Genomic DNA, 143,320 nt, shown 5'->3' on the forward strand with positions numbered 1-143,320 from the left:
CAACTGTCCTGTCCTGCTGCTGATCTCAGGTATTCAACCTTCCTCCTCCAGCACAGGGTGTGGTGGTGGCACTGGGAAGGAGATGGTCCCCTTCCATGCATCAGTGACTCACCATGCAGCACCTTGCTGTCCCATGGTCCCACCTCCATCTTCCTATCTGGTACTTGGGATGCTGTAATTACACAGCTCCAAAAAGCTGTATTAGCATGAGGGGTACCCACAGCTGCAGGGACCTGCAGAGAGGATAAAACTAATGACCTGGCAACAGCAGTTCCTGTTCAGCGGTCCAGTAGGGGGAATCCAAACATCTATTTTTCTCCTGTTCTTCTGCGATGTTATTTTTCTGTGAATGTGGCACACACAGCAAAACTTAAACAAGAAGCACAACAGCAAGTGCATCAGCCATGCAGGAGCAGATTGCTCCCTACACGATCCCACCTGAAGCTGCTTCTGGACAGTGGGTAGAGCATCTTGGGTTTGCTTGGGCAGCAAAAGAGGTGGCACAGTGGCAGTGGAGTGAGTTGATGGAGACTGAATCATCTGGCAGTGCGGAGTGCTGGGAACATCTGCTGCTCTGCCATCACCTTGGCTCTGGCAGAGACCAGTCCAAAAATTTGCAGCCAGCATCTGACTGCATCCATGTAGCTCTGCTGGGCACAGGCAGGCACAGCATCCCTTAGGGAGAGATGAATCCATGCTGGAGGCTGTGGAATTTGTGCCATGGGATGTTGTACCTGCCCATGCCCAGTGGAGGGGGTGACCAAACTGCCATCCAAAAAGCAACTGCAAATGAGCAGTGGGTGCAAATCCACATGGTTGACAGCTCCATGCATTGCCTGAACATCGCTGGTTGACTGACCCAACCTTTCCAAAAAGCATCCCAGAGCCAATTAATTCCACTTGCTCAAGGGCTATGGATATGTCCAGGAGACACAGGTATTAAACCACCCCTTGTTTAGGCTTTCCCAGGCAGTTATTTTTTCTGTGCCTGTGCAGCTGACAAAGACAGCAGGTTTCCCCCTCCCTATTCTCCCTCCTCCTCCCCAGGCTTTGATCCTGGCAGCTCTGGAAACTAAGCTTTGAAAATACAGTGATTTCAGAGATGTGTTGATTTGGAATGAAATTCCATGAAGCAAATGACAACCTCACTGCATGGCCTGACTCTGTGAGGCTGGAGCTCCCCACCAGGAAACCTATTCTCATATTTTTTTGACACATCCAGGGTGTTGTATTATTAATAAAAAATGCAGACAGAACTTCTTAAGAGAAAATTACTTCCAAAATTTTTTTTTCTTTTGTTGCCTTTTTTTCCCCCTGTGAATGTGTCATCTTTCTTGAAGACAGCTCAGCCTTTCCTCTCTTCTGCAGAGCAAAAATGAGGCATATGCTTACTGTGGAGCAGGGACAGTCTCCTGAGCACACAGAAATACCCCAGGGTTTTGCCTCCCCTACCTGACTGTTAATCAAGGATTCTGGGTTTATAGGAAAATGGATTTAATGGAGGATGGAGAGAGGGCTGTGGACCCTTGTGATTAATTCTACAGGAAAATAACCACAGCTTGCAGTCCTATGAGGACTAGATTGCATGTAGTCCATCCAGGTGGGATGGACAGCTGATGTGGCTGTGTCCATACCATCCATGATGCCACGTGATGATTCTGACTAGGTCATTATTATTCAAATACCCCAAAATCCAGCTCTAAAACCATCATTCCTTCCCCCCCTAACCCCCCCATGTATTAACAGTATGCTTTTTTGAGTGTTTCTAACTCTGTTCTGAGTATATCAGCCCAGGGTGAGATGGAGTTTGGGGGCTGATTCTTCTCATTTTAGCTACTAGGAAAACAGGGATTACCCTCAGTAGGGGATAAGCTGCTTGAGCAGCCTTGTTCTCCAAGCCTAAGACAAGTGGGACACTGGATTCACCTTGCCTAGGTAGTCATCACCACATCCAGCAGCTCTTACTGGATCCACACTCCAGTCCACAGCAGGAAGAAAAAAACCAAGGAGGTAGGTTCCCATTTCCATAAACTGCCATTTGCTTTGATTCTTGATGTCTCAGCATCAACTTGACAACAATTGTGAGGTAGCTCAGGCTCCTCTCACTTCATCCATGGGTGCATTGCTGCCTCAGGAATCACACCTCAGAGAGCCTGACCGCCCAGCATGGCTCCAGCAGACCTCCTCATAGCCTGGCCAGCTCAGAGCCATCACACCCAGCAGAGTCCTGTCCTGCTTTGCAGGCACCCACCTATGCAAGGAAGCAAACCCAGAAATGTTAGAGTGGTGGATGCAGTGGGCTGAGCAGCTTAGAAAAGAGGCTAGGGAGGAGGCAGCATCCATCCGCCTCCAGCACCAGCCACCAAGAGTGACGGCAGAGGCTGAGGTTTCAGAGGAGGTTCAAGGAACGCCTTCAGTCTCACAGAACTGCAGCAGGAGGGGAAAAACTGAAATGGGCTGTGCCTGTGCAGAGCAGCCATGTATCCATGTACTATCCAGCAACCATGGTGCTGGTTTGTTTCAGACCCACTGGAGAGTCACAGCTGTAGCAGTGGGTGGGACTTTGGAGGGTATCACAATTTGCTTTTCCTCCATTTTAATGTTCAATGGAAGGTTTTTCATGAAGGCTTGAAAAGAAGCTAGGTGACATTTGCAGAACCTTTCTGCAAGGTACAAATAGCTCTGCAGGAGAAAGGAAGAAAATCATTCACCGAGGAACATGGCAAGTATCCAGCAAAGGATTGACCAGTCTCTGGTTGATACCACAGGTTTGATGTGAAAAAGTTGTAAAGGGCTTTCTGGGAAAAGGTAGAACATTTTTTCCTGGATGCAATGATGAAAAAAGAGCTAGTGAATCCATGCAAAGAAAACCTGTCAAAGCAACAAGCCAGAAAAAGAGGCTTTGCATAAAGCACTGAAGGACTTTATCCTTACACTTCTCTAGGTTGCATATTGAAACTTGGGTATTTGGTATGATTTCCAAACACCGAACAGTAGGCAACAACAGACCTAGATGATCTTCTCCACCAGTACTGAAAGGGTAAAACTATTTCTCTCTCAATGGGTTGCCTCCCTTCCCTTGCTTCTGCTTGAAATTCACTCCAAAAATTTAAACCAGGAACTGGCCCTTACATGTGTAGCTTGTTCTGCACAAGATGCCCCACTGGGAGGGGAGATTTTCTGTTGAACTGCAGGATACCAATTTTGTGCTCCCCAGTGCTCATGCTTCAGCAGAATTGCTCCCTGCCATGCATGGATGCATCCCCAAAATGCCAGAGGCTCACCCCCCTCTGCAGCATGGGGGATGCAGGCAGAAGTGGGGCAGGAGGTGGGGATGCAGAATGGGCACGGGTGGGAGAAGTCCAAGCAGCTCCAACCCTGAGTGCCATCCCCTGCAGTATAAGGCTGCTTTGCTCTCTCCAGCTGGCTGCTCTCACCCATCCCCATCCCATTCAATCCCATCCCCACAAAAAGCAGCTTGCAGGTGACATCTTTTGACACCCCCGTCTCTCTCTCTGCACATCACAGCTTTTCATCTCTGGCAGCTAATAGCAGAGCACTGGGGGAAGGGACCATATGCCAAAGCAGCTTGTCTAAGGCACCTTCTTACTAATAACATTACATGCCCCCCTAGCAAGAAAAAGATTATGATATGTGGTTAGAATAGTGACCAGAATATCTCCCCTTTTGCTGTTCTGTAGGGGATGCTTTTGCCTCTGTGCTGGTGGCCAGAGGTAGCTCTACAGTGGGACAGGGGACAGAGTCACCTTTGTTTGGAGTGGCACCACAAAAAGCATAGGCTGGTGGCAGCCAGGAGCATGTGCTTCTGCCAAAAGTCCGGTTACAGGAGTATGCAGGGTAAGCAGCTGCTGTGCAGCATGACAATGCTGGAACAAGGACAGTGGCTGAATTCATCTACAAAAAGAGCCACCTTCCTCCACTCTGTTGCCTGCAGGGTGTTTGCTGCAACTGCTGATAGAATCACAACAGTCTTGGGTAATTAGAGGGTGTGAAGCTCAGGCACATTTGAGCTATAGAGAACCTCACTTTCCTCCTTCCAAAGGACACTAGCTCTGAGGAGCTCTGCTGCTGTCCTAATTAATGATGTATCCCCTTAATGGCTGATCCTATTGCATAAATGCACGTGTCAGTTGTGATTCAGACAGCAGCAACAAGGTGATGGGTTTGCCCACTGGAGGGGAGAAGGAGTCTTGTCACCCTGGTCCTTTCCCAGAGGAGGGGAGAAGCCCAAGGGAGAGTGAGAAGCTGAGCTGCCAGGTGATGTTGTCATTCTGCTAGGTCCTGTCTGGTCTACACTGCTACCTCCAGGAACTAAATTCCATCGTATCATAGCCATGATTTCAAATGGAGCTGGTGTCCAGGGCCTGGCTGTGGGGATGTGGCAGTGACAGGAGATTGTGCTTATGGGGACTTGAGAGACCCTGTAAGCAGTGATGAATGCTCTGTCATGGGGCTACCCATGGGAGTTGGCCCATCATCCTCTATACTAGCACCCAAACCCTTTCATTACCATTTGCTGGCCAGCCTTAGAGGCAGCCCAAGAGCTCTGAAGAATGAACTGGTGGCCCTGTCCATCCCTCAGTGCATGGGGGAAAATTGCTTCTGCATCTTTTTCTAAAATTCGTAAGAGTGCTCAATATGCAGGTCTGCTTCTCCAGAGCCCTGGGTTGTGTGGCAGTGTTTGCTCTGGTGTGCAGCTGCTCGAAGGTGCTGCTGGAAGGAGATGGGGACCAGCCTGAACAGGGGAGAGACAGGCTCACCAGGTTTGCCTGAGGGAATCCCCATCTGCTTCTGCTTTCTTCCTCCTGCATAACCTTTTCATAACTCCTCCTGCTTTTTATCTTTTGGACTCCTGAAACCAGTGTTAAAAGCAAACAGTCTTACCTTTGCATGCCTGGAGCTCCCTGGGGACTGGAATGTACCAGAGCAGTAATTACAGAGTATTCTAGGGGCTGTCCCCTTCCTTACCCCTCTTGCTGCTACCCAGTACACTGGTCAGAGAGGAGACACGGGCATGCACGTGTTCCAGAATGTGTCTCGTTTTTAATGCATTTATTTTTAGCTTGTTTTTGTGGCCTGTAGAGGATTCCACAGGAAATCCTGCAGCCATGGGATCATGAAAAGCTCAGGTTCCCGATTGTGTTACATACGTTAACAGAGCTGTGATCTATATGGGGTTTTTTAAAAAGCAGCTATAAATACTTCCTCCAGCTGCACCAATATCCCCTCCTCTCTCTTCCCTCCACGGCACCTGTTGACACTCATGTACCCAGTCAAGATTAGCTGCTTTGTGGGGAAGGGAAGCCCAGATTCCGGAGCCATCCTTCCCTGCCCTGTTACAGCAGCACCTGGCTGGCCCATTTCAGGAGGCCACTTGGGCTGTCAAAATTTGCACAGCCCTGAAGGGCCAGCTTCACTGCCAGGTTTGCTTGGCCCAGCAAGCAGCAACTTGGGGAATGAGACCCAGGAACAGGCCTCACACAAAGTGGTGTCACCTTGCCATCTGAGCCCCAGGGCAAGTGCAACCACAGCCTCCTGGCCAGATAGCACCACCAGTGTGAGCAGGTTGTCATTTCTCAGCCCTAAGCCCCTTCCTAAGCTTAGGCCAGTCAGGGAAGCCGGGGCGCTCAGCGGTAGCTCAGGTAGTATGCTCAGGTGGGTGTTGTTTTGCAGCCGTGGGGTGCACTGCCAAGTCCATCGATTCCCTCCAGCTGCGGAAGTAGATGGCTCTTTTGCAGGACCCCTCACCAGAATGAGTAATGCCTGCAGGCTTGGCCTGTGTTTGTAAAACACAGAGACACAACTATGCAGCTCAGGTACATGGCATCAAGCATGGGGGAGACGTTTAGGTTCTTTTGGCTGGAAGAAGAGGGACTTCTCCATGAGAGATGGCTGTTGGTCTCCTCACCAGCTCTCAGCATTGTGAAGAAAGGTGCTGCGTGAGGCACCCCAGCCTGAGCTAGTACACGTCTGGAAGAAGCACCAGACAGGAACCTGTCCCATCCACTATGTGATTTGTAGAGCCTCCAAAAATTCAACCCCCAAACCCTTTTTCATGCAGAGAAAACCCCAGTGAGGTGAGATGGAGCTGTGCTAAGGGCCAGTCCCTGCCTCTCTGCAAAGATGCCAGCCCTGTGCTGCCTGAGCTGTGCCTCTGGTTATCCCAGCTTCACTTGTCATTTTTGGCTGCTGCTGAGTCAGCCTCCAGCCATGCTGGTTGCCTCCACAGCAGCCATGCTCTACTGCTTTGCAGAAAGCCTCAGCCATCTGGGGGAATCCGTAATAATGCCTTTGCAGACAGCGTTCCCCTTCCATGCTGGGATGGAGCAAAGACTTTCTTAAAAGTTTGTTTATGCAGAAATAAAGAGAGATTCCTGCATTTGCCACTTTCTCCATTTCACATGAAGTGTCCTGTCCTGCCCTATTGTGCCTCTCCTACCCTTGTGGGTGAATAATTTATCTCCAACACAACTCAGCCTCAGCTTGGACCTGGGCTTCCTGTTCCCTGGGAGAACTGGAATCATGATGCAAATGGTTAAATTCCTGCTAGTGGAGAAGTGTGACTAGCCCAGCCAGAGCTGTTTGAACATCTTGCTTCTCTTTAGCCCATCAGCTTGCAAGCATGGGATGGAGCTTGGCTTGGGTCCCAGTGGTGGAGATGAGTGCCATAATTTCTTCACAGTCTTCTGGTCCTTGGTTTCTGTACAGAGTCTGTCCTGGAGCCAGGAGAGCCACCTGATGAAAGTTTAATTGAACCTGAAATACAAAACATCTTGGCTTTCACAAATTAACATTTGCTGGTGAAAGATCACCCTCTGACTGCATTGTAAGACAGGGCATGATGCAGGAACTGGGAGATGCATTCAGTTCAAAGTTAAACCAATTTAACCCATTGCTTGAAAACTCTTCTGGTCCTTGCCTAAGCTCTCTTAAACTACTTCTCTGAGTGTGTCACACTCACAGGCTGGCAGCTGGGTTTGTGTCGTATCCCTCTTTGCCAGTGTGCAGGACTGACTGCAAGTGAAGCCCTCCTCTCCAGGTAGACCCTGCTGAATTCTGACACAGAGGTTTCTGATATGTGTTAGCTGTGGGTTCAGTGTGCAGCCTCATTGTTGCAATACCCCAGCAGGCAACTGGGATAGCCTCAGGATATCACCATGATGAAAAGGATAGAGGGAAAGGTAGGATTATGCAGGGCCAGCTGACAAAGGCGAAGGCAAAGCCCTGGGTCAGAAGCAGAGAACAGTGGACCTGAAGGTAAATTTAGTGTGATGGTTTGAAACTGTCTTTTTAATTTTTCCTTGCAAAGTTCAGAACAGAGAAAGTGAAAGAATGTAAATAAGTCACTATTGGGTGTAAGAAAGCAAAATAACGATTGTTCTAAACACTTCCATTGGATGGATAGAAATGTTTAAGAACTATTACCCAAAACAAAGTAGGCATTCTGCACATTCTGCGTTCGGCAGTGGGGGCAGTTGCTGGGCTGTCTGGCTGCTGTTTCTTCTTCTCTTCTGGCTGAAGATAACACACTGACCTTGACAGCTAAGTTAACAACTTTCTGCTTAACTAACTCTGCTTCTCTGTCCAGGGGGGTCTGGGGGGGAAGCTCCTGGGAGAGAGAGGCCCCTTTGGGAGGGTCCCCTTGGGGGGAAGCAAAGGGAGATCGATTGTGCTTTTTCTGTTGATTGTATATATTTGTGAATGTTGTGAATTTTGTATATTTGTACATATTCATTGCATTTCATTGTAGATTTTAGACTCTGCTTGTAAATACAGCTTTTCATTAGCTTCCAGACTGAGCTAGCCTGGTTATTGTTGGTGGGGGGGGAATTTCAGCTCACACCGACACATTTAGTTTGTTTATGGAGATTTCAGATTCAAAACCCAAAAGTCCCAGGGCTTTTTAGTGTGGAGAAGAGAAGACTGAGAGGGGATTTAATAAATGTTTATAAATATCTGAGGCTGAATGTCAAGGGGGAGGGGACAGGCTCTTCTCTGTTGTACCCTGTGATAGGACAAAGGGTAATGGATATAAACTACAGCACAGGAGGTTCCACCTCAGCATGAGGAGGAATTTATTCACTGTGAGGGTCACAGAGCACTGGAACAGGCTGCCCAGAGAGGCTGTGGAGTCTCCTTTTCTGGAGACTTTCAAGATCCATCTGGATGTGTTTAAGTGTGACCTGTGCTAGATTCTATGGTCCCATTTTGGCAGGGGGGTTGGACTCAATGATCTTTGAAGGTCTCTTCCAACCCCCAGCATCCTATGATCCTATGAACCAAAGCACCACAGTGAAGCCCATCTTGGAGGAGCTGTCTTCACACAGGATGCATAAGGGTTGCCCTGGTCCTCCCACCGAGGGCCTCCTGGATCTGGAGAAGGTCAAGAGAGAAGGATCAAATATAAGGAGGTTGGGAAAAAGAACAGCAGTATTTGTTTTCTTCTGCCCTGCTCCTTCCAGGCTGTCACTTTTGTCAAGGTTCCTGACAGGCCTTTCAGCTGAAGTGCACTCGAAAAATGTATGCTGGGTTTATATAAGACTCCAGTACCTTTGGTGACTCATACTCCTTGTCCTAACCTGCCATTCCCCCACAGCCATTGTGTAACCTCATTGGGAAAGCATGTGGTGGCCAGCCCCAGGGATGGGGACCTGCAATGGGGATGGGGAGCTGCAGTGGGGATGGCCCCAGGGGTCCTCGCTCCCAAGGAAAGTCAAATCTACTGAAGGACCATCCCACCCCTCTTGCATAGGAAGATGAAGGAGTCCTGCTGTTTGGTCCTGCAAACAGAGGGACTGCCTGGGAAATGAAAAATGTGAGATTCACTGGACTAGAAAATTTGTGGTTGGCATCTAAATCCATGAGTTTCCCTGTTGTGTGCTTGTAGTGAAAGGTGCATGTAATAAAAGGGCTTGTTGGTAGGAGGGTAGGAAAGGAGATACCTTCTTCCCTCAGCCAGGAAGCCTTCCTCCCAAGGTGAAGATGCCTGAGATTTCTCTTGTTTAATCAGGAAAACATCAGGACGGACTGTGGCTAGCAGTGGACATACTGTCCTTCTTTCTGGCACAAAAGGAGAATCAGGCCTTTGAAGAGATCCTGGAGCTTGCAGCACATGCACAAACAGGACGAGAGGCATCCTGCTTTGCATCCATGAGGGATGCAGGTACCCATGGGCAATGTTCCAGTTGTGGGGTAGGGACGGAGCAACCCGAAGATGTCAGGATAGATAAGCCCATAAAGGAAAACAGCACATGACTCCCTCTTGGTGCAAGAGGCTTTGAAGGGAGCATGTGTGCCTGTGATTTAGGTAGGCAGTATGGTCTAGGTTCCTTGCAGCCAGGTCCAGTCTGCCACATTTTGTCATTTCCTGCAACAGAATCCCCAGCAGCGCAGAGCATGGCAGGGGCTGGCAGAGCAAAGGAGACCTTGTGCCAGCCTCTCTTTCCCTCCTTATTTGCAGTCTGTAGCCACTGGAAGAACACAAGTCACACCTGGGCAGCTGTACCATTTTGTGTTGCTCTGGTTTGCTTTGGTTTTTTACTCTGCCCATATTCTGTGTTTCAATGTGTGTACCACAAGGCAAGCTCAAACATCCCAGCCCCTCAAGGCAAGAGAGTTTCTGTAGATGTGGGTATGTTGAAAAAGGATAGTGTTGGCAAGTCAGCAGCAAATGTTTGCTCCTCTGAACTCACACTGCGAAGGTTTTGACCTCATCCTGCCTTGCACTCGTGTCTCTCAAAAAAAATCAGATGCACTGAACAGCATGCTGAAGGTTTGGGTGCTGCCCTGTGACTTCAGGGCCAGCTCATCAGTTGGGGCAAGTCAGGGTAGCTGCACAGAAGGCAGTCCAGATGAGTAGATATTTTCCTGATGTCTTGCCAGTCCTTGATTTCTGTCCAGAACTCCACACCTACCCCAGCCTAATTTCTGGTGCAGAAGTGCTAGGTCTGAATCATGAAAAGGATTTACAGCCTGGCTCATTAGCCGAGCTCAAAAATAAAGTTAATGAAACTCTTCTTGTTCAGCCAAGGATCTGGTTCCCAATGTTTAGTAGCTCTGCAATGGAGTGGCAACATATTGGGGCTGACTCTTGGCTTCATGGTTCCACTTTCAGACTAGTGTAAAATCACAGTAACACAGGCATCAGACTCATAATTTGTGATACTGTTATAAATTATACAATTTTGCCCCCTCAGTCCCTAACTAGAAATCACCACTTCCCACATGCAGCATATGCAATGCTTTATTTTTTAAATATAACCTCCATCTTTCTAAAGAGTAAAGACAGAGCAAAAAGATAATTGAGGCCTGTTATTAAATACTTACAAGCCCACAAAACTATGCAAGCATTCTGTTTCCTTAGGAAAGAGGGCAACAATAAAAAATAAAATAATCAGAGCCAGAACCTTGCCTGGTGAAAAGCAGAAGACACTGGCTTCAGAAGCATCATCTGTTCCCAGCTGCAGAGACAGTTGCCAGAAAGGCCTCACCATGAAGTTCAGCACTGATGATGTTGAAGGGATGCTCATGAGAAGCAAGCCAAGAGGCAGAAGGATCCACAAGCTGTGTTCTACTGGCTACAACCACATGGCCACCATGACCTGAGGAATGTGCCCCCACTTTGCCAGGCAACCTCATGGGCTCCTTGGATACAGGATGTCTCTGATGCCAGTCGACAGCACTGCCTGCTGTCAACATGGCCCAGTGTTGCTCACTGTAAAACCTTTTCAGTCACTAACATTTTGCCAGGCTCTAACCACCTGTGCTGGCAGGCTGCCACACTGGAAGATCTTGGTCAAGGTAGTTTGACAAGGGTGAGTCTGGGGGATGACATGCTTTGTCCTTGACTTTTAGGCAAAGCTCTGAGATGAAGAGGTAAAGAGATGTCAGTATCCTGGAGACAGAAGGGGAAAGTCTCAGATGGGAGTGGGATGGATGAGGACAGGCAAGTTAGGATAAGGAGCTGGTGGGTAAGAAGAGATGAACCTCAGAGGATGTGGGACAGGAGAAAAGAGAAGTCTCTTCTCCCCATTAGGACATGTCCTCTGCAATGCCTGGGATGAATGAAATATTTCCATCTGCGTTTCTTTTCTGTCATCAGCTGTGGACAGCAGCCTTCCACTGTGATAAATGCTTTGTTAGCTCCTGTCATGCTTCTGCCTGGTAGCCTCAGCACTCTAGCTCTGTTGCTGGCCCTGTCACCAAGGTATAGTGGGCCTCCTGGGGACCTCCAGTTTGCATCACTGCAACCCAGGAGGGCCCACACACAGATAAGTGACCTTCAGAAAGCTGAGGTTACACAGTAGGCTCTTCCACAGTTAGGAGATACCAAACAAAGGCTGCCTCTTCATGTTTCTCATTTCACTGTTTCCTCAAGGCTCCCCACCCAGGCTCATCTCCATGAACAAAATGGATGATTCCCACCTGCAGAAACATGGCTAAGCAAAAATCCTGCTTGGAGAGAACCCCGGAGCAGTTCTGTGCAAGCCCTAAAGCAGGTTAACTGTTGGGCTGAGTGGGAATTAGTTCACTGCATTGCACTAATGCATTTATATTGCTCCTGGAAGAGCAATCCACTCTAACCTAGCTAACCACACAGCACAACTGTGCAACATCAGCATATCCTGACAGACAGCTCTGCGATTTCCTTTCTCCATGCTGGCCAGCATGTTGGCTTCATGCTGTCATCACAGCCAACTGGACAAACTTCCCTTAGACTTCATCATCCTGCAGCTTTGCAGTCCCTGTTGAACTCAGTTTTGCCAGCTGTAGTCCCCTGAGGAGACACTTTTTCCTCACAACTCCACAGCCTTGCCACTTCCATCAGTAAAGCAGAGAGGATTCCTCTCCCACACACAGCTCTGTGCCCCAGGAGCAGGTCCTGTAAGCAGCGGCCTCTGGAAAGTCAGCATGTGGTCTTCTAATTAAAGCTTGGATCCTAACGTGCACCTGTAGAGGGGCCACATGCCAGCTGATTTACTTTGTAGCTTGAATAGTGTTTCTTTAATGTAGGTGGATTGATTTTGGGGTGGGGGTTTTTGTTGGTTTTTGTTTGCTTGGGTTTTGTGTGTGTGCGAAAAACATAAATAGAACTTCATATTTTATGCATTTTGTTGTGTCTGCCAGACCCAGAGCACCTCTCCATCATTTGACATCACTCCTTGTTTTGAAAGATGCACTTACTAGAAAAATATATAGGGATATTTTCATTGCAGTTCATTATATTCACATACATAAAATATTAAAAGCAATGTAGCTGAACCAAAAAACAATGCAGTACTTTAGAAAATAGTATTAGTCCTTTCCCTAGGTGTTAGAGAATGTGGTGAGTCCCAATCCATTATACGTTATAGCCTCCATGAATTCCCAAGATGAGTGTGTTACACAGGTGCCAGGAGGGTTACAGTGGTTTGGCTCTGGCTAGGGGCCAGATGCCCGCCAAAGCTACTCTATCATTCCCCTTCATAGAAAGCAGAAAGGGAAAATATAATGAGAGGCCAAGATAAGAGCAGTTTAATAAAGCAAAAGCAAAGGCTGCACGTGGGAGCAAGAGCAACCAAAGATGGTATTCTCCACTTCCCATCAGAAGATGATGTTGGGTTGCTCCTGGGAAGCAGGGCTTCAATACATGTAGCAGTTGCTCTGGAGGACAGACACTATCAACTAATGTCCCCATGCTTCCTTCTTTCACTTAGCTTTTATATCTGAGCCAAAGTCATATGGTATGGAATACCCCTTTGGTCAGTTTGGGTCAGCTGGCCCAGCTGTGTCCCCTCTCAAGATCTTACCCACCCCCTCAGCCTACTGTTAGGGGGCAATGTTGGAAAAGCACAGCTTTGGTGCTGTGTGAGCACTGCTCGGCAGCAGCCAAAACACTGGTGTGGTATCAACATGCTTCCAGCTACCACACAGCACTACAAAAGATGCTGTGAGGAGAACTAACTCCATCTCAGCCAAACCCAATACAAGGGTCTGTTATGAAGGGAGCAGAAGGAGGTTTTCTGTCATGCACATGCACACATAGAGGGATATAAATATACAAATATGTGTGTATGGGTGCTTAGCTAGCATTTGTCAGCATTGCTGAGGTATATTGTCTGTCTGCCTCACACCACTATCTGTTGAGGACAGAATGCATTTTCCAAGTCCTCTCCCAGTCTCTGGTGGGTCTTCCTGAAGAAGCCCTGAGAGAGATCCTGAAATTTAAGGGCACAATGCCATGCAGGGGGTTATGGGACATGGCAATGGATAACAAAGGTGGAGCAAACACAGCCCTGTGGAAACAATATATTTTCCTGTAAAGGGCAACCCCCTTAAAGGAACCCTTTAATGTCCTCCAAACAGCACCACTCAACTCACTGCAGTCAGACTTTGATCCCAGGTGAGTGCAGGTGTGTTTTCAGGTGGCTGGAGTTGATGCCTCAGACCTTCCGCAATATCCTCTGGAGAAAAGTGCCCCAGCAGGCCATCTGCCTCATATAAGGAGGTACAATGATTTTCCTCTTCTTAAAGGGTGTTCTAGAGGCTCATCCCTGCAGTAACCAACTGCAAAGCCAAGTAGCATTAGGAAACAAGATCTCTAACCATTCAGGATCATACTCGGTGTGAGACCTAATGTGGCTTCTCAGTTAATTCTTCCTTAGGAAAGGAGCACATTCACTCTGAAGGGCAATTCTCCTAAGGTTAGTGCCTGCACATTTTTTCCAGCAGCTAGCTCGATCCCCATCCCTCAGATCCATGTGCTTTTCCAGTCTGTCTGATTTTTCATGTCCTGCATATGTGTTCCCTTCCTCCTGTCCCTGTGCCAGCCTCCTGCAGCCTACTCTGCCCCAGTCCACCTGATGTTATCCTTCCCTTCACCTCCTTGGGCAAGGAAACAGCACTGCACCCATCTCCCTGCTTACTGGGATTGAAACCATTTAATGTTAGTGTAGACACATGAGAGTGGTTTTAGCAAAAGCTGTTTGAAAAACAGGAGCAATCATTTACTAAATCTTTTATAATCTGCAATATCCTCTCCATTCTGCTGGCTTCCATAGGGAGGAATCTTTCCTTTGTTCAGAAGTTTTATATTAAAAATTATTGCTGGCTCTTTTTCATGACTGTTTTGGTTCTCTCTTCCTTTTTTCCATCTTGCTACTGGAGGGGGGCGGGGGGGCAAGAAAGGTAAATATTAAAGATTTCTAAAGCATTTGAAGTCATACCCTCACATTTCTCTCCAGCATTATTTTGCTTTTCAAAATCAGATTGAAAAAAATCTGTAACTATTGTGAAAGTTTTAAAATAAATGTAAAGGGCTGACTCCTCAATGTTCAGGTGGCTCAACCTTCAGTAGCCACAAAAGAAAGTAAAACCAGAACCAGTAGAAAATACAAAAATCCTTTTATGGGCATAAAATGTTAATGGGAGAAACGTTAAAGGTGTTAATAGTAGCAATGCCATATTCAGCATCTTCTATAAACGGAGAAGGAAATGTTACTGCTGGCAACCTCAAGCAATGACTGGAAGTATTTATTAGCTCAATGGGATCCTGTATTTGCAAAGGCAAATCCTGCCAGCAAGACGCAGTGCTTCATTGCCAGACTAGCAAGTAGAACAGACCAAGGAGAAGGTAGGTTGGAAAAAAGGCATCCAGTGAGGGCTGTGGATGGGTGCAAAGCCCCTGAAAGCAGCACTCCCCAGGTAAGAGGCTGCCCTGCTGCCAGCAGTTTGTGGCTGCATCCATTCTGAAAGCATTTTTATGAATGGTGAAAGGAGACTTTGGTCCAACAAGTCCCAGGAGCACAAGGCGAAAAAATGGAAGGGCAAAAGGGAAGAAAAGCAATGAATGTTAATTAATGTAATATAGTTGTACTTAGATCTTTGCCTGTAAATCACATAGTGCTGCATAATGAGTGAAAAGAAAATCCCTGCAAGCTATTCAGAGCAAAACTCCATGATATACAGAGAAAACTCTTCAGCTGAAGAGAAACCTGCAGCATGCATGAATTTCACTGCCAAAAGGGACTATTCATTTAGTAGGTTTATACAGCGCCAGGCACATCAAGTAAGTCATACAGAACTATGTGATTCATGCAGACCACAGACCTAATCCCAAAATGTTTATTGTTACCAGTCAAAAAAAGGCTAAGCTGTGACTGGCACTGTTCACCAGGAAAAGGCAGAGCCAGTGCCCTGACTATTCTGGGATGAAGTTGTCCTGTTCCTCCAAAACCTGAGCTCAAAGCAGATCTTCTCTGCTGGAGAGCACCAGCCAAGCTGGGGTGAACCTGGCCCTCACCAGCAATTTCAGATACCTGCTGAGATAAATACAGATGTGAGTGAATGCAGAACCTGATATGATGATAGTCCTAATTACTGCTTTTTATTTTGATAATATTAAAATATTTCTTCTAATTAATTTTGTTCTTCTATGCATCTTGAAAATTGTCCTGCACTTAGATGAAAATTATTACATATCCTCTCTCTCTCCAAAAGTGACTCTACCTTCTCATGTTATATGAATTCTAACCAGGATTGGACCAACAGCACTACTGTGATATTTTTTGAATTAAGTTTGAAAGTGTTAACCTTCTAGCAGATACTTTGTAACCAGAAGTTCATCTTTCCCTATGAAACAAGCCCAAATATGCTATTTATTTGTCACCACCTTGGTGTTCTGAAACAAGCAAACAGAAAACTGATGTTACTATACATCTACAGTAACATTAGGAAGTATGTGAATGTTTCTTCATCTCCTGGGTTGCTGCCATTGTGTGAAAAGAATGGAAGGCAAAAGATAGTTCATCTCTAGAAGAGCAAAGGTACTGTGAGGCACCACTGGGAACTATACACAAACCTGTCCATACCATGCATTCCTCTGGTTGGTCTTCCAAAAATCTTTTTTAAATCATCCATGCATTTAAAAAAGACCCTTTGTAGCCATAGTACCAGGTTGCAACATAGAAACTCACAATAAACATATACACAAAGTTTTTATTCCCATGCTTTTGCAAAGGTTGTTCACAGTTGTGGAGTTAATTCATCGTTCCAAATGTCCCTGTTACAGTAGAATACAGAATGCATAAGAACAGTGTGTCATCTCCAGCAACTTTTTGGGAAGCTCCAAAGGAAATCAGATGTTGGGAAAGGTTTTGGACAAGGTAGAGAGAAAGATCTAAGTATTTATATGCCTATCTCCTGACAAGAGTCCCAGCAGTATAATAGAATGACTCACATGGATCTAGATTAACAAAGAGTTAAGGGAGGGAAATATAATTAATGCCAATCAACAGGAGTTTATGGGAAGAGACCCTCTCAAACCAACCTGTTATCCTTCACTGAGGAGACTGCAAGATTAAGTGATAAATGTAATGAAGCTGATGTAAAGCACATATTGACTTCTTTAAGGCCTTCAACTTGTTGCAACAGCATCTTGATGAATAAATAGGAACAATGCAAACCCAATGTGACACACATAAAATGGTTGCTTTATTAATCATCCCTTGAACACCACCATGGTGTTCCTGGAAGGATGCTTGGGGCATGGCAGGCAGCATATCACCCTGGCATATCTGGCTCATTGTGCCCCTTCAGCCATTTATTGAGTCCTCAGTTTTTGCACCCCTTCACTTTGCTTGCTGGCACACCCTGATAACCAGATATTTCAAAATCTGAGTTGTCTATTTTTCCTCTAGCTCTTTCCTACATTGGGATGGTCGGGGCATTGTGTGAATTTTCAAGGTGGCAACCAATTATTGATGATTTTTTAAATGTAGAAAAATGCAATATAGTCCTGTAACCCTGCAAAATTATTTTTCACCTGCATTAATTGATATTTTCTTCAGGACTGTAAAGAAATTAAAGGATTACTGATAAGTTTTGCAGATGATACCAAGATGGAAAGAAGAGGTAGAAAGTATAGGATGTGTCACTGGTGTGGAGCAAATTAGCTTGCAAAACTGTGTTCAGCAGAACAACAGACATTTGAGTAAGAATAATGAAGCATAGTTTCCAAGACAGGAGATAATGCATGTGGAGGGGAAAGGTCAGAGATACTAAAAAGGGTGAACCTGAGTTTCCAAAGTTCAGAGTTACAGTCTCTGAGAGGGCTAAACAAATTCCTTGGCTGTGGCATCAGCAAAATAAGGTATATCACATCTTCAGTCTCGTAAAGAGATGGCTATGGGCCAAGCTGAGTCCTGGCTTGGAGTAAAAGTTTCATCATCCATGAGAAAAATGCAGGAGCGATCCCATACCTGGAAGGTGTCATTAGTAGGCATATCCAGAGCAAAGGTTTCTAAGGGTGAGGAAAAACAATCACATGGACAGTCTTCATGGATATCTTGCCTCTGGCAATATTGGAATGAAAGATACAATTTAAATCAAACACCAGCTACTTCAGGGAAATCCACACAAAGGGACTTCAAGGCTTGGTTCTACTAAAGCTTTGGAGACCATATGGACAAGAACCTGGGCCTTCACCTGTGGTGCCTTCAGAGACTACTGAGGCTGAGTGCAAGCTTGGACCTTAACACACACTCTTGTATAAACAAGGTGGACTTATGTGTGGATTTGGGGGTACACTGAGCTGTCTATGTAGACATACTTGGAGGTCCCTGGACAATAAAAGGGCCTTCTTAGAGAAGAACAGAGAAAGGTATATCCAGCAGGGACGGTGGCTGACAGGCTCTGCTAACCACTGAAGGTACAAACGGTTATCAGCAGGCTGGAGCTGCAGGTTGGATGCCATATGCTTTGGGAAGAACATGGAGATGGTGAAGGCAACTCTAATAACCCCTTGGCAAGTTTATCCAAGCCAAATCCAGCACTTGGGACTTATCATGGGCCCTGGGAAATTCATCCAAGCTATGTACTTCCCATTAGCCTGTTGACAATTTTAGATGTTCCCTTTTGAACAAGCGCAGGCTATACCATTTTTAGATAACCTGTGCCCAGACTCCCTGGAATTCATCTCACTGCTACAAAACAATTACTTCCCACTTACACTTGGGCACACCGACTATTAACTTGTGCTCAAAAACATTACATGCACTAGAGTCATCTAGTCTTTTCCCATCATTGTGAATGGAGTCTTTGATTCAGTATCAGCCACACAGGAAATGGCACAGGAGGAACAGTAACATGCCTGACTCAGATGGCAAAGCACCCAAAAGGACTTATGTTTAACACACAGCTCTGTTGTGGTCATGCACTAGTAGGAATAGGAGGCTTGTTACAAAACACCTATTTTAGCTTCAAACATACAGAGTTAAATTCTGAGTTAGCATCATCACTAACTGGCTACCTGTCCTTTACACTTCCTTTGTAACTCACAAGGCTTAATGAAATCTAAGGAGATCTTTTCAGTTCTCTCACTTTTCTAAGCAGTGTTCTTGTGCTAACCCATGAGAACAATGCTCTAGATCATCCAGCTCTCCACAGCAGTGTGGTTCTGTCCCAGACCCTTCGAACCGTATAAGCATTTGTGCCAAATGGTGGTGGAATTAGGGCAGTACAGGCACTTGATAACATTTCCATCATGAAGGTTTGTGTCTCATGCATCATGCCCTATGGCTCTGCAGGCAAAGCACAGTGTGCTTGGCCTTACAGGCAAGGAATTAAATGAGGCATGCAGTTCAGGAACCACCACTGTTTGCTCCTGGTTTCTCATAGTCACAGCCTAGGGCCTGCACCTGTCTGATACCTGAGGAATGCAGAGCATTGCCACAGCCACTCTGCTGGATGCAGGGACTCCCTCTTCTCCTGTGTGGAAAGGCAAGTTCAGAAGTTAAACGGGCATGGATCAAAGCAAGAAGTCAACACACACAAAATCTTCTCCCATCTTTCGGATCTCACTCTATGTTGGACATGAAGTTGAGGAGGAAGATCTTTTTTCTTTGTTTTCTCTGCTGTCAAAACCACGTTTTGCCTTGGCCTTGCAGCCCATTGCACTTGGGCCTTGTTATAATGGAGTGTTGTTGCTGACAGCAGTCTTTTTCTATCAGTAGCTTTGCCATTGCCATTTTCAAAATCACACATTTCTTCCTACTATAAAACACTGTTAAGACTATATATTCTGGGGAAGATAAAATTTTAAAAACAAATACAAATACTGGTTTCAAACACAAGTAAAGATGTTAAAGATAACATTGATAATGTAACAGTCCTGGAAATCTCCCACCATGTGGAATTGTCTTAAAATTTTACATGAAAAAAACAAGGTGCCAGAATAAGAATGAATAATACTGGTTAGATCCTGTGGAAGTAACACATTTTAAAATGTGTTTTGTAAATGCTTACAGAAACACCAAAAAGTCACATCACAACCAACAATTGTATCAGCCCAAACTGATATTTTTGTATTAACTAAAAAGATCTAATATTTTGGCAGAGTCCCAGACGATGTCACAGCTGCAGTGCACAATGAGGCAGCTATAAGAATTACGTTAGCTGATTCTCTACTTGCCTCTGACGTCTTTCAGTCTCCAATCTTCAAAATGAGGTGAGAATAGATATTCCTCAGTCAGTTTTGCATTTGCAATCTTTCTTCCAGAATTAAGACTCAAACCCTGTGCATTCAAATATATTATTATCAATCCTTATGATTTGTCCAGCAATTGCGATCAGTTCCAGCTCTTTGCTCTGACCACAAACACCGTTAAAGTTAGGGTCTAGTCTGTCTGTCCAGTGCAGTGTTAAGATTTTCAGGGTGACATGTAATGTCCAGAACTAAAAAAGTCTAAATTCTCCACTACAATGATGTAATTTTGTATTGTCTTCTTCCATTTCCTGTGTGTGGTGACCGTGAAAAGAGTGATATAAAAAAAGCACCTTAATTAGCAGATCTGCTTCCTACATGTCTGAGTTACGTTCTCCAACTCTAATGGCAAACCCAAGTTTTTACAATTGTTAGCACTGTAACCAGTTCAGCCCAAAACACAAGTTGCAGCCTATTCTGTGTAACATACAAACACTGTCATCTAAGTTCCCCTTACGAAACCACTGTCACTATCACTATTGATAGCACAACCAGAAAGCACGATTCAATTATCAGACTGCTTTCTGAGTTTTCAGAGCCTTCAGCTAGGAAAAAAGTAATATTTTCATTTGTGAATACAGCTTAAACAGTACCTGATAATATGGCAGAATATTTATGGAAACTAAGAAATAGAAATCCTAGCAATTGGGTTTTTTACTTCAGCCCAAATTCTAAGACAAAAAAAAAAAAAACACTTTGAAATAAACTCATCTGTTTAAATTGAAAAAACACAAAATAGAAAGCAGCTGCTACGCATTTTCCCCTTTCCAGTGCAAGTTTTGCTACCTGGAAAAAAACAACACTAATCAATGTTGCTGCGTATTGCCAATAAGATGGCAAAATCAGATAACATTATTTTTGTGGTCTCAAGCATTTCTTCAAAAGTTCTTATTTCAAAATAATTTTACTAGTCTGAAACATGACTCTGAAAGACACAAACAGTCCTCTGCCACAATCCCCTTCTCATTGTACCATTGCCCAGCCTTTTAAAATTTGGACTGTGAGATTTAGAACTGGGCTTTATAGAGGGCAATAGCAGAACTATTATATCAATAGTTAGATTTTCATCTAACTATTCCCCATTGCACAGTTCAGTTTTCTGAGTGACCACTGCTCTCCACTGTAACAAATGGCAACACAAATACATGTAACACAGTGTTTAGCTTACTTTAATACCTCTTTGTGCCTGTGCACAGAAGTTTCACAGATCACAGTCTTGCCAAAGCTCAGGACAGGCAAACCTACAGACAGAGACAGCATTACTGAGCTTAGTGTGCTGCTCAAACTCTGCAAATCACTCCTCAGCTCCGATGCCTGCAGTTCAGCCATCTCATGCTGGCTGGAGTGCCCATGAGTACAGGGTGAGAGCATTAGTCTGATAACAACCCGTGTAAACCTTCATCTATTGTTTACCCTTTTTCTGACTCTGTCAAAAATAATTTACCACTTTTTAACAAAAGCATTGTAAAGAACATGCTCTGCTGGCAACTGAAAAGATGAAGCAGCAGCCCTATGGCAAAAGCAGAGATTTCAAACACAAGAGGACATAAACCTGCTGTAGAGGGTCCAGAGGAAGGCCACAAAGGTGCAGCACCTCTGCTACAAAGACAGGCTGAAAGAGTTGGGGCTTTTCAGCCTGGAAAAAAAGACGACTCCTGGGAGACCTTATATTTCAGTATCTGAAGGGGACCTACAGGAAGGCTGGGGAAGGACTATTTAGAAGGGTACGTAGAGATAGGATGCGGGGCAATGGTTTGAAACTGGAGCAGGGTAGATTTAGGTTAGACATAAGGAGGAATGAGAGTGGTAAAATACCGGAACAGGCTGCTCAGGGATGTGGTTGAGGTCCCGGCACTACAGATACTCAAGATCAGACTTGATGTGGCCCTGGGCAGCCTGATCTAGTTGGAGGTGTCCCTGCTGTCTGCAGGGGGGTTGGACAAGATGACCTTTGAGGGTCCCTTCCAACCCAATGCAATCTGTGAATCTGTGAGATCTGGATACTTTGCCTGGCTTTGCTTCAGATTTTATGACTGACCTTGGCAAGGCAGATAAGAGACAAATCCCACTCCCTTCTCTGTGCACAAGTGTTCCGCCTGCCAACAGAGACAGCAGCTTTCCTACAAGTATGTACTGCCATGTACGCACATGGACGTATATGCACACACAGAAACATGGATCATTTGTACAAGAGGTGAGTATTCAAATCCAAAATTCCTGGTTTTGACACAGAGCAAGGCATTAGCTTAACCTGAGAGTGAGGAAAGAATGTAAAACGCCATACAAACATACTGGGTTTCTCTTTCTGCAGGTCAGGTGTACTGTGGAGCATTTCGTAGTTATGATGATGCAGTAACAGAGGGGCAACTTCCTTTCTGTGTGGTGTTCAAAGGCTGTCTTTCCCTGTTCATATCTCTAAAAGCAAGGGAAATATTACCTACATTGTAGGAAAGATTTCAAAGCAGAGCAGGTAAATACTTAAAAGAGACACAGTTTGTCAGATAAACTATGCTTTATAAAGACAAAACGTTACCATTAGGTTGATAGATCCCCAGAGACGTTGAGTTTCCACAAATTCCACCAGATCTAGCTTTTTTCCTTTTCTAGAGGTTCGTATTTTCTCCGTAAAAACCCAGACTTGTTTCTACATCACCTACACACTGAATTTATGTGAGTTACTCCTCTTTCTCAATTTTAATTCATAATCAGATCTTCTCATGACTATACCAAGACCTTCCTTGTACACTTAAAAATGCTTGTGCAGAGTAACTACTGGGTATACAAAGCATGATTTGATAGCCGAGGCTCCCACCCTCCTCCACCACACGAACCAAGTATCAAGTCCTTACGAAAATGCCATGCTGTCACACTCTAAGGATGCCTGGCTGCACCGGTTGAGCCCTGAGATGACCAGCCTCAGACCCTCCGCACGTCTGAGCTCCCTTCTCTACCTCACACCATCTTCTGGGCTGGCGAAGTCCAAGGAAGGGGAGGACATGCTGTGGCACAAGACCGGAGGCCCCAACCCCGAGCGCCACTTGTACAGCCAACACGTTTCTAGGTGACACACACTAGTGCTGCTGCTGCCGGCTGTAAGCGAGCAGCAGGGTCCGTGACCGCCTCCGTTCTCCGTCTGTGGACTGGCTTCCCATGGAAGAGGTGTTGCCGTTTCTCCAGCCACCCTCTACGACTGCACCCTCTCTTCCCCACGGTGCTCCTTAGCACCTGAACTCCCCGCTCCGGCTCACACCGTTCCAACTCTCACTCCCGGCCTGGCGCAGCGGGGGGCCCACAGGTCTCCGAAGACCTATTTAAGCGACAGCTCCCCATTTCCAGGCCGCCCCGGGGGCCTGGCGGCGGGCAGTGAGGGCGAAGAGCGGCCGAGCGCTGCCTGTGCGGCTCCAGGCCGAAACTCGGGGACACGCAGGGCTCCCACTGACCGATCCCCAGCGTAGGGGAAAGTGGGGGTTTGGTGGTACAGGGTGTCACTACAGGAGGAAGAGCCCATCCCAGCCTCACGGCGCTCCCGCCCCGTCGCGAACCCTAGCAACAAGTCGCCGGCGCCAGCCTCCCCGGTGCGGCGGGCTGGGGGGCGGGCCCTTCCGGTTCATGTCGGAGCCGGGCTCGACGCAGAGGAAGCCGGGCGGCCATCTTGGCTCGTCCGGGAGCGGTGGAGGGGCGGGGGCAAGCAGGCGAGCGTCGGGCGGGCAACCAGCTTCCCCAGCCTCGGCCGCTGCCCGCGGGGTGCTGGCCTTCTCGGAGCCTGGGGCGGGCGGGTAGTGGTTGGTTGGGATGCGAGCGGCGGCCCGGTGAAGCGGGGTCGCGGCGGCGGAAGGAAACAGGAGCTTCCTGGGTGGCGGGCCTGCGCTAGCCGCTGTGCTCCGGTACAGCGGAGAGGGGCCGGCGAGAACAGCCGGGCTGTGCGACGCCCTGCTGCCTCCTCCTCCTTCTCCCCGCCCGCCCTGCGTTTCCCTCGCGGAGCCGCTCCCTCGCCGCCTTCCTTCCCCTGGCTTCATCCCTCCCCGCTTGATGACGCGCCCTGCTCCCCGCTGCTGACCCCCGCGGACCCCGGCCTGGCTGTAGGATGAGCCCGGAGGACTCGGAGGGGGCGAGACTGTTCCGTTCCCTGAGAGGGATCTAGATCGGGCGTGGAGCGCCGCCGAAGGGTGGGGGGCACCGACGCGACGCCGCCCCCCGCCAGTCACCTCGTCCTTCATGGTGGCTCCTTGCGACCACCATCTCCGAGCAGACGCGCAGCCCGGCCCGGGGGCCCGTGTGTTTGTGTGTGCGTGCCGCCGTCGCGGACAGCGCTGCCGCTCGAGTGAAGTAAAATGTCCACTCGGACTCCATTGCCCACGGTGAACGAGCGCGACACCGAGAACGTGAGTACCGCCGGCGTCGGGGGGGGAGCAGCCCGCGCCCCATCTTCCCCCGGCACCGCGGGCTTCGGGGACGCCGGCCTGGGGCGCGGCCCGGAGCTACCGGGCCTTGGCCGTCTGGGGTGGGCATCGCCTTGCAGAGCGTTGTTATTAGCCCTTTAGAGCTTGTGCTGTTCCCAGTTTGCCGGTTTATTTTAAACTAATTGGTTTTCTTTAACATCTACCATGGTGGTTCGCCTGTTCAGTGGCATTTGCAGGCATCCCTCCCCCAAATCCAGAGTCCCCACGGTAAATGCTTTATTCAGGTGTTTCTTGGTGGCTAGGATTGGGTTTGTTATGTTGGTAACGGGGAAGAGAAGATCTGCGGGGAGGTGGTGGTGGGTTGCTGCCTTCTAATATGCAAACTTACCGCTAAAAACAGCCGAATAAACCTCTGGTAAACAGATGGCAATAATTCAGCTCCGGTAGGGGTGGGCTAGGTGACCTACATAATAAACCTCTTCCCTGCTTAATTTGAAAGGTTCTCCATGATAACGATGCTGTTGGGCTAGTCACCTGTGCAAATTGACATTAAAAAGGTTTCTTTATTGGAGCTGTCTCTCAGATAAGGGAGCCTGTTCATCATTTCTTCTCCCCCCTCCCTCTATTTTTTTTCTTTCACAATGCCACGTTTTAGGAATTGACATTTTATTTACAAGATTGAAACAAATACTAAATCAAAAATCACACAGGTCCTATGCTAAAGGAAGAAGGAAAAAAGAAAATATAGTCCTACCACATGAGCAGATAACCACAAATGAAGCTCAGAAGGAGACTCCTGTTCTGCAGATAGGAGCTGTATGTCTTTTAAGTTAAAACTTTATCCCGGTGCATCCTGTCTAACCATTTTTCTGCATAGGCTCTGACATGTCCCCAAATAATAAATAAAAGGGAGTTGTCACTCACTATTGTCTAAAATGAGTTGATAGTGAACTTTGTATTTAGCTTTCTGTAAAGGCTATCTGATGCTCTTGAGAAGACAAATGCTGAACTTGACAGAGGTGTTGTTTGTTTTTGTTTTTTTTTCCAAGACTGCTTGTGTTTTGGACTGGTGCAAAAAGTGGAAACTTCAGTTAAGATCAGGAAAAACTGTTGGATTGTTCCAGACCATAAATAGTCCAAGAAAAGTGTTGGTAGCTCCATTGTTTAAAACAAGACCAGACAAAGCATTAGAAAACATGCTGCATGGAACAATTACTCCATTACTAGGGGTTTAGATTTTATTGACATAATAGGCACTTCTAACTTCTGTGATCTTTATTTGTTTTAGCACTAGATGCAACCTGCAGGCTAAGGGCTGTATGGAGCAAAAACCCAGCTAAGCATATTTGGTTGTAAAATCTCAATGAGCTTCCTGCCTTGTGGAAGAAAATTATTAAAATGTTATGCAGCCCTTCTTATGCCATAGGGAGGGTAGAAGTTGTAGCATACTCCACAAAATACTATATAAAGTTTATTTGGATAATTGTTGTAGTCTTACAAGCAAGCCTGACTGAGGTTTTCAAGCTCCATGTATATATGTGAAGGCCACCCAGTAAATCATTTTAGAAAGTGTTCAGACTCTAATGTAATTAATTCAAATTTTGCTATGGATAACTTAACAGTGGAGAGACTTAGTATGTGCTTGAGGAGATACATTATTCATAATGTGTGTTCCAGCACTTGAAGTTAGATTTCAGCGTTCCATTTAAGGCACCTTGTTTCCATTTCAAAATACTGGTCTAATACTTCTCTTTAGTAATCTTCATAATTTGGCATACATGATTTGTCTTGCTTGCAGAAGAATTGCTTTAGGTTTAGGTTAAGGCATATTTTTCAACTGCTGTAATCTGAGCTGGTGGTCACAGAAATACCTGTAAATTGTGATACTGGCAAGGAGTGATTTAATCCAAGTGCACCAAATCTGTTGAACTAACACCCCACTGCAGTACTGAGGAAGCTGTCTCTGGCCATCATCTAAGTAGAAATTCACCCAAATGCATTCTGTTCAGCCTTGCTTAAAAATAAATTTAAATATTACATTTAGTCTGTCTGAATTACCACTACATCTGTGAATGCCAGGGCTCTCTTTTTAATACCAAATGTGAAGATTGTGATACTTCAACTAAGTGCTCTTCCACCCCAAATCTGGTTTTATTGTGTTGAGAGGTAAATTGAGACCTTGATTGTCTTTCATATAAGAGAAGGCTAAATAGTTAATATTCATAGGACTCTTTGAAGCTTGAGTGGACCAGGCTTAAGAGGTATTCAGCTAGCCTTTGGGCTGTGATTGTGGACCCCCTTAATGCCTTCTCTTTCCTTGGAAGATTACCACTGCTGACAAAGGCGTAGCTGATGTTGAATCTGGTTGAAGTGTGCTGATCATAGCTTATCCATGCCTATACTTGTCAGTTTTGAAAATGAAGTTACCCTCCAGAATGATGAGAGTAAATTATTGTCTGTGCTTGCAGTTAACCACGTTCAGCGGTTGGCAGCTGTTGAATAGACAAGGTCTAATTGTCAGCACTTGATGTATTATTTTTTTTCAAGGCAGTGTATACCACTTCTTACTGAGGCATGTACTGCTGAAGTGGAAATACTGTCACAGTGACTTTCTCCAAAAGCCACTCACAGCTATCCAGCCTTTAGTGCCTTTGAGATGAAAGAATTTGGCTCCGAGTCACCTGGTTTTGAGAGGAAAGGCATCCCAGATGATCTGTGATCATAGGAACTTCACACTTGGACAGTTGGAAGCTGGCTGTTGGCCCGCAATGAGCTGGCTTCTCACCGTGAAGGTGGAGCAGCTCTTCTCTGACCATGTCTTGTGTAGCAATGGCTGCCAGTTACGTAGGGAACAGAAGTGAATGAGAGAATCGAATCTTTTCTGTCTTCTGCAGAATTACGTCCTGCAGGTGGGAGAAAAAAGCATCCAAAGCAGCAGAGAATTCTTTCATACAAAACTGCGAGACAAGGTAGACAGAGAAGAAGAACCTGTGGATGTTACAAGCATGAATAAACCTGTTTTACTAGCAGTGAGGAGGAAGGGAGAGAAGATAGAGCAGGAAAGAGTGTGGAAATTTAATGGGAAAGGAAGATAAATGGTAGAAAATGGAGATAAGAGAAGGCACAGATGAATGTGCATATGGCAGGATGGAGGCTAAAAATGACAAAGAAATAGAACCAGAAGGTGCAAGACTTTGGGAAGAAGGACAAATATTCATTAAAAAAATTACAAATCAGGGAAGAATATAGTGTACTGTGGATAGAAACAAGGAAATACAGTTGGTATGGAGGTCAGTAGAATTCTTTATGAGCATGAAATAGGAAAATCGTGACTAAACAGTTTAATTTGAACAGCTGTGGGGTTTTTTTGGGGGAAAAGTAACTGTTCTGCGTATGTTAGCACTGCAGGCCAATCTGAATTAAAAAAACAAAGTAATTTGAGGAAAAGCGAGACTAAAATACTCTCTCACTTCCATGACCGTGCCTAATGTGAAACATTTACTATGGAAAAATGCCAATGATGGCACAGTGATGGCAACTGTACTTTTACAAGCCTGTATAAAAGGATTTTGTGTAGCAGAAGTATATTAATTTAGTTGTCTGGGGTTTTTTTAGTATTTATTTTAAAAGGCTTAGTAAGGGCAGTTAGGTTAAAAAATTTACTTTTAAGATACTGAAGGTTAGTGCAGTATATCTTGGTTTCTTACCAGGTAGCTATGAAATGCATTAGAGCATTTGCAGACAATATGCAAGCTTGCATTATTTTATGTATTATTTATCAGTCTTCTCCTATTACAAACAGATCTGTAATCAGTATGCTTTCTTCGATAGTGTGAAATCCTGATTGTTTGGGTATTTTTGAGAAGGGCTGAGGTGGAAAGCTTGTGTGTGATCAAGAGTTCTGGTAGATTTTCTTCTACAGGGACTGTCTGTGGCAGGTCCAGTACTGTGTGTGTTCATACTAAAAAAAATACCAGATTAGGTTGTGTGACATTGTGAGTCACTGACTGCTAGTATTTTCACATTTTGAAGCAAGAAGCTTAATTCTTTAGCTCTGCTAAACAGCTTGTGCCATGTTGTTTAATCATTTGGTTTCACTGTGGGCTTGAACTGACAGGAGGCTGCTAGGGGTGTCAGCCTTGAATGCTGCTTCCCACCTGGGGTTTATGCCAGCACTAGTTACTGTGGGGCTATATGATGAGTCTGGTTAGCTCCCTGATCTGAATGAAATCAGCCCTAAAGAAAAGGGGATTTATCTCCATTCTGTGTGGCTGCAAATACTGACAGAGAAGAGAGAATGGGAATGTCCGGTTCAGCTAGGGAAAACGAGAAGTACTTACTACAATTTGTTTTGCTTTAAGCTAGTCGTAGTACAGCAGCCCAGGGCTAAGATCACTTGAGTTGTACCACAACTACAAAGAAATGCAGAACAGCACAATTTGTGCAAAGTGTTTTTGTTTCTAGAAACTGACTTTTTTTTTTTCCTCTTTTACATTATTTCAGTAACTCAGAAAAACTAAGCTGCAGAACTTTACTCCAGAAACTATTAAAAAGTCAAACTTAATTCATGAATTTTATTATCACCACTGAATATGACTTAAATTGTGGCCTTTAAATTAACTGTTTTAAAAAACAGGACACAGCTACAGAAATTATTGAAAGAAAATAAACAAGGAAATAGGGAGTTTTTTAATACCCTAACCTTTGTAGACGTCCTAAGCTTTTTTACCCACTCAATTAATATTCTTGTTTGCTTGGTTCTCCATTTTAATTCTAGTCAAAAGACATGATTGCATGTCTCAGGTGACTCAAGTCAAAGGAATTCTAAGAGTGGAAGCATTTGTCTTTCTAGATCTACATTTCATATGATATACAAGTAGCATGTGTCTGCAACTTCCTTTTCTCAGTTAAGTAATGCTGCCTCATGGATGTCAGCCAGATCAAAAATGGAGGTCACACTTTTTTTTTTTTTTTTTTTAGGCTTATGGCATGTCAAGGTTGGCTCTGCTTAGCACGGAGATCATCTGACACTAAAAATGTTTAGAATGTATTATGCTTACTGCTGTTAAAACACAAGCCTGAAAGGTACCAACTATACCTGCAATAACCTTCTCAGTCTCCTGGATGAAACCCTCAGGTTAAGGAAGACTTCTTGGCCAGTAAAGCAGCGACTAGCTGAGCTTCATGTGTATATATACATACAAAAAGAAATTAGCTTTCAGATAAAATTTGTTCTTGCAGGGTTAAAGCCTAAAAAATAGTTTTCTATCTGCAAGCTCAATGTGGTCTTTGAAAACCAACTGTGGAGGAGTGGTTTTTTGTTTAGTATGTAATTACTGACAGTGATGATTCTGGAAACAACTTAGTTGGCAATATTGTTGATGAAGAATAGCTGAAGAGCCAAGCATATTCTATTATTCCCCAGGCTGATGTCAATAAATACCCATTTTAATCAGCAGTAAAGAAACTTTGTCTGGAAAGATATGATAAATGTCAGATCTTGATAATGTGAAGCAACAAAAGAGCTTTTAAAAAGCTTTTCTAACTGGCACCAGGCATCGTTTTGATTATATAAGCAGAATTTCTTCACTGTTTTGTTGTTCAGTGCTAACACAGAGATTCACTCTCTTTCCTATACTGTACAGAGAGTGGACCAAATGATGTCAAATACATCAGCAGAGGCGGTAGTGGTTGTACATGGAGAGGACTCCTGGGCCAGACCCTGTATGTCTGCAAAGGGAGCATAATTTATTTCCTGAAGGCTGTTAGTGCTTTGCTGTTGGAGTTCTCCCACTGATCTTCAAGGCAATGCCATTTTTCAGTGGCACTTTCTACTGCTGAACTGTGGCCAGAATTGAGTGTGCAAGTGTTGCTTTGGGTAGCAATGCTCCTTCTGCCAAGTGAAAGTCTCTCATATGCCAGTCCATACTTTGTCTCCAGCAGGCAACTCAACGGCTGGGCCAGCTCTCTGTGCTGTAGCTGCCCTGTTCTGGCTGTTGTTCCTGTTTCGGTTTTTTATGGTTGTTGTTCTTGGGTTGTTGTTGTTGTTTTTTTCCCCGATGAGGTTAGGGAGAATCGTGAATGTGTGTCAAGACGTATAGCCTGTGTGTGCTAGAGACTGTATTTACTCTTTATATTCTTCCTTTAAATGGATTGTTTGACAAATACAACCTGATTAAACTAGCCACTTGTTTTCATGAATTGTCATACCAGTTAAATGAATGAGTACTATGGTAGGCTGGGAACTGCACAGTGGAATTCTTCATATTTTGACGAAAGAAGCATCCAAATTAGTGTTTTCTCTCCTTTACCAGCTATAATATGTGCTCTGTTTTCTCCCTTGCTGAGTTCTCACCCACTCAGTTGTTTCACTTGATCACAGCATCTATAGTAGTGGGGCTGGAGCACTCATCAGTCAATCTGCCTTCATGGATTGATAACTTTCATGCATTGTAGAATACCATTAACAGTTTTGTGATGTGGTAACCATGACTGTTCACCTTTAAGAATGATTATGTAGAAAGCTAGTCCAAAAACTGCCTTTTAATTATACGTACTGGAAACAAAGAATTGGATACACAAACACAGGAGCATGGATGTACTGGCTCTGACAAAATCCATCTTTCTCTGTGTTCTGATTTGTGTCCTGGTCAGTGGTAAAATGGAATTAAAATGAGGAAAGTACAGAATATCTTCAACTGATGTCTTCCTATTTTATAACATAGAAAAATAATGTAATATTTTATAATGTATGATAACTTAGGGATTCCCAAAGCAATAACTGGTATATAGGCAATTGTGGTTGAGTGTTTGCTGTGACACCTCTTGGTGGTTGCCAGAAATCTCTGTTTTGACTTTCCAGTAGAATTCCTTTGTCAGCAGTCGCAGTATGCCCTACTGTGCTGTTTCACTGATACATCTGTGCAATAAGACACCACCTCTTAATATCCTTAGGGCTAACCTTCTTTCTTTTACACTGAGGAGTATTTGTCAGTCTGTATGTTCTGAAAAGATGTTAATCATAAATGAGGAATAAAATATAACATTGTTAGAAAGGGCTGCAGCAAAATTGGTTTCCATATGTTTCGTTTAAAGTATTGAAAACAAAACAAATCACGCAATATGCTTCATGATAAGTAAGTACTGATAGGGAGTGTGCAGCCAGAAATTACCATTTATTTATGCCAGTTGCCCAAGTTAGGGTACTGGAGCAGTTTCATTAGCTGGTTGTAGTTTCAAATATGCAGGTCCTGGAATGTTTACATTATTAACATTGTAAGGTGCAGGCTTTAAGTACGAGGGGGGTTTATAACTAAAAATGCTGAATTGAAGCTGTCAGGATTGTTACAGGTTTGAACAGCTTTCCAAGAAATTCTATAGTATCATGTGTAATATTTCATACAAAGATGAGGTAACAGCTAAGATAATAAACATTCCTAGAGACTTTTGTAAGATTACATTTTATTCGTTTGGCTGATGAGAAGATAGATTTCAGTATTGTATAAATACTTTAAAAAAAATTTTGATACCATTTGTCCTCTCTGATATAGAAAGAAACCTTCCCACTTACTGTAAACATGGATTTTTTGGCATTCTAATTTCTTAATGTTTTTCAGCTTTTTTTGAATGAAGATTGTCTCTTCTAGGTTTTTCTCAGCTGTTGGCACCTTCTTAAGCAGTATAAGAACTAGTTATACTCTGCCCTGTGTGCTTCTAATAGCTGTAAATGTTAAGATCTCTCTAATTATGCAGATACTGGATAAAGCTAACATGTCAAAAATATTTCAGTTACCAGCACTTTCATACTTCATTTGCTTTTTACTTTCTTTTCTTTTCTTTTTCTTTCTTTTCATGCTGATCATTATCTGGCTATGAAAGGATGTCGGCTCATCATTGGGGGAAGGCTTTTGTGAAAAGGTGGGTTTTGTGTTGTGTTCCAAATACAGTTGTCTTAGGCTCAGTCCTTCCCACACAGTAAAATTTCTCTCAAATGAAGATGTTTTACTCCATTTCCTTTTGGGTTTAGTAATACCAGGGTGGGGCTGTGTGGAGGAGAATGCACTTTCTTGTTTGTTTTGTTTGTGGGTTGGGGCTTTTTTTGTTTGTTTTTTTTGTTTGTTTGGTTAGTTTGGTTTGGTTGGGTTTTTTTTTTCCTCTCTCTTCTCTTGTGAGAAAGCTTGTCATGTTGGCTTGGGAATGGATAGGGTTTTGGGGAAGTCTCCTACTACGTGCTGAAGAATACCCCCAAACAACCTTTAAAGTATTGTAAAGATTGTAAAGATTTTACAAGATTTTGAATTGGAGCTTGATGCATGCCCAAACTGAAAGAAGGTCCTTTATTGTCATGAGCGGGTTTCAGGAAACTTCTTTAAAAGAGGGTGTGACTCTGGCTAGCTGGAGGCTGCATAAAGTTCCCAGTATCTTTGCCTTGTTTCCCCATCTGCAGTATAATGGTCTTTCTTTGTGTGAAGGTAAGTATTTTGGGAATCCCTCAGCCACAGTGGGTGTCGTGAATGTTACCTTTAAACAGAACATACCTCCAAGAGATACAGCTCACCTACCACAATGTGTGGAAACTTAATACAAATAAACATGTTTGTTCCAAATCTTGTGATACTAAAACAAACTCCCTGTCTTATTGAAGCCATAAAAATGTAGACTTGGGAAAGAAGCCTGGAATTTAAGAGAATCTTCAGGGGTCAGGAACTGGAAGGAGGTAAAACCTGCATCTGAGAGTCTGCTTGGGAAAAGACAAATGTCCTGCATTGCAGTTTAGAGCGTAGATGATGCTATTACTATTTTTCCAGGCTGAGGTTTGAGTTGTTAATCTGTTTGCTGAAGGAAAGTACTTGGGAAATAGCTGAGTACAGCCAAATGCTATACAAGCCAATGCATGACTTGAACTTTTTCTTCATTATCTATATTGCCTTTTGTCTATACCGTTTAGCTTCCCCATCTACCTATCACAGCTTCTTGAAAAGTATTTGGGTGGGAGAAACACTTTTATTCATTTTTGAGAAACACATTTATTTTTGAGTTTATACATTTTAGTACTGTATGCTACTAAGCCTCTTCTTCCTTCATTTCCATAAGCAAACAAACAAAAGCGTGTTGAAACTGGGAAGCTATTTTCTGCAGATTTTAGAAAGGTTGTGTTATGCTCAATATAATAATCTTACATGTTGATAGATTTACTTATTTGAAGTGAAATAAAGTCTAAATTATATACAGTTGCAAATGGTCAGAGTTCTGAGTGAAACGTGGCTATAAGCAACTCAGTTGGAGAGATGCAAACTGCTTAGAAACATACAACTTGATATTCAAAAAGCAGAGCTGAAAAAAGTCATATTCCTGAAAAGAGATAATCTAGGTTAGGATGGAAATGCAAACCTCTGCACAAAGAAATTATGTTAAGTTTATCAATGCTACTCCAAGTGTGTTCACAGCTGTCAATTCCTCCCTTTTAAGTGTAAAGCTAGAAAGCACAAAAATGATAGCACACAGGAAGTCATTTCTCCACAGAGGACAGTGAAGCTGATGTATTAATGTGTAGTTTACTACGTGGAAGAACGTTTCTTTTACCTAATATTATTTATATAAAGTAGGATATGAGTAAGATTAGTTCTGAATAGGCTGCGCACAGGTTCTCTGGTTTGTGAATACATGATACCTGATGTCCACATCTCAGCTGCCTCATAAGCTAGGTCTAATGCAGTTTATTAGTTCAAGCACAAGACAGCACAGATGTAGATACTCTGTTTGCAGAATCAGCTGTGTGGTTCAAAAGTAACATTTACGCTGAATCTGTCAGCTGGAGAGCCCAAGCTAATAAGCCAGCATGGAGACGGGCTCGCTGTCACTTGTGCTGCATGCCCAAGTCTGAAAGGTGTATAGTCAAAATAGTCCTGATACACTTCTTTTTCCAAGGTAGGCTATCATCTCAGTGTAGTGCAGTGTAAGTAGTACAGCTGTATTCCTGGGATGCTGTGCTTGAACTAAAAGTGAGCCTTCCTCTAATATATCCAAGAAATACCCTCGTGGTCCTGTACAGAACATTGTGGTCCTTGGTCACTGGGGTAGCAATGTAGGAGTACTTTAGCATCAGCAGTTGCTACTGTTTTCTAGCTGGTCTGAATAATTTGACACTGGAAGGTACCAAAGGAGCTGACAGAGAAGTTCTCTGCATTGTGTGCTGCAAGGTTTGTTAGAAGTCAAAGTTTAGGGAAGTGAAGAAGTTAGGCAGTGCTGTGCCAGTACATAGAGGGGTAAGTAGGATGGCCTGAACAACCAGCACCAGCCTGGTATTAAAGGCGTGCAAATTAGCAAAATTGTTGATACAGGATTTTGCTATCTTAGGTAGTACTTTCAGATGGACAACTGTTCTTGTCCTTCTTCTCCTTGAGAATTATTGATGGATAAACAGTTGTTACAGACATCAGGATGTTATTGAGAACAAGTAATTGTTACTGAGCAGTGGATCTTGTTGCGGGTGTGCTTCCATGTTCCTGTACTGGTTATTAGAGGTTTGGAAGAAATTTATGCTACTGCTCCCAAAAACTAGGGTAAAGATTGCGAGGATGTTGCATAGGACAGGATGGGACAATCACCAGGAGCATGTAATAACCTGCATGTAAGGAAACTCTGTGTTTCATTTCAGCCAGATGTGAAATCATGAATGTAAGGAACCAGGAGTGAAAGTCAGTGATGTGTGGTAAGGGAATGGGAAGCAGTAATTCTTAAAAAGACTTAGGGTCGCTGTTGGGTGGTCAGATATAGATGATCTGCCAAAAAGGTTACTTCTCTCCATGTGAAATAGTAGAGCGTTGAACATGAGATGCAGTCTCTGTGTTTAGCCCTACTGCACCTACTGTTGGTATGGCATGTACAGTTCTAGCATGAACCTCACAAAAAGATGCTGAAAAAATAGGAGAGGCTTCTGAAAAGACCTACAAGAAATGTTTCCTTGTCTTTAATCATTCTTACAGCCGCCTGTTTAGGGAGCTCAGTATATATATGTAGAACACTTAATAAAGCCAAAGGGTAGTGTGATCATAGTAATTAAGTGCCTATATGGGGAGTACAAATCTGGTGACAATGTAGTAGCCAGGTGGTAAGGAGAAGCTAAAGCCAGACCGATTCTCAAACATGGGGTGTGTGTGTATATTCTTAAAATAGTAACTATTGAAACGATTTTCCAAGAGTTGCTGTAGGCTTCTGTCAGCAGTATTTCTTAAATGAAATGAATGTGTTTTTTAAAATAATTTGATCACAGCTGTTGCACTCAAATTAACAAACCAAGGAACTTACGATGCCAGAGTATATGGTCACAAGGTTGCATCAGGTTATTAAACAGTGTGAAACTTGCCAAGTATCATGCAAGTGTGGATTTGTTCATTTGTGCCTATACCATGATTGTTAGCTTTATGATCTCACATCCTTACGCTACAGTGATTTTCAGACAGTTGCTCTGTATCACGTTTTTGGTTGTCCCCACTAGGTTTCAGAAAGAGGAGGAGGAGGAGTAGTAGAAGAGCAAGATCTGAGATTTCTGGAATGACTGTAAATTTAGCGTGTCATCTGCTGTGTAGTCAGCTATTTACTTCACATTCACAGACTACTGAGCATTTTTAATGAATGCTTTAATTAGTGAAGCTGGTGTATAGATCTCAAACATGAGTTGGGAACTAAGGGACATGAGGAGACCTGCTCTTTCATAAACAGGCTGTTGGAGAATGAAAAAAATATTTACTATTATCTTAGCTGTGTGATCTAATGAATAAAGAGTATTACAGCTGTGAGATACGTCCATTCATTTTTACAATTAATAACTGTTCAGGGAAACTGAGTGGAAGGAACTTAACAGATTGCAGACAGTATGTCAGTTCTCTGTAACTGCTATCTGAGGTTTTATACTTTAGGTAATATTTCTTTCTTTGTTCTTCAGGCTGTCCTGGGTATTTTCAGTCATGAGATTTTGTAGAAATAGGAGTCTAGTACAAGAGAGAAAAAAGTCCTACGATTTTATCAGTAGTATTGAACTGGCCAGTAAGGGTGAACGTTTTACTGTGTGTGCTTTTGGGAAAGCTTTGTTGTGTCTCCTTTCCAAAGGCTCTAGTTAGGCCAAGTAATACAAATGTCAAACATCTCCATGTTCTGTATCTGATTCAGCAGTCTATATAAGTTACTATTGCTGCAGTTCAGGTGATGTTCTGCTTGGTCTTTACCAGGTGATTAAATGAATGTTGTGTTATGAACTGTGAACTTCTTTATTGTCTTTACCAGAGCAAAGTGCTGCATGAATCTTAAGCTTCAGTTGGGTCCTTTGAAGGTTCCTTCAAAGGAATTGCTAATGTTGAATGTTGTATGCTTCTCATCGTTGATGTCTTTTATTTATCAGTCTTACCTGTGTATATTTTTATTGCAGCACACATCCCATGGAGATGGGCGGCAGGAAGTTTCCTCTCGAACTGGGCGCTCTGGAGCTCGCTGCAGGAACTCTATAGCTTCTTGTGCAGATGAACAACCACATATTGGAAATTACAGACTCCTCAAAACGATTGGAAAGGGGAATTTTGCAAAAGTCAAACTAGCAAGGCACATCCTAACTGGCAGAGAGGTAAAGTGGTATGAGTGTGAACAGTAGCGAATTGCAGTAGGTGTGAAGGTTCTCTTGGAATAGCATATAAGTTTGTGAACATTTAGCACATTTTACTAGTGATACTGCTGCTGATGTAGAAAAAAAATAGAACAGGAAAGCCATGGCTTTTTTTTAGTTATGAAAACAATAGTTACAAAACAATGGTTACAAAACAATTTCTCTTGAAAACAGTCTTTTAAATTTGTATTTTTGGCAAGTCCCTGTCCAACTTAGTGGGGTTCAAGTTTGCTTCAGAGGTGTTTTGTGTGTCTTGGTCAGTGTTGTGTGGTGTAGACAGGCTTTCTCTTCTATCTCTTCATAGTGTCTAACTTGGCTCCATAATTAGTTTCTGGATGCCATTGTAATGTAACTAATAACTTGAGCTTAATGATGGTTCTGATTTGGTGAGCTGTAGTTCTGTTTGCTTGTTGCAAGAAGGTGTTTCTTGTTGCTGCTTTAGTAATAGCAACTCTAGGTACGGAAAGAAGGAGAAACACCTTGTTGACCTTTTTTTTTTTTTTTTTTTTTTTCCCCCAACCTGTCCAATTAAGTTAATATTGTTTGATACCAGCAAGGACTTCTAAAGAAAGATATGTGGCTGACTGCAACACTTTAAGGGAATTTCTTTTTTTCTGAGCTATATGGAGTTCAGGAGGACTAGAAGAAACAGAGGGAATGTAAGTTTGCAAGATTTGTTGGGAGGGCTTGGGGTTTTTTTCAAGCCAACAATTCTAGTGATCAGCAGTTGCCTTCTGGTGTTTAAGTTAGTGCTGGTTTGTAGACAAAGTTTTTGCTTAATTGTCTTTCACTTAAGTTCCCTCCTCTTTTTAGATACTTAACACAGGAAGTGCAAGTACTTGATTAGTATTTTTTGCTATTGCTACAGGTATAGGAGTTGTAGGTAGGTATCATGTGCCACACATTGCTTTGCAAAAGTTGAAGTGTATCTTAATTTAGTTGCACACAATTGTGTGTTGACCTCTGGTTAATTTTTGTCTGAAATTTCAACCAATAAAGTGACAGTGTGAATGGTGAAATCTAAAAAGATATAAGTGCTAAGTTTCCTTTAACTCTCATGGAATAGATGTCACTCAGTCCATTCAAGCATAAATACTTTACAGGACATGGGCATGAGTGGCATTCCTTCGGTGGGAACAAATATTTTATAGGAATATCTTGAAGATATTTTAAACTTTTTTTAAATCATTGTTTGTAAGAGAAATTAATAAAAAATTCTCTTCCTGCTAGGTGAGCTGTACAGCATTGATGATTACATATTTTAGATATATATGAGCAGAATTGTTCACAGTATCCTTGATAACAGGTTTCCCTGTGTCTTTCATTTACCCTTGCCCTTATCGGATCAGTCTTTAGATTATGCTAACCTTTTTTGTGGCTGTCCCATTGATGTTTTTAGGTTGTGATCAGCAACAGCACCTTGTACTTTGTTGAATCTTGTTTTCTGTGCTAACTCATCTCCAAGGTTGTTTATATCAGTTTTCCATTGTATTTGATGGTGCACTTGAACTCCAACAGTCCTAATCATTATGGCTTGACTTCCTGTGCCAAGGCCACTGATACAGATATTAAACAAGATTGGTCCTCAGTCTTATCCTTGAAAAACTCTTACTCATTTATTTCCAACCTGAAATCTCTTTAGCCTTTCCAACCCCCCCCCCTTTTTTTTCCAATTAAAAACTTTCTGTGCACATTTCAGCTTATCTAGTTCAATAATTTGTGTGAATTCTTCTAAATGAGGCTTTACAGTAATGCAGATAGTTGTATCTTGTGTTTCCATAGGGCACAGTTAACGGTAGGAAACCATGTTGTGTTTCTTCTCTCTGTTTCGCTATTTTTCTCTGCAAGTTTCTTAGCTCAAGAATTTTGTGGTAAATGGCTCTACTAGAAAAAAACCAAAGTCTGATAATTTCTAAATGTGTGCTGCATTGTTGTTTTTGATGGATGTTAGAAATCTGTGCTACAGGAATACTTTTTCGGTTTTTTTCCTTTTTTCTTTAAACCTGCCACTCTTAAGAATTCTGGGATAATGTTCTTAGTCTGACCATGGCTGGACAGCACTCATCTTCCTGAATTTGTGATTTCCTGCTTTACACACTTATTCCTGCTCGCTGTCTTGTCTTTGTTCCTATTCTTTTTGTCCAACTTATCTGCCGAAGTCTAGAGTAAAATGCTTAGTTTTACAAGTCAAGCTCAAATGAGTTTTCATCTCTGCTGAATCCTTGCTGTATTTGGACCCTACCTACTTTTTGTTTCTTATCTGTGAGGCTATTCTTTATGTTCTTTTAAGTGTCCAGTTCAGTTTCACTTTATGGCAATTCCTTCTTTAGGGCTCTGTGCTGATTAACTTCTAAATCATGCAGATCAGCACTTTTGTGTTGTTTCTTGGGAGGAGGGTTATGTTTGTTCAAGCATTCTTCTAGCATAGTTGGAATATGAATTTTCCTGTTGCTTGAGATGCAGCTTTCATGTTCCCGATTAGAGTAAGGTCCAAGACTCTCATCCTTCTCTGTAGAGTGTTTGCAAGGTGTATGATGAAACTCCAGCCTCAGATGACAGAAAGGGAGAAATGTTCAGCCCTTTGTGGGGTAATAAGAATATCAGCCTAATTTGAGGGCATTGAATTGTCACGCCAAGTAGCGCATGGCCTTCTGCTCACTGCAGAGTTAGGGAGGGGAGGATTAGCTCCACTGCACTACAGCGGGTGTTTGGAAACACACTCTTTCAAGATTCTTTGTCCAGGAGAATACTATTTGTAGTCTCTCTGCCCTTTTGAAACCAAGAATCTTTGTTGTAAATCTGCTTTTGTTAATTCTTTGACTCTATGCCATGTGTTTTCTGTGGTAATCTATCAAAGGTTATTTCCTCTGGCAAGTTTTGCATGCTTGCCAAAATTAATCTAAAAGATAAAACTACCTTTTGCTGTTACTGAGGTTGTTGGAATTGCAGCCAAAATTACTTGTATCCCTTCTGTTCATTGAAGGCATGTGCTCAGTTAATAGCCAGAAAGCTGAAATTTCATTGTGAGATGGGATTCTTTCAGGATCCAAGTCTGACTCCAAGGAATCTGTTGTCATCTTTCTGTGCTTCCCTTGGAAAAAAATGAAATTTAAGAGAGAGAAAGAAAAGGTTCTGAAAAGTAGCAGTTTGGCCAGTTTGCTCAGCGTCACAACTTTTGATCGCTTTCCTCCTACATGACTTGAACGGAGTTAATGTTTTAAGTCATGTTACTGTGAATGGAGGAAGCAAAGTTAATTCTACTGACAATCTCACACAGAGTATCATGGCTGATGCAGCAGTCTGACAGCATAGGTGGACCTGCATTCCTCCAACATTGGCCACAGCACACAATACTTGAAAATGTTCCAGGTTAATTTTGTGTAAAAAGAGTAAAGTTTCTGCTTTGGATGGCAATTTGATGCTTTATTAACTGTGCTTAGTAAAATTGAAGATGTTATTTCTCAGGCTTTTGAGAACTATTCTTGAGGGCAGGCTCCCTTTGCCTATGATTTGAAAACCTTCTCAAGGTACCTCAGATTGCTCCCTCTTCTGTTGATGAGGTTTGAGCTCTCAAACTCAGTATTAACACGCACTCTCAGTATTCATGTGGATAGGAATTCTCTGCATTCATTCTGCCTTTAAGGCTATAATTAGCGTACTGAAGAAGTCTGAGTCTGCCTGTCAGAAAACTGAGGTGTGTACTTCCCTGTATCTCCAGGGCTGAATTTGTTTGCTAGTGTCAGAGACGTCTCTGATCATCTGGCACCAATGCACAGTGAGAGAGATGAGCTGCCAAAAACAAATGCCTTTAGACTTCATGGATTTGAAACAAGTTTTTTTGTCCTTCAAAGCCTGACCATAATGTTACATCTCAGAACACAAACTGCAACTTCTTCAGAGTGAAATGTGCTACCAAGCCACAGCCATTTTCTGTGGCATGGGTAGTCTTGGGACAGCAGGTGACTTTCAAATAAGAGTATCTGCTATTGACAGGCAGCAGTCGCTCTACGTCCAGCATGGATGTATGAGAGATTGCTGGAAGTGAATAACTTTGTTACTTCCATGACAATAGTTCAAGAGGCATAATGGTAGAGGTAAAAATCTTTCTTGGTTTCATACATAGCTGCTAATATAAAAGTACCTATTGGTTTGTGTTCATCTCTTGTTTATATTTTTAAAGTGATTTCTCAAGGTTTTGCAATGGAATTTTGCCTGAAGAAATAGTGATCTTTGATTTCAGTAGCATACCTTAGAAGAAAACGTTCCCCAAAGCAAAAGAATACTTGCATGTTTTCTTGGTGACATCTCATTGTATCCTGCATGTAGAAGGGCACAAAATCTTCAATCTTGATTTCAGAAAACACATACCCATCATATAATTCTGTGATGCACCCAAGCATTTAGTCCGTATTCCCCTCCTGCCCTCTCCATCACGATTTCGCACATGAATGTAAGGATATAAATTTGCTTTGATGCAAAAATTGCCAGTCCCAAGTAAATGGATGACAGAGGACAAAACAGTGCAGAGAAATGTGAGCTGTGGTGTGAGGGCTAGCATCTACTGTTTGAGCCAAAAATTCAAGAGAAGCTGAAAGCCCTTGCTTTGAAACAGGTATTAGTAACAGCTTGGTTGCAGCATCTAGCCTCTTTGAGAGGCACCATGTCCTTGGCTTCTGTAGCATTTCTTCTGGTATGTTTAGTCTCTAATTTAGAAAGGAAAAATACCAATTGGCATGTAATTCTAGAAAGATTCCCATTTCCTGTTCTAAGTCATCCTTTAGCCGAATAGTATTGCACTGAAGCTCATCTCTGAGCCTATTCACTGCCTGAGTTCCTCAAGTTCTGACCAGTTACAATGGTATTAAATTTCTCTTGATTATTATGTGAAAATTTTTATTTTGTTCTTTAATATTTCTGTGTAGTATTTACTGAAAAGACGAGAACCAGTAAAGGAGTGAAATTATATTACAATGGATTTTTGTTAATGCAGAAGTGGTATTTCTCTTCATATCCATCAGGGAGCAAATTGGTGCAGGTATTTAGTGAGTTTCCAAAGGTTAATTTAGTTCCTGCAAAATCAGTGTGGAATTACTTTCAAGTTGCTCTGAAATCTCTGCTTTCAGAAGCATCTTCACAAAATGTCAATGCCCAGTCAGTACTATGTAAACTGTTGTGTAATTATACTGTGTAAATATCTGTAGGCACCCTGCTCTCTATTAGGACAGCCTGGTGTTGGAGCCTCCACTGCACTAAGTGTAATGGGTCTTAATGTCAAGCGAAAGACTTAAGTGAGCTTCTGGTCTTCCTAAGCTTAAAATATGAGGGTTTTTTCCATTCTTGTTTAGTTTGTTGCAGTAAAAGTATATTACTCTTCAGCAGTTAATTCCAAGTGGTTTTAGTTTAAATACAAGTACATAATTTGCAGAACAAAAATGAGTGATTTTTTTTTTGGGTGTGGTTTTCATGTTTTCAATTTCTGTTAGAGGATTTGACTGTTTTATAATAATGCTACATTGTTCATGTGGAACATACTGATTATGAACTCTTCCTTTAGGTTGCCATAAAAATAATTGATAAAACACAGCTGAACCCAACTAGTCTACAAAAGGTAGGTTTTTACATTTAATCTTTGCACTGTATTGTAACTTGTTTTGTTTCACTACCTCCCTCCATTAACCTTGAATGCCTGTGCTGGAGAATTCAAGGCATTGCATACCTTGCACACATCTGACTACTGTATTTAATAACTAGTTTTGTAATAGATATTTTTGATAACCCCGCAGTAGTTCAAGATGAACTTGTATGGAGCTGTAAACTGAGAAAACAGTGATATTAGCTGCTTTCTTTGTCTCCCAAGCAACCCTATAGAGAGGACGTTTGTGGTTTGGTGTCATGCCCCCATGTCTCCTTCCTGCTGGTCGCTTTAAGTGTGCTTGTGTTCTGTCCTCTTAAAACTGGCCTTGGAAATAACTGCCTCTGGACTGAAGGCCAAGCAGTATCTATGCCTTTCGTGTAGTTTGCAGCAGGAAAGGTGATGCAGTTTTATGGAACAAATTGGGGCATGGCTGTTCTGGTTTCTTCCCTCTAGCCTTAAATGTTTAATGTGCTGTTACAGTTGTATCGCCTTATCTATTTCAGTAAGTAGTTTGGAGTGCCTGCAGGAAGTGCATTTAAATGTCATTTTTACCTCGGACTTTTCAAACTATGTCCTTTTAAGTGCTGCAGCAAAGGTTTTTTTTATTTACTTTTGAGTCCTTTGATTAAAAAAATCTTATTACAGTGTTTCTGTTTGAACAAGAGAATAATTGGGAAACAAAATTAAATAGTATTTCCAGAATAAACTGGAGAATATACACATTTTGATTTTATGCAAATGCTAAAACGATCATGTGACAAAATGTTTTTATCAAAATTAATTGTGCAAAAGTAAATTGGAAAAGCACACAAGTTCTTGTATTGAATGCTTTGGTTGAGAGGCAAAGAACATGTAGAAGAAAGGCTCTGCTTGAGCAGGTAGCAGCTTCATACTGACTTTGTAGACTGGATAGAAGTAGATATACTGCAGTTCCAGTTTTCTCAGAAGTTTTTTCAGCTTCATCCCTGAGGTTATTAGTAATTTCTGGGTAAGCAGGGAAAAAAATTAAATACATATTAGGTAATAATGATGGATTAGATGAAGTTGATTTGGATGGCAGATCGATGCAGTTTGGAATACCTGAAAAAAATGTTAAGTGCTTGAAGCACTTGGAAGAGAAACAGAAACTGTGTATTATGAAGGGGAGGGGTCAGGGCACAGAAAGAATGGCCAGAAAAAGGTAGAGCAGCCATGTTTTCAGACAAAAATGTGAAGTCTTAATCCATCAAATGGTGTTATCTTGAGATTGGGACGTAATGCTAGTTTGAGCTTGTATTCAGGTACAAAGCGAACCTTTTACAACTGACAGGAGTTCAGTTAGGCCACAAGCTGCTAGTGTGCTTGTTGACTCTCTTTCCTGGATTTCAGCCTGCTCTGTGTCCACTTATGTCTCTGTTGTAATTTTGGTTTTATTTGCCATTTATAAAATTAGATTATGAAGTGTAAATTGGTCTTGTATACTGATGGGTTTCTAAAAATCAGAGTCTGGAAGAACAATAGGGTAGAAATCAGATCAAATTTGTGGCAGGAGGTTGCCAATGTGCTTTCTTCTCCAAGCTCATTTGTTACACGAGCACAGAAAAATATTTCACAAGGTGTATCAGTGTTCTCAATTTAAAAATTGAAGGTAAATTTTCTTCAAATGCCTGCCTGTCGTAATAAGCAGAGTGAACGCACAACACATTACTCACCAGGTTTGCTTAATCAAAGCTGTTTTTGCAAACTCTTGCCCCTTTTACCCAAGCACAGTCAGTAGTTCCATAGCCTCAGTGTGTTTGACACCAACTGCACACGCGACCTGTAGATGGAGGGGAAGCTAAGATGGAAGTCCTTCTGATATGCAGTTCTGGGCAGACTGATGGGGAGGGAAGGGCTGTGCCCAGAAGAGGGTGTGGTATACAGTGTCTCAACTGCAGTGTAGCTGCAAACCCTAGTCATCCTTAGGTGGGGGAGCAAATGGTGATAAAGGCTGCCGGTTCTGATTTCCTTGTATCACATCTTCCACACTGATACTTCAGCTGCCAGAAAGAAGTTAACCTTGTTAAGGACTTGCTTTGCTTTCTGGAGCAGTAATTCTTGGTATGCCCTGTCAGTAAGCTCTGGGCGGCTGCCGTCCTGACAGCCTAATATTCAGCAGCACGGTTTTTCAGAAGAGTCGAGTTTCTTTGCTGCTGAGGAAGGCTGTCGTAGCCACATGCAGCTACTGCTAACTTGTTTTAGGACCTGATTGCTACTCTGCTACTCATGCTTAGCAAAGAGGAAGCTATAAGCAGTACTTCCCTACTGTTAACAAAAAGGGAATTCTTAGAGCTTTTTTCCCATGCCGGTGCTTGTTAGTCATAGTCACTGTTCTCCACAAATGTGTTCGTGTGCCCAGTTCCAGTGAATACTGGTCTCGCTGGAAACAAGTGCTGATGCTACAGTAGCTGACTTCCTCGTAGACACACCCCCACACCCCCAAAATTTTATTTTTTTTGTTTTGAATTAGCAATGCTGTTGTACGCTTGGGTGTTTTTTTTTGTTGAGTTTATGTAATAGCACTAAAGCACTTTTCCCTTTTTAGAACTTGGCTCCTCAGCCAAATGTTTTTGTTCATTATGTACAGATGTTTTGCCACTTGTTTTGGTCATTTTTTAGTTAAAGCTTGTAAGCGTTCTTAAACATCAGTTTTAACATGGTCCATATCCTTTCTGAAAGTGTATCAATCAGTATGTTAAAAACTGAAAGAAAGGGATGAGAATTTAAAATGCCCAGGGTTTTTTGTTTATAACAAGTTTGGTTTTTTTTTTTTTTTTTCTATTTTCAAGTTGTGGTTTCTTTGAGGCAAACTTGTATTGTGTAAAGGCTTCCTGCTTGAGGCTCCTAATTATATGTAGGGCATGTTTCAGTGAGTGGTTATCAGGAAGAGCCTAATACACTGGTCAAGCTTAATCTGGCTTGTTTCAACATCTCATGAAATCCCCCATCTTTTGGGGGATTATTTCCTGGATGTGTTGTTGCTCCACATCTGACAAGTGTACTGATTTCTTAGCATGCTTTTTTTCAGTACTTTTGAAATAATTTCTTACTGAAAATCTTGCAATAGCTAACACAGAAACAATTATAATCTGTGTACTGCTGTGTTCAAAGAGAGCTGGCTTAAAAGGTGGGTCCTTTTTTCTCCTCACTCCCTTGTTGTTTCAGTTGTGTCAGTATAAGAGAGTTCAAAACTAAATCAAGATTATTACTCAGGATGTGTCTGTGCTTCCATTGCTGGTTTGTTAGGGTTTTTTTGTACCTAGTTTGTCAGCTAGCAGTGTTAATTAAATGTAATTCTTTCCCCATATCTAACATGGTTTACAGTCAAAGGACCAGACCACAACAAAGCTGAAAGCCATTTGTTTGGCAGACTGAGGATGTTTGTCTTTGCCTAGAAACATTTGTAGAACTCCTGTTGATGGAAATGAGCTGTTCAGCAACTTGGGAGTAGTTTTTTATTTCTGTATTACAAAATAGTCATAAGCAGAGTTTTCAGTTGGCTGTCTTCCTTTATGGTCTCATTGTGACAAGTTCCTGAACTAAGAAAATTATTTTCCATATTGAGAAACTTCACGTTATGTCCTCCAATGTTACATCTGCTGCTGCTGTATTCCTGTGGCACAGAACCTCAGTTGTGTGGGCTTTTATCCCACCTGCCTGTTTTCAGTAAGTTTTACTATGTGATGATAATTACTACTTCATTTGCTAGAAGCTGATGGACATAATATTTTGGGAGGACAAAATCTAGGAAATATTTTTTCAGCTTGGTGTGTGAAAGTTGTGTGATGATTTAAATTGTATTCCTCCTTCAGAAATAGACTTTTAATACATAAGAGAGTGTCAAGCATTTGCAGACTTCCCTGTGGAAGTTGCTCTCTGTGTCATAATGCCACACATAACATTTGGAATGACTAGAGGAGCACAATCCACAATCTGAAGCATATACTTATCTCTAACTAAAATTACGATAAAGAATTTGGTGGTGCTTGTGTCCTATTCTCAGGTATTTTTATTTTTAATTTCCTCTGGGACAAAAATATTTTTTTTTTTAAAAGCTTGTTTCTAGTTGCCCCCTTCAACAAATGGCTCACATGTAGAAGCTACTTTTGACATGCTTCATTGAGGTTAGTAATGCAGAGTAGTCGTCTTGTGGACCAGTGGTATATTTAGAGCAGCCCAAAATGTGATACGAGCCTGACTATCACAGCAGACCAAGTTATGCAGTGTACAATGGAGGAAGTAGCTATCTCCAGCCAAATCAGCATATTTTAGTTTAAAAAAAAAAAAAGAAGAAAAGAAATTAATATATTCATTTACATGATAGTCTTGTGATTATTTTTAGCCTAATTTTTGCTGTCTCATTTTGTATTGCCCTTGGTTGACTGTTCTTGTTTGGTGGCACTAATTACAACTGCCTGTATTCACATACTTAATCCTATGAACATATCTTTCCTTTTTTTTTTTTTTTTTTTTTTTTTTTTTAGGTGGGTGAGCTGATGATAAGTAGGCTAATGGCTGAATAACAGCCAAGGTCTTCATCAGTGCAGCAGTTGCCCTTGGTGAGAGTCTGACCCAATAGGCTTTATCTGAGTATTGGGGGTGGAAGATACCAACAATCAGTTGAGAGCAAATTACACAAACTGTATTCAGAACTTTGAAAGCTGACCAGAGGCTTTCAGTTATATAAGCTATGATTGAAAATATTAATGGAGTATTCAGAATATATTCTATACCAGTTCAGCTGAGATGAATGAAAAATAAGAAAAAAAAATAGCTATAGATTCAACTGCTTTTAAATTTATGATGACCAGAGAGAGAGTGAAGTAGCTGACTGTGTTTAATTATATACAAAAAAGCTTCAGGAACAAAAGTGTTGTGGTGTTGTTCGGGTTTTTATTTGTTTAAAAAGGCAGCTTACTTACCCCTCTCGGGGAAAAATTAAAAATGCATGTATAGTTTTTGAAACTCTTATTTTGCAAGACCAGAAGTGTACTGGATCAGTCAATCCTGATTTAATTTCAGTGGCTTGTCATCTAGTGAAGTGTCAGGCACAGACCTGGATAATAAGATAATTAAAAACATTTGGAAAACTGGGTTTACTGTCTGTTCGTATAGCGCCATTCACAGCTGTGGCTGTAGTGTGGGGCAGAAGGTCTGTTGAGCGATGCTCCACAAATCTTGGTCTTCACAGAAATATCAGAAAGCATTTTGTTACATTAAAAGACAAAAAGGCACAAGAATTTTGTTTTGTTGACTCTTTTTTCTTGTTTCCTGTTTTTCTGTATTTCACTTTTTTTTGCTTTAATTGAGTAAGTACACCTACAGATATTTGAGTCAGTAGTAGTACATGTAGACATATTACATGCCTTCACTTTTATCTGAAATCTGACCTGAAGCAAATACTGCAGCAGCAATTTTTTGCTCTCTTGTCATTAATAACAGTGCTGTTGTCTGTTATTTACAGAACTCTATTTCTCCCAAGTTTATATTGCTGTGGAGCTGTCGATTTTTTTTTCTGATTCAGTCTCTTTACATTAATTTCAATATGATGTTACATTAGTGATATTTCTGTGCACGTAGGTGTTAGGTTTGTAATAAAACCTCTTGATTACTCCAATTTTTTGAAGCATGCTGTTAGAATATAATCAAGAATTAATAATGACAACCCTCTGGGGTCTTAGGCTGGCATGGGAACAGTCGCAAAGGAAAACCAGCTGCATAATGGACTGCTGTGTTGTGTACTGTCTAAAAAGGTAATGCTTAGGGTTTTCAGAAGTCAGTAATATTGGCACTTCTGGGGCTTTTTGGGTAGTAATTTTTACCTTGGGTCTTCTTTGGGAGAACTGCTATTAACCAACTTCATGAAAAGCAATGTTTTATATTGCAGTAACAACACCCATGGCATTTTTAGTATTAGGCTTAGGGATCAATGTGCATTTTATAATTTTCTTTTGTGTAAGAGTTTTCAGAGGCAAAAATAATTAACAGCTGATCAGTAATAAGCTTTCTTTCACTTATTTGTTAAATGTCATTCCCATGTTACCATCCAGTTGCAGGAGGACAGAGTTTATTGTGTGACAGGCAAAGTTGAACTCGGTGGAAATAACTACTCAAGCAAAACCCTCTTTGCATGGGTATTGCTGTTAGGGGAGCGAGGAGTGGAAGAAGGTTTCTTACAGTCACTAAATGCAGGCCTGTTGGTGTAACATCATTCTGCAGCTTGAAATGGGTAGTTGTACTTTCTAACCACCACCCATCCTGCCAAAATGGGTGTGCTGGGGTGGGTAAGGGAGCTACAATAGGAAACTTACAGATGGAGTGGTTTTTATTTGGTGAGTTGAGTGTTTTCTGTTAAACTCATTCCTGGACCTTGTGCCATCTGTCTGGGTTAGTAGCAATGTTGCATCAAGGGAAGCAGTCCAATCCTGTTGCATGGGAAGGTGGATGGTGAAGAGAGGGTGGGAGCAGGCGGGTCTCTCTGAGTCTGTACTCCTGAAATAATGACTGCTGGGGTCAGGAAACCACCATTTGTGTTCTGCCCTATTAATTTTGACTAGTACATTCAGTGTGTTGTACTGGCTGAGCAGGAGTGGAGACTGAATGGCAGTGACACAGCGGAGCTGCAGCAACAAACCCAGGAGCTGATGCTACTATGCCTCAGTCACGCTGCAGGAATAGTTCTGAAGGGCCAAGGGGGAGCCTTGTCTCCCCATCGCCCCATCTCTGCTTAACATTTGCTCCTTGCTGGAGTAGTTGCATAACACGGTTCTGGTGTGAGATAAAGTTCCCGATGCTTTTAATCTGTGAATTCCTGTTGTTGCACAGTAATTCCATGGCTTTATCAAAGTGCCAAAGAGAAAGTAGATACATGCCAGTAACATAGTGAAGTGGTCTTGAAAAGGTGCTTGGGGTTCAGGGGTTTCACACAATTCTGAAAACAGTATTTTCTGTGAAGAGGATGAGAGATGGTGTGAGATGCACTGGTCAGCAAGATGTGTGGGTTCATAACGGTCTTCTGGCCCCGAAAGTCTGTGAACCATAGAGTTAAGATCACTTATCTCTGGAGCTATGTGTGGGTCTTTTCAAGAGAGAGATATTAAAAAGAAACAGGCCCTTAACTCTTGCCTTCAATAAGTGCTTATTGCCATTGAAATACTAATAGTAATGCTTATCTTTTGTGTTTGTCAAAGTCATCAGGCTTTAGGAATAATGTCTGTTAGCTATTTCATTAACTTATTTCATGTTTTATGTTTATTTCAGCTCTTTAGAGAAGTAAGAATAATGAAGATCTTAAATCATCCAAATATAGGTACTTTATTTCTTTAACGTTTCTGACTGTGGAGAAATACAAACTTTTTCACTGATGAAATTGTGGTATGAGTTTAAAAACATTTCTGTTAATTTACTGTAAAGTAGCAGTAATACTTTTCAGAGCTGTGTGTTTAAAAAAAAAGGCAAAAAAACCCTCAAACAAACACAACAAACCCAAACAAAATCCAAAAACAAACCAAGCAAAAAATGTTTTGGTCTCTCCACAAAACTTATTTGCATAGGTAATTGATAATTTTGGTTCTAAGTACAATACTGATTTTTTACTAAATCCAGCTTCTCATTAAAAGTAAATGTATACTAAGCCCAAGTAATGGTCAAGAAATTGTTCAGGATTTATACATTTAAATCATGTATTGTTGCAGGACTGTCTGCAAAACGACAGCTCAGTTGTCACCATGTATGCTAGTTCAGTGCATAAAAATTGGCTATTGTTGATGCTCAAATATGTGGAAGTTTTGCTTAATCTAGTTGCTTTTCCTGTGTAACAGCAGCAAAGTATTGTTTCTCGAGAAAGTGTGCTGTGTGAGTTGACCAAATACGTTACATTCCATTTAGGAATGTTAGATAGAAAAAGCCTCTTTACAGCAATACACTGATATTGTCAAGCAGCAAAGAAATAGTTGTGCGTTCTTTTCTGTGACAGAATTGTGTGTGTTACTAATATAATTTTTCTGCAAGCAGTTAACTAATGAATAAATGGCTTTCTTTTCTAGTGAAACTATTTGAAGTCATTGAAACTGAAAAAACTCTCTATTTAATAATGGAATATGCAAGTGGGGGTAAGTACCTCTCTGCTGTGATAAGAAATCTAAACCAACTGCCAAATGGGAAGAGCACTTGTTTTCTTTACCATATTTTTTTAGCAAATACTAATATCATAATAATGTAAAATAATAAGACGAATCTCTAATGTTCTCTGGGACTTCTTTGGGCAGCATAATTCATTGTAACTTTTAAAACCAGCATTTGAATTTATTGCAGCTTGGTAACATTTGCTTTGTTTTCACAAGTCAAAATCAATGCAGGTCTATACATGGCCATCAGTTCTTCCTGTCCATAACAAATGCTGACTTTCTAAACTGATTGGTTCAGCTCCCTTCCTCTGGAGTCCTATTTTTTATAAGATAGTGGGTAAAAAACATGTTCAGATGAGACATTTCTGTGTTTAATTGTTGCTTTCAATGCAGGAATACTGCAACTTCCAGTTTTCATGTTGATGACATTTGCTTATCTTAATCAGAGACCTTCTACTGCCAAAAATTGTTAGGCTTAAGCTTTACACCATTTGAGGAAGAGCTTCAAACATTCATTATTTATTGTGGTGGGGAGGGTAGAATCATGCGTCATGCAGTGTCAAATATTTTCACCAGAGCTACAATTAAGATATTTGGGCTTAAGTTACTCCTTGCTGGCTAAAATCTAATAGCACTCAGCTTGTCAATGTGACCCTGTGGCATCAGCAGCTGGGAGTCTCACATAGCTGATACTGTAGTTTTGAGAGGGAGGTGCAAAGACTTTTTTTTGTTCAGAGGAAAATCAGCATTGAACTCTGACATTAGGTGATGTGGTTTAATTACTACAAATAATGATTACCTGCCTATGTTTTCTTCTAGCAGCTCCCTAAAATACCTAGCCAAGATTTGTCTAAACAGAAACAAAGTTGTTAAAATACTGGTTAGGACAGGTGTTTGTGGAGCCATCTCTGTGCTGTTTGATGGTACAAGAGTTAAAAGTGAAGTTCTGTTGCCATCTAGTGATTAGCTTTTAGGAGGCAGAAAGTCCAGCAGTTCTCTAAAAGCAGTGAGGATCTTTCTTAGTAATGGAGAGATACATGCTGTGCTGGTGTAAAAGGCCATGAGTACTACCCTTTGCATATGCCATGTTGTGGAAGACAGGAGTGGCTGGTAGTCTCAGTAGCAGGCATGAGTTTCCCATATTTCCTCTTTATCAAAGTACTGATGAGGCATCATACATATGAACTCTTTGGCTGCAAAATGAAAGAAACTGCCGCTACAGCTGCAATACTTTGCATTAATTTGGGATAATTCTTTCTCTGTTGTTCCTTTCCCTGAATTGTGAAGAAGTGTTCAGGTTTGTTCCATCAAAATTTTCAAAGAGAGAGCTGTGAGTTATCTGAGTCAATCATTAAAAGAAACACTGCAGAGGGAGGGAAGCAAGGCTAGTTTGTAAAATCCTGATGTTCCCTAAGATTGCTCAGTTGCTGCTTTTCCTGCTGCATGACTCTGAGGTTTGGGTGTTTGGGGTTTTTTTGTTTGTTTGTTTTTGAATTTGGTGGAGTTGCTTCTTTTCAAAAATGTGTAGTTACTCAACTCTTCCCTTGTGAGACAGCTAACTACCAAACAACATTTTCTTGTTTAGCGGGGGATATTTAGGTATATGATCCACCTCTGAAGTTTTTATTAATTTTGCATATTAGTGAAGAATTTTTAAAACTAGCCAGTTTTTAGGAGTTCTTATGTATGTGACTGTTTGGTCTTGGTAATGCAAATCTTCCATGCTCTTACAAACACATCAGGTGTTTCAATGGGCCGAACAGCAGTTTGTGACATGCCGTAAAATGACTGAATCAGTTAAAGGGATAAAATCAAAACACATCAGATCTTTAGTAATCTCCTTCAGCCTTCCACAACCATAGAACTTTGAGCTTGTTCAGGAATTATCCTTCTCAGTGTATCTTCCAAGCCTAGGTTAAAGCTAAGGTTTCTGGGCTTGGTCAGAAAATTTTTTTTTGCACAAAGGAAAAATTCTAGTGCTGGTATGATGGTCATATGTTCTCACATATGAAGCGTTTGTTTGGAACGTTTTGTTTGTTTTGGGGGGTTGGGCTTGGGTTTAGGATTTTTTTGTGATTGGTTTGGTTTTATTGGTTTTGGGGGGTTGTTTGTTTTTGTGGGACAAAAGAAATATTTGTGAGAGTCTGTGAAGAGGCACATGTCATCTTTATTTATAAAACAGAAGTATGCTGCTCAGTTTCTATCATAAATAATTGGAAGGAAATGTTTGGGTTGATTTTTGTCTGTATCCAGTCATTCATGAAGTCTTACTGTTTCTTGTATAGGAGATGATGGTATAGTAAATTGCATAGCAGTTGTTTCTTGCTTGAACTAGCCTGTAATCACGAACTTGAAGTTCAGTCATTCCAGTGAAGCTGCTGTGGGCAGCTGCTAGTGAGGAATAGATTCTGAACTAAACATTAATTTCTCTTGTTATTGAATTGTAGGGGAAGTGTTTGATTATCTGGTTGCACATGGAAGAATGAAGGAAAAGGAGGCTAGAGCTAAATTTAGACAGGTATGTATAATGTTCCTATACGTCAGCTTTCCACTCTCTGTTTTTAATGATAAATTGAGTAAAATGTCTCTTGTGTTGTTTAGCATGTTGTGGACTTGTAGTCCTGAGTGAGGAAGAACTTGGGTTAGAGTAGTACTTTGAGGGGATTAGTAATCCATTCAGTGGTGCCAGTTTCTTTAGTACTGTGTCCGGGTGTCCAGGAGTGCCAAAATGCAGTGTCTGTGGTATCTGGAAGCATGCTCCATTCCAAAATGCATTTCCTCTGGACTGATTTCATAAATCCTTAGTTCAACTGGTCTGTACCATTTTGGAAATTCTTCACATGAAACAGGCCAGTTTCAGAATATGCAGGTGGTGTGTCTAACAGGGATCAGTCCACATCCATCCACTTACATAAAAAGATGAAGTTTAATAGTTGTTCTAAAAGTCATGGAAAAGTAGTTTCATTAGTTTTCTTTATGATGGATAAACTAGCCCTGCAAAGATGTTGGAATTTCATAGATATGTAAAAAGCATTTCCAAATCTCTGCTTGTGTAGCGTGTAGAGTTTCATTTGCAGCTCTGACCTGTCTGAGCAACTTTTCCCCCCACACCCTGTTCTTTTGCTTCTGTTATTTCCATGCCTTTGGTCACTTGGATAGCCTAGATAATGTAAAAAGTAATAAATATCAAAATTATTCTTCTTCTTAATGACACTTTAATGAATAGGGACAAGAGTGTTTTATTGAATGATATGTAGGGGTTTTCAACTGGTGAATTGTGGCAGTGATGTGACAGTCATTTTCAGTGATGAAAGGGGAGGCTCCCGTAGGTTCACTTCATAAGCGTGGCCATATAACACCAGAAGAAATTTGATGTGAGATATGAGACTTCTAGGAAATCAGTTAATTACTTTCACAAAATGCCTTCAAAATAAAACTTCTGCATTTCTCTGGTATGTGTAGTGTGACCAGAAGGAGCAGTTTGGGAAGCAGGAAACTGTGCCACAATTGTTTTGCTCCCTCTGCCTCATAGTAAAAACTGTGTGACAGCAGGATAAGGAATAAGCTCAAAAGTAGCAATGAAAGTAGAGAAAATATAGAAATTTATTTAAACCAAATAAGGAGGAAACAAAAGGATTCTGTGAAATATTTGTTCCTTTGTGTGGTTTTTTTTTTTTTCCCTTTTAAATTTTCTATTTACCCTCTTTAATCTTTTGGGGAAAAAAAGAAGAAGAAGAAAAGGCAAAAAACCCCAACCCCCCCAAGCAAACAAAACCCAAAAAAAAAGCAGCTGCAGACTTTATATCTCCGGAAGTAATTTGTGCTTTCTGGAGTTATACAACTTCATAGTAAAGAAAATCTTTCTTCTTTTTTAACAAAATTTTACATGCCTTTTTAAAGCTGCTTCCCTGCCTTTCATATTCCAGCAGAGAGAGAACTTCCCTTTGTGACTGAGGGGTTTTTGTGTGTGTTCCTGTATTGCAGTAGATGTGATGGTTTATGCAGCAGTCATTCCCACTTCAGCCATCTCCTCTAAATCCCAGGCTGTTACCTTGCTCTTTGTAATATTGCTTGAAGAGATTCAGAGTAATTTGAGAGGATTTTCTTTACTCTCTCAGGTGTGAATATTGAAAACTTATACTAGTATGGCTTGCTGCTCCTTGTCCTCAATTTCTTTTATTAGGACCTGTGTGGAAAAAGAACTTGCAGTATTCTGTTGAAATTGCGTGTTTGTTCAAAATTACCTTTTTCCCCCCCTAACAATTCATCTTCCCTTTTAAGTTTGACCTGTGGTGACAGGTCAAACACGTTTTACAGGTATACTTAGTGCTTAGTTTTAAGGGATAATGTTGGTAGTAGAGGATATATGCAACTTCATTTTTCAGAAACAAATGTGAAGGGAAAGAATTTAAAAGGTAAATTACCTGCTGAACTGAGTATTTGACCTATCAAAAGTTGATTTTCATGTACTTCAGATTCTCAGTGCCTTTTTTCCCCATTTTTTGTACTCAAGTAGGCAGAATGCTGCTTCTAAAGAGAGATAGGTGCCCTCTCTTGAATGGAGACTGAGGAAGGAATCTTGTTAATGCTTATAAATATCTAAAGGGCAAATGTCAGGAGGGTGAAGCTACGCTCCTTTCAGTGGTGTCCAGTGACAGGACAAGGGGCAATGGACGCAAACTGGAACACAGGAGGTTCCATGTAAACATAAGAAGAAAATTCTTTACTATGGGGGTGGCAGAGCACAGGAACAGGCTGCCAAAAGAGGGTGTGAAGTCTGTATCTCTGAAGGCATTCAAAATCCACCTGGACATGTTCCTGTGTGATTTATTCTAGGTGAGTAAATCCTGCTGTATCAGGAGCATTGGACTAGATGATCTTCACAGGTCCCTTCCAACCTCTCTCATTCTGTGATCCACTGAAATACACAAAAGTATGTTTTAATTTTCGTGTATGTCTTGTCTCCTGCAACAGGCAGCTTTGCTCTCTCCTCACTCAACAGCTGCCTTCCTGGCCACCAAGCTCAACGAATTCTAGAGGATTTTGGTCTCAGATGTGATGCTCTTGAGAGCTTCAAAAGCATGAGCACCTGGGAAAAAAAGAGAAATCCAAGGAGAAGAAGCTATAGCATGAGCTCATTGTGCAATACTAGGGAGAAGGGCATGTGCACAGGACAGAAATCAAACAACTTTGATCAGAGCATGGCGTTTATTAGATGCTAGGACTCTAGCCATGGGACAGTGTAAAAGGAAACTAGATGTTACTGAGTATGTGAGTCATAAAGCTATTCATTTCACCTTATTGTAGTTCCAGAATAACTTGGTACAGCTTTTAGCCAGTTGTGGAGGGAAAATGCTCTCTGGAAACCTTTTATCTGATTCAATACAGCTGTTCTTAGGTTAGATAGGGACTTAAGACATAAAGGTTTTTTTGTTTTGTTTTTAATTTGTTAACTGTTTTAACAGATGGTGGCTCTGTTTAAACTGAAGAAACAGTTGTGCCATGATATTAAGCTTAGTTCTTACAATAGGTTGTATTATATTGTGTCTTCAGATCCTATTTCTTCTTTGAGTAGATGTGATTTCTGGATCAAACACTTGTGTTTTATCTGAGAAGGCAGTTCCTCTGTAGCAAGTAAAGAGCAGAATTTGGTAATTCTCTTTTTGCTTCTGAAAAAAAAAAATCAAACTAATTTTTTGTTACATACACTTAAGGTTTTAGCAGGAAAAAAGAATGCAGAATGTGTTATTCCAGTCACACTTGACAAGGACCACAGGAGAGGGTACAAATACTAAAAACACAGCCATGCTCTGCGTTCTACATTGCAAAGTTCTTTTGTGCAGCCATGTGTGAGAAATTCAAATCCAGGAAGTTTTGTGTTCTTAATATCACCTTGTCTCCTGTTACAGACTTCCAAACAGCTCTGGTTCAATCTTACCTCCTCCTCTGTAGAAAAATCTGTCCATCTGGATAAAAATTAATTAAAAAATGGGACACTAAGACTCGTGGCAGAGGGTCTCCCAAAAATCCTTCTCTTCCATTACTGAAACCAATTAGATAATGGTCTCCTTCAGTCTTCCCATGATATCCCTGCAGAGGCAGTTCAGAAATCTTAATGCTGGTAGATGTTAGGACAGATATTGGGGAAAAAGAGTAGAAATTCAACAAAATACATCTTTACTTTAGTGTTCCATTTAAGAAGAAAACACTTGTGGTGGTGTGGAAGGGATCTTGAGAGGCTGTATTTCTATCCTCTTGTCCTTCATTCCTTAAGAATGGTTTCTCTGCCTAGAGGTAACTTGCTCTAACTTGTTCTTTAAAGCCTGTGATTATATAAATTATTTTTAAAAAATTCCTCCCAAGAAATATATTTCAAAGCTCCAACGGTTCTCTCTAGCAAAAAAAAAAAAAAAAAGTCCTTCTGTTACTGCTCCCTACCTGCAGAGCACTGTCAGATTTCTCATGCTCAAGCAGGTTGGGGCTGGAAGGGGAAGATGGAAGAAAAGTGAGTCAATCCAGTGCAGCTGTGCTTTGTGCTATTTTTTCATTCACTTCTGACTGTTGCTCCTTAATTATTAACGTTATACACATTACATTATTTCCCTTCCATTTAGATTGGAGGCAGTTTTGCAGTCTCTGTGCTATTTTGTTGCAGTGCAGTGTAATTCAAAAGCATCTCTGAAGGAAACTTCTATTTGTCTGCAAGCCCTTCTTTAGTCAGATAGTCAGAGTAAAAGCAGTTTAGGAGTGAGAGGGTATAGTGCCGTATCTCTGCAGTCCCAAATAAAGTTTGAGGTGTTCCTTGTGCTGTCAGCCTTTAGAGCCCCTGCAGAGCGAGCTTGCAACTGACAGTAAAGTAATGGTATCAGAGAGAAAGTAAGGAAACCCAAAAGGATGATACAGGTAGTGGTGTGGGCTATTTCAGTAACGGTAAAAAACTGAACTTGGAGTTTGGGATCATGGCATGGTTTGGGTTGGAAGGGACCTTAAAGACCATGTAGTTCCAACTCCCTGTAACACGGACAGGGATGGCTTTAACTGTTCTCTGTCATCATTTTTTTTTTATCAGGAACTGTGTAGAAAAGGTTCAGAGTGCTCAGTGCCCCATCTCACCTGACCATACATGTTTGCAGGGATGGAGCATGTACAGCATCCTTGGGCAATATGTTCCAGTGTTTCACCACCCTCATTGTAAAAAATGTCTTCCTTATATTTAGTCTAAATCTTCCCTCTTTTTGGTTTAAAACCATCACCTCTTGTCCTGTCGCAGCAGGTTCTGCTGAAAACATTGTCCCCATCTTTCTTGTATGCTCCATTTAAGTACTGAAAGGTCACAAATAAGGTCTTCCAGGAGCCTTCTGCTCTGCAGCCTGAACAACTCCACCTCTCTCTGCCTTTCTTCATAGAAGTGTTCCAGCCTTGATATCATTTTTGTGCCTCTCCTCTAGAGAAAGAAACAGATTGAAAGTGTAGGGAATGGAAATATTGCAGCTTTTCATAGACTGCTTGGTTTCTAAGGTAGCATTTTGCATGTGTGTAATTCAATAATACAAGGGTACAAGGATCATAACATTGGTGCTTAGGTTTCAAATGCAAAAATGACTGTAGGTAGGTCAGTTGTTTGACTTACCAAGAACCTTACTTTCACCTACTCAAAATACTGGGAGGGAGAGCCATTGTGTCTTACACTACAGAAGGATGCATCAGCTAAGCTGGGCAGTCTCATCATGAATTATTTCTTGTAACAGTAATGATACCTCGCCTTTTTGTGTTGGAAATCTTAATATGTTTATTTAAGCACAGTTATTAGAGTAAATTATTTTTATGTGCAGTTTCACATAATTTTAAGTTATAACATCTGCCTCACTTCCAACCATGTATGCTGCATACATACATTTGACAGCATTAATGATCATGTAATGATAAGACTTTGCCCAGGTTTTCCATACATGCAAGTTCTGCAGCAGTGGTTGTGACTAAAGCGTATGCTAGGATGCTGTACTGTGCATATAACTTACATACTTTGCTATACAAAGCAGGAAAAATTCAATGATGTTTGGAAATTACGATGAAAGAAATTACCCTATTACATTTGAGAGACTTGGAGAATTTTTTCCATTGAGCTTGCTACTCTTCTACAGTATAAAAAAATGTGATAAACCATATGCGCTTGGACAGCATGCCTTTGTCAGATGCATAGTTGCTTCTCACTGTGCAAGTTTTGACAAGCTGTTTCCCAGTGTTTTCCTCCAGTAGCTAAACCTGTTTCTTAGCCTTTTTTCTCCATTCTGCAGCTGAAAAAACACTTTTGGAGGGAGACCTGAAAAACATTAGTCCAGAGAGAAAGCTTTTATAGCTGTATACAGTATTGGAATGGAAATACTTCAATAACCTTTCTGAAAGTCATTGTTTCTACTGGTCTATAATTAGCCACACAGGAAAAACAAAATCCTCTTTCAAGTGTAGTAGAAACCAAACAGATCAAATAACAAACACCTAAGTTATTAAGCAGCTTTTCTGCAAATTTGGTGATCACTGTAGTAGTTGACTATGTAGCTCTAAGTGGGTAAGTATGTGTCAGCTTTAGTAGTAAACATGGAACTTTCTGATGAAAACTCCTGTTTCTTTGAGATGTCACTTACATAATTGGGCTTGTTTTCTATCCAGATAGTATCTGCAGTGCAGTATTGCCATCAAAAGCACATTGTTCATAGAGATCTCAAGGTGAGTGGAAAATATGTGAAGTGTGCGTGTGTCAACTTCTGTACCTGTGGATGTGATCTTTATTGTAGTGAACATTAAGCTTTCTGGTTTTGTTTTTTGGTGTTTCTGTTTTGTTTGTTAACGTTCTAGCAAACTTTGAAGTGTGTTTACAGTATAGAACCATTTCAAATAAAAGGAAGAAGACTTTGTAAGGCATTTAAATACAAGTTTCTGTGACTACTGAAAGATAGTCTTTCACCCTGTGGTCAGACTCAAATCTGATGCAGGTCAGTTTGATAGAAGTATGACAAGTTCTGGTCTAAACCAGAGTGAATTATCAATTACAATGATGAAACTGAAGTGTAGCTTGGCATGAAATGGTATATCCTTTCTTTAAACTGTGCTTTCAATCTTAATAGTGTAGCCACATAACTTGTGCAACATATCATAGCTTTGTAACTTAAATAAAGCAAACAAACAAACAAAAAAACCCCAAAACCATCAAAAGTAAATGAACAACAAAACCCCACCAACTTAAAAAAAAACCCAAACAACAACAGAAAAACCCCGAACACCTGAAAAAAACCTCCCATAGTCTGAAGCTGTGGTCTGGAGTCTCTTAAAATAGGGGATATGTGAATGATAGACTAAAGCACACCTAAAGACCTTACAAGGCAAGGAATGTTAAGCATTATTTCAGCCTATTTTCTTCTGATTAAAAATGAGCAGTATCGTTCTGAATCAAGTATTCTAAGTTCATCTTACAAACCATTCTTTTTCTTCCAGGCTGAAAACCTATTGCTAGATGCAGATATGAACATTAAAATAGCTGACTTTGGGTTTAGCAATGAGTTTACAGTTGGAAATAAACTGGACACCTTTTGTGGCAGCCCACCATATGCTGCTCCAGAACTCTTTCAAGGGAAGAAATATGATGGACCTGAAGTAGATGTTTGGAGTTTAGGTGTTATTCTCTATACTCTTGTGAGTGGATCTCTTCCTTTTGATGGACAGAACTTAAAGGTGCGTCTTTTTAGTGCTTGGCATGTTTATCTAATGTTTTAAGTGACTTGCTGCTTAAAACTGTTTGTTCTTCTGTTCCTAAGGAACTTAGAGAAAGAGTGCTAAGGGGAAAATACAGGATTCCTTTCTACATGTCCACAGACTGTGAAAACCTCCTCAAACGTTTCCTGGTGCTAAACCCAACAAAAAGAGGCACTCTAGAGGTAATAAGATGCATCACAAAACTAGACAATGTATTTTATGAACTGCATTTTTGAGCTGTAACATGCTGTCATACCGTTCCTGAATAGTTACTTGGATTGGGTTTAGGAGGAGGAGTGTTGAGTAAAGTCTGTTGACTTTTTAAAAGATTTTATTTACTGGGGTTACAAAACACCTGATTCTGCAGTTACTGTCAAAATTAATGTGACACTACATTGCATGTGTCATATAACTTTTCCTGATGGTTACCTTGTGGATTCTTGTATTAATAGATGATCCACCAGGATATTTTATACCACATTTTCAAGTGTGAACTGGCAGTACTGGCTGCTAGGTGGTTTTGTCGTTGTCTTTTGCCTGCATTTTGTACTATCAAGAAGGAGAAAGGCCAAGACAATACTGGCTACAGTGGACTTCCATAGTTAAGGCTGGACCTACTAGACTCTGCTATCAGATTTGTTGCACTGCTTCTGTTCTGGTTACAGGCTTTTAGCTTTCAGCTATGTGCTGGAATGCAGCTGACTGGGAGGCAGCTTGGCTTGATGTGCTTAGCTGCTTCTTCTCACTGGAGCAAGACAAAACTGAATAGGTACTGGGACCTGTTCCGGAAACAGAAAATTAGAAGTGTCTTTAGTGTTTGATAGATAGGGGAGTTGTTCTTTCAGCAATTCCTTGTCTGTGCTGATAAGTGTACTGTACTAACAAAATCCGGTATTTTACAGCAAATTATGAAGGACAGGTGGATCAACGCAGGGCATGAGGAGGATGAACTTAAACCTTTCGTTGAACCAGAACTAGACATCTCGGACCAGAAAAGAATAGGTAATCCAGTATTTTTCAGAATATAATATTGTTTGCATGATATAGGTGAGGGTTTTTTCCCTCTACTGCTCTGTTTGCCATTTGGAAAAAAATCAACTAGTCTTATTAATATTGAAGTTTCATCAGGCTTATGTTTTCACATTTAATTGTTCTGTTTAATTCTTTAAATGTTCCATTCTTTCTCTTGAACTTAAACACTTATCCAGCTTAAACATCAAGAGTGTTTCTGTCATTTATAGAATGTGTGTTTGTTTTTAGATATTATGGTAGGAATGGGATATTCTCAAGAAGAAATTCAAGAATCCCTCAGTAAAATGAAGTATGATGAAATCACAGCTACGTATTTACTGCTAGGAAGAAAGTCATCAGAGGTAAGTACTATTCTTAGTAACACAAAGAAACAAAGGAGTTGAAAAGTATCCTTACCTAAGTAAGAAACAATATTTAAGTCAGTAATTGTAGGCATTGCATTCCTGCACAAAAGTCCATGACACTTAAAATCACATTATTCTAATCATCAGTGTCAGCTGTTCAGATGAATGCAGGGTTTTTTCCTCACACCATTCTCAGTTAAACTTTTGCCTTTAGGCTCCCCAAAATGACCCTGCTTGCTCAGCAGTTACTCTTCTAAAGGACTTTGTATACCAGTTACTGTCCTGTCTAGTCTAGGAGCTCGAGCATGAATGTGCCAGCTGTGTAAGTGTTTTAAGAGAGCCAAGAATCAGGACTGATGAACCTAAAAAGTTCCTGCATTGTAGATTACCTTTGCATGTGATGCAAAGAGGGCTTGGCATCAATAAGATGCTCTTTGTTCCTCTGCTGGAGGAGTTAGTTTGATGGCTTTCACAAAGTGTGTACTCTCTTCCTGTTAAAGTCTTAGCAGAGAGTACTGAAAGTAGAGTGAGATTTTCTTTATCTAGTTGTCCTTCGAGGAGCTGCAAATTCTGCTGAGCTTTACCTAAGACAGTTGCACAGCAATCAAAGAGAACTTGAGGCCTCTAAGCAGATTCTTTACTGTCACAAAATTTCCTATGTAGCAGAGCTATCATTCTTCTGCTTCCCTGTAACTGCTCCCATAATGTGGTAGATGTTTAATTTTTATCTGAACTCCTTGTTTTAATATTCTCATTTGTATTGTAGTTGGATGCAAGTGATTCAAGCTCCAGCAGCAATCTTTCACTTGCCAAAGTTAGGCCAAGTAGTGATCTTAATAATAGCACTGGACAATCTCCTCATCACAAAGTTCAGAGAAGCATATCTTCTAGCCAGAAACAGCGGCGGTACAGTGATCACGGTGAGCAATTACAATTTTCAGTGTTGTAGAATGTAATGGCTTCCAGTTCTGTTCCATCTATGAATTTGTCTCCATCCCCCAAAGGCAAGAAGCATAACAGCATGGTGGCTAAATAATTTACTGAATAACTAATGTTCAAAACCAGCTTCTAGATGAATACTGAATGCACCAACTTCATTCTTTTATTCTGCCTTGTGCTATTCCTTGCATTTCTCACTGTACTGGGAAAGTCTTGTTAGACAAATGAAGAGCCCTCTTATTTTTTGGAAAAAGCACAGTACTCCTCCCCCATGCTCTTGTGTGTCTGCTCAGCTTTTGTTTTCTTTTGACACTAGTAGGTCAACTTGTGTCTAAAACTTGAAGAAATGTCAGCTTTCCAGTATTTCTTGTTTCCTGAGGGTAGTGTCACTTGATTGTCCTGCAGGAATTAAATTTCTGAAGAACAGTGACTTGGACAAACTTAGAAATCTTCCACTTAATAAGTGTGCAAGACAGTAGCTTAGGGTTTTCTAACTATCTTAAGCATCTTCCTGCTAAAACAGTGACTCATAAAAGGAGTCTCTGTTTAGGTCTACTTTTGAATACCTTAAGTGCATTCAAAGGTTGCTTTCCTTGGGGAGTTTCCTGAGATTACTGTGGTTTTACTGAGGTTACTGTGTTTTGTGATCTTTGTTTATGTGTGTGTATTTTGTATATATTTCTATGCATTTTTATGTGTGTGTATATACATGGACTTTCTGATGTCTTATTATTAAAACACTAACAAGAGAGTTAATGTATCTTCATGTATGGTCTTCTGAGGAGGTGTAATTTAGGCAGCAGAAAACACAATCTTGATATCTACACAGGCTTTTCCCAGTGTCCAGGAACTTCCTAAAGCAAGAGGTAACTTGGGACTGTTGAACAGGCTGCCACACTCTCAACCAGGTGTGCAGAAAGTTTTCTGTCCCTGGCACACCTGAGAAAGCTGGTGGCAAACCACTGCTATACCGTCTCAGGAGCCTGGTTTTATCAGAAATTGACTTGAGCAGCATGTGCCAGCTTTGTGCTAATGGAGGATTGCCTGGTTTGAATGAATCAGTTACTTGTTAAGCGTCTTTAAGATGACTCTAGAGGGTTTTTCCTAGCAAGTGAAACTGGTGTCAGTACTCAGAATACAAGAAGCCTCTGTAAAATTAGTAATTCTTTCATGGAAACCAAGTAGTGTCTTCACATGGAAAGGTTTTTTTTGGTGTTTTACTGTCTTCTGAAATACACGTATTTCAATAATTTTAAATAACTGTATTTTTTGCAACTCTGATTCCAAGTGTTAATTGTTTTGATTCTCATGTGTGATACATTTCCATTGTAGTGAAAAGATAGCTGCTGAACTTCTGAGAAGAAAAGGCCTTTTCCTGTTTCTTTTGTTTGTTTTTTTAAGCTGGACCATCCATCCCCTCAGTAGTGGCATATCCCAAAAGAAGCCAGACTAGTACTACAGAGAGTGACCTCAAAGAAGAAGGAATTCAGGCAAGAAAATCCAGCAGCAGTGCTGTTGCAGGAAGAGGAATTGCACCAGCTAGTCCGATGCTTGGAAATGCCAGCAATCCAAATAAGGCTGATATTCCTGAACGTAAGAAAAGTTCAGCTGTTCCTAGTGTAAGTAAAAATGTCTTTTTTTATCAAGACCATGAAATGTTTTTGAGAAGTGGAAAAGTCTCAAACCAGTGATTTATCAGTGGTGTTGATACTACTTTTCATCAAGAGTAAATGTAGGTACCACATATTGTTGCATCTTTTTACCCCTGCATCAGTCAGCTACTTAAATTACCTCTTAATGTTCCTGTAGTATGTAGGTATTAATCATTAGCACTAGTAGCTGTTAGTGAACAATTTGAGTACGAAAAATAATTTCAAAAAGAAAAAAGAGATTGGAACACAAAGGCTGTCCCTTGAAATGTCTTAGAAGTTAGATTACTTCTCATACCAACAGCTACTCTTTCTGGCCTCTGTACAGAACAACAAAATTTCTGGGTTTATTATTCTATTTTGTAGTTTCCTGTGTAAAAGGAGCCACCTAATTTTTGTTCTTAAAAAGGCTATTCCAAGTCATAGTTATGTATATTATCAAAGACATGTAGCTCTAAAAACCATTCAAAGGTGTATTTCAACCTGCATTTAAAAGCTGTGTGCCTGGCTTCTGTACTTGTGGGCTTCCCCCATCTGCCTTCAAACCTCAACAATAAAAAAACCTGCACCACACTGAAGTGTGCCACTGGTGAATTTACAGGGTTGAGCAGTAGGCAGTGTGTCAAGAGAGAAAATCTTCTGCTTGGTTTGGCTTTAACTTGCAGATTCTCTGGTACCTCCCTCTGAGGTATGTTTTCACACAACAACTCTTGAGTCTTGTAACATCTAGTTTATAAAACTTTGGAATTTTCTATTGAAAAACTTCCTTGTTTTCAGAAGCTGCTACTTCCCAGTCCTTTACTCAACTTTCAATTAAGTGATTTATTTTTCTTTAAATCTTTTCCCACAAAGCTGTCATATTTTGTCATATGCTCTGCACCGTTACTTAAATTAGAACAGAACTTCCGGAGCTCACAGCTTTTTGACAATCTGAAGTGAAAGAAGTAAAATAAGGTTAATTTTACTTTATTGGCTCTGTGTTGTCAGTTGGCTCAGTGGCTGATAGTGACTTGGCTAAAGTCAAAGTTTCTTTGGAAAGACATGTCTCCTACTGTAGCACCTGTTACTCATAAATGTGAACAAGAGCTCAGAATTTTGGGGGACCATTTTCTGATTTTTTTTTTTTTTTTGTGTGTGTGATCTCTTTCCCTTGTTTTTTCTATCAGTCCAGAAACCATTCAGGCTTAGTTTCTTCTTACATGACAGTGCATAGCTACAAAGTCTCAAATACTAGGATAATCAAATCAGTTTAGTCCTACATTGGGCTACGCTCAGTATTGTTTAGTGCTTATTCAATGGCTTTGCATCACAGTTACAACATATTTTACAAATCTTTCTGTGTTTTGATTCGTATTTCTACACCACCCCTGGATCCTGGGGATTTATTCAGTAGTCATATATCAAATTTCATACTAGTGTAGCTGAAATAAAATTTGATCTGATAACCATGGGACACTTCTCATTCAGTGTGCAACTGATCCAACTGATCTCTTAAAAGCAATGGTTTAAGGTGATGGAATCAGACTTGTGATGTCCCTTAATTAGTGTTTAAAATGGTCTCTGTTCATAGCTCTTCATGTCAGACAGTGCAAACTCTCCTGTGTGTTTTTTGTTTGGTTGTTTTTTGGCTTTTTCCCTGCTAGAGATTATTCTTTCTGGCTCTTGGAAATGCAAGGAGGTACTGCCTTACTACATAATTGCTGGAACTGAGAAGGGAGTTTTATTGCTTACAGTATTGGCATGCATCTGTAGGATTAAAAAGGATGTTGGTGCTGCTATACTGTCCTGAAGCTGAAAAAAGCTTGAGGTGGAGAGAGTTTGTGTTCTCACTGAACACTTAGAACTTAAGTTTTAAAATGAGAAATATGTTGAGAAAATCACTGAAGGGAAAAAACTGTTTAAAAGCAGATAAAGCAAAAGTGGTCAGACTAGTTCTGGCTGGAGACCCTTAGCCAGTTATGTGCTGCTCTTGTTGAATAGCAAAGCTTACAAGCACACACTTAAGTATAAGAGTTGTGTTGTAGGGCAGACAGCTAAGTCTGGGGTTGGAGTAAGGGCGTCCAAGCAGTACTTACAAAGTTGACAGAGCATTTAAACTCTTGCAAACTAAATAGTTCTGCAAGCTGAACAACTGCAGATCAAAAATCTTCAAATTCATTGGGCAAATTCCAAATTAATAACAAAAACCTTCTACAGGAGTTGCCTAGTTAGCAGTGACTAATAACTCTTTATTACTCAGCTCTCAATTTGTTCTCTGTGCTTGCAATAAGGCTGCCCCAGAGTTCTTGGTATCACTTAAGAAAATTTGAAGAACAGAATAAATGATATGTTTGGAATACCATTTAGGACCAAAAAGCATACCAGCAGTCATAGTAAATAGATCAGTTCTTACATTTTTTTCAGAAGCTTATCCTCAAAAGTTTTTCATCAGTCCTCTCCTTGGTGTCTCTTTAATGTGAAAAGAGCCTGCCTAAGCAGTGGGCATGAGACTCTCTAGGAAGAGAGGAGGACTCTCTACCACCAAATCATCCTTTGTACTGTGATTGGACTTAGTGCATATGCTCAGAAGTCTCAATATGTGCTTTTGCAGTGTCAGCACCTCCTGCAAAGAAGGCAGATGATGCCACAAGGATGAATTTATGCAGCTAACCCTAGGAGTTGTCATTCTATGGGGAACATGGTGCTGTTGACAGCAGTTTTAGGCTTCCAGTGCTGTGTACCTGTGCAACTTAGTCATGTCCAGAGATTAATAGTCTGTAGTTTTGGCTGCACAAAAAAGTCATAGTGGAAGAACTTCTCAATGAATCATGAAAGATTGTACACTAAAAAGTGTAAAGGCTCCAATACCAGAACTGTATTCTTGTTAAAACTGAAATTTGAAAACTTAAAATGCTGAAATCTCCTCTCATGACCTCTTAAACCTGAGCCAAATAGAAGGAAAAATGTATACTGATTAATCTATCTTTGGGTTCAAGAAAGAGCTGGGAAAACGCATCTTCAGAGTCCTTGGATTTCCAATATGAACACCAAAACTTGTCTGCTCCCAAACCTGAAAACGCCTGGCCTTTAAAGTTTGGTCCAGTACAGAGATTGTTGTCTTGTCTTTCTACATGTGCAGTGTTGCAGCACATTTTAATGTTTGTGATCACTTCTCAAGGAAAAGGATTATTTATTTACTGTTCCAAGGGGGCAGGTGGAAAGAAGGAAGCCACTCATTATTGTGCATATTTTCCACCAGAAAAAGAGTCTGATATTCTGAGTGCTTCATTCACTAATAATGTACAGGAACACGGAACAAAATAGTTTGTAAATACTAATATATAATACTTCACCGCTAGTTTGTTCAGGCTCCACAAAGTGTCCTGCACAGTGTGACTTCTTAAGAACATACAAGCAAAACTTGATGTTAGGCTCACACTTTCATTGCTAGCAAGATTAGTAAAGAGAGGAGAGTTTGCATGTGGACAAGTGTCAGGCGAACGTAGAAGAATCAGTGTTGGTTTTTAAATAAACACATTTGAAGACAAGAGATATGTAAGGAATAAAGTACAAGGAAAGGGCCAGGAGGGTAAGGAATAAAGTACAAGGAAAGGGCCAGGAGGGCTTCCGCTGGTGCCTGTCACATGCCTATCCCTAAAGGAATATGCAGTGAAGAATACTTGAGAACCCTTGAGACAACTACATGCATTTTACTATTTAATTAATAGCTCTGAAAATCTAAAGTACTCCTGATACTCTTTGTACTTTTTAACACCAGGAGGTTGCACAGTTCACTTTCCCATTTTTATTGGTACATTCACTTAAAGATGTATAGCAAGTCAACAGTCTTTAAAAAAAACAGGCAAGATGGCTTCATTGTTAAATCAGCAGCTTGGAAATCATGTTGCTTACAATATTTTGTATTAAGTAATTGGCAATGCTTTTGTTGGTTGTTGAGAATACTCCACTTTAACAGTTTTATTTCAGGTTCGGAGACAGAAAAGGTTTGGCTGCTCTCGTGCTTTGAAATAGTTTTTCCTTTCTTTTTTTTTTTTCCTCCTTCCCATAACTCTCTACTGTGACCATTTATGCAAAACCTTTTCTTAATGCTATTTTTAAAATCCACTGAATTTCCCTTGTCTATCATAGCAGTAATTCTTCAAAGAACTCCAAAAGGTTAGTTGAGCATGAAGTCCCCTGCCTGATTCTTAGTGGCCATCCGTATTCAACACGTGCTTATCCAAGGTGCTGAACAGTCGTCCCCTTAAGCTAGCTTCCCCAAGACTTTCCTGAGCAGTGATGTTTAAAGTTAATAGCCTATTTTGCTTCCTGCTTTGCCCCGTGATCCTTTTCTTTAAAGACAATTTATAAAGGTTTTCTCCACTTTACAACAATATGCAGTTTCCTGTGTTATGTTCTTGGGGTGGGAAGAAAATAAATGTAAGGCTTGCCAGCTTTTACTTCCTCTAGAACCTGGGGGTGCATGTTTATCTGGACCACCATGCTTTTCCTATAGTAACTGCATCTAACATTTTGTAATTCTGTTATCTGTGAATTACCTAGCTTCTCAGTCGTTCCTGGAAAATTGACCGCCAACTTGGGCATATCTCCACCCTCTTTCTCTGTAAAGACAGAGGCAAAGTAATTCTATTTCTTTACTCCCCTCTAAAGTAAGGTCTGTAGTTTAAGTTACCCTGGTTCTCTTGTCCTCAATGTATTACGCTTGTATTTCAATGTATAATTTAAAAAATGTCTTGAGTAAAAGTCTCTGCAATTTGTCTCTTTAAATTTGACTTACTCTTCCCTGTTTTCAAAACTTGTGTAGTGTTTTATAGTATTTTAATATTTAAAGTTCATGTTTACCTTCCCACTGAGTTCTATCACATTTGTTTCTTAAGTCTTTGCTTTTCCTGTCTTGTTTAAGGGTATGAAAGTCTACAGTCTACAAGTGGTGAAGTATTAAAAATGGGCTCTAAAGACATAGGATATCCAGATGTAGATGAGTGCTATACCTGCTGAGATTATGTAATTCAGAACTTTGGTTATTAAAGACTAAATTATACTAATTTCAAGCCATCAACATGAACTACAAGAAAAACTCATTAGAATTACTTTTTCTGATTGCATTGTACCTAAAAAATGCTTGAGGGTGTTTTTATATTACTTAACTTAGTTTTTGTAGGTTCTATGACTGTGTAGAACTAGCATGAAGTAAGACAGCCTTCAATTATATATAGACTTAACCCCAGAAAAGCCTTCTATGGAGAATAACAAGCCTCTTTTTTAATTGTAGAATAATACTGCCCCTGGAGCAATGACACGGCGCAACACATATGTTTGTAGTGAAAGAACCACTGCTGATAGGCATTCAGTGATACAAAATGGCAAGGAGAACAGGTATATGAAATGTCTTCCTCTGGTATATGTCCCTTGTCTTCACATTTTAAAAAATTATAATGCTTAATTTAAAAATTGGTAATACTATAGTGTAACTCTTAATGAAAGGTGAGTACACATCTTTGGTTATGGAGCACCTGTAAGTATGTTGGGTATTTTTTTGTCTATACTTAATACATACAGACTTCATACTTTGTATATAAAAGGAAATTCCTCATTTCTGGTTAATTACATGCCATGTTTGTACAGCCTTCATCTTAACTCCTGTGACTACGCAACATATGCTTTCAGAAGAGGCTTGGCTAATATTAAAAGTAAAAAGTTCATCTCTCTTGGGCTATTCTCTTTTTACATTTCACTCAAAACTGTACTTTGTTGGGATCACTTGGAATACCATTTTTTCTACAAAGTCTCAGGGACTAAAAGTGGAATAGCGATAGGCTATTGTCTTGGACTAATAACATTCCTTACTGATATTCTTGTCCTCTAATTACTTCCCAGTATTTACAGAGCTAATCTTTAGAATGGAAGCATATATCTGAATATCTCCATATTCAGAGTGAAAACAATCAGAGAAATAACTGTTCCTCCTGTTTTACTGAAGGAAAGCTGGATGGAATTGCAGTCAACCAGTTCATGCATACCATAGCCATATCTAGTGCCATCCTTCCCTGTGTACCAAAGACTGTGGAGAGCTGTAGAAAATAAATGCAATAATGGGTGTAGACATTAGATATAGAGTAACACTTGTGAACAATACTAATAAATTTCCTGCAGTTCCAATCAACTGTTCTTCACCGAGTTTTGGTAGTCTTAAAAGCTGGTAACAATTAAATAGTTGACTATTGCTAGGAGAGCATCCAGATAGCTAGTATTTAATAAAAATGCTTCAGCTTGAAGGAATGTGTACTTCCGTCTTCCCAATTTTCTCCACTCCTTCCTAATGGTGTGATACGTTGTAAAAGGTGAGGAGAAAATTATGTTCTTCTAGTTCGTGTTTAACTTGGTGAAATATTTGCCATTTTTTGTGTAGAATTTTCTCCCTTAATTTCATCAGTTTGTAAGGAAGAGTGGTGAAGTTGCGATGTTGTCTGTCCCTGTTGGAATTCTGGAGCCTAGGTATTGCTAGAACATGATTTTGACCCTGTCTCTTCCTCCTACCTTTCTGCAAGCTGAAACTGATTAAGGAAAAAGTCAAGTATAAGTTTGAAGAGTGCCACAAAGTGTAGCTGGCCAGCTGGGCCTGCAGTGAACTGTCTTGTGAAGTGCAGCACAGCTGTTTGGTACTGTCTCTTAGTGTGTCTGTCTCAGCCTTCATTGCTTAGTCCTTGTTAATATTACCAAGTTTGTTTAGATTAAATCTCACCATCCTTTCTTCGATTTGATAATAGCATTTTTGATTTCCCAACTCCTTCTGAAAAACCAAATCCTTCTCTCCAAAATATCTTTGATCACATTTGATTACCTCATTTCTAGTATAAATAACATTTCTGGTCGTCTTTAAACTAATATTTTTGTAGTATCTCATGCAATTTCTTTCTTCATTTAAAAAAGTTTCTAGCAGTTGTTTACTAGGAATGTTTGAGATTCAGGTGTCTCCTTAATTTAGGATAACCTCATACTTTAATGAGCGATATTTTGAAGTTTATTTTTCTAGCCCAGCTTTGAGTTTCTCAGCAAACTACTTTCTCTTGTTTGTCACATAATGGCCATTAAGCTCACAGTTAATGTTGAGTAGTACTTGGCAGCTATGTTATTTTATATCCATAATCGGTTATCCTTTTATTGTCAATGTAGTATCCAAACATAATTTTCTCACCTTTCAAACTTTAGCCTGATTTGGCCATTTGAAATGTCTGAGCATTTATATTTTCACTGTCAGAAAAAAAATAGTCTTTACAGCTTTTATCGCATGTTTTTGGTTGCTACTTGTGTTACTCTTTATAGATGGTTAAAAAATGAAAAGATAGATTCCATTGCTAATTGTTTTACAATTGGAGACTCCTTATTGTCTGACATGCTTCAACAAACTGCACGTTCATTTTGGCACAGTTTCAGAATTACTGTTATTTGGCACAAAATTCAGAATTTACATCTGGGTATGTTTTGTTGCTGTAACTGGCCAAAGGCTTGACTGATCACAAGAAATGCAAGAACCTTTAATGCAGGCTAAATCAACACGGGACTGGCTCTTCGGAATGAATTCTACCTGCCTTCAGGTTCTTCTGTTCAGGTTCATCTCAAATGTTATTGGACATGCAACTTGTCAAAGTAATTTTAGAAACTTGTAATGGTTTTTATTCTGTGAAACAAGATCCGAAGGAAAACCTGGGCTTTGTATAAACCCAGGGTTTTGTTAAAAATGCTTTCTCTGCTTTTGAAATGTCTGTTGGTGGCAGATGTTAAAGGCAGGCGTAATTACTGTAAATTATTTGTTACAGATTGAAATTTTTTTCCCCCATAGCCAATCAGGTGCTACCTGTGACCCAGTGAAAATCTGGGAGATTTGCCTTTAAAAGCCAAGATGCACACATTTAAAGTCTCTGCTCTTTCTGTAGAGCAGCATTATTGCTGCTTGTTCTGTTTTTATCTCGCACAATGAATTCTGAAAGTGTAGAGACTCAGAAGAATCAATAATCAGTTAGTGGACTGAATGCTGAAGAACGCAGTCTTGAAGACCCCATGACAGACTGGTAGAAGCAAAGGGTTTTTAAGTCTCACATCCCTACTTTAACACATTGAGTGGCTGACACAGGCATTCTGCTGGAGATGACTGTTGGCTTTCCTTCAAAGCCTGAGCATTAATCAACGCACTTGGGGACGCACTCAATGAAACACTCTTCATAATGATAGGCAATTGCTTTAAATCTCTTTTACACAAATGATTTACAACAGCCTCAGATTTTTAATAAGACTTGGCACTAATTGGTGAGTGTTAGCTCACTGCTTCTGTGTTCCCAGACTGGTAATCCAAGGATGCTGATTTCTAGCAAAGCTTCAGAGGAAGAGCTAGAAATGCTTGTTATGTACTCTGCTGCCTTATTGATACCTTTAGCCATCACATCTTTGGAGGAAGGTGATTAAGTAAAACTCGAGTCTAATGTATTGTAAAACTAGATTATTTCATCTCCAGCTTTTGCAACAAATTGAAAGGAAGGGAGGCAGAAGTTAGTGGCAAATTATTTGGGGCTTACTTGATTTTAGGGTATTGCTTTTGAGATGAATGTTCATTTCCTTACAGTTTCTTAATACCCTGGAGTAATGTGAAAGCTGGGCTGTGTTTGTAGGCTTTGCTGTGGTAGTGCTTGTACTTTACATCCCGCCGGATTCAGCGTTGTAAGGAGATGCAGGCATGACTGAAGTTTTGTGGATTCTAAAAATTTAAAAATGAAGTAGATTTCACCAGCTGTTTCAGCCAGCAGATGTGATGTCTGAGCTGTGAGGTGTTTCCTACTAGTGCTTTGGGAGCTAAGCTTGGGAAGTGGTCAGCTGATACTTGCAGCTGGAGTGGCATTCTCCTCTCCAAAGACTGACATAGGAGAATGGGATAACAGGACTGGAATTTCAGTATGTGTAACCATAAAGCAACTCGGAAGTGAATACATAGTGTCATGAAACTGTCACTGATTTCTTAACTTTGAATAGGATTTCTGAATCACAATTGCCTTATGTTTGAAACAAACTTAAGATGAATGACATATGGTGGTACAGCCTGAAAGGCCCAATTATGCCTTTTCAGTTTTCTCCCATCCTTGCCATCACTAGATAATGCAAAGGCTGCTAAGAGGGTTTTTTGGCCCAAAGAAACAAAATTATTTCATGCTTCTATCTTAAGATGTTACACAGCTGGTAGCTTACTGACCCTTCTGCAAAGACAGCACTGTGTGTATCAGTCTGAGAGGTAATTTGGAGAATCTAAGGGTCATGGCCAAGCAATATGAGATGCTTTTCAACAGTCCTACCTCTTTCTTCAGAGAACACCAAGCGTTATTCATTGCTTCCTACGTGTACAGGCCTTTTGGGGGGGGAAGGGGAGATGTGGAGTGGCCTCTCTGGCCTTGTTAAAGATCATGATACTGTTTTCAGTTGTGCCTATGAAGTCCCTCAGTTACCAGATGTAGATTGAAATTTGGCGGCTTGCCCAGCTTACACTGATTTTAGTTTAACACGCATACATTCTGAAAACAAAGTATTTCACTGCAGTAATGGAGCTATCATCAGTCTTTTGGAAAGTTCAGTTGGTGGGGGTTTTAATGCGTTTTTTAATGTTAAGACCAAATACATGTTACATCAGTTCTTATACCCGTGCTTTGGCACAGAAGTTGTGAGTTAGTCAGGTTCTGTACATCGAGGATATTATCACCACAAACTAATGCTAATGGTAAGAGAATGATACAGCTGTCAAGTGCTATAGTAAGGATGCTTTTTAAGGGGAGCATAGGGTATGCTGTTTACATAGCAGAGGGGTGTTGGAGTTCGTGTTCTGTGATAAATCAGTTAATGGAAGGAAAAGTTTTCTTTTTCTCTATGCAGTAGTTTGTTGTTGGTCCATCATGCTCTTCTCTCTGCCTCTGCCTGAACCCACACCCCCTCACAGCCTGACAGAAATGTTCGCTTACGCAGCTAGCCCTGCTTCAGTTTGTACTACATCCTTCTCCAGTGTTCGGCTGCGACATCAGAAGTCGATGTCCATGTCAGCCTCTGTGCACACGAAGATGATGTTGCCTCCAATAGACAATGGCGCAGATAACTTCAGGCCTATGTAAGAACCTGAAATCGTTGTGAAACTAACTTATACCCACTGCTTCTTAACTTTGTGCTGTGGAATTTTAGTTCTAGATTGTTTTAGTATATATTGCCCACAAGATGTGTGTTTCCTCTCTTTTTTTTTTTTTAAGTATTGTTTACATTTGTCTTGTGGTGTGTCAGGCTGTCTGTGACATAATCCTGCAATAATGAATCTTAATTTTTTTCGTAGTGTTAGGAGTATTGGACATTCCCTATTGTCAAAGTTTGTGGGAGACTTTATGTATCCTGAAGGACTTCACAACTTGGAACAGTTTGCTTGTAACGAATTTTGTGTAGGATACTTTCAAATTAGCAAGATTTTCAAAGACACGTATATACAGAACTTGGAGGGAGACACACTAAAGTTACCTATTGCTTCTCTTTCCTGGGAGGAAACTTTATACTAATCTATCCCTTTATCACTCTTCTCAGACAAACATTGTATGCCTAGTTTATCTAGTCTTCTCCAGGATATTCCTGTTGCATTTTTCTGCCTATGTAGGTTTCTGTTTCGGCAGCCTTTTAATTCTAACTTCTTACAAGTTTTGATTCCATACAGTGCTGTAATGTTGATATTTCCAACCTTGGCCTATATATAAAAGTGTCTGCTTATGCTTTACTGTAGAACGTAGTGTTTTGTGTTTCCTGCAGAACTGCAGTGCTTCAGTAAAGATGTTCTAGCGTACGTTTTTGTTGTTTGTTTTCCGCTCCAGCACTATTCCAGATCAGAGAACTCCTGTTGCTTCAACTCACAGCATTAGCAGCGCAACCACACCTGATCGTATTCGTTTCCCCAGAGGAACGGCCAGTCGGAGCACTTTCCACGGCCAGCTCAGAGAGCGACGTACTGCTACCTACAACGGGCCGCCAGCCTCCCCCAGTCTGTCCCATGAAGCAACACCACTCTCTCAGACTCGAACCAGGGGTTCCACTAACCTGTTTAGTAAACTGACTTCAAAATTAACAAGAAGGTAAGCCTCTTAGAGTGGTAACGTGACTGGGTGGTTAGAAAGAGACGTGGTAGTTCATTGCTTAGGTGGTTTTGTCCATATTCTCTGATTAATGGTGTAAATTCTGCAACTTGAAATGCACTGACTTACGATTTTTTTTCATAGTTCATTTTGGTTATAAAAGCCATTTGTTTATAGCAGTTGAATCAAATGGGATAAAATGTGAGGCAGTATGGTCTGTGCTGTTTACTCCAAGCTCTTCATTCTCCTGTCTGAGACACGGGCTCTGCAGAAGGGAGGACTTTTTTTTTATCTTAAGATAATCTCCATACTTTTGTACCCTTCCTTCCTGCCTGTTCTGTGATTATACATGCCTGCCTCTCAGCACCTTTGTAGTCTCCCATCCTACAAAATAATGCTAATTCACACTCTCATTTTTTTTTTTTCACAACTGGCTGATTTCAATTGAGTTGATTTCCTTAAAAATGTAGAAGTTGTTTCTGTGAAAAAACAAAATGTGACAATCTAGCCTTTGGTAAATATTTTACCCTGCTCAGCTGTCTGCCAGCTAACACTTTCCTGGGAAGTACTGTGCTGCATAAAAGTTCTTTTTTTGTTTGGGCTTTTTGTTGTTGTTGCAGTTTATTTGATTGGTTGGGTTTTATTTTCTTCTTTTTCTGTTGAGATATATTTAAAAAAAACCCACTATTTTATATTTTTTTTAAAAATAAATAAGTCATCTGCTTTTTGTCAAGTGAAATATTAATCAGACACATCTTTTGTCTCATTTTTCTTTCTGTACTTTTGTTTGCAATATTCTTTAATTTTCCGTCTGATGTTCCAAACTGAATTTGCAAGCCTTTCACTTGGTTGTTTAGGCAGCATTCAAACTTCTGTTCTTACCTCAGAGTTTCAGCTTCTGCAGTACAGTGTGGTTTTCTTGAAGTTTCCCCCCCTACCTTTGACAATAATTTACATTCCATCTGGACTTGATTAAATAACATGCAGTTGTAACACAATAGTGCTCTTACAGATGGTTAAGCTCGTATTTGGAGGACCTCTTACAGCTGGGGCTCTGTTGTATGAGGGTTCTGCAGAAAATGCTAAGGAGGTGGATAGTGTCATAAAAAAATACATGATTATGCCTCTTTAAATCTTTGAAACTCTTAAAACCTGTTAATATTTTCTAGCATTCTCTATGGGGAATCAAAATCCTTTTGATTATGAACTACTTATGTTCTGGTATAGGCAATTGTTACAACTTCTACCACTAAATTAAATAAATATTTAAGGCAGTTCTTGGCACAACATAGCTGACTTAATGTTACGAAGGAGGGCAGAAACCTAACTCTGAAGATTAAGAAGATTATAGCAGTTACTGGGCTTTTTGCTTTCTAGTTGAAATACATGAAGAAGATTTAAACACATTTTTATGTGACCTTGCAGAATGAGTTTTAAAGTGTTTTGACACCAGTATGTGTTTTAATTCCTAGTAACTACTGGTGGCATATTTACCAGAAAACTTAAGTTTGGAAGTAGCAATGCTAAGAGTTTGACTCTTCAAATCCTAAATCGTCTGCCTAATCTCAGAATGTACTGAAGTGTAATTTCATTGTGCATTTTAAATTTTTGCATGTTTCACTCTAAATAGCTTTTTCAATTTATTTTGTACAAATTTTTTGTTAATTATTATTTTGGCTTAATTTCTTTTAGAAACATGTCATTCAGGTTTATCAAAAGGTAGGATTTATTTATATTTAAAAAAAGTGGCTCCTGCAATTAACAAGAGATTTGGCTTTCTAGCCTTGGTTTTCTGAAAACTAAACTTTCTGCTGAGAACTAAAACCTTTCTTTCTTGAGAAGGAAAGCATAGAATAAATCCATTAACTCATGATGATACCTGAGAATCTGTGGCACCCGTGTAACAAGATGCTAAGCATGCCTTGTGAATTCTTCTTTCTTTGATAGAGTTGGTAGTACCAAAGTAATTCTGTTCTCTGTACTAATACACTTAGCATGCTTATGTTTGAAGAATGAGGTGTTTAACGATGATGAAATATAAACAAAACATAGGTTACAAGCAAATAAAGGTAAGTGATGCTAAATTCACATTCTCTCTTTGTTCTATGATATTTTATTTAAAAATCAATTTAATGTGTTGTCTGCAATTGGTACAATAGAAATCAAACTGAAGATGCTTCTCAATCTGGCATTTTTGTGTGGAAGACTGAAGATGTGATGGTGGTGTCTTTATTTTTAAATGGGAGATGCTGAAGTGAGTTGCAGCTGAAGTGCAAGTAGAGCATTTCACTTATAAACAAAGTGCAACATTTATGCAAATTTATTAACAGAAGGGAAAAGCTCGGGAGTCTGATTCACACTTCAAGCTCAAAGGATTGAATTTAGGTCTACAATTTGGGAATAAATTGAGATGCTGTATATTTTGTTAATCCATTATGACTTAGTTGGTTATAGAACTTTGATCCTTAGATTTTCCAGTAGAATTTTGTATAACTCTGTTTATAGCTATCCTATCTTGGAGCTTCTTATAGGGTGATACTTTCAGTTCTCAGCTACTGATGAAAAATAGGGAGACAGGCCCAAAAACGAGACATCTGTTGTGGCTTTCAAAATGCAAGGCTACATACGTGAATGTAATTTGAAGTTTGTCAGACATTTTTAGGAAATGCTTGGATCAGGGAGACCTGAGATGTGTAAATTACATGTTTAATACGTACAGTCTTAGTTTAAAGCTACCCTATTCAATTAAATGAGAAATTCCGTGGCGTGCTGATAATGATTAGAGCTCTTCCAAACATGCCTGTTTAGAATTGTTGTTGGTTGGGTTGGCTGACATTGTCACAGCCGACTTGAGAAAAGGAGCATGTACCAAGTGTTAATTAAGAAAAGAAACCATCCAATGCAGCACGCAGATGAAACTGACCAGCAGCAATAGTTTTAACCCATTGTGCATCATGAGCTGTATGGTGCATGCCACTTTTGTAAGAGGGAGCTTTTGTCTTTCTGTAGTCACATTGCTTTTAAAACAAAGGATTGTCATCTGTGCAACCTCCACAACTGGATGTGTAGAAGTTTGTTACACTGCTGCTCTGAAGGAAGATTGGAAATGCTGATAAGAGCAGAGTTTTAAGCTAGAAGGTTACTCAAATTAAGTCTCAAATTTGAGACTTAAAGGTAATTTTTTAATAAAAACATTTCTTTTGACTTGAGACCAGAAATCTTAGACTATTGTGGAAAGAGCTGCTACAGCTTCCATGGATATATGTCTTTTGAATAAAAGATTTGCAAAGTCTTACACCACCTACACAGAACCAGTCTGTGCTTTTTAAATTCTGTTTCAAGTTTGTGGTGTTCCTCCATACCTGATCATCATGTAGGTACAAAATTAAATTGAAAATCTTGGGAGTTACGGTTGTTCCTTCTTGGTTCATATGCTGTGAATCTTCCCTGTCTTTGATACTGAAGGAACTACAGTAAGCCAATAGCATGTGTATAAGTCCTGCAACATTGTTCTAGGGAGCTGAACAAAAGTTAGATAATCAGTCACTCTTTTTAAACCTCCAGATTCTAGTATTGTACAGAGCCATAAATTCTCTGTATCTCTCATGTGCCATTCACTGTTCTTGTCAATCTGCATATTGTAGAAGTCTTAACTTTTTTTTTTTCTGACAGCAAAAATCACTTTGTGTTCTGGATTTTATTTCAGCATCTTTACTCCGTTTCCATAAATTGATCTTATTTTAGTGTCTTGAACTTTTTTTGCTGTTTTTTAACAGTCGTCTTTGTCTTCGTTTGGATTTTTAACGCAGAGTGTACAAAGATGTAAAGAACAGAAAAGACTGCATAACTCAGGACAGACGTATGGAAGCATTCTTATTTTTGAAAGCTTTTCACAAACTGTAAGGGAGAATAGGGTATGGGCATCACATGATGAATGAGACCTGCGTTTCCCATATATTTGTTCCATTCTCAAGACCAAGGAGAATCTTGGTGCATAAAATTAACTTATGTAAAATCACAAGCAAACCCAGGAAATTTAGAGCATAAACTAGCAATTTGCAGTTTCCACAGAAGTGAAGATTGTTATATGAACAGTGAAGGAGGCCTCAGGGCTGCAGACTTTCAGGCTCACCAGAACAATACTGGCAGTACAGTAAGTATCTGTTCCCAAATAACCAGTGCTCTACAACTGGACCATAAACATGTCCTTCATGAAGGGAGGAACATCTGAAGAGACTGGTACAGCTCTCCAAAGCCTTGCATGGTGGCTTATATTTAGGGAGCATGTCACCAAATGCAGTTCCTCCTGCTAAATGAATGGAACACTGATGCATGGAAAAACTGAATAAAATAAGGACTTTCTGAGAAGCTTCCATAAAAGAATATTTATTATTTCAAATTGACAGAAACTTTGTAACTAGTGATCTTTCTTAGAGTACAGTGGTTTGAAAACTAAACAGTTTGGCTTAATTTCAACCTTAAAAGAGAGTCTTAAGAGTGTCCTTAGGGCTTTTCCCTCTTAGACTTTTCTGGACAGATTCCAATAACAGTAAGACTATTCATTGTTGGGAAGACTGGTTATGCTCTCATTTTTTACGACCTATGGCAAGTTTAAAAAAAACAAAGCCAAAAACAAACCCCACAACAACCAAAAATCCATAAATGCTTGCAGTTCTTTACAGAGCTGTTGTCTTACACTTTGTAGGAACAGAGTAGGCTCTTTAAAGTCCAGGTACTCTCGTTTTTATAGTTGAGTGGCATTTTCACAGTTGTTGCTTGCTTTGCCCAGTAAAATGAGCATTTTCCAGATCATGTGAAAGGTGTGGATTTGTTAGTATACATGATGGTTTTTTCCTTCCCATCTACCCCCTTCTTAGTCTAGCAGAGCTGTTATGAAAGCTGAGTTCATGGACTGTATATGCAGACTTAAAAATCTTTTTCCACCTTGTCTTATCCATCATAGACAAATCACACAACATCTAATGAAAATAACTGCCACTAAAAGCCCACTTTGAAGTGGCAGAATTAATTGAGGACTTGTCAGTTGTTTTCTTCTCATTATATTCCTTATTGTTTGTGACAGCTGTTTAGTCAGAATCAAATGCTTCCTAGCAGAGACCCCTGTGTGCTGTGCAGTACCTCAGAGAGCAGAGCTCTGATTGGGTGGTATTGTGACAAGCTGCTCATAGCAGAGTGACTTTCCACTTTCTTAACTGGATGTCTCTTGCAGTAGAAGTATGAATTTTGAACAAAGAGCAGGCTCCATAGCCTGTACTGCAAGTGCTGCTGCTGTGCTCCCCACTGTGCTAACAAAGTTCCCTCATGAAAGGGACTGCAGAGTCAGCTTACAAGTCTGTTCTCTCGTCACAGCCCTCTGCTATGCAACAGAAAAAGGTTTACTGTCCTAACTTTCCTATCCTTAGACACCTGTCAACCAAACTATTAATTTATGTTATTCGGTGAAGCAATATGCTACCTTAGAGTGGTCTTGATAAGAGCCTTATAAAGGCCTCTGCAAGCAGAATTAATGCTGAGATGTCAAACCAAGGTACTTCAATAGTGGGAAGGTAGAGGAAGATGATTTTTCCCTTAATTCTGCTCAATACTGAGCAGCTCTAAAGGGAATAGTGCTCAGCAAGGTAGCTTTAAGCAATGCAAGAAGACAGAAAGCTTAAGCCTCTTTTTGGATATGGCACATGCATCTGTGTGGGAATTAATAGGATGGAGTTACCTCAGCTTGAAAAAACTTGGATTTAGCTCTAAACTTTTCTTAAAATGGATATGCATCTTGTTCTTTTGTATAAAGGCGTTGGGTACTGTTTAAACACCTAATAACCTCAATTCTAATGTGCATGTAAGCACACAGCATGACCAGACTTGTCTGTAAATAGGGTATTTTTTCAAATCTATATTGTACTTCCAGGTAAAACTTTTAAATATCATTAGCCTAAAAAAATTAAGTTATTCATAAGCAGTTAGTAACATTTTCTGCTTTTAGAAGTTCACCCTTTTTTGGTGGGTTCTACTCTATTAATGTCTATAGATATTGTAAACATACGTAATGTTCTTTTTAAATGCTGTTGGTTTATAGACATCTGTTTGGCTGGACAGTATGTTATATTCTAAATTTGGTCTAACTTAAAAAGTCCTTTACATCTTTGTTGCTTTGTATTTTAACACACCTTTGGTATGAATACTACAGTATCTTTAGCATCTGCTCAGATATTGTATATTGTAGTGTAAGATTTGTCTTCTCTTTCCCACTTCCTTTTGCTTCTGCATTCTTTTCAATGAGGCTCCCGACTGAATATGAGAGGAACGGGAGATTTGAGGGCTCAAGGTGAGGGTAAAATTTTTGTTTAAAATATTTCTTAGGTGAGTTTGAACCTTTCTTCCCTTGACTATGTGGCATAGTGGCTTCAGGCAGGAGCTTTTGTTTTGTGTAAGGCTGTGAAACTAAATGAAGAAGCATTTCTGTCTGCAAAACAGCTATTAAAGCACTGATTGACTTGGTTCTAAACTTTCATCTTTCCTGTTGCCTTTTCCCTTGTGTGTTTTGTGGTTTTGTTTGGGGTTTTTTTTGCTCTTTAGTCATTATAATTTGTTGTTGTCCTGTAGATGTGTAGGCAAATAGTCCTTAGGAACATGTGGGATAACCACTGAAGGATGATATTTCTCATCTCCAGAATCACAGATAGTTAAACAACTATTTTCATATTACACTTTTCTTCCAAATCTGCATATCAAAAAATACTAGAAATGATCAAACTTGTGCTGATTCTGCCAACTGTTTTCAAGTGGAAAAAGCTTTCAAAAGTAAAATGAGCACTGAATGAAACTTCTGCCCCCTGACAGCCTTATTAAATTAAAACCTTAAAGTTAAAACAAAAGTACTCTTTAATGTTCTCGCTGAATTTCATAGCATCCAGCAAATCATGTAGCTGGATTTGACAGCATAATCTTATGACTCTCACAGTTAATGGAAGTCTTTCTAACAGAAGGTAAAAACATGAAATAAGTTATCTTTGAGAAATATATTTATTTAGTTTTGTCCTTGCTGTCACTTTTTCATAATTGCTTGCTTAATGGTGGTAGAAGAAATTCATTGCCAAAAATTTTAAAGAGCATCTTGACTTAATATTGTAAATTGCATTTTGACATTCAACATGAGACCTAAACTTGCATGGTTTAGGGTCATTTAGGTTAGGTGTTTTTGTAAAATACTTAAGCATGACAGTCAGTACACTTAAGCCTCTTGCTTTGAGGACAGGTAAATTTGAAGAGGTGACTGACAGTGCTTGCAGATAATCATAAAACAAATCCTCATATTTTTTCCCCTGGAGGTCCAAATGTAGGTCCTTGTTCTTTAGCTGCGTGGCCACTTGTTTTAGTTGAAGTAGATGAATCATTGCAAACTAGAAATTTCTGGAACATTTTTCTTTGTCCTTCATAATTTTATATTCTTACCAAAGGAGAAGTTTTTTTCGGTTTAAAACAAATAAAAAAACAATTTAAAAAGTGCAGATGTAGGAAATGCAGCCTCAATATCTTGTGCTTTCTCTCATAAAAGTGTGACCATAACAGTAGCTTTCTTATTCACCATCTTTACGAACCGTGTTGAGGAGGTGTCTAATAGTGACTTCCAGCTCCCCTTCCATGTTTCAGTCTCAAAGGTGCTTACCTGCAAGGCTTGTAGCAGCAAAATTATTTCATCACTTTACCTCTACCTGTCACTGTTTTTAAATGCTGACTAATTTAAGAGACAAAGTATTTCCTCCAGTTGAAGGTGTCTCTATAGCGTACAGTGTGGGGGGTCTCTAGTGATTACCTCAAATGCTTACCAGTGCAGGGAGGCCAGAGTGAAACTATCCCAGAACCATCCCAGAACTAGGTGGCACGTGCTGGTGCTGTGTCAATAGGTGGGTCACCCTTGGCAAGGTCCCCTTGGTCCTGCCGTCCTTCCCCCTGCTTGCAGGTAACTACAGTGGGACTCCATGAGCATTCTTAGTGCTTGATCTCCACCCTGCTTTACAGGATGAGGTGCAGAGAAGCAGCCAGGATCTTCCTGCATGGGCCTCACCCCCATGGTGTATGAGTGTGCACCCATGAGCTGGCACACCCATGACCTGGGCTGAGAGTTTTTTTTGTCACAAGTCACTGCGATTTGAGTGTTCCAGAAACTTCTAGCACCTAACTGGTGTTTCAGCTGTCCTTGTGGCCTGAGAAATAGGAGTTTGAGCAGAACCTGCCTTAAATTGTAGGTGATGCATGTAGTTTCATCTCCGCAAGGTCATTTCCCTCATGCTCCTGACTCCAATGACTTTCAGTTGTCACCCATCGCACCATACCTTCATTTCAGCCCCAGCAGCTAATGCTTTACCTTGAGTGTGTGTTTGTACAGCAGCTGGGAAAGCGGGGCATTGTGTGCAGCTGGAGCCTCTAGATGCTGCTCTAATACCAGTAGTGTGCACTGAGTGTTAGTTTGCTTCATTAACATGAGACCTGGAGAAGAGAGCTGGCTCTGCTAACAAGTCAATTCCTGTCTTTCAGCCGCAATGTAGCTGTGGATCAGAAGGATGAGAACAAGGAAGCCAAGCCTCGGTCGCTGCGTTTTACCTGGAGCATGAAAACCACCAGCTCCATGGATCCCAATGACATGATGAGGGAAATACGGAAGGTCTTGGATGCCAATAATTGTGACTATGAACAAAGAGAGCGTTTCTTGCTTTTCTGTGTCCATGGAGATGGGCACGCAGAAAACCTTGTACAGTGGGAGATGGAGGTGTGTAAACTGCCAAGACTGTCCCTGAATGGAGTTCGCTTTAAGCGGATATCGGGAACATCCATAGCTTTTAAAAACATTGCTTCCAAAATTGCCAATGAGTTAAAGCTGTAACAAGAGAAATAGTTAAGTTGTAAATTAGTTAGCAATTTCAAGTGGTTTTGAGAATTCCGATGGAAATGTATAGAATAACATTTAGGCAATAACTTCTGCATCCTTCTGAATAGTGATATTAAAGAGAAAAAAAAAAGCTGCTGAGCTGGGAGGGAGAGTTGGACTTTTTTATAAGTGCACTACAGCATTAAAGTTGCCTACTATGTAAAATACTACCCCTTCTGCTTTATTTCCATTGCTCCTAAGTCTTTGACAACAAACCGAAACACAGAATATATTCATTTAAATATGCCTCCTGTTTGTGTGGACGTGTGAATGTACAGTATGTGTGTATCATATATAAAGTATTATATGTAAACAATTCATTTACAACATCAAGCTGTACCAGTACCTCCTTTGGGGCTAATTTTGGTGCTAAAAATTGAAATGGCCAAGGAGGAAACACTTAACTTAATATTTAAAATAACTGAAGTGATAACCAGGAATTGCAGGTTTACAGTTCACTGCTCTGTGGGGGAGGGTTCGGGGGGGAAGTGTGTGAAGGGTTTGGATTTACGGTTGTGAACATTATTAGTCCTGTTTTCTAAGTAGATCTCATGAGATTATTAAAAATTCGCTCCTACTGAGTAAGTCTTGCATTATATTTTGCCCACCTATTTATTATTTAAGTCTGAAACAAATTTTACAAATGTAGTTGATTTGTCATTAAAAGTTGGGTAAATGCCTCTATTCTACTGCTGAACTACTAAAACCGTACGTTTATCCTTTTGGCACATGGGTATTGATTGCAGCTAAGAACACTTTTCTGTCGTCCCACCATTCCTCTACAGAATGAGGCAGTCTAGAAGCATGTGCTTAGTGCTGGCTAGTGACTTTACGTTTTGGACCAAGTTCTCCACCTTAGGCTAGGTCAGACTGATGCAAAGCACAAAAGAACTCTCAGTGATTGTATTTTGATGCAGTCTCCAAGTCCTAGTCGGTGCTGTTCTGAGGTATTGCCGCATGCGTGGCAGCACTGTCCTTTGTGTTCTGGGTATGCACAGTATTGGAACCCAAAAGTGGGAATCAGATTGGTCGTTGATCTCCTCTGTTGTAACGTCCAACTTGCTAAACTACAGCCATAGGCAGCAGCAGCTAAAACTTTTCCTTGCAGCACTCTTCCAATGTGCTTGCACTTGGCTCTGGTTGTATTGCTTTTGGTAGCTTTCTGCCAGTTGTGTCTCTGGCTTCCGCTGCCAAGGGACTCCACTGTCACTCCTTTTAACATGCAGTGTGGAAACCTGCTCTTGATGAACTCGCTGGTGTTCAGATAGCTCTCTGTAGGATGCCAAGCTGCTCTAGGATTGTCCCCACTTTTAAGCCATCACTGTGGTGAGACTCCTTGAGTTTGCAAACTAGAATGAAGAGATTTCTTTGTATGTTGTTTCCTACTGAGACTCAGTTTATTTCATCAAGGACTTCTGTTGATAATATCCTGCATTATCTACTTGACTCTTTGTATTAATGTTTTATGGTTGTATTTCAGAGAAGCACTTAAGCATGGACATAACGTGCTTTAAACTGGAGCCTAAATTTGCATTTTAAAGATGCAGTAAGCTAACAGTTATTCATAGTACACAGTTCAGATTTGACCCAAGGTGATAAGGCAAAATCCTTAGTATTTTGCAAGTTAATGCTTGTGATCTCTAGTCTGTGAAGGCAGGAGACTTGCCCACTCTTTCCCCTTAAGCATTGATATTGATTATGCTAGTCTAAAGGGTAATGGTAGTTGTTAAATGTAAATATTCCTGAATTTGCGTTTTATTCTCTGTATATTCTGTGTCATGCCATGGCTTGAGAACTCTGGGTGCTACCGAAGTTCACTTGGCTTTCAGTGCCTGTGCCTGTGCCTGTGCTGCTCAGTATGGTTCTGGTTTGGGGTTGTTTTTTTTTTTTTGTGAAAACTCCATTCTGTAATAGCAATAAGACATTTCAGGGCAGTCATTGTACTTTCTCAGGTGAAGGATCACCTATCCTTTCACTTTCTACGTTTCAAGCACTCCTCCAAATGTATTTTTTCACTCAGCAGTGCACTTTGTTGTCTGAACTGAAAAAGCGTTCTGATGAATGATGTAAATCTGTATTCAATGGAAGTTCCAAAAGGTTTCATATTAAACGTTTTCTGAAATACTCTGTTCCTACTTCACCTGTTAAATATGCAATTGTTTCTAAAAAGTGCACCAGTATCATAGTTCCTTTGACATTTGAAATTTGCACTTCAGTATTTTTTGTAAAGTGTTCTCAAAAGGTTCTTTCAGAGTAAATCTGCATTTGAGGAATTTAAAAAAAATAACAATAGTCAGAAACAGATTTTTAACAGCTTCCTTCCTGTAAGCCTTGTAAGACCAACAAGTTGCAAGAAGACACCTTTTTTTTTTTTTTTTTTTTTTTTAAATTAGTGTGTTGCATGCTTGCTGTTCAGGACCTCTAGGAGCAGCCTGGGAAAAAAAGCTGGTTTTAACAGATCTCCAAACCAAAGATGAACTTCTTCCCAAACACAGCCCTTTTACTTGTTCATGTTCCTTGGGGATCTCTGTAGGGTTATCAGCACCACTACTGATTTGACTCTGTAGAGCTGCAGCTATTCCTTCTCTCCTTAACAGACAAGTTTTAAAAATATGGGAGGTCAGCATGTGGTGAGGAGGTATCAGCAGGCCTAGGTGTTTTGAGATGTGTCTAGCAACCGAGAAGTGGTTTTTATGTAATGGCATGACTGGTGCCCTGGAATGTGTGGTCCTAAACGGTGTGTTGGAGGGTGTTTGTAATGCGCTTGTGACTAAAGGCTTGCATCGCTAAAACCCATGTTATCCAGCTCTGAAAACATTGTGGTTGCTGGGTCAAGCAGAGAAAAATGTCTTAGCATTTGGGTTGCAGGGGGTTAAAAGTGCTTAAAGATATGGACATTATAAATAATCTTAACATTGAGCATGAACAAACAAGTTTGGATAAACATTCTCTCATGCAAACCTTCCCTGTGCTTAGGCTTTCAAAAACGCTTCAGTCTGTTTGACCTCTTCACAAGGTTTAAGGTCCTCGACCACTGTTGAGAAGAAGTAGAGAGGAGAGCTAGAGGAACAGCTCGTCCCACTGGTCTAAGTGTTTTGCATACTACTTCTGTTTAAACTAACTGGTCCAATCTTTGGGGGTTCAAAGATTTTCAGTACAAATTTGGGCAAGGTTCACTTTTTTCTGTTGTAGTCCAGTGAAACTTCAGGATCAAATGCGGTGAGCTACTGTATCCCAGGTTCTTTTAATTGCAGCATTTTTTTGTCGAGATAGATTATTCTAAAAAAACAAACAAAAAAACTCATCTGAAATTAGTGTCCACATTCTTATATTAAAGAAATTAAGTCAGAGGTTCAGGAGTCCTTTGAGTTGTATGGGAGTACTGTAGCAGATCTAGAATTTAAATAGAGATCTCTCCAATTCAGTTAAAAGCTCAGATACACGTTGGCTATTGGGATAGAGGCTTTTAATCATCTTTTTCCATAGCTGGTGTGTCATACACTGTGTTGTGGATTACAGTTTAATTAGTACTGCAGCCAAGCCAGAGAACCATTTTCTCTGTTAAGCCAGCCCTGGTCTGGAGCAGCAGTGTACCTACATTGCTGCTTGGTTGTACTGGTTTTGGTTCCAGCAGGGCTCGAGTACCTCTCTAGATATGGGCAAAGGCCACCTGCAAAGTAATGTCATTCTCTCTGTTTCAGGGGTGCAGAGGTTGGGTATTTTTTGCTGTACAAACAGCAGCTAGCTATCTAAGACCGTCCCTTTTCTTAGTAATCTAAAGAGTTAAATATTGACAGAATCTCAGCAGTAGATGGTATTTCTGCTATTTAGAGGGGTCATAATAATGCAGATTTTTTTTTGTTTTCTAAATCACGCTGCAGATGTTCAGGAAATAATAGTTTTGGAAAGCTGATCCCACTATAGGATAAGGTTTAATTTTAAGCCTGTAGTTTAGCAGCTTCCTATACTTTTAACTGTCAATACAGCCACATTTCTAGGAGTTTCCCTAGAAAAAGCCCTGGGGCTTTCCTGTAAAGATAGGGTCACTTTACAAGGAGTTATTGGTGCTGCCATTTAACCCCACGTCTGACATTCTGATGAAGTGTAATTCTAAAAATTCCACCTTTGACCAGAATTTTTCTCTCTGATAGCAGTGAGTTGTTTTGTTGATTTCACCACTGACCATTACTCCTACCACTTCAGAGAAGAAACTGTTGCATAAGCTTTGGATAAAAGCTCAGCCTAGTGCAATGGATAAGAATGAAAGTTATGCCTCTTCATACAAAAGGCATGTCAGTGTCCTGCATTACAGCTGCAGCAAATGCTTAGAGACATCCAAGAAACACAAGACAGTACCAATAGTAACTGTTATCTTTGTGAGAGCTTCTCACTTCTGACAAACTTGAGAGCAGGAAAAAGCTGTCCTTTGAACATACCTACATAGCTCAATGGTTTTCATGTTACTGTTTCTGCTGGTCTTCCTTTAATGTACTGTCTCTAAACAGAGGGGCTGGATAAAAATCAAAACCATGGAGGAGCAGTCTCTTTACCCAATGCTTCTGAAGTTGAAACATCATGGTATTCTAAGCAAAAGAACTTGAAAGCCCCATAACTGATCTTTTTTAAGCCTTCTGAAAATGTTTCAACTTTTGGTACGAATGGTGATCTCTTGTTCCAGCAATAACTGAGAACAGAAGCTGTGTCACCATTAATGGCTGTGGGTCCTATCAGTATCTGTGCACAGAAGCCATGTCCAGGGCATTGACTGCCAGTTGTTGGGAGTTCATCTTCACCTACAAGTGTCATTAATGCCTTATAGGGGTGGGGTTGTGACTTGGCAGGTAAGACACTCCAGGAGGCGGGAGGGGGGAGAGGAATGGCTTTTGCCTGATTTTTGTTTATTTGCTTTCAGCACTTGGAGCTGAGACTCAGATGTAAAATACATGAGTGTCCATGGTTATGGTTGCTGTGGGAACCACAGCAAGGAATTTCAAGGCATAGAAATGTTGCAGTCCTCATCCCATTAATACCCTTATGTTATCATTTAATATCCTTATGAAATTCAAAGCATAAAACCAAAATATTTACACAGTCCATCTTTCCTTGTAGTTGCTGATCACACTGAATGTATTAGGTGAATAAAATTAGATCATGAAGTATCTCATTATGAAAATAATTCTGTTAAAACATATGGGGATGTAAGATCAGAAAGTAAATTACAATCTCATGGTCTTCAGTCAGCCTGTCTGGAGGTAAAGTCCTGTCTGCCTGCAGATGTCTCCTACAAGACCTTAGCGTGAGTGCTGTAACCAACTCCACACAGCAGTCTAAGCACGGAATTATTTTTTGCCTCTCCATTTACCCAGACAAAGCCTGAAGTGCTTTCTCATGTTTCCACGTCAGTGGTGAAGCCACCAGCGTGATAGGAGTGTGGAGACACTTTACCTGTGTTAGTTGTGCTGTGTCTGCGGTGCCCAGAGGAGCAGGAGTCGGTGGCGTGGGGCACCTGATGAAAAGCTAGGGGCCGCCCTGCAGGGTCTGGTGGTGAGTAGGTTGGTGGACGGTTGGTTGGTCGGTCGGTCGGTCGCTTCTGCAAGTCGAAGTGTAGAGGGACGCTGCAGTGTGTACAGCGGCCACAGGATGTCCCTCAAGCGCAGAAGCACGGATCTCGTTGGTCTTCGTCTGGACGATTTTGCGAAGAGCTCCAGGGATCGGTTGTTCCATGCAGAGCGGCAATTTCACATCAGCGATTGTCACACCAGTGTCATCATCCACTCGGACGATTCTGACTTACAGCTAAAAGCATTAGGGGTACAATGCACCACAGGATCGTGGTGGGTTGGAAATTCCCCCCCAGCATTAACTTTACCAGCACAAGGATACTGATGGAAGTTACATATTTTTCAGACTGAAAAACCCCTTAATGCGACATTTAACTTTCCATGATGCTTTGTTGCTTTCATGGCTGAGATGTAGTTAAATGGTCTTTAGCTTTACCATGGAGAACCTGTAGGGCTGTAAAACTCTTGTCCACCATGTCAGACAGTAGGCTTGTTTGCTGAGAGGGGTAAAAGCAGTATATTTATTTAAATCCATTTCTTGCTTTTTAAAGTGTAAGAATCTTTGTTTTCCTGTTTGGAAATTTAATTACTGAAGCTTTTTTGCTATTCGTCCTCCACTAATCACTCGAACCAGGCTGTAAATTACAGCCAGCCTTTTCTAAAATAACCTGGGATCACTTGCCATTTATATTTCACTGTATTAAGTAACTCTAAAGCTTTATGGCTAGCATTTTCAATGCCTGCAGTCTGTTTTAATCTTCAAACAAATCTGGTCACTTGTGCTTCGAGTAGGCAAGAAGTGAAACTTCCTTATTTTCTCAGGACTTTTTTTCAAATCAGATATTTTGCTGCAGCTTTCACTTTTATTGTAATCTAAGTTTTGCCTTCGGGCATTAATAGTGACTGGTATTAATATTTATTGCTGGGATGTTTGGATTTGTCAAGTGGGAAGGGAGAAGCTGTTTATTTCATTTGATCTCTAGCTCCTTTGTGTTCCTCCTACGAAGGAGCCCTGCAGCTCCCCTTCCTTCCACGAGTCCCATACCCCATCAGCTGCTGCTGAGGCCTTTCCTGCTCTTCCCAAGGTGCCCTAGAGTCTTGGTTGTGATGCAAGTCACAGTGAGCAGTATGCACAGGACTCGTTTTTCTGTGCATGGCTGTGCAGTGGGAGCATCAAAAGCAGAAATTTGTTCTCAGGAAGTTCTGTTCCTCATCACCAACCTGGGAGCAGTCACTACAGCAAATTTACTGGGTCAAATATATATATGTGTATATATATGCATATGTATATTTAGTGCTTTTTATCTAACTGACCCCTTTATGAATCTCTTTATCCCTGGCATCTAAAACTTGTTGCTTTCTTCTTGGCTCCAGAGATGAGCCTTGGCTGAATGCTTCTTTAAGCTAAAATCTCCATTTAAGGGACAGTCCCTTTTGAGTTCTCCTGTGGTGTCAGAGCTCCATGAGCCTCTGCAGAACAGGTCTGGAAGTGCTCTTCCAGCTGGAAAAAGTGCAAGTGCTTCAGGACCCCTGAAGCATTTCAAAGCATGGTAAATGCAAAGGGATTTCCTCAGTGTTCAGTTGCTGAAGTGATTCTTCAAACCTGGGGGACAATTTAGCTCAAGTAACTGCAAGGCTGCAAATGAATGGTCGAATTTGGAGCAGTTCCTAAAATAAGAAGGAAGGAGAACTGTCTCTTCTGGATGACTTCAGTTCCTGGGTGCTTTCCAAACTTCTCATTATGGGATCAAACATCTCCCCAGAATGCATAATTAATTAGGTGTATTCCATAATGCATGCAGGGCCTGCGCAGTGTTGGGCAACATGCATGACAGCAAAATGCAGTAGCGAGGACCTGTGTGGGTTCTATGACTATTGAACAGAGGCAGGACTGTCCTGTTGTGACTCTTCAGGGAGCAGTCTGCTCCTACTGTGAGAGCAGGCTCCTCCATAAATGAGAAGAAAATCTTGTCCTGGTCATGTTGCTGTAGGGAGCCACATCCGTTTTTCTTCCAAATGGCCTTTTGGTTCTGCTTAGGAGAAGCATTAAAAAGAGTATTGCAAGGTGTAAAGGGAGAGATTGTGGGGAGCTTACCAGTGACAGAAGAGGAGCTCGGTGAGCACCACCTGGAGTAGGCCCTGGTTCACATGGGTTTGTGTCTGGGGCTCAGTATATTATTTCCCATATCATCTCACTGTATTTGTTGGTGCAAACAGCTCTGTTCCTCCTCTGAGCTCTGTTTTCAAGGGACTTGTGAGCATGTTTACCTCCAATGCACCTGCTGACCCAGACTGAAGCTAGCTTGCAGGTTCAACAGCTACAGGGAAGACAGATTGAGTGGACATCAGCACAAGTGCTCTCACACAGTGCAAGGCTACTTAAGGTTTGCTTCTCTGGGAAACCAGCCTAAAAACCATGACAGTTCACAGCAGGGACCAGATTTGCTGATCAAGAGGCAGCTGTCCTTAAAAGGTCACTTTTCAGGTCAGAACTGTGCTCAGGGTGAATCTGATGAAATAGAGGTGAATTCTGCCGTGGCACAAAAGAGAGCCAAGCTCTGGCTTGTGCACCTAATAACCTGGGTAACTGAAAACACCAAAGACCGTTCTGCAATTTTCCTTCTATTGCTGACATTATTAGCTTGGTCTGCCAGGGTGAATATTACATGGTGTAAGACAGGTTATTATTTTTCCTGACTTTTTTACAGCTGGATAATTATGCTGAAGAAGTAGAGAAATGTGGAACCACCTTTGCAAAAGCATCAAAAGTAAAGGCAGTGGCAAAAACATTTGTCAAGGATAAAAATAAAGCAGAGGGGATGAGAGCCAAGATTTATGGGGAGAAACTGTTTATTTAACCAGAATCCAGCATCTCTCATTAACTTACTGTTACCTCTACCTTAGCCTCCGCTTCTGTCTTTCAACACCATGTAAGAATAAAGAATGTTTTATCCTTGCCTTTTGTTACTCAGATGATGCCTTTTCCCCGTTTGCTGTCTTGAAAGCAGTAGCATTCAGCGTTTCACTGCAAAGCTGAGTTTCACTGATTTAGCAGTTGAGTTCTGAGTTCAGGCAAGGCAGGGGATGAAAACAAGTCCTAAATTTGGACTGAAGCAAAGATAGACATGTTGCTAAATGGAAACCAAAAAAGCCTGGAAGTAAAGCTCTGGATCAGGATGGTATTGCATTGAAATTTGTGGCCATGCTGATGGCACCTGTTACGCTTACTGCTGTAGTGTGCCCATTTATCTTTACTTACAGCATGTGCAAGCCTGGATGGGGACACATGGTGGCAGTCACCAGATAGAGCATGGTGGCAGTCACCTCTTCTGCCATATCAACTGGTTGCAAAGAAAAGTTTTATGATGCTGAAATTACTGGTGATAGAGTAACCCTGTGGGTAGGGCACTGCAGAGGTTGGATGCAAAATTCTGGCATCTGAAAGGGTGTGATTCCTCTCCGACTCTTTCGCAAGGGCTGTGTGAGACTTTGTGCTAGGGCTTTCTCCTGTCATCAGTGGTCAACCTTTGCAGCTTCTTAGAGCAAGGAGTGTATGCTGGAGACAGAAAATGGTAATTTCTTGCCCTTGCTGAGCAAGTCTAAGCTATAGTGGCCTGCTCCAGCCAGAGCTCTGAAATGATTCACTGCTACAGTCTTAACCTGCAGAAGCCCCGTGGCCTGACTGATGGGAGATCCTGATTCACTTTGAAAGTGGCTTCTCAGAGAATTCAGGAAGTAAGCAAAGGGTGAAGGCAGTAGGGGAGGAGGGTGTGCTGGTGCATGTCTGTTATAAGTTCAGTGTTATTTTCACACCAGCTCAAAACTTTTTAACATCTGGTCAAATTTCTGTACTTATGGTATGATATCCAAATCTTTTTTGAACCCTTTGCTGGGGCCAGGACACCTGAAGCCATGTCCTCTGCCCAGGCTGAGTACCCTGCAGCCTGCCACCATGGCAAAACCAGAAGCTTCCACTTCTCCATGTCCACAGCAGTATCTTGAAAACGATACTGTCTCTCCATATTTACAAATTAAATCAGTGCAGGCGCTAGCTTTGAAGATTACAACAGAGCATACAAAGTCAACACTCATTGCTGTACCTTGCCCTTTCTTTAATTATCATGTCGACAAGTATATCACTGGAGACATCTCCAAATGTAGGTCATGTTGGCAAGGACGTCTTGTGCAATATTGGCATTGTCAAACTGATGATGCTAGAGATGGATTTTCTGGACACCTATCTCAGCCTCTTCTCTGAGCGGTGTCTGACACCCACCCTGGCTTCAAATGGTATGGGCAGGTATGGGCAGCCTCTGCAGCAGAGACTCTTCATGCAGCTTAGGAGGACTGCACCAGCTCACTGGCACTCTGGTGAACAGCTTGTGCCCATTCAGAAATTGGTGTGTGTGCAAAAAAGGATGTGGTCAGCAGATGGTCTGAGCTCCCAAAACAGTTTTCAGTTCACAGGGCAGCAAACTATGCTTGCATGATGTCGTTGTACAATTTGCTGTTGAGCCTAAAGGGCACACAGCCTCCTTTTCCCATGTTTCTGGGGCAGACAGCAAAGGAAATGCAGTGTAAAACCCAGTAGGAGCTAGAACACAGCCTTGCTCAGCCTTGATGCCATGGGAAACAAAAAGGCCTGCCAGCAATCCCACTCACCAGCTGCTGCGTGGAAAATCCCAGAGTGGGCTGAGCTTCAGAAAAAGGTGCTAAAATCTGTCTTGGTGGGTGACAGGGTCCTTAACTAGGCCATCTCCTGAAGCAGGAGGCTGAGTAGAAGTGAAGCCAAGCCCAGAAGAGGAAATGCTGGAATGATCTCTTTCTGCTTCTATTCTATTTTGAAATGGGTAGAATAGTTCAATGGATTTCAAAATGGAGTAGCATCAGCAGCTCCCTTCCTCAGCACTCTCCTTCTAGGAGGGTTGCATCAGTTTTTAGGACAGTCACTTCTTGTTCTTCCTTCCTGTCTAGTGCTAGACCATCCACATACAACCAATGCACAGTCACTAGCACTTGCCACCACCGCCTGCCCACAGCAAGGGTAATATCCGGGGAAGTACCTGCAAGAAATAAGATCACCCACCAACACATATTTCTCTACTTTGATATTCCACAAAAGAGCACCATGGTCTGCTGCCATCTTACTCCACAGCACAGGGGCTGTAGCTGGCAGAGATGGGTCCCACCCCTGCACAGTGATGAGCTGGAGGGTAAAGAGCAACTGCTGCCTAATCGTAGCAAAAAGTCTCTCTATCTTGGCTGGTTTCATTTCTGTATTCTGGCCTGAATCCAGGCTGGGATGGGGCTAGGACACTTCCTAGCTCTGGTTTCTTGTCTAGTTGTTAAAATTACTTCCCCTTTGATTGCCTGGATGCTCATCTTCTGGCCACCCCTCAGAAGGACCTTCTGGCCAGGCCAGTCTCTGCGCAAAAGAGGAAGTGAAGGTCCTAGCCTCACACATGGGGAGTGGTGCAGCTTGTGCAAGTGTCTGTCACAAGGCAGGAAGAGTAGGAGTCAGACTTTCCCAAGTCTCAGGTTGGATCTCTTTCTGGCTACCACGGGTGGGTAGGCTGACATGTAGGACAACAAAAGCTTTCTCTTGGTAGATGTAAGAAGAGTAGTTTGAGAAGGTCCCAAATTTTCTTCTCAGGGAAGTAAAGCAATACTTTTTCACTGCATTGTGAGAACTTTGCTGAAATTTCAAAGAGAAAAGAAAGTTCACTGTCAGGAGGACCTTCAAGTTTGTGTTATAGTCATGCAGCTCAGCAAAGAGCTAGGAGACACAATGCATTAACCCCGTGGTTATTTGTACTGTGTACAAGCTGCTGCTGTCCTTTCTGGAGTTCATTAATACTCGCAGTGAGTTCTGGACAGATGGTAGCCAGTGATGTCTCTGGGGAGTCAGAAAGTCTCTTGAACCTTCACTGTAAGGAGCTGGTGTCTGTTTGAAACAGTGCTGGAAAGGACTGTCCTTCTCACTGACAGCCTGTGCTATGGCCAAAGCATGGCCATCTGTGTTAGCTGGACCAGATATATCCTGTGTACATCCCTGGGTGGAAGCTGAAGGATGTATGCTGAAATCTCCCTGGAAGGCTAGCTGTGACCCCCTCACCACTGTTGAAGGAAACAGCAAGCTCTTTTGTGAACCTCTTAGCCTGCAGAATCCAGAAAAACCTCAACTGATGGCTGTTGTGTAGACTATCATATGCTTGAATTCAAGCAAAGTTTTATCCTTTGGCAGAGAAGAAGCAAAGCCACACTTCGGTTTGATGCATCTCCATTTTCCCTCCTGCCCTAGTCCAAGCAGTTCCCAGGTTGGCTGCTGACAGGCTGTGCCTCCTGCCATGGCCACAGCTATGGTCCTGCTCTCTTGGGCAGCTCCCCCTCACATGTGCTGTGCTGCAAACTATGTCCCCAGGGGATCTAAGGGAAGGAGCACTTGTTACCAGGAAAGACAGGTTTCTCCAATGCCTTTTGAAAAGCCTCTGAGCCCCAGGTTGAAGTAATGTGTTCCTGGAGCAGGAACGTGACGGAAGTCTGGAGGAAAAACAGTTATGGAAATAATAACAACAGTGACAATCAGAATAGGTGGGATTGAGCTCAACACAAAGACAGCACGTCAGCTGGAGCAGGCATCTGTTTCCGTGGGAAAAGTCATCTGCTGCTGTGATGAGCCTGTGCCCTCCTTGCCTTTGGGGACTCTGAGGAGAAGACAGGAGGGGAGCAGAGGTGGCTCATTGTGCTGGTGAACAAACCTCTCTGTGCCTGACCTAAAGGCAAAGGTTGAAGTCTGGGTGTGCACACAGCAAAAAGCAAGGGAGCTCTTTGCCTTTCTCACTGCTCCCAGACAACTTCAGCAGTAACTTTTGTGAACATCTGGGATAGGCTGAGCCTCAGTGGGGTGAACGTATCAGCAGAAACCCTAAATGCTTTGCAGGAAATATCATGTCAGGTTTGTCCCTTTTCATCTTGGTGGTCAGTAGAGACAATCCGTGGTTTAAAACAGGTCAGCCTCAAAATGCAGCAGCTTGTGATGGCCCTGGGTTTCTGGCCTGCAGATGGATGGTCTAGAAATAGAGCTCCAAAGGTGAGTGGAGACCTGTCTGCAGCCTGCTGCTGTGAAGTCAACTTGGATTTGGAGAGCAATACAGCTCGGAATAACCAATTCCTGGACAGTGAATGGCTGTACCTTGCCTGCTGGCACCATTCATTCATGGCCAGTGGTGTCCCTGAACCTGATCCAAAATCAGCTGGGTACTGGGGTCCCAGTGGGAGACACTCTCATGTGACACAGCCTTCCTTTCTGCAAGCAGTGCAGTCCCCTGCTACCAGCTTCTCACATCTGGTGGATGTTCAAGTGATCTTGGAGGTCTCTTCCAACCTTGTTGAGTCTATGATTCAACTGACCTGTCCACTCCCCATGGCTGAGATTGTCCTGCAGGATGTCAAGAGGCTGGTGGAAGTCCTCCTTTCCTGGGCTGCATTCTTGTCACCTGCAGTGTGATGTTCAGGCCACAAAGAATCACTTAGACCTGCAGGTCTTGCAAGCCCCCACTGGTGGGGAGCTGCCCCATGGAAGTACCACCTGAGCAGTGGGATGGCAGCTCAGTTCCTGGGACCTGTCAGCTCTGCTGCATGCACCCCTGGCTGTAACAGCACCACCCTGTTGTGTTTTGGAGCCACGCTGTTCGCAAAAAAATGAGCGTCCCTGAGCAGACCCAAGGTCCTCATGCTACTTGCCAAGGATTTCTGCTGGGCTGCAGCTTCCAGTCTGCACAAACATCAGCCCAGCTGGAGATCAAACAATATCCTTTAATAGGAACAGATGGGCACCCATTTCTAGCACTGGAAGAAAAGAGCATTCCCCATTCAGAGCTCACACACAGGCAGCGTGAGGGCCACGGGAAGACCGGGATGCCCTGATTTGGAAGTGTCTTGCTCGACCCGACTACTCAAAAGGTGGCTGCTTTCTGTGCTTGGGCCAAAGGAGATTTTTTTATTTAGAATATTCCTCCCCTGCTCAGCATAGAGAGAAGTCGAAAGACACCAGCCTGGGCTCCTGGCCTCTGCTGAATGTGACTTTGACCTACAGCGGATATGGGCGTTACCAGCCACTTGTCAGAGCCCTCTTGGTATAGGGGGCTGCGGTTTGCTGGTGCTGCCATTTATGGGGCTCCCACTATCCCCCTGATTAGATAGCACTTGCCCAGTGAAGGGGCAGCTCTCCCTCCTGGGCCTCACAATATTGCCTTGCTCCTTGAAGGCCACTCTGGGGTCCTGTCAGGGGGAGTCCTCAGGAAGGGGTCTGCTCAAGCACTCACCAGCGTAAAGAGGAGCTGCTTTTAAAAATAAGCTGAACAAACAGCCAAGCTGGAGGGCATTGCTCCTGTTTCCATGAGAACGAGGGAACGAATCCTGCCAGAGCAGCCCCACTCTGGTCTTGGCTTTCCATCCCTTTTTTTACCCCTTAAGGAGATTTCTCCCTGACTCTTCCCTGGTTTTACCCTCTTTTCTTTTTGGGGCACCTTCACTGTGGTCCTCAATCTCTGCAACTACTCCTGCTGCCTCCCAAGCCCTGTGAGCCTTTGTGGGGCAGCAAAGCCACATCCTGCCACCACAAGAACGCTAGGGTGTGGGGGACAAGGAGTCCCACACCCTAAAATGGCAAAATTGTCAGGACAAAGCCCAGCACCCAAAACAAGGAGCTGGGAGGGTTGCAGACCAGGAATCAGGAACATCTATTACAGGGCTTTATTGATGCCAGCACTTGAGTTGGCACAAGGGGCTACCCTGAGCTGGTTTAAAAGGTGATGTCCCTTTTTGTGTACTCACCACAATGGTGGGAGGTTATCTGTGGTGGGGACCAGGGTATCCAGTTGTGAGTGGACCACAAGGCTCTTCACCTCTGCTAGCGTGCTTTTTACAGTCTTTTCCACTCCCCCCCCCCCCCCAGAAATCTTCAGGAATTTTCTATTTCTGCAGGAAAGGCAGCAGGGAGAGGAAAGGTTGAGCTCTCTTGAGACCTTTGTTCTTTATTTTTACTTTTGTTGCTGAAGTGTTTTTTTTTTTACTCTTGAGGAAGGAACAGACTAAAAAGGGCATAAATAAAGTCCAGCTAGTTGGGACAAAAATACTCAGTTGGAATCCTCACACAGGACTGTGAGTTTGTATGTGAGAGACACACAGCTAAGGGAGGATCCTACATCTCAAGCCAGGATTATTTTTTCAATTTATTTTTTTTTCTATATTCCATCTGGAGAAAAAGAAGGTTAACCCTCACCTCCATAGAGGGTAAGCAGGAAGGCAGAAGACCATGTCCATGAGCTGCTTGGGTGACCCCAATCCCAGCCTTGGGAAAACTGCTTCTTCCCCTCTGTGAAATGGGGACAATGATGCTCTCCAAGGGCTGGGTAAAAGCCTGCATGATGCTTTGCTAAATGCAACACCATACAAATGTGAAGTACTCAGCATCAAGACTGGTATAAGCTGAAGAGCTTGTTTTCTATCCCAAGCCAGATTCTGGTGGTTTGTTGTTGTTGATACCCTCAAAGCCCAGCTCAGGATGTGTCCTCCTCCTGGGTTAGCATGGTATGTGTGTCCCCCAGGGTGTGGCAGAGTTTTTCTCTTTCTTAGAAAAGGAATAAAATACTGCCAAGCTTTCAACCCCTTCTAAAATATGCTTTAGCTTCATGCTGAGTGTTAAGTGCTGTTGCTTAAAATAAATATATAAGTATATACTTTTCTTGTCTGATTTTCCCACAGTCTCAGTGTGCCTTGAGAATAGTCCCTCACTACAGGTTACCTTTCTGAGAGGCTCACTGCCAGATCCCCAAATACCTCCTACAACAGCTCATTTGGTAGCTGCAGCCTCTCATCCACAGCCACAGTGTCCTAGATGTCGGCATAAGTATGGGCTTGCTGTTGTGGACAGCTTACTGCTGCTGTCCACAATCACCTCTGCTGGCACTCCAGGGTTCTTCTCAGTGGGGTGGGAGGACAAGAAAGAACATGTTGAGAAACAGCAAATGGAGAATTATGTGCCAAGTTGAAAGATTAGTGGTTGGCATATTACATTTTCGCCTAAGCTCAGTCTGAAGTAATGCTAAATGACCTGCACAAAAACCAGAAGAGAGGGTTAATAAAGGCTTAATGGTGATGTTTGTGTTTGAGAGTGTCATGGGGCTGAGGGTGCTGGCAAACAAAGAACTCTTTGCCCTCTCACTGGTACTGAGGTTCACAGAGTGCACCAGGTTGGAAGGGACCCTCAGAGGTCATCTTGTCCAACACCCTGCAGTCAGCAGGGACACCTCCAACTAGATCAGGCTGCCCAGGGCCACATCAAGTCTGATCTTGAATGTCTCCAGGGCCAGGGCCTCGACCACATCCCTGAGCAGCCTGTTCCGGTATTTTACCACTCTCATTGTAAAGAACTTCCTCCTTATGACGTGAATCTACCCTGCTCCAATTTAAAACCATTGCCCCTTGTCCTGTTGCTACAAGCCCTTCTAAACAGTTCTTCCCCAGCCTTTTTTTGCAGGTCCCTTTCAGATATTGAAATGTAGTTATATCCACTGGAATATGCTTTTTAGTACCTTAAAATTGTTTTCCCATACTTCTTAGTTTTATGAATCTTAGTAACAGCTCACATGCCCATTCAGTATCAAGTAGCTCTTGGGTTTATAAATGTATTTCACTGTTTCTCTAAATCTTCTTGTTGTGTTTATTCCAAATCCCTTTTAGGCAATATAATATGTGATTTTTGGTGGTCCCTGCTCAGGGCTGGCTTTAACTGGAAGTGAATAAACTGAGCTGAAAGGCATGTCAGTGAGGAATTTAAACAAACTCTATGCAAGATACTGGCTCACAAGAGAAGTTGTTCTTGGTGGTTCTTGAGCTAAGTTGTATGAAAAACCTCAACACATGGCCACATCAATGATAAAAGAATGGAAATGATTATGAGAGGGCAGTGTACAGGTACCCCAGGAAAGTAATGGCTGTAATGCCATGTAGGCTAAATACCAAGACATGTCATTGCTGGCTTTGACACTGACTATATAAAGTATTTGGAAAAGATGCACTGGCCACCTGCTGTCATTTGCTTCTTCATGGGCTCCATCTGACCCACTGCTTGCTGTCATTTCTCATAAATACTGCTCAATCCTTTATTCCTTATGAGGAAAAATGAAATACAATTTTTCCTGCTTTTGAAGCTGGTTTGTATTAGATGTAAAGGTCTTCCCAATCAGGTGTTCATGGGTGTCATGCCCAAGCACCAGGGACACTCAAATCAGTTCCACAGCACTTTGAGGGGAGCAGAAGAGGATTGTTGGAAGGGGTGGTCAGCCTCTGGAGACATCCTGGTACCCCCCAAAGAGAGGAAAGGCACATGGCATCTTATTGACAGTGGGTCCTGGCATTGGGCATTGATGCTCTTACTCAGGTGAGCCCAGGGCTGCACCACAAAACAGGCCTGTGAGAGGGCAGAGGTGACCACCAGCACGAAATGCTGCTGAGCATCTGCAGCATCTGCAGTGGGAGAAGAGGCTGGATGCCTCAGGGTCAGCGGCTGGGGCCAGACTGACAATTCCCCACTGGTGCTGGAGCCTGAGTTTGTCCAAAATTTACATTACAGCCAGGAAGCAAGGGACATGAATAAAGGCAGAGCACTGTGCTGCCACAGAGACTCTCTCCCTCTGACATGCTCAGAGACCAGCCACCCTGCAGCACGCAGCAGAGACAGACCTTCTCTGTCCCCTACTGAGGTTGTCCTCATCATGTTGTTTCACCTCAGCAGTGACACGGGCTGCTACCCACAACTTGAGGCAGGCAGCTCCTTCCATGCTAAGCTGCATGGTCTCTGTCCTGCTTGCAAGTCTCTTTGCAAACCACAACATTCATTGCAAATTAAAAAAACATCCAAAAGAAAATACCTCCCAAAAGGCCAAACTATCAAGTAGCAAAAACCATGTAGCTTATGGCTTTGAGTTGGTCATGTTGTCACTTGCTAGGTGTGGGGTTAGCTCTGCCTTTCTCCTTGATGAGTCCTCAGTCCTGCACTCTTCATAGCATCTCAGAGCATGAATAAGTGAAAAGCACTTCAGTGAGGTAACTGGTGGGCAGTTTAGCTACTGCTCAAGGGTGAGAGATACTCAGATGCAAGGTGTGATACACAGCAGCTGCTACATTAGTGAACTTGTCACAAAGCTCTACAGAGGGCTGACTGGTGCAACCCCTGCTATCTCTCAGTCTGACTCTCTTCCATGTTAATGGACTCAGGAGGTGCCTTTCACTGAGAACCAGTCTGTGTGGTCACCAGTGGCTAGGAGTGTTGGCCAGGACACAGTCCTTTGGGACATCACTCCAGTGGGAAGGTGCAGCTTTCCCCTGCACTTACCATCAGCTGCTGGGATGGGACTTCACGAGAGTTCTGTGGGGGTCCTTTTATGGTCCTTCTAGGATGCCGTGAGAGACAATTTGGGCCAGGGATCAGCCTCTGAAGAACCATGGGCAGAATCAGGATGTGGCCACAGCGCCTTGGGAGCGTTGAGGCTGAGCACTGGAGGCAGCAGGGTGCACTGTGGTGGTTGCACATGTGTCCATGAACGCCTGGCTTTGCAGTCCCTCTTCTGCTCTGCTCTGGCCTTCAGGATAGCTGCAAAAAAATCCTCAAGCCACTCCTGAGGCTTTCAGCAGTGAGAAATAGCTAAACTGTGTTTTTTATGGCCCTTTCCACCCTTTAGGTAGGTGAAAGGCACTTCTGGTACCCCACCAGACACCCTTTCATGGCAGCAGAGAGCTCCCCATACCACCCATCTGAAAGAGGAAAGGAAGTGGTGCTGGCAGCAGCCTGTCTCCTTGGCCCAGCAGGAGGCCAGAGGGGATGTCCCAGAGGCAGAAGGCAATCTATCTCCAGGGGAAAGAACACCCTCAAAATGCTCAATGACATTTTGCCTTAAAAACATGGCTTAAAAAAAAAAAAAAAAAAAAAAAGCCATCACTCTCCTGTGGTAAGCAGCTGATGCTCTGGGGCCATGAGCATTCCTGTCCATCACAATCATTTTCTCACACACATTTCCACAAGTATGTCTGGAGCCGTTGCTCCGTGGACAAGTCCCAGCTTGACAGCTCTTGCAGCAGCAATCTGATACAATGGTATCCCAATGCCCTTTGCTGAGGTCAGCCCACTTGTTGGGGAGTGTGGTCCCATGACTCTCCTGGTGTCCATCCCCACTGGAGATCTCTCCTCTGATGTTTATCTGGAGATGTTCAGTCACTTACTCCCAGTGTATTCCTCTGGATTATCACTGCCAGCACAGGACAGCTCTGCTAGCTTCTCTGTAATTGCAGGCACACTGTGCCCAGCAGCCTGGGAACGTTGTCAGAGTGGTGATTAGTGATGATTCAAGGGATTTCACCACAGTCACGGAGGCAGGCCAGCCAGTTTCTGTGGGTGGACACAGCCTGGCCCAAGCTTACTGAAACATCAGTTTTCCTGCCTGAGATAACTTCACCACCAAGTGCCCTAAAACCATAATGTTTGCCTCTTGTTGCTGTGGTTGGGTCCAACTTTGTCCCAGAACAGCTGGGCCAGTAAAGCAGGACAGGCTAAAGAACAGGTGAGTTAGTTTAGATATTTTCCAGTCTTGATCAGCCATTGGCCAAACCTCGCACCCACCTGGCTCTAAATACAGTGAGAAGCCGAGGTCTTTACAAAGAGCTGGGCCTTGGACATGTATCTGTCAAATCAACTTTCATTTCTGATTTTATTCTGGATATGCATCATATGAAGTTCAAGGTTGCCCATTCTATATTTTTAGATGAAGCTTTTGCCATTCAATAAAACCCAAAACATTCCCATTTTATCTCTGTTTTCCCAGATGTTATGTTTGAGACATTTTGCACTTTGACATTTTATATCCATATATATAGACACACATATGCATTAAAATATACATATATATGCATATATAAAAATATACATACACACACATATGTATGTATGGTTTCTCATAGTCTTACTCACTGGCTGGAGTAGGAAAACAAAAACCTTTGGTAAGTTTGGATGTATCTCTGTTTATTTTTACTCTGTCTGGTAATGCAGATTTTCCCCATTAATTGTCAGTCCTAGTCTGAGCCAACACTGACAATTTAATTACTAGATGTAGTGGACATGGCTTCTCACCTGGTGCACTCGACCTGGCTCTGTGCAGCATTTGGACAAAAAAAGAGGTGGTCTTTCAAAAGGCAGGGGATACCAGTATTTCCACATCCAAACAGCTCTGCAGCCCAAAGGCAGCCTTCACCCCTGGGTTTTCCTATGCGGCAGCTGGCAGCTCACAGACAGTGGGGCAGGGGTGCTGTGAGCTTGGGAACCCAGGGCAAGTGGGATGGGCCTCAAAATAGAGCTGGGCAGGAGCTTGCATAATGTCTGTACAAGAAACATGTCAGAGACAGTGGAAGAGAGTCAAGCAATGCAAGACACCTGATTCTGATTAGCCTCTCACCTCAACATCTTAGGCTGTGGGGTGCCCTCCTCCATCACTGATCTTGACTGCCCCTTCACCGGGGACAAACAAACCCAGCAAAGCCCCAGGACTGTGAAGTGCTTTGTTCCACTGGGTGGTGAGCAAATGCTCACCCCAGCTATTTCCAGCTTTGTAACTGCAGTTTTTAGGAGAGGTGAGAAAGCAGGCTAGCCAGAGGAACATGGAGCAGTGAAATGAACCTGCTGGCCTGCTGGCTCCCCAGGGGAAAAAGCAAAGCAAACAGGAGATGAAAAGGCCATGATGCTGTCTCTATTCCCAGAAGAGGGCCCTGCCCACTACGCTACTGCATTTTTTTGTGTGTGAGTGGGTGGGTGGAGCAAAAAAAAAAGTCCTTGTAACACTCCTGCTCAACCTATTCCATGTTGTGCAAAAATAAGGTAAGGATCATCTGAGGACAGGCTGGAGCCTGAATCTCCTCCCTCCAAGATGGATGCTTATTAGGCAACAGCACCTTCCTTTTTCTTCTTGGCCTAATGATGGATTAATTATGTTGGGCAAAAAAGAAACACTGGAGGAAAGCATTGTCCTGGCCTCAGCTGTGACTGGGGCTGAGCTGAGCTGAACCAGGCTAAGCCAACTGAGGACCCCCAGCAGAGTGCAGGACTCAGTAGCAACTTTCCCCACACTAAGCAGGGCTCTCACTAGGCATCCAGCAGATTAAAAACACCTTGCTCCACACTTTGCTTTCATGGAGAGTCACACTGTTTGGTCACCTTGTCCCAGAAAAGAGGAGCCTCCTTGGAGCACCTGGACCTCCTCCTGAAGCTGCTGCCCTGTCCCTTCACTTGGCTCTGGGCACAAGGAGGAATGCAGGAAGTTTGACTGCTTCACTCAGGCCTGGGAGTGTTCCACAGCATGGGAAGGTGCCCAGAGTTGATGTCATAATGCTGATTCTACCACTATCCTCCATGTGGCTTAGTCCACAAGTGGGTGAAAGACCATGAATCGTTTTCCACTAGAAGGCATGAAAGTAGAGTAAGGACCATTTATGGACAGTCTACTGCCAGAATGCATAATGTGAGAGGCAAATGGTTTCCCAGGCAGCTTGACTTCCTGAATAAGAACCTTGGGGTCCCAGCAGGCAACAGGCTGCCTGTGCCAGAATGTGCAGAAAGGGAAGGGGACTGGGCTGGTTGCTGCTGGCATGGGCATTGCACACAGGCCAGGGCTGGGCAGCTGCTCTCCTGAGGAAAGCAAAAATGTGCAGAAGAAAAAGATAAAGACAAAAAGAAATTCACCTAGAAAATGTTCCAAGAAAGGTGCATACATTGAGTGGCAAGCCAGCAGCTGACAGACAGCATGACAGCCTATGGGAGCAAGGCATGAAAGAGGACAACACAAGGCCTGCATTACAGCTGGCAAAACTAAGCTCTTCTCCCTGGCAGGGGGATAGCAGCCACCATCTCTGCTCCCAAATCTCATCTGAAACATGGTAAAGCACACATCTAGGCTGCTTAGCCTGCATGGCCCGAAGGGCGTTCTGGCCTCTCCCCTCCCCTAGCCTGCACCAAACCATCATCAGCACTTTTTAGGCCAAAAGAGGAGCTGGTGCACTGCTCCAGGTTTGGTGAGGAATGATGCCATCACCGCTGGGTGTGATGCAGAGCACGTGCTCACCCCTCCAGCAAGCTCTGCTGGCCATGCCACTTCCCACGACCTTCCCAAGACTACACGTGGCTCTGTCAGCAAGGCTAATTACAGTTCCCCTGTATAAAACACAGCAGTGACTGACACCCTCCCTCTCCTTCCCTCAGTTTAAGGCCAAGGCACTCCTGACCCAGAGCAGCTTGCTACTGCCCAGCAAAATTTCAGGCATTCAAGGCACAAGCAAGGGCCTGCTGCCTGTGACCTACTTCCTATGGCCATTGGTACCTGAGTGGCCCACAACAGGCACCCAGGATGCGATGGTGAGTAATGCTGAGTATCAAACCAAAGCTTTTAGGGTGAGGGGGTGGGAGGTTGAATTTCTCTCTTGATAACAGGTTTTTACCATGTCCCAGATGGGGTAGGTCTGTGTGTCCAGCTTTTTGCTGTGACATTCATTCTCTGGACTATTTTCAATTGCTTTGTAGAAGCCGAAATGAAAGCACAGTTGCGTTATTCCTCATGGCAGCGACGGAGGGAACACAGCAAAGGTGGTGGGTGGGAAAGAAAACCAATTAAAAAGAAATATTTTCTAGTTGGATGAAAGCATTAAAGACTAGCTTGCTGCTTTGACTATAATGTTTTAGACAGCTACAGGTTCTGTCTCAGAGTGTGGGAACCCAGAAGCTAAAAATGAGACAAGGAGATGAGGCAGCTCTGATGGACTAAGGACACAGGAGAAACAAGATGCATAGAGAGACAGATGTTTTTATTAGTCCAGCTGGTATAGCTAGAAAAAAAAGTAGACAAGTTTTCAGACACGTCCTTCCATTAGATAATTGCTGTGAGTGCAATAATGACATCGTGTTGAGGAGAGGCACCACTAAATGAACAATCTCTGATTACACGATGCAGCATCAGCTATTTGCCAAGCGTCTGTGAACAGACACGAAGCACAGCAGGGGGGAATCTAAAGAATACACAGAACCAACCAGTTGTCTCTTGCACCATGTTCTCTTCCCTGCTCCCACAAACCTCACACAGAAAAATCCCTGTGCTGATTAGCTCAAATACAGGAACATCAGCCAGCACAGAACAAAACTCCTACATATGATCTCCTCTCCCCAACTCAGTTAAATTTGAATCACATAGATATATTTTAAAAAAATAATCTCATCTGAGATGTTCACTCAGCCTTTCCCTCACCAAAATTTAATTATCTTACCCAAACTGGAGTCATCACTTTGGCTAAGTGACAGCCTGCAATCACAGCCTTAGAAATACCACAGCCTTTACAAAAGAAAGCTTCAGTTTTCTACACAAACCTATATAAAGCTGCATGCTGTGAAGCTATGCATCAACCTTTCAGCTCACTCCCTCTTTAAAAGCCAGGTTTTAGCAGTAGGTTGAGCTACTGAGCAGGTGCTATCTGCTTCCCACCTTGAATGAGCTGCAAAAGCTGTTGTTACAAAGGCTCCAATAGCTATCAACATTTCTGGAAAATGTTCACTTGTAGGTTAATAGCATGATGCCTTCACACAGCAAGCACCTGTACACTGACTACAGCCATTCTGGAGAACAGACCTACTTGATACAACACTGTATACTCACACAAGCCAGACTCAGTTGGAATAAAAAAAAAAAAAAAAAACCAACTACTTAGTATGTGTCAATTGACTATACTGCTTGTTTTCAGGTTCATGGAACAACTGGTGCATGGGCCAAGAGTCAAGTGGAAGCAGGCTACAATTTCCTGTAACTGGCAGCTTATAGCCTCCATCTCTTCCCTAGCAGAGCTGAAATCACCTAGAGAGAAGCATGGGTTTAAATTAAATTTCACCTCACTCCTTAATCCCAAAAGGCAGATTAGCTATTTGTACAGACTCTCTGCATATCTCTAAAGATGTGATTTTTCTCCTCCCCACAAACTAGCTTAGTGATGGTTATTATTATGGGCTGAAGCATGATCTCAGAGCATTGCCCTGCAGTCCCAGAAGGACCTGTCTGAAAACAGTAGTCTTTTGTACCAAGATCTGTCTGCCCTTCCTTTCAGGAGTCAGCCTGGCTTGCTTTACTTAGGATAATGACAGTTTACAGCTGCCATGAGCAGAGGTACAAATCAAAGCCTTGGAGGCAGGGCATGTTTGCAGTGACTCATCTCTTAGCACTAGTTCTCAAGTTTACAGCAACTATAACCAAGCTAAAGGTTCCCTTTTCACACTGCTTTAACCAGACTTCACGTAAACTGCAACAGCAGTGACAAAAATGTGCCAGCAAACAAAGCAGCCCATCCAGCATAACTAAGAAAATCAAGTCACTTAAACCTCAAAGACATTTACTTAACACATTCAAGACATCTCAGGCCAAAACAATACTTTATTTAATTTTCAGCAACATCTCAACCATCAAAAAAATAAACTCTAACACAGATGGATGGAAGACTTCTCTACAGTGTAACTAAGTGGGCTCTGACCCCAAGGATTTGAACTGGAGTGACATTTTTATTATTCATCCAATAAGTTAGGAACCATGAGAACAAAGTGCTTTATTTCTGAGCTGGCATGAGGTCATCAATAGACTGGCCTTTTTCAAGGCGTTTTTCCATTTCAATGAGCAGCTTCACACCATCCACCACCATCTGCACCAGCTCCACCTCAGAGAAACCAAGACGATCAGCATTGGAGACATCAAACACTCCTCCAACAGCAGCTGTGTCCACACCACCTGGAGCACAAAATGAAGTTAGTACACTGACCACTGACAGAGCAGGTGAGTCTACCTTTCTTCCCTCGCTAGCTTGAGGTAGGAACACAGCAAGAATGCTCTCTATAAGCTGCCACTGCTGCCTCACTGCTACATGTAGGGAGCTAAAGCTACAGATGACTGCCAACATAAGCAACTGAGCATGCCACTAGGCCAGCTCCTTATTCTTTTAACCCACAAACCATCTAACCTGTGCAGAAGTTAATCAGGATTCTTATGCCTGCTTATAACAAGAGCAGCTGCCACCAGGCCCACCTTATCTGGTGCTCAGAATACCACACAAAAGGATGTATCTAGATATCCAGATACAGTAAAGTCTAAGCATAGCAGTGGCATCCCCAACTCCAAGATATGATTTTAAAGGTGGGCTCTCTCCCTTCTCTTACAAGGGTATCTTTCCAGATAGTCTGACAGGCACTGCCAGGCCAAGACATGGCTCTGGCTGTAGTCAAGCTTCTGCAGATGTCTCAGGGCAGCCTGGACTAGGACATCACTATCACTTCTCACCTGTGCCTCGTTTCTGCAGCCGAAGCCTCTTGAGGACTTCTCCAAACTTCTCATGCTTCCCAAGGTTTGGTAGCTTGATATGCACACCAGCACGGAGCCCCGTTCCAAGGTTGGATGGGCAGGTCAGGATGTAGCCCAAGTGTGAATTCCACATGAACTCATGGTTTTTGGCCTTGAAGAGAGTTTCTATCTATAAATAGAGACAGAATGGATGTTTAGAGTTTGCTTTCTGCCCTGAAGGATGTAGGTCATCCATTAGTACTCATTTACAGCTTCAGTTACATAGCAACAGCCACCACAGTTTGAAGCTAAAGTCAGTCACTAAGCCCCTTCCAAGCCCACCAACAAGGAGCTTTTAAAGCCTTAACCTTGCTTCTAGCAATGAGACAGGCCAAGTTTAAGCTACACTATGAAATAAGTCACTATCTGTTGGGAAGCTTAATTCAACAGATGTGCCCTAATGACATATGCTAGTATTAGGGAAGAGCCTGGTGGGGGTCAATTTCACATAAAAACTTGAAGCTGAAAAACCTTTAAGTCTATAAACTTCAGTCCAGCTTTGCCACATTCAACCAATTTCTCCTCCCACCCAGGGCATCTCAATGCTCGATTTATAAAATCACACAGAAAGCCTTTCAGTACAGTTTAGACATTTGGATAAGGGTGTCACGTCAGAGAACACATTTTAGATTTCATAATCACAACGCTTTGCCAATGTAATAGGTGTTTCAGAGCCCTCACAGCCCTGGACTTCCATCAGGATGTTCTCTGAGACCGAGGCTATGATGCACCACCAGAGAGGATTCTGGATGAGGCTTAAAGACTTTGCATTCTCAGCTCTAACCAGACAAACACAAACCATTTGCACCTACAGCTCAGGCAATACTGATTTACCTGTGTTAGCCCAGTACAGAAGCGGGTAAATACTTCCTTCATGTTGCCGCCTTTCTGCATGGAAATAACTCTAAGGTGATCTTCCTCATTGATCCAGACAAGAAAGGTCTTGTTATCATTGTGCCTAGGAAGCAAGGCAAACAACTTATTCATCCCACCTGACATTTTCAAGATAACTGCAACAGCACCAAATTATCACCACTGTAGGTTTTATTCAGAAGGCTCAGTTGCTTCTTCAAAGACATTCATCTTACTCCTTCTATCCATGCAGGACCTGACAGAGTTAAGCTAGTACTTTTTACCCTGCTATAGTCAAGAGGTACTCTGAATTGCCCTTTATCTAAGAAGGTCAGAAAGAGTAATAACATGACATTAGCCAGTCTTACAATATCAAACTCTAAAATCCAGCCGTGCTGCACAGGGATGATCAGTATAGGCTTTGCAGCAGCCTTGTACAGTGATGTTTATAACAGCACCATGCTGACAGTGTATAACAAAACCTTCAATGAGAATTTCGTCCAATTCTGTCAAACTACATATTTTCCCCCTTATCGGGGAACTAAGTTGAGTTTTCACTATTAATTTTAGATTTGGGCTCTTCAGAGATGCTCTAAGACCCTCTGGACACCAGTGGTCCCCTCCTGCCCTAGCTTACAGCTGGCAGCAAGTACTATTGTCAGTATTTATTACACTGATTCATTTCTCAGCTTGATTAGGATCAAAAATTAACTAGAATGAGGAAAGTTATTTATGCAGACAACACTTCAAACTTCAAGTTTGTAGATTAGTCATGCTCAGATGACAGCACTATCTTGTGCTGGCAATCTGCAGGTAGATGATGCAATCTTAAAGGTGACCTACAGAAAAAGCATGCTTCCTCTGGGCTGTAATAAGGCACCTGCAGTAATAAGATTGGAGCATTCCAGCTGATAAAAACCTAGCCATTGGCTTACAAGGGAGCAAATTAATTATGCTGCAGAAGCTCCTGAGATGCAGTTTTATGCAGGTGACCTACGTCTGACAAGCAGAGTCCTTCCTTTCCAGACCTCTCCCACCAGTCAACTCATGTCACCGAGCCTCTAAGGCAGGGGAGGAAATCTTAACTCTAGAACAGGTAAAGCCATACTAGCCCAACATCAGTGAGTTTCTGCAAGCAGAAATGATGAGAGAGAAAGCATCCAGTCTGATGAAAGCTAACACTAAGGTTTCTTACAAGTTATTCTAAGCTGTTCAGACAAGAGCTGAATGTAGTGGCACATCTACTGCATTAGAAGTGATTTACTTTCATAAGCTCATTCAATTGTCTGTGCTGAATGGGTAAGCTCTGGTTACCGGCTAGCCAAGCTGGCTTGTTCCTACCAGCCCTGTGTGGTGCATAGCAACACTTGTCCAAATTCTGCTGGTTTAGATACAACTTCCCCAGAAGATACCACTTAAGTTTCTCATTAGATTCAGTAATATGAGTTCAGAAACTGCCCTTTTGCCCTAAAGTATGACCTACAACTGCAATATTTTTCAGAGACTTTGTATAACTCCTCCCTTCCCAGGCATACTCACCAGATACCCCTGGCATCAGGCCAATCTCGTGCCATCCCAGATGCCAACAGCAGAGGAGAAACTGGCTTGTCAAACAGGAAGTGATCATCAATCAGCTGCTGCTGCTCTGCATCAGTCATGTTCCTCAGAGCATAGTACTTCCCCTTGAGATCACCTTCCAGACTACCCAGAGCTGAAAGAGAGTCACTTCTAGGTTGGGATCCAAGATACTAAACTTTCTCAGCATTTTAAAGACCACATACAAAGTATGGCATCATTTGATCTACTGGGGATTGGCTCCTCCCTTACTTTCATCTGCAATGGCAATGCCTTTGCAGCATTACAGGACACAGGCAGTATCAGATGACTTATCTGCACCGTCCAGACTTACACAAGTAGCCTTTGTTCCTTTATAATATAGGATCTTTGCTGCTGCTTAACGGTAGAAGTGGAGTGCTTTCTTCCAAGGAAAATCAAGGTCATGAATATAGTAAGTAGTATTATTCTAATCAAGGACTGTTACCCTGACCTTGAGAGTTTCTGAAGACAGTGTAGTTGCACCAAAAATGTACCTGAAGTGTTTCCTCTCCTCTCACTTAATGGAGGTGAGAGGCAATAGAAAAAAAACCTGCAGCTGAAAAATCCGATTGAAAACTGGGCTTTATTCTAGTCAACTGCACATCCAGAACAAGACTACACCTCTAAGCAACTTGAACATTAATGAAAGTCAATTAAGGGCAGCCACAAAATACTGCAGCCATGACTCAAGCCCTGAAGTTGCTACATACCTACTACATGTCAGGTTTGAGTCTTAATGAACCAGCCTCTTTCCCCACACACAGAAAGCAGATTTCAAGATCAGCAAAGGTCAACTTAATGCAGCCCAACTTCCCTCTGACATGTGCTCTTGCTCTCAGCTATAGACTGCAATGCTGAGACAGCTGTAAAATAATGAACCTTTTTCAGGGAAGGCTCCATGTTCAGACTGAGTCTTGAGGAAGGCAGCTTTTGCCAACTGCCTCCATTTTCCAACTGCAAAGAACACCTTGTGCAAAGGAATTAAGCGGTTTCCTCAATGCACCCTCCCAGCTGTCACTTTACCTTCGACAGAGAGCTTTTCAATAGCCCGCCTCTCTCCACGACTGCAGTGTGGGGGAAGGCAGTATCCACGGATGCTTCTACCAGTTCTGACACGGGAACTCAGCACGTAATTGGGATCCAGGTCATCACCTCCCTGCAAGATTAGGAAACCAGTGAATACAACTCTGTTACCAAGATACCCACCCTAAATACATGTAGCTCCCATGCATTGAAACATGCACCTTTAGACCTGAGATAATTACTAGTAGGCCTGTAAGCCAGTAGGACTATTTTCTTCAGCATTAGCTCAAGTATCCATGTAACACAAACCCTTGTTTTGAGGCTAAGGCTATGTCCATTTCAGACTGCAGTCTGGGCTTCTATTACCCCTTTAGAGCTGCAATCTAGAGGTGTCAGCACAAGGCAAGTTTGTTTTACTACATGTTTACTCTTGCAAATGAGAACTATTCACTACTGTAAGCCATATGTTCAAGACAACCTATGCTGGCCAATCAACTCCTAAAACAGTTCTTTTTAGCTTGACTACTGCAGCCTAGTCCAAGGAAATATATGTTGAATGTCTTTGGCATGACCTATGCTACAACAGCACATGAAGCAAGCTCCTGCTGCGTGCCAGCTGCTCGGTTTTACCAAGCTCTTAAGTCTGACTGCACTGGACACAGCTTGTGGACCTGTGCTGGTAAAAAGTGAGGGGGACAGAGACTGAGCAGTTTAGGCAGTTCCTCACAACTTTATCCAGTTCTGCTCAGACCAGTAGGTACCAGTAATTGATCAAAGTTTATACCTGCAGGTTATCAGCATTCAGGTCAGTCTTGTGCTCATCAGTTGGTTTGTAGCCACCATGTCTGTCTTCAATAACTGGATCAAAGAGTTCCTTAAACACATCATAGGATTCTTCATCACCAGCTACGCATCCTACTGTCATTATGAAGGGATGGCCTGGAGTGGTAATAAAGTCAGAAGAGCTAAGTTTGGGTGATCTTTGGCTGTATTCCAGCACAGCACTAACCAGGCAAGTTCTTTAGGGGTAAGTCTAGTCACTTAGAAGTACATTCTTACATTAAAATATTTGGAGAGACCCTACATTTTACACTTTAGTTAGTAAAATGCAGTGCTATGGAAACCCATAGCTGTTGCCATTAAACCATGCTCATTTGTCAAGCTTGGTTTAGGACAAGTGGACAGCACATCCAATTTCACTAGCTAATTTAGACCACCAGATAGAACTTTACATCTAATCAGTCATGCTTTGCTGTAAGCAAGCATGCTTTGCTGTTTTGTTCCTTCTGCATTTCTGTAGTCTGCTCAAATACCACCTCCACAAGATTAGTTTCAAGTCACCATATTCAAAAGCACCAGTTACTTCAGCTGGCTCACACAAAATAGTCTCAATGCATTTTACCAGGATTATCAACCCCAGTCTGAATGACATCATCCAGGGTGAAGCCACTGGGCGTGACTCTGTCTCTCAGTTTCTTGTATAAATCCAGGGTTAGAACTTTGGCCATGTGGTTGTTGTGGGTGCTCAGGTCCGGGTACTCCTCATCAGGAGGCAGTCTCTGATTATTTAGTTGGGCCATTTTGATATTGCTAGAGTAAAAATAAATACTGTAATGTTAACATGTAAATACATCTGCTCCCCCTTTTTTCATAGAAGTGCTAGGAAACATCACATAACCAGTTTGGAATACGAATAGACCAGAACAGCCAGATAAGCCAACTTTTTTTCCCCCGGTTGTGTTATAATTAGAATGCATTTGTGGGTTGCCTTTTTTTTTTTTTTCTCAAATTGAAAGTATTTAGCAGAGCAGTTACATAATTGAAGTGTCTGGGAATTGATATGTCAGATCACAACAAGGAACACAGCTTGATAGAATAAGGCCTCTTTTAACACAGTCATGTGCTTAGAGCCATTTCTCAATGCTTTATGAGATTTGCCCCTCAGCAGCTCAAGAGCTTTGGATGCTATTGTCAAGAAGCACTTCCAGTGAGGAGGGAGAACAGATCATTACGCAGATCTAACGGTCCCCGGCTGTTACCTGGGTTGTCAACCCCAGTCTGGATGACATCATCCAGCGTAAATCCACTGGAAGTCTGTTTATCCCTCAACTTCTTGTACAGGTCCAGGGTCAGCACCTTGGCCATGTGATTGTTGTGAGTGCTCAGGTCAGGGTACTCATCAGCAGCAGAGTGCTTCATCTTCAGGAGGTTGTGGCTGTTTGAGAAGGGCATGTCTGACCCTACCGCAGTCACTAAGGGAGAAAGAGGGGAAGCCTATCACTGGGGGCTTGGCAGGCCTCCGAAGTGCCCGGGGGAAAGCCAGGCACCCAGGCAAGGTCACCTTGGCTGTTGTTCCACCCGTGCCATTTGCACCCTTGTTGCTACACCACCTTCCGCAAGAGCCGGGAAGGAAGAAGGAAAAAAGTTCTTCACCTTCACCGGCCTCGTCCCGACCTTCAACGTCCCAGCCGCAAAGGCAGGGGCTCTCCTCACTCCTCCGGGGCACCGCCCGGGTGAAGAGATGCGCCCAAGACCGCGCAGAGCGGCCGTGACAAAGCCGGGCAGACGCCGCCGGCGGTTCTGGGGCGGGGGGAGCAGCCGGGCAGCCATGGGGCTGGCAGGGGGGAACGGGGGAACGGGCTCGGCCCCGTCGGGACCCCGGTCCAGGCGGCAGGTGAGCGGCCGCGCCTTCTCCCGCCGCTGCCGGGCGAGGGGGACCCGTCGCTCCCTAGCCCGAGGAGAAACACCGCCCGGCGCCCTCCACGCCTGCGGAGCCCCAGCTGTTCCCTGACTTGAGAGCGAAGGGGAACATCCAACAAGCCATTATACAACAAACGGCTCCCTCGGGGGACCTGGCTGGGGCGAGCATATGTAACTACCCTGCTAAATACCGGGTTAATCTGGTTTTAGAGCGGGGCCCGCTCCAGCTTGAGGCAAGCTCAGTTAAGCACCTGCGCCGCGCCCCACTGGAGCTCCGCGCCACGTCCCCCGCCCCAGCTGCGCGCCGAGCACCCCCAGCCCCGCACTGCCCCCCGCCGCACCCAAGGACCCGCTCCCGCTCCTCAGCCAAATGGGTTCCATCTCACACGATGGAGAATTTAAAAAAAAAAAAAAAAGTACATAAACCTCCCCCAAAATGTCAAAATCCTATTTTAAAAGCCGCAGGACGCTTCGGCAGCCCTGAGACTTACCAAGGGCTTCGCAGGCAAGGCAAAAACCTCCACACCCACTGCCGCCCTAGCCGGAGTGAAGCCCTTGCGCTGCCGCCGCGCCTCTTTTATATAGAGCGCAACCCACCGCCCCATTGGCCGCTATTTATAGCCCATTCATTCCATTGGGCCAGGCGCAGGAGGGTGGGACGGGCACCCTGTCGCTGGTCAGGCCCAGGCTTGCCGCCATTTTGCTTGACTGTGGGGAGGCTGTGGGGTGTGGGGGAGTAGGGGGTGCGACAGGGTCACTGGGGCTTTCCTGAGGCTGCAGACTGGCAAGGGCGGCCATTGTAGCGTCTTTAAGCATGTATAAACATGTGGAAAACCACTTAAGACATCCTATCAACCAAGGGTTGTGCACAGGTGGTAGTGCCATCACACACCAACACAGGCACATGGCCAGTTGCTGTCCAGGGATCACACCTTGGTTGAGGATTCACTAGCAGGTGTAATAATCCACCATCCTAAAAATAAGGGCTTTGTAGTGCCAGGACCAGTATGCCCTGAGTCACGCAAGTGATTAACTGCCCCCGAGTTCACTGGGCAGCAGCAACCGACACGGCTGTGGGTCTGACATTCACCTCCCAGCACTCCAGAATGATGGCCTCAGCCTGTAGCAGAAGGGTCTGGGGCTTGGCCTGTGCCTCATGTCCAGCACCTGCAAATTCATGGGTTCACTTGCAGCTTAATCTGAAAGGCAGTAGGGTGGTTGTGTAAAGTGCAGTGAGTCTCCTGATTGTGTCATATGCCAAAAAAGAAAAAGTCTTAAGCTTTATTGGAGAGTGGCTGATTTCCACTGAAGACAGAAGCTCACCTGAAATTGAAATGGCGACTTCCACTGGTGTCTTTGTAAGAATGTGCAGGACTCGTCCCAAAGCTGAGAATCCCATTGTTTGCAGAAATAAATGTATTGCAACACTAATTACTATCTTGATCTGACTTTCACCTTTACATAAGTTTCTTGATCTTTCTCTGACATGTATTTCTCACAACAGAGCCCATGTTTATCCTCCTGTCCAAATGGAGTGTACTAACCCATGTGAATGTGCATCTAAGTCACAGAGCTCATTTGTTTGACAAAGGTTGTGAATGTCAGGAGAATTCAGCTGAAACTCTTTCTTTGCCATAATTCTTTCAGCACCACAATCAGTACCCTCACCCTGACAATGAGAAGCGTGTGCATTTCACAGAACTGCTTAGGATATTTTTTTTAAAATATACATATAGAGGAAATCATTACAAAATTAAAAACATAGACAGCTTCAAATAAAAATGTGTTGTGTTGGCTGCCATCCAGATTTCAGAGTTATTCCAGGTCTGATAGACTGAGATGCTGGGTATACAGATCTCTAGTAGAAGCCAAGGGCTCAGCATCTGTACAAGTCTGGTCTCTTATCTCTCAGATCAAAGAACAAATTCTCTCTAGGTCTCCTCTGCCTTTTTAACCTCACAAAATATTCCCCTATGTTTTACTAGTTTCAGACAAAGCTCATGTTTCAGAATAGTGTAAATTGTAAATAACATCGTTGCTAAGCAAGTATTAAATGAATGTAAATCTTACTCAGAATCCTCCAAATAAATCTAACACCACTGGATGACCTCAGTTGCATAGTTCTGATGTGGGTTTTTTAATGTAAAACACTTAGGTTTTATTTTTAATTTAGAACAGTAGAAATAAACCTAAGCATTTTCTTACATCATACCACATTTTTGTGTTTTTCTTAAAAAAAAAAAAAAAGTATCAGAGTAGGTATGAAGGCTCATTTTGTCCATCATCTATTGCCACACAAACACAAAAGCAATCAACTGTTCTGTATTATAATTGTTGTGTAGATTTGTGGAGTCAAGGTCACCTCAAAACTAAAATCCAAGGGTCCATTGTAGTCATTGGGTACAGTCCTTCCTTCCCAGCCTTGAAGAACAGGGAATGCCAGCCATTATTACAAGATGGTAGTAGTCTCAATGTGCCATTCACTAAAGCACCTCTGATACAGACACCTCTTCTTAACAAAACTTTTGTATAAAAAAAGACGCAGAAACAAAGTCACAGGTGCAAACCAACCAAAATATATCCAGTGTACATGTTTAATAAACTGTGTGCCCTCTGTTCTTTTCCTTACCACTATTTGTCAAATTTCTAGCTTGCAGGAAGCCAGAGGTGTCCATTACCTCACTGTGTTTTATTCAGACAACATTTTCAGATTTCCTGAAAGCTGTGTGTAAATTGGATCCTGCCTTTGTTACAGCATCCCATGTCAGCTTCCCTAGTGACTTAATTATAGGTGCTATGCTGTGTGTCAACAGCCTCTGATCAACTGTTTTATCTAGCTCATCTGCTGAGAGAACACTTTCTTTGATAAGCCTGTATGGCCTATTAGACTGTGATAAAGGCAGCAAAACTTACTTTCCATGCTGGGATGATATCTTAGTTCATACTGACTTACACACTATGTTGCCGTTCTCCAGTCCAGGATGGAAAGGTGGGATGATTACTCCAGAGATCTCTGCAATGAGCTTTAACCATGAAGAATTAAGGGAATTTAATCATGGGCCACGCAGCTAACTTCCTAAGAGGCTTAATTATAAATGTTGTGCAGCATACAACTGCAGGAGGAGATGTACGTTGGCTAGTGAATGTGTATTCTGAAATTACCTGCATAAACATAAGATGAATCTGAAGAATTAGGGGATAAACATCTTGAAAAGCTAGAAGAATATTTCAGGAAATAGCATGAGAAAGTGGTTTTCTACCAACAAGTGAATCGTTTCCAATTCCTAGCTGACAAGTAAACAGCACTTGAAAATTAAACATAACATTCATGTATCAGTAAAGGAATTGGTTATAGCTGCATCTGTGCATTAGTTACAGTGCTTCATCTGCACTTCTCAAATGAAACTTCTCTTCCCATTTACATTTACTACTTAAAATATATTTGTCTAGTTTTTATTCTTGGTGTACTTTTTCACACTGCTTAGGCAGTCTGTTGAGAATTTCCAGTGAGCTGAGTGCCTGTGGAAACTAGTAGTTGCTGAGTGTCTTGATCTTGCATACAGACAGGCCCACAGTGATCTGAACAGCAGTTCATCATAGGAAAAAAAGGACTTAAGAACATAAGCAATGACAAATACAATCAATGACACCAAAAATGACAGGAAAAAAATCAGAGTAGGTGCAAATATAAAGACACAGTAGAATGATTGCTAGTCAGAAAAACAGCTGAGTAGGAGTTCAGTTTAAGAAACCTCTGAAACTGCATACATTACATTTAGATTAGCTGGAAGAGTTTCATAACTAAACAACAAAGACTACTGCAATTATGATATGGGCAGGTCAACAGCATCACAAAAAAATATGTCCTTGCTGAAGGTAATAGACAAAAATTCCCTTACCCATGATGGAATCACAGTAATTTTTTTTAAATCACAAAATGTCATCTAAATGGCTCTCAGTTACTGTGTTTTTGATTATGGAAGAATGACTTTTTCTCCATTATTGTCCATTACAGGTTACAAGTGAACACAGCACTGTGTAGAGCATTATCTGATTTAGCCAGGAACATTACCTGCACATCCAGAGTGATTCACATGCTCTCTCTATGCCCATACCCACCCCATGCCAGATGGCCTGGGCTTGTTGCAAGCAGATGAGGTGATATACTCCTCCTTTGCTCCTCTGCCTTCTGACTACATCCCCCACCACCGGGGCACGCAGGGTTCTCCAGAACTGAACATGAGACAGAAGTAGGAGTTAGTACCATGCTATTTGGGGTTTAGATAACAATTCCACTGTTTCTTAGCCCACATTGTGGTTTCTCCTACAGCCTTATGAAACCCGTGTGAAAAACTTGGTCAGCCCTGAGCTGCCTTTCCCTGGAGCAGGCTGCCCTGGGGGAGGGCAGGTAGAGCTTTCCAGAAGCCACCTGCCCAGGCCATGGCGATGAGACCTGGGTCCACAGACAGCAAAGGCAGAGCCATTCCTTGGGGAAGGGCCTTCCCCACGCCTGCCAGTGGCCCTCAAAACTCCCCAAACACATGCATTATGGGTGACAAATTGGAGTTGCCATTGGGTTCATTGGTTACTCTTTTGGCCCTTCACAGCAACCTGCTGCCCACTGGTTTCACCAAGAGGTGTTAAGAACGTAGGCTGTCCCTTTGCGCCCTCACAGCCCCACAGCCAGTTGGGATGGCCGCCCCTCGACGAGGAAGGGCCACTCCCGCCGGCTCGGCGAGGGGTTACCGGAGGGCTGCCGAGCATGGTCGGTGACTGTGCCTTCTCCTCAGGAACTCAGCAATGAGCCCTGCGAAGGCAGGAGGCTAGGTCGGGACAGCGACGGGCTGCAAGGCTGAGGGGATGCGTGCCTTGACGGGGCTGAGAAACCGGGCGGCGGGAGCTAGGTCTTAGCGCGCCGGGCGCTGGCGGCGGCGACTCACCGGCTCCAGGCAGGACTGTCAGGGCGGAGGCGGCGGGGAGGCTGGAGCGTCAGCAGCCTGCGACCGGGGCGGAAGGAGGCGCTGGGCGGGCACCGCGTGTGAGGAGAGCCGAGCCGGGCCTGCTGGCGGGGCTCAGCTCCGGAAGGTAACGGTTGTGGGGACGGGGAGAGCTGGTGACTGCTGGGGGGGCGCGAGCCCAGCGGAGCGCCGGGAGACTTGGGACGAGAGCGCTCTCCATTGCCGCAGAGCTGCCGCCCGGGCCCGTCTCGGGTTAATGCTGCTCTCTTGCAGCCTAATCCCTCCTCTGACCTCGCCGGCGGGCTCTTTCCCCTTCCCTGCTTGGTCCGTGCTTTTAGCCCTCACACTTAGACCCCTTTCCCCCCTGCCCCCCCGCTCCTCCCCCCAGCAAATACCGAGTTAAATCAGTGAACCCTGGACACAGCCCGGAGTAGCAATTGGGTCTCGGGCCTTCTGCGGCGGAATGATGAGTTCCCAGCGCGCGGGAAACACATTACCGCCCTGCCGGCACGGGAGCCGGGCTGCTGCTGAGGGAGCGCGGGCAGAAACGGCCCTTGGGAACGGCGGAGGCCCTACGACCGGTGACAAGCTTCCTGCAGTGGCTGGGCAGGCAGCGGGTTCACCAGTCTTCATGTTACCAAGGGCCCTGCGCTTCCCAGGGGATGAGGCGGTTATGCCTGTTTCCTCCTCCACGGGAGGTTCTCTCAGCTGCCGTGTCAAGCAGCCAGGCTTCTGAGAGAGAGGAGAGGCAGCCTGCCGGGTCTGTGCGGAAACTGGTCAGGAGAGGGAGAGGTATATCTGGCTTTTGGTTGAAAGGAGCACAGTCATTTCAGTGGTTTCATTTGTGAGGCTACGAGGGATTGCCTGGTTACTGAGTTTAGGTCACTGCAGTCAGGGGAAATGTAAAGTTGAGGCAAGCCTACTTGTTTTAACCCTCTGCTGCAAGCTACTGTCTCACCTCCCCTTCCAGTCCACGGAACCATGTGGCAAAAGTAGTACTGTACCAAGAGATTTATGTGCTACCCAGACAGTAATGGAGACACAGGTAACAGCAGTACATGAGGCCCTGCGCAGGCAATAGCAGATGACTCAAAATTAATTTAAATGAACACTTTTAGATCATTGCGCTCCATGCCACAGGGGGAGACAAAGAAACTACCAAAACTGGTGGACTTCACATTTACCTGAAGTATATGAATATAACCTGCCAGGTGAGATCTGAACCCATGAGATCTGTCAATTGTGATATCAGTATACACTGTTGTGACAATTCACTGTGATAAGTGTAGTGACTCAAAGGAAGGCAAAGAAACTAGAGGCCAGTTTGTGTAGTCAATGGGAGAGTAATTCTCTCCCATGTCCATGCAGATAAGTTGCAGGAACAACTACAGTCTAAGTACTGTGAAAGAAATGGCTTACAGTCAAGCTCTTTTCAAACAGTACTGTTCTAAGAGCTGTACTACATTGCATTGATAGTATGTAGAAAGAGAACTACAAGTGTCATTTATGAAAGACTGGGACATGAATATAATCAGAGCTATAAAACTTGGTTAAGCGTTTGCACTATTTCACAAAGTTCAGTATGTATACAATTCTGAATTCATGGGATGCTTTTCTTACTATTTCATCATATGTCCAGACAGGCCAATTTTGCTTTGGTATCTGAGTATCTTGTGCAATAAACATGTCATAAGCTTTGGAAATTTTGGCCACAAACCCAACTGTTTATCAGTATCAGTAACTAAAAAGATCAAAAAAACACCAAACAAAAACCCCAAAACCAACAAAGCAACCCCTAGCTGCTTAACAGCAAATGAATTTTGGTCAACAAAACCAGACTAGAATTCAAGCACTGAAAGTTTTAATAAAAATGATGAAGTAGGACCAAGCTCTTATATGTTCAATATATGAGTGGTGGTTTCAAATACTTGCTCTGAAACCAAAAGTAATGCTGTGGAAGAAATACCGGAAATCTAACATTCATAGCTTTCTGTCATAGACTTTAATTTCTAACCTTGGGATCACCGTTTCTTTTTTAAACAATTCTTTCTGTGGACTGATCAACCTGCAGTGTAGATATTTAGCTACCTTGTCTGAAAGGCAATACCAGGTTTCATTATAAGCTGCCTCGATTTGGAAAACTGTTAAGTAAACTTCTTGTTAGTGGTCCTAATAACTAGTGATTGATACCTAGGCAAGTAACAGTTATGTTTTAAATCACCAAGGGATAAGCTAGCAGATGGAAATAGAAGTTACTGCTTACAGCATGCTCTGAGAGCTTTTGAACTGGAATTGAACAGAGTGATGAAGTTGATACTAACAGAATCTTGGAATGGTTTGGGTTAGAAGGAATCTTAAAGATCATCTAGTTCCAACACCCTTGCAATGGCCAGTGGCACCTTCCACTGAAATACCAGATTGCTCAAAGGCCTACCCAACCTTGTCTTGAACAATTCCAGGGAGGGGACTTCTACAGCCTCTCTGTGCAACCTATTCCAGTGCCTCACAGTAAAGAATTTCTTTCTTATGCCTAGTCCAAATCTACCCACTTTCAGATTGAAACCTTTACCCCTCATTCTGTCTCTGCGCTCCTGATAAAGGGTCTCTCCCCATCTTTCCTGTAAGCCCCCTTTACGTACTAGAAAGCCACTATTAAGGTCTCCCCTGAACCTTCCCTTTTCCCAACTGAACAACCTCAGCTCTCTCAGCCTTGCAAGTTTCTCAGTAGTATTGTGGAGCAGGTTGAGTAAATTACAACCTATTTCCTAAATTTTCTCTAAAATGTAATATAAAATGGGGGAAATGCTAATGATATTCAAATCTCTGGGATCTTTCCATGATTTTAAGTGGATCAAGAGTGCACTGGTGGGGAGAAGTCCTTGAACTTAATGGAGTTCTCTTGATAAAATCTCATTTGCGGTGAGGTTTTGTTCTGTATTGGGGAAAATAAAATTACTTGGGTTTATTTGTGTTGTTTCAGCTTCATCGTGATCCTCCAAAGCTGTCTGGGCCTTTATTCTCTTATACGTGACAACCATCAGCCAACTAGAAGACTGTCACAATGAGTTTTGTTGAATATGGAGATACAATAAAGGATGGTGACACAGCTATTGTGTTCTTGGGCCATGAATCCATGTTTCCTGTGAAAGTCCAGCATGGCACTGTAACTCAGACTAAGTATGGGGTCATCAGACATTCCATGGACCTCATAGGCAAGAAGTATGGCTCCAAAGTGACCTGCAGTAAAGGAGGATGGGTGTTTATTCTTCATCCGACTCCAGAACTGTGGACCATGAATCTTCCACACAGGACACAGATTCTGTATTCCACTGACATTTCTATAATCACCATGATGTTAGAACTGAAGCCAGGCTCCATAGTATGCGAATCAGGTAATAATTGATGTATTGAAATCCTTTATGCAGATCTAACAGCAACATTTTCATTAAAAAACAGGTTTTGCCCTTGCATTCTGCAAAAATTCTCTTTTTTTCCATTGTGGTATAGTTTTCCCAGCCTACACATTGAGTAACCTATTTTGTGCATATGTTACCAGCTGCTGTTTCTTCAACAAGTGATGTTACCTCAGTATGCTGGCCTCAGGTATGGGTATACTTTTGAGTATGTTTGATTAATTAATTGTGTTAGAATAAATATCTAAACATTTTTCTTTGCCTATTCTAAAACTCTTGTTAAGTACTTCAATATATTGTTAAATACATTATTTGAATCAAAATTCAGGCTTTGAATTTGCAGTTTTAGAGAACATAGCTGAGATTAACCAGTGAAGGAGACTCCGATGAACCAATAAGGGAAATACATTGGCAGTATTTATATAATACGATACCATATAAGTACATCTATTTTGTCTTTCTTTTCCAGAACACGATCCAGTTGTACCACTGCACGCAAAATCACTGTAGCTGTGTAATACAATGTGTTTATCACAGGCTGTGTTTTGTTTCTAAACTTGGTTTAATTTATTATGGGTCCTTTATTTTGCTTAATTTGCAAGTAAGGACTGAAATTTTATATTGATAGATCTTTTCATGGTTAAGTATGGTTTATAATAACACCTTCATGGCTTTATTACTGCAGGCAGTACGAGGCTTGCTTGATATGAGTGCATCCCTCCAGTTTGGAAAAATACAAACTGATATAGTTTGTCCTTAGTTTTCCTGTCTGTTTCCTATGAGAGTTTTTCTGAAGCAGTTTCATACACTTCCCTCCCAAGCATAGATATAGGCAAAAGATCAGCATGACTGGATCATGCTGCACTGCATTTAGCCTTTCATGTTCCCACCCAAGCATAATTTTGGGCAGCTTTTCAGGCATAATGACCATTTTCCAGCACAACTGAAACGCCACTTGTCTCTGCATCAAGTTGCACCCATTAAGAAACAGATGGTATACAAAGCTGCTTGCTGTATAGCAGCACTTCAAACAGGCAAAGCCATATGCAGGAACCTTGCTACTGCTATAACAGTTGAATTCTTTGAGCTTAGAATTTGGTTTGTAGGATGATCAGGCATTTTTAGGGTTGTCATGGAAAGTAGCAGCATTGTTCATTGGGCAGCTCTTCACCTCTTCCCCTCCCTGTGTTTAGAGAGGATGGGAAAAGTAAATACAGCAAATTAGTTAGGGTGGGGGAGAACTGAATTGCTCTATGTCCTGCCACACTTGGAATATGTGACTGTTAAAATACAAAACTGCATGTAAAATGTTCTCAGCAATGTCAAAGGTACCTAGAGAGGGTGAAAGTGTTTAAAAATCATCCCTGTGAACAGCCAAGAAACAGAAACACAATATGAGGTGACCTATTCAGATTCCCAAAAATGTTACAAGTCAAAAGACATAACCACAAACAATCCTTTTTTGCTAGGGGGAGACTGTTTCCAGATTTATTTTAATGCCTATGCTGTCAAAGTATTGGCAACTTTAGCTTTCCAGGAGAAGTGAACAATTGTAGTAGTATAGTTTTGTTTGTATTGCTTGAAAGATTCAGCATTCACAAGCAGACCTTGCTGCCAATTTGCTTGCAACTGACCAGAAGACATTATTTGAATTTAAATTTTTACAGGTATTGACAACTGGAGCCTCCAGTGTGATGATGTAACTTGCTTTGCTGCCATCCTAAATTAGACAGTATTCAGTGATCCAAAATCATTACTTCTAGATTAACCTTGTGTGGCCTAGATGGAACCAGCCCAATGGCGATAAATAGAACCAAGACAGGAAATCTGGTGTAGTCTGCTTCCTGTTGGTGCTGGGTTTAGATGTATTTCGAGCATTAATTAGCATGGAGGTCTGTCTTTTTTGTTATTTGAAACTGAACTGATAGTCATAGTAGCTGTACAGACTGACAAAGCAGGTACTGCAAACAGGCCAAGCTCTTTTCCTCTTGTCTTAATAATTGTAGAAGAATGCCCTGCATTTACCCAGTGTAAGCAAGCAGAATTGCGGATTAGTCTCCACAACTGTATGAAGAAAAGATGTAGTAAGATGAGATACCCTCTGTGTTATGCTGTAATGCTGTGAATATGAGTGTAAATGACCTTTTGTGTGTGATCAGAAAAATTCAGTAGAATAACCAGAAGGCTTAATTTTTGTTTCACTTGTATTATGCTGCTTAAAGTGATTAGTTATGATTTGGCACAGCTGATTTATTAATACAGGTTTTACTATTTTTAATGATCTTTAATAAATATGTAAAGAGCAAGCTTTTGTCAGCAATGCATGCATAATTAAAACAGTCCAAGCATACTCTGCTGATGCTATAAGGGAGCTCGGCATCTGCCTGACATTTCGTACTGGAGGTGTAGGAATATGATCTTCTAATTTCTAATTTATAAAGATACATCGAGATTTAAAACTGTTAGTACTGTTGCTGGAGCTAAGATCTCTTGAAAGCTTGGTCGCTGGTCTGAGGAGTCCCCCACTTTGATGCAGTCTTCAACAGATGGAACTTTCCAGAATTGAAGGATACTTGAGATGGCTACCAAAATACTTGCTGTGGGTGGCCTAGTAGTGTGAAACTTTCATTCTCATCAGGTGACTGATGCCATTTATGTTTATTGCATGTACAGCCACTGTCTAGACAAAGGAATAAGCGAATCTTCTTTTTTGAGTGTCACCACACTCTCCAAAACTAATCTTGATGTCATCTTTCCAGGCAAGGCTGTTTACAGTCCAGTGATTACAGCTGCATGTAGTATAATAACTCAGTTTGGCAACAGATGTTGAGGTTTTTACATTTTATACTACACTGGAACTAATATGAAACTTTTCAGATATTTTTTCCAAACAAAAGTGTGTGGAACCTTTTTTGTTTGTTCATTTGTTTGTGGGGGTTTTTTGGTTGTGGGTTTTTTTCCCTTGACAATGCCCACATATTGAGGCCTTTCTACTGACTTCTCTCCGTGTGTCTGTCCTAACCCTCTAAATCACCCAGGCAGTGCAGTGCAGCACTGTGAAACCTCATTTAAACAGAAAAATCTCCAAAATATTTTTGTTATGATGGAGCATTGTATTTAGACAAAATGTAATCTAGTCAAAACCATTCTAATCATTATCCCAGTGATCCTTCAGCATTCAATAAAATCAGGCTCACATGTGCAAAAATGTTAATTGGATATTTTGTGTCACTTCAGCTAAATCCCAAATTAAAAATTGCTAAATCCTGTTTGTTGCCACACAGCAATGTGTTTATGAGCCCACAGACTGCATTTCTCAAGACTGAGAACAGTATTCTGGGTCCTCCTAGTTTCTCTGAGGAGTAATGAGAGCTGCTGGCCAGGCTTATACTAGAGCTTTTCAAAAACAGTTATGAAATTTTCACAGTCACAGCCTGGATATAGATTTTGTTAAGAGTACACTCATAAAAAATTACTGAGGACTTAATCATTAATGGATACTCAATGAATGATTAATAGTTTATTGCAGAGTCCCCAGCAAGTTACCCGTATGCTTATGACTCCTCTGGTTTTTGAATAAATACTGCTTGCGTTTACAATTTGTGTGGCATAAGTGTATGTAAACTGTTTGGAAATCTACCTTCAGCGTAAACTACAGATCAAAGTGTCTAAGTGTCAATTTGACTTTGAAAAATGCTCATGAATTAAGTGTATGTTTTATGATGTCTCCTGTATCTACCTCTTAGCAGCTGTTCATGTTAGAGTGAGAGATGAATTAGAAAACTCAATCCTTGGATAGCACCTTTTGAAGTATAGGAAGGGCCTCTTCAGTACAAACATGGGGGAGCACAGTATTCTCTTGACATACCAAAGAACTTAACCAAAACTGGCCACATAAGGCATCACTCTAATATACTCAGCTGACTTGCAGCTGATGAGTAATGTTGTTCATACCCTAAAGCATTTGTTTCCAGACTTTACGGACTCACTTTCATTCTTACATTTCACTTGTCTACCATGTGTATTTCTCCTGCAGTTCTGAACTTAACAATATTATGTCCATTCACAGAAGATCCTTCCCTAAGAACTCCAACTCCTGAATCTATAAGGAAAAAATATTTTCAGTCTTCATGTTCTCATTCTTTTTGTAGGCAGTGTCAGCCTTAAAAAAATCCTTAACTATCTTTCCCTCAACTCCTCAATCTGGTCAGTGAACAGTGTCCTTCTCTGATGTCCAGCGTGCTGCCTAAAGTGCCTATTTCAGCATGGTGTCCACAATAGATAAACGGGAGAAAACCTTTATCTTTTGTAAAGGGAACTTCATGATTGCTGTTTCCTCATTCAGCCACCAGCTCATCTCCTTCCCCCTCCTCCTCATTCACTTTGTCTCTGCTCTTGCTGTGTCTCACCTCTGCCACCATTTTTTCCCTTGACTATCATTACAGTATGATCTTTGGGTTAATTTTCATCAGGTGTTTAGTATCTCCTGATATATTTGCTAAAAATCATTATTGGTTCTCATGTTACATAAACTTGTCATGTAGAGTGAGCAGTGTTTATCTCCTCAGTGTTTCTTGACAGACACTAGCTGTAGAGTTAACTGTCTTAAGATAAATTTTTCTTTGGTTTTGAGGCTCCTTCCGTTCTCATGGCTGACTCATGACTTGTCTTATTATTTGCTAGGTCTAAGTGGTGTAGCTAGGAGACAAATGCAGCAACCCTCTCATTGTTTTGTTGTATTTACTCATTTTAGAACATCTTAGCCAAATTTTGCAGTAGAAACTTCAGTTCTGTGAAAATGTTACTAGATATTGTGTTGACTATTAAAGTAATACTCTGCGTACTTTTCACTTTTCCTGTTTTCAAGCAATATGAACCTAGGTAAAACTAAGGGTAAGAGGAAGTTTTTTTCATTAAAAATAACTGTTGAGTATTACTTTGTGTGGCCACTGTTGTACCGATGAAATATTGGTAAATTGTTAGGTGAGCAACCTGGTCTAGTGAGAGGAATCCCTGCCCATGACGGAGGCATTGGATCTGTATGATCTTTAAGGTCTCTTCCAACTCAGGCTATTCTATTTCTGGCACTTAAAAGCTTTTTTGCTTTATTCCAAAATGTGTTTGCTTATGCACTGCTGTAAGCATCAATAGGTCCTAAATCACAATTCCTAGTTCTTTTTTTAAATAGAACCCAGGATGAGATTTTTTTTAGGGAAGGTGAGCCAAGTAATAGCCTGCAATGAAGAAATGTAGTGGAACACAGAATCAGGTCACTTATGTTTATAGCATGACTCCAGGAGATTAGACAAATATCCTTTGCAATAAGAAACCAGACTAAACAGAAAACAGTGTAAAAATGTACTTTCTTCTTCAGTTATCAGTCAAGTGCAATGCTAAATGCTGTGGTAACAGCATTTCTCTTGATAGCGTTCTGTGGATCTGCACTATGTTAAAATAGCACACATTTTCAGGCAGATTAGATGTTGTCCACTGCAGCTTTGAAAAAGTGAGAAACAATCTGAACATGGGCATTGTTTCCACATGGCTGTGGTGTGTGTAGTCTTCTGTGGAAAACCTGTCACTTGAATAAGCAAAGAGTGAGAAGAATGGATCTGTTTGAGATCAAGGGGAATGATTGAGGAGTTCATTTGTAAGTATTTCCTGTGTGCAGATCAGAAGGAATATCAGTAGGTGCTGAGCTGGAGTCGGGGTGACTGCTTGTTAAGATTAAAATCCTTCTAAAACTACAGTATTTTACTTGTCTTGGGAGAGAGCAGAAACACTCCTGTGAGCTTTGAGAAGAACATAGTGTGCTTGAGCCCAAATAGAAGGGAAGGATACTACAGTGATCTGCAAGGTCACTAGCCTCCTAACTCATGTAGTTTTAACACAGGCTGTTAATTCTTGCTTTTAGACTAAGGTGGATTATTTTCTCATCCTCATGCCAATCCCCTACACAGTGCCACCTTCTCAGATTTTGAGCTTTGAGTACGTTGTATTTGGGACAATGTGAAAGAGCATTGTATTTTCCAAAGGCATTAGCGATGACCAAAGTGGTCACCTAAAGTGAGCTCTAAAACAGCAGCTCTGGTGTTAAGAACATCTTCAGTACCATTTGCATGACCGTCTTTTTACCTCTCCTCTGTAGAGCCATTCATGATTAATATGCTGTAGTTAAATGGCCACTGTCCTGTGACAGAGCAAACCTTTTCTAAGGCTATTTATAGTACAACCTGTCAGAGAGGCAAGCATCCAGGTGTAAAAATTGTAAACTGTACTTGCTCTAGACAATGCCTTACCTTCCACTTTCTAGGTCAAATCAGGACCATAGCCATTTTGCTGCACCTATATGAGATTGGAAATGTACTGAAATCCATCCAATTCTTACCTTGCCTCTTCTCATACAAAGTACTAATTTTTGATCATTCAGGGCTTTTGTTTACTTTTATACAGGTAATTCAGCTAAGATATTTCAGGTTTGGTAGCATTCTATTTCCTGTCTTCGGTAGTACTCTCTGCGTTTTGTTTCTTTCCTGATTCTGTCTCATGCTAATACCTTTCATACTACTTTCTTTCAGTAATGATTTTGAAATAAGGACAAAGAAACTGAAAAAGAATTCAGAAGGTGGCAGGAGGAGTCAAGTGTTGAATGATGCAGGTTTGGAGGGGAGAAGGTGAATATAAACATTCATTTCATCTTCTACAACATCATGGAACCATGGAGTTGAGCTCTGCTTTCTCTAGGCAGTGCTGATGGGGCTTTTGAGGTTGTGTTGAGCATGGACTCATGCTGAACTGCCAGACCCTCACATTCTTAATGTGCTAGTTCATCAAGCATGCTGAACTCGTTGAGGGTCATCATCGTTTCACAGGACTGGGGGCTGTCAACTCTTCAAGGACAGATTTTACAATGATGGGTGATTCACAGTCATCTTGTTTTTTTCCTGCAGTTTTGAGAGTGTTGTCACGGAGAAGGCAGGCAGCATCCCCAGCAGTACTCTCATTACTGATGCTCGTGTGATGGAATTTAATATGCTAAATGTGATACATGTGTATTATTCTCATGTTTGCAGTTGCCAGTCAGCAATAAATAATTCCTGCCAACTTTGTTTTAAAAAAGCTCAGTCAGTAATACACCTGCAAATGGTGACTTCAACATCTTAGTATAGTTCAGGGTTTGGCATGGAGTGTTTGTGAATGAAAAAACAGTACAGAAAAGAAGCCAAAAAGTGTTCATGGGTTTTCCTAGGATGAATATAAACAGTGTCTTCTGTGGTGTTTTTAAGAGCAGATTTAAAAGGAAAGTGATTAAAAAATGTAAAAGACTATGAACAAGGAAACGGGATCCATGCACAGGCTGCCTCTCTGTTCTGCTTAGAGCCCAGTTGTGCTGACAGGCCTGTTCATTCCTTTAGATGGGCAGAGAAAGGTGCAGAAAGTGTGCAGCATTGCCCCTTTGAGAGGTAAAACAAATACCATCAGTTTGCAAAAGTTCTCAGATATGCAATTTTGCCTTCTGGCATGAAATGTAAAGGCAGAATTCCTGTCATTTTGGCATCCTGTTAACAATAATTCTCTGCTCTTGTCATTAAAAAAAAAATCAATTAAGTGCTCTTTCTGTGCTATCACATGTATCAAGTTTTTACAACCATGTGACTGCTGTGCTGCCACTACTCCTTTTGACCAGGGAAAAACTTATGTGGACATTTCAAATACCGTGACCAGATAGTTCTTCATGTATGCAGGTGTGTCTTTTGGGGTTTGTTTGCTTTATTTTAATACTGGCATGAGTGTGTGGATTTTCGCTTTAAATAAACCTGTGGGTCACAGTTTCTCTCTTCTCTTGGAACTCTCTGAGGTCAATGCCAAAACCTGTAGGTCCTACTTCCCTGTCTAATCTGCCTCATTAAAGCTGAGGAGAGGGTGCCAGTCTGCCTGTTGGGGTCAGAGCCCTCTCAGAGGGAAGCAGAGAAGCAGTGCTGATTCCACAGTGCCATTGGTTGGTCTGGTGGCAAACATGGGCCCTGAGCTCTGTTTACAGTCTGAATGGCTCCCTTTCAGAGCTGTCTGATTAAATACAGTGTCACGACAATGTTCCTCCCCTTGTGTGACTAGAGGGCAAGAACCTTGGATCAGTCAGTAAACTCTTGACTTCCTGCATGGTTATGGAAAGTACTGCTCCAATTAAGCACTTGTACCAGTCCCTATATCCCCCAATTAATTTCCTTTCTACTAATTTCTGAGCATTCTCCACACTGCTGTACTTCAGGTTCTGTCCTTTTTATGTTTTGGGTGGGGTTTTTTTTAATATTTATGTTAGTTGAAAGAACTTGTTTCAGGATGAAATTTAGCTTGAACAGTCATTGACGATAGCTAGAAATAGTTGTTGGGTTTTTTTCTACAGGAGAAATGTGTTCCAAGTACAGATTTATAAATCAGTAAACAGATAACTTGGTATTGCTGTGGGGTTTTGAGTTTGGAGGGTTTATTCTGTTTAATGCCACTTGTGTAAGTAATATGAAATGTGAATTGATACATGGATGTTTTCTTCAGTGAAAACGTTAGTTATTAGTCATTCATCTATTTAATACTCCAATGGATCAGTTAAAATAAGTTTCATAAAATATCAGACTAAAACAAGAGGAAAAACTGTGTCTAAATAGTCCCTGGTTGTACATGGGATTTGTACTTACATCTGATTTCAGGTATGTGACAGATCTCATTAGGCTCTGTAAAGGTTGTGTAAGCACATATGTGTGTAAGTCACCTGTAAAGTCAGGTTGTTTGGCCAGTGTGAGTGCAAGGAGCCCAGAGGACTTAGTTTTGGATAATGCCAGTGGGAGCTGAGGATGGCCAGTGTCTCTTACGAGGCCAGAGCAAAACAGTCTCCATGTCCTGAAGGCCATTTGTTTGCATGGACATCAATGGAATTTTCAAGCACAGGCACTTACCAACATTTCTTCTTTGTTTTAATCAAGTATAAGGCTTTGAAAATATGCTAAAACCTTCATCTCTTTTCACTCTAGAAGTCTGGCACTTTGAAAATCCCTCTCTGGTTAATTTCCCTGGATTTTTCCTGTCATGTTTATTTCCGCCTGTTCTCTTGTGGCACTTGTTAGAGCTATAGCTGACCCTTGGTGATTTTTTTTTTTCTACTCCAGGGAGAGAGGACAGGTCCTGAGTTTGACAGGTTTTTAATTAATGCTTTGACAACCTTGAAGACCATTTCCTGGATCGTTTAGTTCCCCTCTCTTTGTGAAGGAAGGACCGTTCTCCTTCAGTAGTTTGACCAAAGGTTTCTGTTCATTTGAGTTTTGAGTAAGTGTTCAAGTATTCAAGACTAGTGGAGACCTTTGTTCTAATGTTTAACCTTGTCAAAAAAAGAACTTAATGAGTTATTTGTCTTTTCTAGGTACAGGCAGTGGATCTCTCTCCCATGCTCTCATCAGGACAGTGGCTCCCACAGGGCACCTGTACACCGTGGAGTTCCACCAACAGAGAGCAGAGAAGGCCAGGGAGGAGTTTCGGGAGCATGAGGTGGAGCATCTGGTCACTGTGACCAACCAGGATGTCTGCAAAAATGGGTTTGGTGTCTCAAACATTGCAGATGCTGTGTTCCTAGATATTCCATCTCCATGGGAAGCCATAGGCCATGCAAAGTCAGCGTTAAAAGCTGAAGGTAACCACACTCTTTCTGTTCAGGAAGTACTGTGCATGCACACATCTTTGCCTTTGAGCCATATGGTAGATCTGCTCACTTCCATTGTGTGATCACTGTTCTCAAATGTCAGTCTCTAGGTGTTTCTAAGGCTTCAAAAGAGGTCTTCAATTTACAGTGGAAGATTTGAAAGTAGAACAACTTTTTCCTACAGGCCTATGCTAGCTGGTACAATTAGCATGGGCAGTTTATGAAAAACCCTTTGAACCTTTGTCAAGTGCATTTTGCTAGATCTGAGTTGTGTGGGAAGCAGCAGTAACAATAAATGCTGAAAGCGGATTTCTTTGGCAGTTCAATGGAAAGGTGTTTGTATAAAAGGTGTGCAGACACACTTCAATCATTGCAGGTTTGGACCTATTTGAGCACCCCATCAATAATGTTAAAGAAAATGTGGTTATGCTTAAATAGGCTTGCCAATTTCTGCCTTAAATCTCTGCTGTTAAAAATGAGAAGTTTGACATTGGTTGCAGTGGGAGTGGAACATAAAAGGTTGTTCTAGTTTATGCCAGTTATTCTGGGATTGCGACAGCAAGAGAGAACTGCTGTTGAGGTCTTGGATGGATTGTGTCAGTCATCATACTTTTATCCTGGAATAAGTTTTCCTTTAAGTGATGTTGTAATAGTGTAACTATATTAGTGTGGACCTGAACTAACTTGTGCCAGACCACTTCCATCCACGAAAGTGACTTTTCTAAACAAGACAGCATGGAGTGCTGAACAGTGCCAATGCTGGGATGTGAGTTTAGTAAAACTCAATCGTGTGCCAAGGCCCAGCTCTGTGTTAAAGTAGGTAACCACAGGCCTGACTTTAAATGAATTGCTACATCTTCTTGACATCTAAGGATTTAAGTTTGTTCTTAGAGGTCACTGAATGTGCATTACCTTGCTCAGTCAGGACCAACCCAGGTTTTAGGCTACCTCAACTACTACTGAAGTTTTTCTAGAAAGCTTTCTGATACCAATATAACATGTCCCTTCTCTAAAAAGTGAAAAAATAATGAGACTTTTTAGCACTCTGTACCTGCAAAGGTTACAGCCCAGTTTGTAGCTGCTCTCCAGTGTGTCCTGGGAGAAAAATTTGCACTGCACTGTATGATGCTCTTCCCGTGCTCAAATTATCTAATCTCGTGAGCACAACACTCATCTGACTTCCCATCTTAGAAGGTGTTGCATTGCGCAGTCCAATTTGAATTATTTAAGTGGTGCATGTTTAGAATACTAAGCAGAACTGCTTCAAGAGTTCCAAGTTTTGAATCCTTGTCTCACTCCAGCATTTGAAACCTTCCAAAAGGTATTACAGTCCCAAACTGGTCATACCATCTGATGTACTTTTCTGTGCTATGCTGCAAGGTTACAAGTGCTTTTATATCCTGTATTTTTGTGTTTGTGAAGCAGAATCATGCACTTTATGTACCAGTCAAAAGGCAAGGTGGCTGATCCTTGCTGCAGTCTTTGCTGCAAAGAGCAACCAGTGTCTGAGATTTGGTATTGGTCTAAGGCTCATCTTTTGGATTTCGTAGTAACTGACTGAGCCAGCAACATATTTTTTTTATTTTGCATATAAACAATAGCTGGTTTTCATATAAAATACAGTTGACTGTTTTCTTCCAAATCATGTGAGTAGTTCTGTTGTGGTTTTCTTTTACTGCTGTCAAATCTAAGATATGATAGAAGGGTATCTGTAACTGCTGCCCTTTCCTTACTGCACGCAGATAATTTTATAGTGCTCCTTTGTTTTATTTTCAAACCGTTAAAGCTCTTCTGCAGTAAGAACAGTCTGTGCACATACTGCTGTTGTTCACTGCCATGCCATGGGTTGGTGTAGTGATAAAATACAAGTGGAGAAAATGAGTCGTTCCACCCCTTTCCCTCCACGCCTTCTGTCACATCTGGACAAGGGTCACATTTGATCCATTCACACTGGGGGTTTTATTGTGAGGAGCTGTACTGCCAGGGAGTGGCAACTTGTTCTGTAAAGCCTTAAGGGATTTTGAACGAAACCAGAGCTAGGTGAATTCAATATAGAGCATCAGCTAGCCTCCTCTTTAAAAGGAGTGTTCAGCAGAGACAGTATCCAAGAGAGAGTTCTCAACCTTAACAAAACCTTATCAAATCAGTGTTTTCTCTCCTACTTAAGCTCAATATCCGGAATAGTTGCAGCTGCTAGTAATCTGAGCGTTAATGATCCTCCTTACGGAGTACACTTACCGCTCATGTTATGCCTTGCAATATGCTGTAAATGCACTACTTACAGTAGCTTGGCCTCCTCTTTAAAGCATTGCCAACCCATGGAGAGCTAAAAGAATAAAATGGCACAGTTGGTTTGTGACTAAAAGGTTCTTTTCTGTGGTGATGTGTTCTGCCAACATTCAGGCTTGCATCTCAGCTGCATCCTTCTGTGCCGATTTCACCAGTCACACTTCTAGCAGAAATGCTGCTGTAATATCTGTCAGGCACTGCTGCAGTGCAGAACTTGCTTTCATTTCCAGACCTGCACTGTTTGTCTTTTGCAGCATCTGCTGATTAATGCTTTTCTATAGTCATAGCTGCTGTTCCCAGTATCTGACCTTGGTGGTTTTTCCAAAGTTGCCGTTAACCTGTTCAGGCAAAACTTTTGAAGAAGAAGAAAAGGAAAAAATTGTGAGGTGACAAAAATATCCTCAGTATTCTATGGTTCTTAAATGCCCTGAAACTTTTGACTCACAGTCATCTCACAGCTGAATACTGTAGTGCTTTGAATATAGTTCTGCACCCACCTACTCTGCTCTCATAAATACTGTCTATTTCTTCCAAGGCTATGGAAGATGAGGCAGAAACCCATTTATACAATAATTTTCATAAATAATTTAAATTTTCAGATAAGGAGATGGAAAAATCCAGCCACATATTAGGTTGGATTAGCCTCTTGCATTATAAATTGGACTTTGGTGGTGTTTAAATTAACAGTCTGAGTCATGAAATTATTAAAAACACTCATCTTTTATTTCCTTTCTTTCTTTTAAAGATTTTACTCTTAAATTCACACTTGCCAGTCCCTCAGGGTTATAAAGCTCCTAAGTTACGAGTTTGTCAAACTGGAATCTTTGAGATACCACATGAATCAGGTAACATGGCACTGTCAAGCCTCCCCCAAAACTCTTTAGGGAAAGTTCCCTCTGAACATTTCACTATTTGGGCCTCTGTGTTTCCTGCCATCAAAGGACCCCTTCAGAGTACTCTGTTCTTTGTAGTAGGAGCTGGTTTTAATTTCCAAAGTCTTACATTTGTTTTGTTTGTATACAATGGACTTAAAACAGGTCTTGTTTTCATTTTTCCCCTCTTAGCATAGCCATTCATTGTTGTCCTAACCTGCCAGGTTTGGTTATTACAGATGCTGTATATGAGAAATAATAATATTTCATCCTCCCAGTAGCTGGTGGTGCAAGTAAGGCACTGCCTGGTTTAGCTAGTTTCAGTTTTCATTTGGGCATGCCTACCTCCTCCCTTGAGCTTTCAGGGAATACCACATCCATGTAGAAAGTCTCACTGGCTATTTTTCTTGAGCCCCAGAGATTATTCATGGTCCTGTTTTGAAACCACCCAGGTGTGGCTTTGAGGAGTGGCTGAAATCCCTGACCACAAATCTCACCCATGTGATATCTGGGTAGGGAGTACTCCAGGTTCAGACACACTGGAAAGAGGGCAGTGAAATTGAGGCTGATGTTGTTTGGGCTCAGGCTACCTCAAGACTTCAGAAGGAATGTGTTAGGGCAGGAAGTGGAGCCTGACAGTCTAGCATGCTGTTGTCCTCCACCCATGCAGGACGTACTAGAGTTGGTATTGATGTTTTTCATGTCCACAGGAGATTGTTTTGGAATAAATGGATGAAGAAATAAGTGCTTGCTAAAATGTCAGCAATAGCTTTGCTAGTGTGGTACCTGCTTTGATTCGAAGGAGAGGTAACTCAAGGTGAGGTTAAATATCCACAAACTAACTTGACATTGAAGCATATCCTTGATACCTTGAAGGGCTATCTAGTGTGGTGCAAAGCTACCCTGCTAGGATCTAGGACTGGGTGCTGACCCACAAAGCAGCTTCATCTGGTTCCCAGGCACTGGCTGTTTGCTAAGACAGCCCCAGCTGTTGTATCTTGTTGAAAGGCATTAACCTAACTCAGGTCTTTCAGGGGTGGGTAGGTTAGCTGCACCACTTGAGCCTGGCCAGTGGTTCTCTGATGTGTCAAGAGTCAAGCAGAGTAATTCCTGCATCATAATCCATGCTGTAGAATGCTGGCCATTGGCCTTTACACAGTTTCTAGGAAGCAGGTTGGGATGAAAGGATCCTTAAAAGAAGTTGTTACATTTTCTTCCCCAGTTTGGAGCCAGCTTAGTTTTTAACTTCTTGTTGATGATTTTGCAGGAATAAATTCCTTTTGAAGGATGCATCTACAAATGTAGAGGCTAAGGTCACATTTGCAGAAAATCACATCAAGCTCCTATTAATGAGCTGGCATGTGATTTGGAGAACATTTTATTTTCTGAATCAAGAAACATCCTTTAATGTCTTCCAACAGCCAAATCCTCTAATTTCACTTGTCATGAAAGCTACATCAAATCGCCCACAAGCACACTCACTTAAAGGACGTTCTGTCCCCTGTTACAGAGGCAATATTTTTAGTGTCCTTACTAGCACAGAGTAAATGCCATGGTTATGCTACTCAGTGACTCTTTTGCCTCGCCCCTACATGATGATAATGCCTGTGTGATATTTTTTCTTCCTCTAGATCATTGTAATATAATCTTCGAATTATGACAATGCACTGAAGTGTCAAAACCCAGAGCTGTGTTCTTTTACCAGAAATAAAAATGCTGTGTTACATTCTTTACACATCACAGAACCATTTCTAAAATTACAGGCCTTTTTCCCTGGAATTTAATAGTGCTGCACTACATATGTTCTTTTTTGCATCTTCTGAATAATATTGAGATGATGAAAAAGCCTGTCAGAACACTTGTGACACATACCATAATGTATAGAAGTGAGAGCACATAACTTGGACATGTTTTCTGTATCGCAAGCATGCACTGGCATTCTTGTTGATTGGTTAGCACTGTCACATTTCCCATACTGGAAACCTAATGTAGTTATTAGCTGAATAGAACTGGTAGAGTCCTTGCTCAGAAAAAAACAGAAACAGTTTTATTGCTTGGAGCGGTGTGTAGGAACATACCAGGAACTGTTCCTGAAGGAGGAACAACTTTCAAGGCACTGACCCCTTGAAAAGATGCAAGGGTGTGTTGCTTGATTACTAATTAGATGTTGTCTCTTAAAATGTACCATGCTCTGTGGATGCAAATCTTCTCTTTCGTTTCCCCCTTCTCTTAAGCTGTCTCCTCTAATCATTCCAGTCTGAATTGCACTTCTATTTTCATATCCTTTCAGCCCTATTGCTGGTTATAATGAGTGCCAGGATTGTGTGGGCTTCTTCCAGCCTACGGTTTGGGAGATTTAACCTCTCCATTAAATGTTTCAAACTAACTCACTCCCTATAAAACTGAAGGTAGAAAAAAAAATTATGGCTTTCATACAGTCTCATTATTCTCTTCTCCTCAACTGTAGCACTTGTCAGATGCATTATACATGAATAAACACATTTTTAGACAGCTCTTCAGATCAAAAAGCTCACACAGCTTCCCAATGTGAACAGGATTAATCTCAGATAATTACTATATCAATTTACGATGACACACAAATCTCATTAACCAAATTTAGGAATGGTAGCTTTCCTAAAAGGAGAGCTCTGAAAGAACACAAACTCTGTTTGTACTAAAAAGTTTCCGTTTGGTTGTTTTCACTGCTCCCTACTCTAGTCCACCCCTTTGTGATCCACAGACAGAGCAGTGTGTCCCAGCAAGGCAGAGGGAGGGAGTGCATGTCTTTTCTTCATTCACTAAGGAATCTGTGGCATGGCAAGTTGAAGCAATGCATATTCAAGTTCTTTAAACCCTAAATGCCTCTTCATGTCTAAAGGACAAGAGGGCTCTTAGAGAATTGGAGAATTCTGAATCCTGAAATCTAGATTTATATCTGCTTGGTGATTGTAACAGAAAGGGTGTTTCCTAGCTGGTAATTAAGTAGGGTACAGAGGGCAGCCCACAGTGTAGAGAATTCAGAAGCACCAGTTCTGTGGAAGATGGTGGTGTCTCTGCTTTTAGAACACATGAGCAAGTCCTTCTGAATGCTGGTTTTCTGCTGCTTAGAATCCACTTTTTTTACTGATCTAAACATACCATGGCAATTGAAGCTTCACAAATCTTTCTATTTTAGACAGCCTCTCACAGTCTGGAGCTGCAATTTTATTTTTGCTTTCCAACCTTTTGCTAATTGTAGCTTTCCAGTCTTTTCTTAATATCTGCTTAATCAAACAATTCCAGCCTGCAAGTCAGATCTGGCCTGCCCAATGGTGTGTCCAAGAAAAGGCAGAGGAGATCCCTCCTCTGCTTGTTAGGATCCATAAAGATAAATGCTTGGTGGCTTTGTTTCCAATCTCTTTGTAGGTATTTTTATTTAGGAGGGATGTATAATAATAGACAGAACATTAGGTATGAAAGGGAAAAAAATTAAATTGGCAGAACTACTAAAACCCACTGGATGCTGTCAGTCATGTGGAATACCAGCTGGTACTCGGTTTTCTCGCTCTTCATACCTGAGAAGGTTCCAGCAGTGCATTAAGTAAAATAACATTAGGGCTTTTTGTGCTTCCCCTCTGGATATTAGCTCTTGCACGCAAGAGCTTTCTTCCCTACCAAGCAGCCTGAAAGTATGTTTTCTGTAACTCTGCTTCCTCAAGCAGCCTGCTTTGCAAGGAGACAGTCTGATAAATCATCACCAAGTTTGGTGTTGATGTGCTGTGCTCAGCTGACCATCCCAAGGCAAAATGAGGGGTGCTCTGCCTTGAGGCTTGACAATAACCGTAGGCGGCTCTGCAGCTTGTATGGCAACAGCTGTGTGCAAGCTTCTTAGTTTTTGACTGTAAACCTAGAGCATGTGAATTCAGAATCATAAACATATCTTGAAACCCTTGTAGTCAGAATAAGTAAGAACAAACCTGCTGTAAATATATTTCCCTTTTTATTGCAGTATAAAACACCAAAACCAAAAAGCCTGAATGAAATAGTAGTAAGTCTCTGGTCCCTACGCAAACTCTTGCTCTGCAGACAAAGAGTTATTGTGAACTGACATTTAGCTAAGTTAGACATTTTTTCAGTTCCCTGCATAATCAGAATATAACATTTTTCTTTATAACGTATGAGCATCATAGTAGCTTTCTAATTCTGTAACAGAAATTTCTTCCTGAGCTTCTCTCTTTTACGTCTACACACACTGCGGAAGCATGTGCTGCTTTGAATAGAAAGAATCATCTGCCTGATACAAAATCATTTTGGTAGCCCTGGGCACCCTTGTAAACATAGAAATCTAGTTGCATGGGAGCGAACGGACTGGGTGTGCAATTAAATCAGCATCAACAGAGTTGGTTAATAATGACACACACCAGCATTAATTTTGCAGGTGATTATTAGATTTGTTTTTTAATTGTCACTCCAGGGAATTACTTGGCCAGGGTACTTTGGTCTGAAGATGCACGATAAGAACCCCTGGCTGTGGAGACTTTATTTCAGGATGAAAATTAAATCCTGCTTAGCATATGGTGGATTAATAGACATGGAAAGTGTTCTTCCCCAGTCAGTACCCAGCACATCCTTGCTTGTACAGTAACTGGAGTGCTACAGTGACCTGATGCTTTTTTTTAGAGATGGGACTTTAGAAACAAAGAAGGAAAAAAGGGGAATTTGAGATAAAGCAGGCTTCGTGTAGTTCCAGAATAGCCTCTATTTTTAGCAGGATGCTTTGCTCTCACTTGCATGGGTTCTTTAACTACTTAGACAACTGGTGTTGGAAGGTTTGACTGGATGAGCCTGGGAGAGGGCTGGGAAGGAATGCAAATAAGGACAGCAAGAATTTTCATCATCTTGTAATAAGTAAAACAATAGCTGAAGCTGCATTGCTCAGTGTTCCTTCCCCTAGCACCAAAGCTTTTCAGGAAGGGCAGTTGCCTTGTGGGACACTGTGTCCTGGGTAAAAGCACATGCCCTGGCTTTATGGCAGACAGTGTCCTTATAATTCTTTGATCAGATTTGGCTGTGGCTTTTCAGAGTAAATCTGAATCATTCTATTCTCAGCTGTTAAGCTGGCATTGTAACATGCAGAAAGTTGCAGGGGACCTATTAATACTCTGTATTTAGAATCAAAAATCTGAACTGTGCATCTGAACTGACAAGACACAAGTGTCAGTTTATTACTTAAGTCCTATCCTAGAGTTTTGAAGCATTTGCTATAAACATGCCCAGTGTGATACCCAGTAAACTTTAGTGTTCAGGAACATGCTAGTCAGCTTGACTAAAAGGGTAAAGCCCTAACAGCACTCCATCTATGGCCTGGAGAGATGACTTTATTCTGTACACACATACCATCGTTCTCAAGTAAACACAGCCGCTTTTGTCAGGGGGTGTGCACACACACTTAGATTCTAATGAAGGCAACTCTGTACAGTACATGAAGAATGACTTCTGCCTTTGTGTAGGTGCCAACTTCAGTTTGGTGCCTCAGTCCAGAATGGTGAATAGTGATTCCAAAAGAGTTGCAGCTCTGAACGGATCTTTAATGGGTTTATCATGAACAAACGTGGTGGGTAACACTGGATTTGGGACCTGAATAAATTTGCTGTTGCAATTTTTAAAGGTTCAGAAACATCTTGTGGAGTGGTCTATGTTTGATTTTCTGCTGACACTTGGAGATTTTCTTGAAGAATGTTTTCACTTTGTATGTGTAAAAGTAATTCTGAGGGCTTCTGGGGGAATTTGAAACAAGATGAAAAGTGCCTCGTTTTGTTTTTTGCCCTCTTTTCAATTACCTGTCTCATTTTGCAGGTGGCCGCATCTGCTCTTTCTCCCCTTGCATTGAGCAAGTTCAAAGAACCTGCCTAGCGATGGAAGAATGTGGTTTTACAGAGATTAACACCTTGGAAATTCTGCTCCGATTGTACAATGTAAGGACAATTAGCTTGCAAATCCCTGACCTTGGAAAAGCAACTGAGGATAATTCTAGCACAGGCTTTGACAGCAGCAACCCATCAAGCCAAGGCAGCCTGTGCGCTAATCTGCAGCAAGGAACTGCACAGTTCAAAAGCGGGGTGCCACTGAGGGAGATGGTGGGTCACACTGGGTACCTGACCTTTGCCACCAAGAGCCTCTTTTAGTATGTGTTGAGTTTGTGCAGTTTGGAGTGCTTTGTGTGTTTGTGTGTGCATTCTGTTTTCATGGTTATTTTTGCAGGGCATCTGAATTTTCGCTCGTCAGGGAATTCCATATATAGTCAGATTTGGTTGGAATATGCTTTGTTTAAATAGCACACAAGCATTAAGCAGAGCAGCATCAAGGGAATGTTGAAACTCTGGAATGGTGCTCCACTTGCTGTCAGAAAGAAGATAAATTAACAGCAAACAGCCATTCACTGGAATGTGCAGAATAAAGATCCCTCCCAATGAGAAGGCAAAACAAACAGCACACTAGTTGCAAATAAACTGGATATTTTTCCTCCTCTTTTCTCAATTACTTTCCCAGGTTTATGTTGTTGTTTGGTTTTTTTCCTAGCACCATTAGACACTGTTTTTCCTGAATTCTGTAGTGTCTGTGTTACCTCCTAGGGAATGTGAAAATGCCTGTTTGGTTCGGTTTAGGTTCCAAAAGTTGCAAGATCATAGGATTGCCAGCACAAATGATGACAGAATTAATGTTTCCTTGGAGTAGTGTTTGGATGCACAGAGGATTATTGACAGT

The 143,320-nt window shown here is 41.9% G+C and overlaps 3 protein-coding genes across 8 annotated transcripts; 2 read left to right on the plus strand and 1 right to left on the minus strand.

Moving 5' to 3' along the window:
• Nucleotides 1-23,871: 23,871 nt before the first annotated feature.
• MARK3 (microtubule affinity regulating kinase 3) lies at nucleotides 23,872-84,623 on the plus strand. 5 transcript variants are annotated; one of them, XM_054400598.1, is made up of 19 exons: nucleotides 23,872-23,922; nucleotides 36,365-36,556; nucleotides 42,150-42,203; nucleotides 49,509-49,557; nucleotides 50,294-50,359; nucleotides 52,822-52,892; nucleotides 59,042-59,098; nucleotides 59,864-60,100; nucleotides 60,184-60,303; nucleotides 61,024-61,123; nucleotides 61,382-61,494; nucleotides 62,264-62,417; nucleotides 63,838-64,055; nucleotides 69,358-69,461; nucleotides 74,059-74,223; nucleotides 74,963-75,220; nucleotides 76,913-76,939; nucleotides 81,516-81,560; nucleotides 83,771-84,623. In XM_054400598.1, the coding sequence occupies exons 1-19, from the start codon at nucleotides 23,872-23,874 to the stop codon at nucleotides 84,114-84,116; spliced, it is 2,427 nt and encodes an 808-aa protein (XP_054256573.1). In that variant the 3' UTR covers nucleotides 84,117-84,623. The 5 variants fall into 5 exon arrangements, with proteins under 5 accessions (XP_054256573.1, XP_054256574.1, XP_054256576.1 ...); XM_054400599.1 differs by lacking the exon at nucleotides 74,059-74,223; XM_054400601.1 differs by lacking the exon at nucleotides 74,059-74,223 and having other exon boundaries at nucleotides 75,047-75,220.
• A 23,601-nt stretch (nucleotides 84,624-108,224) lies between these two features.
• On the minus strand, nucleotides 108,225-115,882 carry CKB (creatine kinase B). Of its 2 annotated transcripts, none has more exons than XM_054400089.1 (8): nucleotides 115,848-115,882; nucleotides 114,696-114,908; nucleotides 113,441-113,595; nucleotides 112,657-112,789; nucleotides 111,577-111,748; nucleotides 110,020-110,143; nucleotides 109,126-109,315; nucleotides 108,225-108,579 (listed from the first exon to the last, which is right to left on the minus strand). In XM_054400089.1, the coding sequence occupies exons 2-8, from the start codon at nucleotides 114,886-114,888 to the stop codon at nucleotides 108,401-108,403; spliced, it is 1,146 nt and encodes a 381-aa protein (XP_054256064.1). In that variant the 5' UTR covers nucleotides 114,889-114,908; nucleotides 115,848-115,882; the 3' UTR covers nucleotides 108,225-108,400. The 2 variants fall into 2 exon arrangements, with proteins under 2 accessions (XP_054256064.1, XP_054256063.1); XM_054400088.1 differs by lacking the exon at nucleotides 114,696-114,908 and adding an exon at nucleotides 114,059-114,246 and having other exon boundaries at nucleotides 115,848-115,871.
• Nucleotides 115,883-123,375: 7,493 nt separating this feature from the next.
• TRMT61A (tRNA methyltransferase 61A) lies at nucleotides 123,376-142,740 on the plus strand. Its single transcript, XM_054400561.1, has 3 exons — nucleotides 123,376-123,706; nucleotides 133,140-133,406; nucleotides 142,412-142,740. Exons 1-3 carry the CDS (start codon nucleotides 123,376-123,378, stop codon nucleotides 142,738-142,740), a joined length of 927 nt encoding a protein of 308 aa, XP_054256536.1.
• The last annotated feature ends 580 nt before the right edge of the window (nucleotides 142,741-143,320 follow it).

Source organism: Indicator indicator, chromosome 4, assembly GCF_027791375.1.
Source record: "Indicator indicator isolate 239-I01 chromosome 4, UM_Iind_1.1, whole genome shotgun sequence".
Classification (NCBI taxonomy): Eukaryota; Metazoa; Chordata; class Aves; order Piciformes; family Indicatoridae; genus Indicator; species Indicator indicator.

What these genes read in the sequence shown, in the direction of transcription:
- MARK3 (XM_054400598.1), top strand. Translation starts at nt 23,872, where the DNA reads ATGTCCACTCGGACTCCATTGCCCACGGTGAACGAGCGCGACACCGAG. An exon ending in CAAAAAGAGGCACTCTAGAG is followed by an intron (nt 60,304 to 61,023) that starts GTAATAAGATGC and finishes GGTATTTTACAG; the next exon opens with CAAATTATGAAGGACAGGTG. An exon ending in ACTTCAAAATTAACAAGAAG is followed by an intron (nt 75,221 to 76,912) that starts GTAAGCCTCTTA and finishes AATTTCTTTTAG; the next exon opens with AAACATGTCATTCAGGTTTA.
- CKB (XM_054400089.1), bottom strand. Translation starts at nt 114,888, where the DNA reads ATGCCCTTCTCAAACAGCCACAACCTCCTGAAGATGAAGCACTCTGCT. An exon ending in GACTGGGGTTGACAACCCAG is followed by an intron (nt 113,596 to 114,695) that starts GTAACAGCCGGG and finishes TTACCACTCCAG; the next exon opens with GCCATCCCTTCATAATGACA. An exon ending in TGAATGCTGATAACCTGCAG is followed by an intron (nt 112,790 to 113,440) that starts GTATAAACTTTG and finishes CTAATCTTGCAG; the next exon opens with GGAGGTGATGACCTGGATCC.
- TRMT61A (XM_054400561.1), top strand. Translation starts at nt 123,376, where the DNA reads ATGAGTTTTGTTGAATATGGAGATACAATAAAGGATGGTGACACAGCT. An exon ending in CTCCATAGTATGCGAATCAG is followed by an intron (nt 123,707 to 133,139) that starts GTAATAATTGAT and finishes TGTCTTTTCTAG; the next exon opens with GTACAGGCAGTGGATCTCTC. An exon ending in GTCAGCGTTAAAAGCTGAAG is followed by an intron (nt 133,407 to 142,411) that starts GTAACCACACTC and finishes CTCATTTTGCAG; the next exon opens with GTGGCCGCATCTGCTCTTTC.